At 47.1% G+C, this 144,179-nt stretch overlaps 1 protein-coding gene and 1 long non-coding RNA gene across 3 annotated transcripts; both read left to right on the forward strand.

Moving 5' to 3' along the window:
• Window positions 1-25,786: 25,786 nt before the first annotated feature.
• Window positions 25,787-88,263, forward strand: LOC134935047 (uncharacterized). The gene is made up of 2 exons (XR_010179864.1): window positions 25,787-26,229; window positions 86,630-88,263. It is a non-coding gene; the product is annotated as an uncharacterized LOC134935047 (long non-coding RNA).
• Window positions 88,264-127,843: 39,580 nt separating this feature from the next.
• Window positions 127,844-135,479, forward strand: STC1 (stanniocalcin 1). 2 transcript variants are annotated; one of them, XM_063930351.1, is made up of 4 exons: window positions 127,844-128,023; window positions 130,715-130,857; window positions 131,958-132,169; window positions 134,430-135,479. In XM_063930351.1, the coding sequence occupies exons 1-4, from the start codon at window positions 127,891-127,893 to the stop codon at window positions 134,698-134,700; spliced, it is 759 nt and encodes a 252-aa protein (XP_063786421.1). In that variant the 5' UTR covers window positions 127,844-127,890; the 3' UTR covers window positions 134,701-135,479. The 2 variants fall into 2 exon arrangements, with proteins under 2 accessions (XP_063786421.1, XP_063786422.1); XM_063930352.1 differs by having other exon boundaries at window positions 130,718-130,857.
• Window positions 135,480-144,179: the final 8,700 nt, after the last annotated feature.

Consider the following 144,179-nt stretch of genomic DNA (forward strand, 5'->3'; position numbering starts at 1 on the left):
CGGTCACAGCTAGGGAAGGTCTACAGAGTTCTTCTGGTAAAGAGTAGTTTTTCCTTTCAGGTTTTTTTATTTTACAGGGAGGCTGTTGGCGGCAGCCTCCCTGCAGCGTGGGACTGTGGGGGGGAGCAGTGTCCGCCCCGTGGGGTCTTGAGCCACTGCTCCCGCTGACTGGACGGTGGCTCCAGAGGGGTCTGATCGCGCCCCGCCGCAGGGGAACGCTCGCCCCGGCAGCAGGCCGCCACCCCCTCAGAAGCTGAAAACGGGGTGACAGTGTGAAGAGGGCGGCTATGGGTCAGGAGCGCGGTTGTTCCCGCACTCCTGGAAGGCTCAGCGGTACCTTGGTGTGGCGCTTGGGAGGGAGTGCCCTGGGCCAGCTCCGGACCCTGCACTGGTTTTCTTCAGCGTGTCGGGGTCTGCGGACCCAGGTCAGCATATTCCTCCGGCCAGTATAATCATCTTGTGAGCGGGAAGACAGCGCCATTGAAGGGGGCGGAGCTTCTCCTCAGAGCGGACCCAGCAGCGTTCAGCGCCATTTTTCCTGCCTGCAGCCACGGTTCACTGGATCCAGGTCCCTCCAGAGCTTTCTCCAGCAGTCTGTACGGTACCAGGGGGCTGTAGAAGGGGGAGGGGGGCTGCTTAAAGGCTGTGTCACCTATTAAGGGACACAGTCAGCGCTGGGAAGGGACTCCCTTTACCTGAAAAGCGCTGTGTGTGGGTTGGCACCAATCTCTGTGTCTCTCTGCCATTCTTGGGGGGGAAACTCTGTCCTCAAAATACCCTGTGTGTTTGTGGTGTGTTTGTGTGTGTGTGCAACATGTCTAGGGACACTGTTTCATATGCTGCAGAGGATTTGTCTTACCAGGAAGACTCCATTCCATGTAATCAGGATTGCACTGTTTTAGCGCAGATCACAGCTAGAGAGCCAGAATGGTTAGTCTCTCTGAGGGGGACTATTTCTCAGATTTCTGATAGGGTGGCTAGGACTGAGCATGCCACTCAGGTCTTCCAGTCCTCTATGGTGGTATGGTCTGATCCTGCCTCCTCGGGGTCCCCTGTGGTACTTTCTAATAAGCGTGCGCTTGCAATTATGCAGGATGACACGGACACCGACTCTGACACTGCAGACGATGATGGGGATGTGTTGCGGGGGACGGCATTGCTTGCCAGGGGGGTGCAGTTGACGATTGAGGCTGTTAGGGATGTTTTACACATTTCAGACACAGCTCCGGAACGGGTGGTCTTCTGTATGCCGGCGGTCGGGCTCCCGGCGCTCAGTATACCGGCGCCGGGAGCCCGACCGGCGGCATACCGACACTTATTTTCCCTCGTGGGGGTCCACGACCCCCATAGAGGGAGAATAAAATAGTGTGGCGCGCGTAGCGCGCCACCGTGCCCGTAGCGTGGCGAGCGCAGCGAGCCCGCAAGGGGCTCATTTGCGCTCGCCACACTGTCGGTCAGCCGGCGGTCGGGCTCCTGGCGCCGGTATGCTGGTCGCCGGGAGCCCGACCGCCGGCCAGCCATAGTGAACCCCTCCGGAACAGGTGGAGGAGGCATTCTTCACAGATAATAAGAAGCCCCCCCCTCACTTTCCCGGCATCCAAGGAATTGAATGCTATCTTTGAAAAGGCATGGGAAACTCCGGAAAAGAAATTCCAGATTCCCAAGAGAGTCTTGGTGGCTTTTCCCTTCCCATAGGAAGATAGGAAGAGGTGGGAGTCCCCACCGATAGTCGACGCCTCTGTATCCAGGCTATCCAAACAGGTAGTTTTACCGGTCCCGGGATCTACCACATTAAAGGACCCAGCAGATCGCAAGGTGGATGCTACGCTGAAATCCATTTACATGGCTTCAGGGGCTATATTGCGGCCTACTATAGCCTGTGCTTGGATTGCTAAAGCTATTGCCAGATGGTCGATCACTCTGCAGGAGGAATCGTCTACGCTGGACAAAGGTGAAGCTGATTTATTTTTGCGTAATATTCAGGATACTGCAGGGTTCCTGGTGGATTCCATGAAGGATCTGGGTTCCATGGCTGCGGGGATCTCCTCCATGTCAGTCTCGGCTCGGAGAGGTCTCTGGCTGCGCAACTGGTCTGCGGACGCGGAATCCAGGAAATGTGTGGAGGGCCTTCTGTACAAAGGTCAGGCTCTATTTGGGGAGGCGCTGGATGCGTGGATTGCCACGGCTACCGCAGGTAAGTCTCCTTTTCTCCCCTCAGCTACACCGGCTTCGAAAAAGCCCTTTTCATCTAACACGTCACAGTCCTTTCGGGCCGCGCAGCCTAGGAAGAATAAGCCTTCGAACACCTTCTTCAGAGGTGGTCGTGCCAAAGGAAAGAAACCCGCTCCCGCAGGTTCCCTGACCCAGAATCCCGCTTCTGATACCCCTAAGTCCTCCGCAAGACGGTGGACAGCTAGGCCTGGAGGAAGGTCAGGTGGGGGCGAGACTCCGGCAGTTCAGCCACGTCTGGGTGTCGTCGGGTCTGGACCCCTGGGTTCCGGATATAGTGTCCAGGGGGTACAGACTGGAGTTTCAAGAGCCCCCGCCTCATCGTTTTTTCAGGTCCGGCTTACCAGCGCTGCTGGCGGACAGGACAATTCTTCTGGAAGCCATCAGGAAATTGGTGGTGTCAGAGGTCATTGTTCAGGTCCCTCTTCAGCAACGGAACAAGGGTTATTATTCGAACCTTTTTGTGGTATCGAAACCGGATGGTTCGGTACGGCATATTCTAAATTTAAAGTCTTTGAACCCTTATCTCAAGGAGTTCAAATTCAAGATCGAATCTCTGAGAGCTGTCATTTCAGGGCTGTCGGAGGGGGAGTTCCTGGTGTCTCTAGACATGAAGGATGCTTACCTCCACGTTCCCATTTGGGCACCGCATCGAGCTTATCTCAGGTTTGCGCTGATGGACGATCACTATCAGTTCCAGGCGCTGCCGTTTGGCCTCTCAACAGCACCAAGGATCTTCACCAAGGTGATTGCGGAGATGATGGTTCTCCTCCGCAAACAGGGGGTGAACATAATTCCATATCTGGACGATCTCCTGATCAAGGCGTCATCCAGGGAGAGGTTGCTGCGGTCCATCGCGCTCACGACACAGCTGCTCAGGAAGCACGGTTGGATCCTGAACCTTCCGAAAACTCATCTGGAGCTGACAAGGCGGCTGTCTTTCCTGGGAATGATCTTTGACACGGAAGTGCAGAGGGTATTTCTCCCAGCAGAGAAAGCATTGGTGATTCAAACAATGGTCCGGGATGTCCTACGGTCTACCTGGGTATCAGTTTATCAATGCATACGCCTTCTGGGGAAGACGGTTGCCGCCTACGAGGCTCTGCAGTACGGCAGTTTTCATGCTCGACCTCTTCAACTGGACCTCTTGGACCAGTGGTTGGGCTCTCACCTACACATGCACAAGAGGATACACCTGTCTCCAAAAGCCAGGATTTCACTCCTCTGGTGGCTGCAACTTCCACACCTTCTGGAAGGGCGAAGGTTCGGAATTCAAGACTGGATCCATCTGACCACAGATGCAAGTCTAAGAGGTTGGGGAAACCTTTCCCTCTCCCTCTGGGGGAAACCTTTCAAGGACGATGGTCGGATCAAGAGTCACTTCTCCCAATAAACATCCTGGAACTCATGGCCGTTTACAACGCCCTTCTGCAAGCAGCTCACCTTCTACAGGATCGGGCTGTTCAGGTGCAGTCGGACAACGTGACCATGGTAGCCTACATAAACCGACAAGGCGGAATGAAGAGCAGAGCTGCCATGGCAGAGGTGTCAAAAATCCTCATCTGGGTAGAAAGGCACACGGTGGCAATGTTGGCGATCTTCATTCCGGGCGTAGACAACTGGGAAGCAGACTTCCTCAGCAGACACGATCTCCATCCAGGGGAGTGGGGCCTCCATCCGGAGGTGTTCGAGGAAGTAACCGGTTGGTGGGTGGTTCCTCACATAGATATGATGGCCTCCCACCTCAACAAGAAGCTACAGAGGTACTGCTCCAGGTCAAGAGACCCACAGGCAGTGGCGGTGGACGCACTGGTAGCACCTTGGGTGTTCAAGTCAGTGTATGTGTTCCCTCCACTTCCTCTGATACGAAAGGTTCTTCAACTCGTGAGAAGAACAAAGGTTCTGGCAATCCTCATTGCTCCGGACTGGCCAAGGAGGGCTTGGTACGCGGATCTGCTGGATCTTCTGCTGGAAGATCCACGGCCTTTACCTCTTCGGGAGGATCTGCTTCTGCAGGGGCCGTTCGCATATCAAGACTTACCGCGGCTTCGTTTGACAGCATGGCGGTTGAAGCCAGATCTTAGCTTGGAAGGGTATCCCAAGTGAGGTCATTCCTACCCTGATACAGGCCAGAAAGGGGGTAACGTCTAAGCATTACCATCGCATTTGGAAGAAATATGTCTCTTGGTGTGAGGCCAAGCAGTTCCCGGCGGTGGAGTTTCAACTGGGACGTTTTCTCCTTTTCTTGCAAGCAGGGGTGGATATGGGACTGAGACTGGTCCATCAAGGTCCAGATCTCTGCTTTGTCCATCTTCTTCCAAAAACAATTGGCTGTTCTTCCTGAGGTTCAGACCTTTTTGAAGGGGGTTCTGCACATCCAGCTTCCCTTTATGGCGCGTACGGCTCCATGGGATCTTGATGTGGTGCTGAAGTTCCTACAATCTGCTTGGTTTGAGCCTCTACAGGAGGCTGATCTCAAGTTTCTCACGTGGAAGGTGGTCACCTTGTTGGCCTTGGCTTCTGCACGACGCGTGTCGGAATTGGGGGCTTTATCTTGTAAAAGCCCCTATCTTATCTTCCATGAGGACAGGGCGGAACTTAGGACTCGTCCACAGTTCCTACCTAAGGTTGTGTCGGCTTTCCACATCAACCAACCTATTGTGGTGCCAGTGGCTACTGACACCTCAATTACTTCAAAGGCCTTGGATGTCGTGAGTACTTTGAAGATTTACGTTAAGAGGACGGCTCGTCACAGGAAAAGTGACTCTCTGTTTGTCCTCTCTGATCCAAAGAAAATTGGATGTCCTGCTTCTAAGCAGTTGATTTCACGCTGGATCAGATTCACTATCCAGCAAGCTTATTCCACGGCAGGATTGCCGTGTCCGAAATCTGTAAAGGCCCACTCTACTCGTAAAGTGGGCTCTTCCTGGGCTGCTGCCTGGGGTGTCTCGGCGATACAATTCTGCCGAGCAGCTACTTGGTCTGGGTCGAACACGTTTGCCAAGTTTTACAAGTTCGATACTTTGGCCTCTGATGACCTCCAGTTTGGTCAAGCAGTGTTGCAGGATCCTCCGCGCTCTCCCTCCCATACTGGGAGCTTTGGTACATCCCCATGGTACTAATATGGACCCCAGCATCCTCTAGGATGTAAGAGAAAATAGGATTTTAATTACCTGAAACGGTAAATCCTTTTCTCGTAGTCTGTAGAGGATGCTGGGTGCCCGCCCAGCGCTTCGTTTTCCTGCATTGGTTATGGTTCAGTGTTACCTGGTTCCTAGGTAAATTCTGCGTTATTTACTGTTTCAGCTGTTGCTGAGTTGTTCCGGCATGTTGGCCGGATTTTCATGTTTGTGTGAGCTGGTATGAATCTCGCCACTATCTGTGTAATTCCTTCTCTCGAAGTATGTTGTCTCCTCGGGCACAGTTTCTAGACTGAGTCTGGTAGGAGGGGCATAGAGGGAGGAGCCAGCCCACACTATTAAACTCTTAAAGTGCCAATGGCTCCTGGTGGACCCGTCTATACCCCATGGTACTAATATGAACCCCAGCATCCTCTACGAGAAAAGGATTTACCGTTTCAGTAATTAAAATCCTATTATCGTCATGTATTGCAGAGATTTGGAATGTTATTACTGGCCAGTAGCCTAGCACCAGTTGCCAGGACTGGGGAGCATGTGCCAGTGATAATAAAAAGTGTTTGAAAACGCTATCAGTTCTGGATTCGGACCTGGCTTTTCCAACTGACCATGTGCATCCTTGGGGCTGGCTGCTCCTCCCAAAACCATGGCCAATACTTACTGGTCTCAGCATCATATCTTCTTGTGCTAAGAGCAAGATATTGGACTGCTAAAAAGGTTCAGCCCCCTTGGCATCCCCTCTCAGGGTTGGGTATGGTATGTTGGTCGTGTTTACATTCATCATGCAGACAGTGATGAAAGGGCATGTCGTCCCTGGTAGAGGGCCCTGTTGAATGCAGGGCAATGTGAGTCCTGAGCAGGGAAAATTATTTTCTGGTCCTCTTCCTGGTGAATCTGATGACGTAGTGTGATCATGGTGCATTTTGTCCATGATTGGATGGTCATGTCTTCTCGCAAGCCAGCCAAAAACTATCCCGATGCCTGGACTGTGTAAATGTGTCATTGGGGCCTATGGGGTATATTAAATTGAAGTCAAAAGCTGCCGTCTGTCGAAAAGACGGCAGTTTTCGACTTTTTTAGGTCAGAAGGGGTTCCAAACCATTCAATATACCCCAAAATTATCCGACAAGTCGGGGAATTTGACTTTTCGGAAAGCATGTGGATCGGCGGAATAGCTGCCAATCCGCGTGCTTCTGTTGGAAACGGGGCCAAATCTGACAGGTTTTGGCCCCCTTTCCGACCATGTCAATCCGACTTTAAAAAAAGTCGGATTCAGATGAGGGCGCTGAGAGGGGGAGATGGGTGAGAGCCGCGGGGAGACGGAGCAGTCCTACAGCAGCATAGCAGGAGGATGTGTCACAGCCGCCGCTCACAGCAACATCCACCCGGCTCCAGCAAGCGAGACATCTATATATATATATATATATATATATAGCCAGAAGAATAGGCGGCACTCCAGAGACTTTGTTTCCAATACTTCTTTTTATTGAAGACGCATCCATTGGATGCGTCTTCAATAAAAAGAAGTATTGGAAACAAAGTCTCTGGAGTGCCGCCTATTCTTCTGGCTGTTAATGGATCCTATATCCTAAGGAGGGCACCGGAGCAATTATCAAGATAGCAAGGGGAGTGCCGGCTACATTGCTGTTTTATATATATATATATATATATATATATATACACACACACACACACATATGTATGTGTATATATATATATATATTGTATATAATATATATATGAGAGAATTTTTATATGTATATAATATAAATGTCAAGCAAATAACAGCAAATAACATATAGAAAATATTAGTAAATTTTTAGACTAGTTCAATATATAATATATAAGTATAATTTAGATAAATGGAAATATTTTAAGCTTATTCTTTTTGTAAAAAAAGTAAATGTAGAGGTGGAACTACAAAAACAATCATGGCCTATTTTTAAACTCGCCAGTAAAAGCTGGCGAAAAAAGATACGAAAAGTTTCAGACAATTCACGATAATCCAATGATACATAAGGTTCCCGTTAATTTTCAATAGAGGTTGGAAAAGTTAAATAAAAATGCGAAAAGTAGATTTTGCAAAAAAAAAACCCGTTAAATAAAATCGAAAAACTTACATACATACAGATGATACTTAAAAAATGTGAACAGTATAAAAAATGTATCTAATTTTTTAACGCAAAAAACTGTTGATACATATTTTATTATTTATCAACAGTTTCTTATATAGCACAGCAAATATGGTTGCGCTTTACAATTGGAAATGACAATGATATAACAAACTGGGTGATAACAAACAGTCATAGAGGTAGGAAGGCCCCCCATTATCCTGCTTTGATCTCGTAATGGGACCTGATGCTTCCCCGCAGTCCACTGGTAGGACCAGGCCTAGTTCAGAGGCCTCTGAAAAATATCATATTGCTCATCTGTGCTGTAGAGTTTGGCACAAGTTTTCATACATACAATATAATATTTATTATACAGTGCATCCAGAAAGTATTCACAGCGCTTCACTTTTTCCACATTTTGTTATGTTACAGCCTTATTTCATAATGGAATAAATTCATTTTTCCCTCAAAATTCTATACACATTACCCCATAATGACAACGTGAAAAAAGTTTTTTTGCAATTTTTTGCAAATTTATAAAAAAAATAAAAAACTGCACATAAGTATTCACAGCCTTTGCCATAAGCTCAAAATTGAGCTCAGGTGCATCCTGTTCCACTGATCATCCTTGAGATATTCCTACAGCTTAATTGGAGTCCATTTGTGGTACATTCAGTTGATTGGACATGATTTGGAAGGCACACACCTGTCTATGGGGGTCAAATCAATTTGCCGACAGTTGAATAGCGCCGGGAATTAGCTCCCGGCGATATTAAATTCTGCTCAATGTTAAGTCGGCGAATGCCTGTTCTCCCGTACTTAACAGGTTGATTTGTCGGGAGAACGGGCATTCTCCGACTTAACTGTCCGGTGCGATGCTGATTCTGTCGAGAATGGACGCGCGCCAGCACTTTAGTCGGATTTCTGCTCGCACACCCCCAGAGGTAGTGACAAGTAGTGTCACATGGTGATGTATGGAGCTAATTCCCAGCACTATTCAACTGTCGGCAAATTGAATTGACCCCTATATAAGGTCCCACACTTGACAGTGTATGTCTGAGAACAAACCAAGCATGTAGTCAAAGGAATTGTCTATAGACCTCCAAGACAGGATTGTCTCAAGGCACAAATCTGGGGAAGGGTACAGAAAAATATCTGCTGCTTTGAAAGTCACAATGAGCACAGTGGCCTCCATCATCCGTAAATGGAAGAAGTTCGGAACCACCAGTACCCTTCCTAGAGCTGGCCGGCCATCTAAACTGAGCGATCGGGGGAGAAGGGCCCTAGTCAAGGAGGTGACCAAGATCCCGATTGTCACTCTATCAGAGCTACAGCATTCCTCTGTGGAGAGAGGCAAACCTTCCAGAAGGACTGTATGGTAGAGTGGCCAGACGGAAGCCACTCCTTAGTAAAAAGCACATGGCAGCCCGCCTGGAGTTTGCCAAAATGCACCTGAAGGATTCTCAGACCATAAGAAACAGATTCTCTGGTCTGATGAGACAAAGATTGAACTCTTTGGCGTGAATGCCAGGCGTCATGTTTGGTGGAAAACAGGCACAGCTCATCACCAGGCCAATACCATCCCTAAAGTGAAGCATGGTGGTGGCAGTATCATGCTGTGGGGATGTTTTTCAGCGGCAGGAACTGGGAGACTAGTCAGGATAGAGGGAAAGATGAATGCAGCAATGTACAGAGACATCCTGGATGAAAACCTGCTCCAGAGCGCTCTTGACCTCAGACTGGGGAGATGGTTCATCTTTCAGCAGGACAACTAAAGGGGTAATGTTGATCATATATGTGCTAAATTTAGCACATCTACGATCAGTTACTCTGACATGTGGGGAGATGCCCAGCACGGGGCTAGTCTGCCCCGCATGTCAGGCCCTATTAAAACGCACAGCAGCGATCAGCTCTGAATTAGCCCCTAAGCACACAGCCAAGACATCAAGGAGTGGCTTCAGGAGAACTCTGTGAATGTCCTTGAGTGGCCCAGCCAGAGCCCAGACTTGATTCCGATTGAACATCTCTGGAGAGACCTGAAAATGTCTGTGCACTGACACTTCCCATCCAACCTGATGGAGCTTGAGAGGCGCTGCAAAGAGGAATGGGTGAAACTGCCCAAAGATAGGTGTTCCAGGCTTGTGGCATCATATTCAAAAAGACTTGAGGCTGTAATTGCTGCCAAAGGTGCATCAACAAAGTATTGAGCAAAGGCTGTGAATACTTATGTACATGGGATTTTTTATTTTTTTTATTTTTAATAAAATAGCAAAAATCTAAAAAAAAAAAAACATTTTTCACATTGTCATTATGGGATATCGTGTGTAGAATTTTGTGGGGGAAAAATAAATTTATTCCAATTTGGAATAAAGTTGTAACCTAAAAAAATGTGGAAAAAGTGAAGCGATGTGAAAACTTTCCGAATGCATTGTATGCAATATCTGCAATCAAGTGGTCCTGGTGAGGTGGTGAAACTCATGGAGCAGGACCATGGAGGCACCAGGACCTGAGGAAGGAGTTGGTGGCTGCAGCTCATCAGCAACACTAGTGCCGCCTGTATCATCGATTAACGCAGATGATGGGGTGGGCTTTTCTGTTGGAATTACTGTGCAGGGCAATGGAGATGGTGGGACTAGTTCCCCCTACCATTACAGGTGGTGGAACTCAGTTCCACCTCGTTCCCCCCCCCCCCACACACACACACACTTTAACCCCTGTCTGTAATACTGTACCACTGGAAGCCTAGTACCCAGCTGTACAGGCGGTATACGTTCAAAATAAGAGGGGAGGTCAGGGTTAGGCTGCGGTGAGGGAGGGTTAGGGGGGTAAAGGGGAGAGTTTAAATACTTCCCTCGCCCCTGTCAGGATCTTTACCATCGGGATGCTGACGTTGGTATTGTGACCACAAGCACCCCGTCCGCCGGGATCACATAACCGATTACGTACAGGCTGCAGGGCAATCACAGTCATACTATTGTCTCTTGCCCAGTTATGTACAAAGGTCCCTGGTCACATTACATCCGTGACACTACAATTATAAATGCATTAGAAAATGACTAAATAAGGAAAGAAACAACTTTGCTAGATTGTAAATTATATATAAAAATATCAACTATTTTGCTGTCATTTATGGTTCCTTTTATATGTTGTACTATTTATGGTCTATTATAATATTTATTGCTGGGGTATTCTACATGCGCTCCTCCAGCTGCTGTGGAACTACACATCTCAGCATGTCCTGACACAGTTTTGCTATTAGGGCATCCTGGGATATGTAGTTCCACAACAGCTAGAGGGCCGCTGTTGAATTCTCTTGATTTACATAATGTAAGAGATCATGGAGGGTCATTCCAAGTTGATCGCTAGCTGCCATTGTTCGCTGCGTAGCGATCAGTGAAAAAAATGGCTAATATGCGCATGAATATGCACCGCAATGCGCACGCGCGACGTACAGGTACAAAGAGCATTGTGGTTTTGCACAGGTTCTAGCGAAGCATTCAGTTGCACAGCCGATCGCAAGGAGATTGACAGGAAGAGGGCGTTTATGGGTGTCAACTGAACGTTTTCTGAGAGTGTTTGGAAAAACGCAGGCGTGGCCGGGCGTTTGCTAGGCGGGTATCTGACGTCATTACCGTGTCATTCGTCGCAGCCATCATCGCACAGAATAAATAACTACAGGGCTGGTCTTGTTTTGCACAAAATGACAAAATGTGTTTGCTGCTGCACGACTGCACAGGCGTTCGCACTCCTGCAAAGCAAAAATACACTCCCTCGTGGGCGCCGACTATGCGTTTGCACGGCTGCTAAAAATTGCTAGCGAGCAATCAACTCGGAATGACTCCCCATAAGCACTTTATCTGTAGCTTATCATTAAAAAAATGATTACGTCCTTGCTAGCAACAATACTTTTAATAGCCACACAGTGGTTGTGCAGTCACAAAGGGTTAATGCCACGTGAGAAATCTTGATCTTTAACTGAGCTGTAGATAATGCCAGATTTTAATGAACAGGTCACAATAATAAATTTTTCAGTGATAGCACCAATTTCAGACATTTTGTACATTTGATAAACCTAGTGTGTTTGTGTGTTTCAACTAGGGGAGAGACTGATGTGAATGACTACATATTCTCTGTACAGCGCTGCGGAATATGTGTGTGCTATATAGATGTTAGTAATCTATTGGGATGTTTTCTTCTGGTGTTTGTAACATAACCTTTGTGTATGAAGTGAATGCTCTTACCGTAGGAGATACATACGCTGGCGTTGTTAGGCAACAACTCATAACACAGTAGATTAAGAACAATGAAATAAGAATGCTTAACCAAAGCTGTGAAATCAGAACATGGCCTCACCAGTGTGAGGAATCCAGCTGGTCATACTGGATAGAGGAGGTGTGTGTATATATGTGTAACACTGTAATGCAGGGCTATCGTGTTATGTCGGATCAATTAGACCTGGGTCCACTCCCCATTATTGAGTCAATGGGAGGAGCCTCCTGGATACTCATCCAACAGGTTTCATTGTAGAAGTGCAATCACCCTGTACACTGTGTCACAAATATACTGTTCCTATATATGTAACTTTACATTAATCCATACTTGCCTACCCTCCCGGAATGGCCGGGAGGCTCCCGGAAATCGGGTGACCCTCCCGGCCCCCCGGAAGAGCAGGCAAGTCTCCCGATTACAGGGGTCCCCCCCTGCCCGGCTGCCCACTTAGCGAGTGAAGTGGGCGGTCCGGGCAGGCGATGACGCGATTCTTGTTGAATCGCGTCATGCAAGCCACGCCCCCCACTGTATAATGCCGGTAATTGCGGCATTACACAGTGGGGGCGTGGCTTGCATGACGCGATCCAGCAGCCACGTCCGCCTCCGCCCCGCCCCCGTGCCGCCTCTGGCCCGCCCCCCTCCTCACATCAGCTCACTGCCCGCCCCCCTGCTGAGCCGACTGGCTGCTCTCTCCCGGAGAGAGCAGCCCAAAAGTCGGCAACTATGCATTAATCCTATATACTGTACATGGACACATTGGGGCTCATACAGAGATTGAAGGCATATGCATCCAAACAAATACAGTAGCACACATATGCAAAGTTGCAAAAATCACAAGATGCATCCTGCTGCACACTAGAGGGTAAATTTACTAAAGTGTGAGTTTTTTAGAAGCGGAGATGTTGCCCATAGCAACCAATCAGATTGTATCTATTATCTTCAAAATGGTGCTAGATCAGGCATGTCCAAAGTCCGGCCTGGTGGCCAACTGCGGCCCGTGCTCAAATTTCCACCAGCCCGCAGCCTTTGTAAAAGCTATTTTAGGGGCGTGGCCTGATGTCTGAAGCTTAGAGAGTCGTGTCTCTGCTGAGCTCCTACAAGAGCTACCCATAGACAGCTAAAACAGACATCTTCTCCCCGCTAAGCCCACTCTACTGCTCACCCGATATCGGGTGGACTGGAGGGGACTGAGAAGCGGAGCCGAGGAGTGTATAAACTCGCTCCTGCGGGCTGCGGCCTTCCCCTCCACCTTAGGCCGGGATCCGCAGCACAGTGCGCCATGTCCGCGGGCATCCCGGACCACACAGAGAGACCCAGTGTGACATGAAGCGGATAGCGGTGTCATAAACTAGACGTCCCCGCTCTGCTGGACCCCTGCTTCTGCCGTGGATTGGCGGCGAATGGCCGGCTAGTTTACTGTGCTCACCTGGGACTGGGATGGCACACATGCAGCGGTGGCCATCTTGAAAAGGTCTGTGATCCTAATTTTATGCTCTCCCTTTTGGGACCAAGCTGCAACTTTTCCAAGGACACCTGTCAAAAATGCAGCCCAATACCACACATTTACCATCGTTGCAGGAAATAATGACCTGTTTTTCTAGAAAACAATATCAGTGCGCAAATGAGGAGGTATGCAGCAGACATCTCATCTCTGGCTGAGGAGTTTCAACAGCACTTTCAGGATTTTGCAGCTATTGAAAAGGAGATCACACTTTTTTCCTCTCCTTTCTCTGTGGTTCCTGATAACGCTCCAGACCACCTGCAGCTGGAGCTCATTAAGCTGCAGTGTGACGCCGAATGTCGCAGTTGGTACCAACAGCTCCCTCTTGTCAACTTTTACCGCCAGCTGGATAAAGGCAGGTTCCAAGAGACTCGAACATTTGCTTAGAAAATGCTGAGCTAGCTACTTGTGCGAGAAGACATTCTCAGTTATGAACCATAACAAAAACCGCGTGAGGACAAGACTAAGTGACTCTCACCTGCGTGACATCTTGCGCATCAAAACCACTGTCTTTGAGCCAGACCTGGCATATTTACTGCAGTCGAGATCTCAGTATCACCCTTCACATTAGAGCAGGTAAGACAAGTTATTTGTTTAGTCTTCTGAGGTGATTAATGGTTCAAAGAATGTCAGGCTGAATGGTCGGCCCCCACACATTTTCACCTCACTAAATCTGGCCCTCTTTGCAAAAAGTTTGGACACCCCTATGCTAGATGAATGATAAGTAGAATCTGAGTAAGGTACAAAAAAACGATAAAAAAAACAGCAGGTATAGCTCTCTTCCTGTATCAAATAAAATAAAAAAGCAACTTGCTAAAATACATTCATAAATACTTTCATAAATAATAATTAAAAAAATCCTATATAATAAAAGGTTAACGCTGCTCTTCAACTCTATGGGGGGAACTCCAGTGTTTTGTGCACCGTCAGCCACTTAATAGCACAAAGCGGAGCAATTCAAGTGTTTCTCCATTCGGGTGCACACAGCCGCTGGCTGTTATGCTGTTCCGTCATTTTGATGGGCTGGTAACTAAATGAATGAGCATCAGTGGGGAATCCGCAACGGCAGGGTAGTTTTTTTGCACCTACCCTCATGCACAGATACACATGCCTCTTTGTGCGGTTCTGTATCTGTTTGTCATTCCACAAATATTCCCTTACTGTACTCAGTATCCCGCTCTGCAAGCTCATGCAACTATCACAGTCATGCAAATGTACAGAACAGTCCGTGTGCAGGCTGTTTTCTGGGCGTTCGCAGAAACTATATTTATCACAATGCACTGACATAAACATTACCAGGAAACACTGCAGACAAGTATAGAGATCTAATGCAAGCATTAGAGCCCCAGTGTGAGAGGGAATCTGTGATGACAGTGGGTAGGATGCATCAAAGGTCATTTTGCAGTCAAACATCTGAAAATTCAGTTTTCTGAGGTTTGTCCGTATTTCGCATATGCGACAGGCTCTGGAATGCGATACATTCCAGAGCTTGGGCCCGTTATATAACCTCATCTGTCAATAGCGTTGCCTAATAGAGGCCCTCATTCTGAGTTGTTCGCTTGCTAGCTGCTTTTAGCAGCAGTGCAAACGCTAACCTGACGCCCTCTGGTAGTGTATCTTAGCTTAGCAGAAGTGCGAACGAAAGGATCGCAGCGCTGCTACAAAAAAAAGATTGTGCAGTTTCTGAGCAGCTCGAGACTTACTCCTAGCTAGCGATCACTTCAGACTATTTAGTTCTGTTTTGACGTCACAAACACGCCCTGCGTTCGGCCAGCCACGCCTACGTTTTTCCAGCCACTCCTGCGTTTTTATCTGGCACGCCTGCGTTTTTACCACCCAGAAACACCCACTTCCTGTCAATCACTCTGCGGCTAGCAGTGCGACTGAAAAGCGTCGCTAGAGCTTGTGTAAAACTGCATTGGCTTTTGTGAAAGTACGACGTGCGTGCGCATTGCGTCCTATATGCATGCGCAGAAGTGCCGATTTTATGCCTGATCGCTGCGCTGCGAATGAAAGCAGCTAGCGATCCACTCGGAATGAGGGCCAGAATCCTATTGGTTTCTTTTCACATTTTGCACTGGGAGGGATCCAGTTGGATACCTCCCAGCACCCCTGCGGCCTAGAAGGTCACAAACCGCAAAGAACAGCTCTTATCGGGAAAGCTGAACTTTGCGTAAATCTTCATGCATACGGCATTAATCAATGCTGATATGCATGCGATCATTGGTGGGATGCATCGCATTCAAAATGCAATACTTGATACATCCAGTGGCATAAGTTCGTCCCAGTTGCCCGGAGGCAAGATAAATATTGGTGCCCCCCTATTTCCTATATTGAGATAAATATATATATATGTATGTGTGTGTGTGTGTGTGTGTGTGTGTGTGTGTGTGTGTGTGTGTGTGTGTGTGTGTGTGTGAGTGTGTGTGTGTGTTTATGGAGTGTTCTGAAAAAAAAGTATATACTGTATTTATACATTTAATTGTCTTTTATTTTAAATCACACATTTCTTAGCAGTCATACCCAGGATTAGAACCCATGACCTGTTATACTGACAGCAGACACTTTACTGATGGAGTTATTTGCTCCTGTAGAGGAAGCATGAGAATTCTAACTATATGAAGTTACGTGTAATTGTCAGAGAAGTATCTTCATATAGTTAAAATTCTTATATTTCCTATACAGGAGCAACAGCTTCATCAGTAAATTGCCGCATCCAGTGTAATAGGTTGTGGTTTGTAATCCTGGGAGTGATACTTGTAAAATGTGTATATTCAGTATAATAAAGAGGGTGTGATTTGTAAGGTGCAGGGACCAGTGAGGAAGTCGGCCACTGAAAAGAGAGTGGCAGCTATCAATTAACTTAATTCAATGGTGTCACAGAATGGGAGGGGAGGTGCCCCCCTTCAGAGCAGAAGCCCGGCGGCAGATGACTCCGTTGCCTCCCAGAGTTCTGCCTCTGGATACATCCCACCCTGAGTGAGAGCCAGTGTACAGATCTGCAGATGAGAATCTGTATATTACTGGGAGCAAAGATAGACAGACCATATGTAAGCTTCTATATATTGCCCTCCTTGAGGAGGTAAGCCATAAGAGGTGGCTTGTATGAAGTTGGGGTTAAGGTTAGGCACTAAGGCGAGGGTTATGGTTAGGCTGGGAGGCTGGGTTATTGTTAAAATACCAAAATCCATTGGGATATGGAGTATCGGGATGCCGCAGTCAGCATTTTGTTTGCTGTGATCCTCTGAGCCAGGATATCGATACCAACCCGTATGAAGACCTATGAGAAGAGTTGCTGATTGTGAATGAGAGGCATCTGCAAGTAAAGGGCCCTACTAAGAATGCCAAATTGATTTCTCACAAATATTTAAAATGCCCGCTCTAATATATATTGTAAATGCCTGCATCTCTTATTACCAAACTATATCAAGGCTATGAAGCAACTTTTAAACCTACTTAACAGACAAACAATCCAATCTGAATCAAACACAATATGACTTATTTGAACCTTGTTTTGCAACAATAAAAATAAATTTTAGCATCTTAAATATTATGAGAGACGCATTGTCCCTTGAATTTCATATCATTGGCTTACTGGTACCACAACAATACACTAACGTGGATGTTATTTTCATCAGCTTCGCAATGCGTCCATTGGAGCCGGTCAATTACAGCCGCGTTTGTAATGTACAGTGCATCATTAAGACCCTGATATCCCGGATGAGCCCCCACCTAAGAATGCCAAATTGATTTCTCACAAATATTTAAAATGCCCGCTCTAATATATATTGTAAATGCCTGCATCTCTTATTACCATATCCTATGAATGTGCGCTATACATCGCAAAAACACTGTATCCCATAAGAGAAAACAATACACCCACACATTATCTGAGTTCCAAAGCTCATTGATGTATATATTTGTTATTAAAAGGATATGGATTCAATATATATTACAAAGTACAGTATACCTATAGTTACATGATTACAACTCACACAGTAAGCAGTTAATACATAAAGTTACATACAGTTACATGCCAGCATACAATACCATTATCCTTAAGTTATATAAATTCGTCTTTCCATATCTCTCTCTCTGTAAATAAATACAGGAACTGATCTTCCAGCAAGTCCATCATCGTCTCAGACCTTACAGCCACTAACTTCCTGTGTGGTCAATGTGTTATCTAGTTTCTGGGGGAGGGATCATGATGTGTCACCAGTTCCTTTGTATATGCTGAACAGGTTCAGCCTTGGGGACGTCCAAAGGGGCTGGCCTGAGCTTCCTGTTTGGAATATCTATTGTTCTAATAAGAGTGATTTTTAGCTTTTATACATGTAATCATAATTATCCGCTGCAATGTCCCACAACTTCACAACAAGCATCAAATGAATCTATACATAAATCTGGTTGCTTCAATAGTAAATATGACCAGTCTATCTGGTTTCGTTCAAATAATACACATACATGACACCACTCCATCATATACAATTCTAAATCATCATGATGTCTGGCGCTTGATACCACCACAATTATGTACTGCATGAAATAAGTGTCGAATCCATCTCTGTGGCATGTCCGTGTAAATGCGTGTTTTACCATACATTGCTGTGCTCGCTGCGCGTATTTGCAAGTATAGCGACTTATATGTGTGTAGTTTGTATGTTCTCTTTATGTAATATTTTTTGACTTCGACAGTCCACCCTTTGGCAGTAAACAATAACTGCCATCAATTATTAACATAAGAAAAAATATTTCATACCATAATCGGTGACCTAGACACAAGTATGTATGCATTTCGCAAATCAGACGCTTGACTATATTTGGGGAAGACAGGGAGGAGGACGAGACATCCTCTATATGCACTCGGCGGTCACGGGACCACTGGTTGGGTGTGGGACAACATTCAACCTATAGAGTATGCTGGGACAGTGCTTTGGCCTATAATGTCTGATTTGCAACGAACATTTCACACATACATGTACCTACATCTTTGTACACTGATGTTTGGATTCGATTGAGTTTCTGCTGGGTAGATGAAGAAGACACAAACAAATCGTGACAGTGACATATAAAATTTTCATGATCTACATATTCCTATCATTTTCTGAACATTGTTTCCATTTCTGGAATGTATGCTAGGTCTGTTTAATCATTGAACAAGGGTTATAAGTAGTGTCCTTCCTAAATAACATAAACCTTCGGAGTTCGGGGAGAGCCACTCATAAACCTTTCTTCCACATATATTAATGAGCTCTTTATCTGCAATGTGTGAATAGCCATTGTCTGTTTTTTTTCTGATTACCTCTGAAATCCATAACTACTAGACCTTTGATTTTTCTCTGATTTTAACAAACTGATCGGCTAATCCTGGGATCCTGTAAGGAAATCACTCCTTCCTACAGAACCAGTTCCAGTCCCACACTCGACTCCTCATAAAAAAACCTCGCAAAAATAGAATATCCTGAAAGAAAATGTTTGTCAGCGGGAAAGAGAGAAAAGAGAAATAGAACAAAACAACTCTTGTTCATAACAAATCAATTACAATGACTGGTCTTTCTGCATTTAGTACGCTCAGGTAGTGTTCAACAGTGCCGCCTCTCAGTCTTCACGGAACAGAGTCTCTGGTGATACGAGGTTCTCTTTGCCTTGCTCTTTGGACACACAGTTCACTTGGAACACACAGTTCACTTTGCTCTCCACCTTGCTCTTTGAACACACAGTTCACTTGGAGCACACAGTTACCAAATTACACAAACTCGATGAATGTGAGCAATAAACTACTTTGTCACGAGTTCTCTCCGGGTCAGCGACCTTCTTGCAGTGGGACGAGTGGACCCAAGTCTCTCTTTCGGAGACCTTTAGTGCTGTCATCAAAACTTGGTATGGTCCTTCCCACCTGTCTATTTGGCAACCTGAGCGTAAGAACAATCACACAGTCTCTTGGTTCACAATCAAGACAATTAGTATTTGGCATACCAGCAATCAACAGTTTCAAGTTCTTTTGCCAAGTTCTCAAATGCTGGCTCATCTCAATAAGGTACTGTACTGTCACCTCATTGGTGTATTTCTGATAATTGTGCGGATCAATCATGACATGAGGTTGTCTTCCAAAAACAACCAAAAAGACACAAATACCAAATCAAATACAAAAACAAATTTCGAAGAGGGTGATTCATTGAGTGAAGATCTGGGAGTGGTTCCGAAGCTACATAATACTAGTGGCAGTATCTATGATCACAATAGTACAATTTCAATCTTTGCTCCTACTTCTAGGGGTACCATTATCTACACACAAATTTCTGCGCAATTTTCCTTTGCGGTAAACACAGCAGCATCCGTGGCAGCAGGAAATGCCTCTACCCAGTTTGAGAAAACATCAGTGCACACCAATACATAACAATAATTCCTAAAGGGTGTTAACTGTACGAAGTCGATTTGTATTTCCTGAAAAGATCCGTCTGCAGGAGGGATATGGGATGGCTCTGTTGGTATTGCTTTACCAATATTCTTCCTCAAGCAAGTAAGACAGGTCATTGCTCTCTTACCTGCATGAGAATAGAATCCTGGCGCACACCAGTAGGCTCTCATCAGCCTGCACCTACCCTCTTTGCCTAGATGAGTCAGACCGTGTGCCACCTCAGCTAGACTTGGAAGGTATGCTCTGGGGGCTACTGGCTTACCGTGTCCACCTGCCCACAGTCCTGAGGACTCCTGGCCATACCCCTTTGTCCTCCAGACTGCCTCTTCCTGCAGGGAACACAAATTTTTGTATCTTAATTTAACTATCGTGTGTTTGCAATGTAGAGTACCATGAGCATAACTCAAAAAAAAAACATCTCTAGAGGAGAGAAAGAAGAAGAAAATGAAAAAGAAAATGTCAGGTTTGCCATTTACCAACAGGCATATCAGTGTCTATACAAAATTTCCCTTCACCAGTATTCCCATTCTCCACCCTTTGTGCATGACAAGGCACGCTGCAGTAATACTGGTGTCATCATGCTGTTGAGATATACTGGGTTTGGGCAGAACTCTGAAGGACCTAGGCATGTGGAGTTTGAACTGTACTTGGGTCCATGTATTGTACCACCCTGTGTGAACGCAAAAGATGAAGAGGAAACTGTAGAGAAACAGAATAGAGGTTGGTGACAGATGAGTTTGTAGAGGTGGAGAAGATTTTGTAAAAATTTGACAACTGGATTGGGCACTACGGGGAAGTGATTCTCTACTTGGTCTATACCCCTAAAAAAAAAATTCTGTGTGTCTTATCTCTACTGGGACTATCCCAGCCATCAATCCAGTGTCCTGTCCATCCTAAGTTCATAGGGAACCCGGTATCTGTGAGATAATTTCCTCTACCTGTGATGGACATGCATCTAGAACAGTAGAATGCGACATTAGCCTTTGAGGGGTGTCTAGTATATTTTGTGCTTCTTGAGCATGGTGCTCAGGTATATCCAAGAAGACACTCTCAGGAGTACAATATATGACACACCGCATTTTACACACTAAGTCTCTGCCGAGTAGATTAGTCGGAGCCGATGCAGCCAGCAGAAAAGACTGTTTGGTTTGCAAGGGCCCTATCGTAATCTCTGCAGGTCTACTCAAAGTATTTAGTATTGTTGCATCGTTCCTGTTACTCCCATTGCCCGAATCTGTGTTTTCTATATGGCTCGTGATTCCTTACTATATGTCCCTTGGTCCCGTCTATGTGTTTAATAATGTGGCTTGTGTTTTCTGTCTAGGGGATCTATATTGACTATGTGTCCTACTACTCCTACAATCTCTGGCAAAATGCCCTTCCTTCCTACAAGTGTAACATATTATTGACCATTAGGGATCTGGGGTTTGGACTGATGGGTCTTTCCTGTATGTGCCAGTATACTTACCATCCTCAACCTCTCCACCTGTTGTTCTCTGCGCCTAACACTATTCTTGTGATGTTCAATAGCACACTATCTAAGATTAGCTACTGTGACCCCTTTCCAATTTTGCAAGGAAGTCTGCACCCTGACACTCAATGCGTTATTGAGCCCGTCCATTTGCACAGAGACAGCCACCTCCCATTTGCCGAATTAGTGTTTACCAGTGGTCTTATCCAGATGGAGAGTTTTCTATTACTGCAAGAGACAAAAACAAAAAAAAGTTTAACAAGCTTCTAGGTCATGTGAAGTATTTCATTCAATCCTTCTCATCCCGTACTAAGGGTCTGTACATGGTCCAACAAACATTTCCAAACTCATCTTTACTAGGGGCATTACTAGGAATGAATACTTCTTATATGGTAACTGAAAGAAATACCCGGGGGTTACCTTGTCTCTGTCCGCTTTCCTACTGGCAAATACTAATGTGCGGACAGGTTTTTTATTTCTGACGTTACTTTCTTGATTTTTTTTGTTTTATTTTTGGGTTTTACTATATATGTACACGAATGATACCATACTTACCTGTTCCACTGGTCTCAGCCACTTCCCCCACAGGCTACTGCTCTTCTTTTACCGGTTGGATATTCCTCTGGGTACATGAGAAATGGCTGAAAAAGATCAGGTCACCTTCTCCTCCTAAATAAAACTTCAACATTCATTAGTACATATATAGGTTACAGTCATATTTTTCATATATTTATTATTTTCTATAGTTTGTATGCTGGCCCTAACTGCTTCCACATCTACATAAGGCGGTGTACTTGCATTCTCTTTTTTTTTTTTTTCCTACTTATTTATTGTTGCTACAAGTTCAAACAGTTCTTATATTTCCATTCTTGTCTTATATGACTTTGGTTAAACATACCACCTGCAATACCTTAGGATCAAACTCACCAACCCCTCTTGCTGTCACAGGTTTAAACAATTTGTATTTCTGACCTTTTGTTTTCGGGATTTTATCAGACATATTCTTATCCTTAAGTTCTGCAATACCTCTGGTTCAAAGCTGCCCACCCTAGGGAATGGTACCCTATCTTTGTCAGTCATACGTACCCATTCATTGCAAAAAGCCTCCGTGTGTGAACCATATTGTTCACACCTAATAAACCTTGCTGACTCTCTTGGTCGCACCTCTTCAACCTGAACCCTGGTTACCAAACGCCCACTGCTTGTGCAATTGGATCCCATCGCAGACTTTTTGCCAATAAACGCAATCCCCAATGCACACCGCAGATAGACGGTAAAAGTTCTTAGAGTGCTTTCACCCACTTCTTCTCCGCTAAGTACCACGACTCACTCCAATAATGACCACCGCGAACCCAGTGAGGCCCCTATCTGGTTTCTATTCACTGGAAGTGTTTAGGAGTGACTTACCTATTCCAGTGAATATACACCGCTGGAGATTTTCCTGAGAGAGACCAGCGAATACTCCCTATACACTTATACACAAATCACACTTGCCTATGCTCTACACACCACCAATGATACCGCAATTTTACGCAAAAGTTCGTAAAGGGGTATCAAGTTGCGCTGTATATATCTCATCCAGAAACGCGCGGTCCAATCGCACAGCATATAGGTACTTGTTACCTATCTGCCGTATGACCACGGGTCGATGTACAAACTGCGACCCTCAGCCCGGAGCGTAATACAAAAACCTTTTTACTTCAATACTTCGCAATACTTATGCACTATCACGCTCCTTTGCAAATCACCTCACGATTTGCGTATTAAACCTTATACTAACGTGAGTCAGCCACTTCACACCACCAAGCCTCCTCTTACTTGATGTACCACACGACGGGATCCCGATTTCCCAGGGTTCAAATATCCACTCACTCCTACGTTCGCTCACTCAAATACACTTTGTTTTTCTGTACAGAAAATTAGGATTCATTCAGATAGGCAGCTTTACCCCAGAGGCAATACAGTTTTTTAAAACTAAATTTAGAGTAACCTGCTTTTGAAATCTGATAGTTATGTGCTATTGTATTAAATGTCTACTATCCCACCTTTGAACTAAACGACACTATTGTATGGTTTTATTATGCGCACACAACCCTACGCAAGCTTGCGTAATTACACAACCGTGCGTACCTCTATGCCACGTGTGCGGCCTTGCGCCACGTGCACATTTTTTGTACGCTGTCCTCACGTTCCGTATCACGTGTACCAATGTGCGTACGCAATAAAACAACTCACACAATTTCGATAAATGTGAGCAATAAAAACTATAATCGCTCACTTAACACAACACACACAGTTTCTTTATGTATAAACCTTTACAACCAGGCCAGACTGCGTTTGTGCTTTACACTTACTTCCTTAAACATTTATTTTAGTTTTAACTATATAGCAACAAAATGTAACCGGTTTCACACAGATCTATAATGACTCTAGCAAATAATCAATAATTTAAATGATATGATTCATATTGGATAGCTATCTTGCAGAACATACACTGATATAAATATACACATAATTATAATAATATTATATATATGTACCATTCACTGGTCTCCTATGAGACTCATTTACCCATTCAGTGCTTCTAATTTGCATATCAAAGCTATGTGCTTTTGCCTGCCTGTAAAAGTGGGGTTTTTTTTTTTTTTACTGCTAAGAAAAAGCAGTTAGACAGGTTCATTTGCATTTCAATGGCTATCTTATAGCAAGCAGATTCTACAAGTCTTGGAAGGAAAAAGAAAAAAAACTTTGTTTATATCTGTGTGTAATTCTTACATCAAGTATTCATCTATTAACTCTCACTAGGCCCAGCTGAAACTATTTGTAATTGACTATGGCATGGGTTAAATAAATGCATTGGTAACTCATAAATGGTGTTTGATGTGACCAAGGAAAGCTGATTATTCTGAGCAGTGAAAATCAGCCATTTAGAAAATGACCTTCCCAAAATGGCCATTGCTCCTCCCCTTCCACATCCATGAGGGTTACACAAAATGGTGGACAGGCCATGTGGTTAGTCCAAAATGGAGGACAGACCATGCGGCTTCCTTTGTCACAAAGAAATTACACATCATACAAGCACCAGAAGTTATTTTAGGCCTGAGTTTAAAAAAAAAAACTATATCAAGGCTATGCAGCAACTTTTAAACCTACTTAACAGATAAACAATCCAATCTGAATCAAACACAATATGACTTATTTGAAAATTGTTTTGCAACAATAAAAATAAATTTTAGCATCTTAAATATTATGAGAAACGCATTGTCCCTTGAATTTCATATCATTGGCTTACTGATACCACAACAATACACTAACGTGGATGTTATTTTCATCAGCTTCGCAATGCGTCCATTGGAGCCGGTCAATTACAGCCGCGTTTGTAATGTACAGTGCATCATTAAGACCCTGATATCCCGGATGAGCCCCCACCTAAGAATGCCAAATTGATTTCTCACAAATATTTATAATGCCCGCTCTAATATATATTGTAAATGCCTTCATCTCTTATTACCATATCCCATGAATGTGCGCTATACATCGCAAAAACACTGTATCCCATAAGAGAAAACAATACACCCACACATTATCTGAGTTCCAAAGCTCAATGATGTATATATTTGTTATTAAAAGGATATGGATTCAATATATATTACAAAGTACAGTATACCTATAGCTGTATGATTACAACTCACACAGTAAGCAGTTAATACATAAAGTTACATACAGTTACATGCCAGCATACAATACCATTATCCTTAAGTTATATAAATTTGTCTTTCCATATCTCTCTCTCTCTCTCTGTAAATAAATACAGGAACTGATCTTCCAGCAAGTCCATCATCGTCTCAGACCTTACAGCCACTAACTTCCTGTGTGGTCAATGTGTTATCTAGTTTCTGGGGGAGGGATTTACGATGAGTCACCAGTTCCTTTGTATATGCTGAACAGGTTCAGCCTTGGGGACGTCCAAAGGGGCTGGCCTGAGCTTCCTGTTTGGAATATCTATTGTTCTAATAAGAGTGATTTTTAGCTTTTATACATGTAATCATAATTATCCGCTGCAATGTCCCACAACTTCACAACAAGCATCAAATGAATCTACACATCAATCTGGTTGCTTCAATAGTAAACATGACCGGTCTATCTAGTTTCGTTCAAATAATACACATACATGACACTACTCCATCATATACAATTCTAAATCATCATGATGTCCGTGTAAATGCGTGTTTTACCATACATTGCTGTCCTCGCTGCGCGTATTTGCAAGTATAGCGACTTATATGTGTGTAGTTTGTATGTTCTCTTTATGTAATATTTTTTTTACTTCGACACTACATACTTGCCAATGCATTATATTTTGACGATGATCAATCTGAGTGATGATCGATCTGAGTGATGATCGATCATCGTCCAATTTGACTTGTATTGCAAAGCGACGGAGAACCAACGATGAACGACCATGGGGCAGCTTATCGTTCATCGTTGGTGCATACACACTGAGCGATATGAACGAGATCGTTCATATGACCCGCACATGTGATGGGCTGCCAAATGCCAAAGCCCCTCACAGGAAAAAGGCACCTACGGAGCCGCAGGGGTTAATGGACCGGCCGGTTGCTAGGCAACCCAGGCCGGCAGGAGGAGCCCAGGGATTGGCTGCCCGCAGAGCGGTAGTAGGAAGGGGGAGTTGGCGCCGAGAGTGCAGCGGGGACGGAGAGGAGAAGAGCAGCTATAGCGCTAGAGAGCCCCGCGGTGTGCCCTGACTACCCACGGGGAACGGAGGGGCTAGAGTCCGGCGCAGGAGAGGAGAGCCGCGGGCGGGAGCCGGAGAGACCAGTGTGTAAGCTGCCGCCAGCCGCCCGGAGAGTGACGTCACGCCCGGCCACCGGGCAAAGGGAGACACGCTGCCGCTGGCCGCCCGGGACGCACTGCCCCTTCTGCCGGAGCCAACACTGCCGCTGAAGAGGCAGGACACACGGCGCTGCTGCGGGCTGAAGGAGTGGCGCGCGGTGCGCTACTGAGAAGGGGCAACGCTGCGAGAGCTGGACAGACAGATGGAGGGGAGAGGAAACATCCACAACAAGCAGGTACTTGCACCTCTACTAGTATGCCCTCTGTAGTACCCAGGATCCCATTAGGAACTGCGTTGAGCGACCCCAGGACCCAATGACCACAGTGCCTTGAACTCCCAGCACTGCATACACATGTGCGCCTCCAACCCACGTCCCTTTGTTGTGCTCCTCCAATAACTTGAATCACCACCGGGGCAGAGACATTGCTTTGAGCTACCATAGGCTCCAAACCCGGGCAATTTGTTTTTATCCCCGTTTGCCTTACCCTTCCGTGACTGTACTGTGTGGACTCATATTTGAACTTCTTTGGGTTATGCGCAGGGCCAGAGGTTCCCTTTTGTTTGAGCCCATAATGCCAACCAGTGGCCTATTGATATACTGCTTAAAGGTTCCTGAACTAGTGTTATTTTTCAAAATACCTGTTCCAGTATTGATGTATAACTAAAAGCATTTATGTTAAGGTTGTGATCTGCCTTTCTGAAATGTACTAAGTTTACAAATCAGCCACACAAGTTACTTCAACGGTGACTGCCTTCTTTTGCAATAAATCTTTGTTGCCATCTCCCACTGTAGTGATCCTTGTGCACGTAGGGGTGTTGTCCATACTGGGGTATCTCCGTCCTTCTGCCCAGGTCCTATACAGGTGTTCTACGCAGATTTCAGCAGGCTTCGCAACAAGCAAGAATTGGACGACCAGACGGGCCGCAACTGGACAGACGTGAGACTCCAGCTACGCTCACATATCACACACATCGGCAAGTGTGTAGGGCCCTTTACATCTACATAGCCTCTATGTAGAATGTGTGCACTGTATAAAGAGTGGAGAATGAGCTGCATGCATATTTCTCTAGTCATTTTATAACCATGGAAGAGTCTTATAAATAAAGAGACTATGGGCCTGATTCAGAGATGGGCGCTGTAGTGGAGCTGCATGTAGATTTATGAATATCGTGAATCTGCAGTTGCGCAAAGGTCTGTTCTGTACATGGATCCCAGCATGCAACGTCGGTCACAGTGCTGGGATTGCAGCTACATTTTCCACTGAGATGTCTCCTGCATGCCTCTCCTAGAGATCAGACGCAAATTCAATGCTGCTTGCATGCGGCACTGGACTTCCATCCATCAGGCCCTATGGCCAATATGTCTCTCAGTGAGTTTTGTTGTCCAGGGCTTCCATTAGTCAAATTACGCAGCACAGTAGCACCACTTACACAAATTACGCCAGCAGAGCTCCCTTTTACACATTACGTTAGGTACAGCCTCCTATTACACATTACGGCAGGTAGAGATCCCTTTTTTCATATTATGGCAGACAGCGTCCCCTTTTTTAAACATAACGGCAGACAGCGGTCCCTTTTTACACTTTACGGCAGACAGCGTCCCCTTTTTTACACATTACGGCAGACAGCGTTCCCTTTTTACACATTACGGCAGACAAAGTCCCCTTATTACACATTACGGCAGACAGCGTCCCCTTATTACACATTACGGCAGACAGCGTCCCCTTATTACACATTACGGCAGACAGCGTCCCCTTATAACACATTACGGCAGACAGCGTCCCCTTATTACACATTACGGCAGACAGCGTCCTCTTATTACACATTACGGCAGACAGCGTCCCCTTATTACACATTACGGCAGACAGCGTGCCCTTATTACACATTACGGCAGACAGCGTCCCCTTTTTTACACATTACAGCAGACCGTGTCCCCTTTTTACACATTACGGCAGACAGCGTCCCCTTATTACACATTACGGCAGACAGCGTCCCCTTATTACACATTACGGCAGACAGCGTCCCCTTATAACACATTACGGCAGACAACGTCCCCTTATTACACATTACGGCAGACAGCGTCCCCTTATTACACATTACGGCAGACAGCGTGCCCTTATTACACATTACGGCAGACAGCGTCCCCTTTTTTACACATTACAGCAGACCGTGTCCCCTTTTTACACATTACGGCAGACAGCGCCCCCCTTTTTACACATTACGGCAGACAGCGTCCCCTTTTTTACACATTACGGCAGACAGCGTACCCTTTTTTTACACATTAAGGCAGGTAGAGCACTTTACATCCCCCCCTCTACCCTTAAGGTGTACTGTAGTGTTCTGTAGAGTAATGCAGTGTACTGCAGTGTAATGTAATGTAATGTAGTATAGTGTACTGTAGTGTAGTGTAATGTAGTGTAGTATTATAGTGTACTGTAGTGTAATGTAGTGTAGTGTAATGTAGTGTAGTTCATAGTTCATTCAATAAACTAATGCTTCAAGTTAGTGAAACAATGGCTGCCTGGGGAATCCATTGTTTCTGCCTGAACATGAAAGAGACCAGGCACCCACCCCTTATACAAAAAAATATGTGGCATCATCAGTTGTCTGCAGCATGTCAAACCTTTCTGACCACAAATACACAGCGAGTTGCAGCCGATAAGATCTAAGATAGCACGAACAGCCATCAAAAGTGTAGACTGTAGAGCATATTGGCAACGTTTGCCAGGAGAGAGAGAGAGAGATACCTGCTGCAGCGTGTGGACGACAGGGGAGAGCCGCCTGATGTCTGTCAGCGGGAGGGGAGGTGTTGCTTGTGGACGAAGTAGGGGAGTGCCACCTGGTGCCTGTCAGCGGGTGGGGAGGACGGAGCCGCCGGAGACGGACAGGGGAGAGCCGCCTGGTGCCTGTGAGCGGGAGGGGGGGACGGAGCCGGCGGAGGGGGACAAGGGAGAGCTGCACTCACTGCAGAGCCACCGCTGCTCCCGTCCCAACGTCCGCCTCGCACCGCGTGTGGGTGATTGGACAGCGGATCCAGTGCTGGTCCACTGTCCAATCACAGGTGCCTCGCTGAGTGCTGACATGGGGGTGGTATCCCTGTCAGCGAGGCACTTTTTTCAGTGCCGCTTTCTCCAAGGTTTTCAATGGGCTTTTACAGCCCTGTGCTAGGCTCCGCCCCCCGCTCTGTCCCCGTTCCTATTATGTATGGGAGGCACTGCTATCAGTGCCTCCCAAAGTCATTAAACACAAAAAAAAACAAATTCCATTACATCAAGAAGATACTTATGACACAGAATATGTGTCATAAGTATCTTCTTTGTATTATTTTACTAATTAATCACAGGGGAGGCACTGCCTCCCCTGACTGCACGTCCCTGCTGTGAGTTGCAAGAGCTGGCCAGAATCTGTCAATTTAGCATGTATATTTAAAGCAGCAATATCCTTGGTTTTATGCAAAAGAAGTTATCACATAGGAATACATGCGATATCCTGGTGGCCGAGATGCCGGCAGTCAACCCTAACTCTCCCTCCCCGCAGCCTAAACCTAACCCTCCCTCACCCACAGCCTAACCCTAACCCTCTCTTCCTGCAGCCTAACTCTCCCATCCTCACAGCCTAACCCTCCCCCCGAGCATAAACCTAACCCTCCCTCACCCACAGCCTAACCCTAACCCTCCCCAGAGGTGCCTAACCCTCTCTTCCTGCAGCCTAACTCTCCCATCCTCACAGCCTAACCCTCCCCCCGAGCATAAACCTATCCCCCCCTTCCTGCAGCTTACCTCTCCTGAGAGTTCCTCATTCGGGTTACCAGCGTCAGCATTGTAATCCATGTGGGGATCCCGGCGGCGGTATTCCGAGCAGCGTCAGGATTCCAGACCGCATTCAATCAAAGATAACCAACCAGGCACTTTGTAGGGTAGTTTATCCAAAGCAGCTGTATTCAACAGAGGGAGTCACTCTCCAACAAACAGAGGAATATAAATTATATACACAGTAACAGCGCTTAAAAATGATTAAAACCCTCAATGGGATATTACAGACAGCATGCAGATAGAGAAAAAAACTAATTTAATGACTGATAAAAACATGAATTAACATGCATAAACACAAACCTAAATTTAAAGTCAGTTTTTAAAAAGTAGAGATTTGGCCATAGAATCAAATGAAACACACATCTCACAAAGGACATAAACTGTGTGGAAAAGGAATAATTAATCAATTCAGAATAGTCCGTATATGGGCCCTCATTCCGAGTTGTTCGCTCGCTAGCTGCTTTTAGCAGCATTGCACACGCTAAGCCGCCACCCTCTGGGAGTGTATCTTAGCTTAGCAGAATTGCGAACGAAAGATTCGCAGAATTGCGAATAGAAATTTCTTAGCAGTTTCTGAGTAGCTCCAGACTTACTCAGCCATTGCGATCAGTTCAGTCAGTTTCGTTCCTGGTTTGATGTCACAAACACACCCAGTGTTCGCCCAGACACTCCCCCGTTTCTTCAGACACTCCCGCGTTTTTCCCAGAAACGCCAGCGTTTTTTCGCACATGCCCAGAAAACGTCAAGTTTCCGCCAAGAAACACCCACTTCCTGTCAATCACAGTACGATCACCAGAACAATGAAAAATCCTTGTTATGCCGTCAGTAAAATAAAAATACCTAACTTTTGTGTAAAATAACTAAGCGCATGCGCTCTGCGAACCTTGCACATGCGCAGTAAGCGACTAATCGCAATATAGCGAAAATCGGCAACGAGCGAACAACTCCGAATGAGGGCCATGGAGCAAATATTGTCTAAATGGGCTCAAAACCCACTTGTAATATAGTTAATGTCCAGCTTTGATGAATTATTGCCATTTAAGTATGGATGATTGGATGATTAACAGGCGGTTCCAAAAATAAACAGTAAAGCAATACTGTAAGTAAAAATGTAAAAAAAAATCCCCTAATTCTAAAAAAGTGGGAAAAGAGGATTGCGGAAGTACATGTACTGCTGTGGCAATTGTTATAAAGGTTTACATACAGATGTGTCCTCTTATATCCTTGCTGCAGTCACACTAAACAGCCCTTGAAGTCGTGCCATGGGGTGTAGTATGGTTTGCCGGTGGCCGGGATCTCGGTGGCCAGCATATCGGCGCCAGATCCCGACCGCCAGCATATCGACAGCTGGGCGAGCGCAAATGAGCCCCTTGTGGGCTCACTGCGCTGGCCAAGCTGCAAACACGCTACTTATTCTCCCTCCAGGGGGTATAGCACGCCACACTATTTATTCTCCCTCCAGGGGGGTCGTGGACCCCCAAGAGAGAGAATAGTTGAGCGCCGGGATCCCAACATCTGGCATACTGAATACCACCTGCACCATGCCGTGGCGGGACTTGGTAACGCCAAGCGCCTTTTTTTGCCCTCAGACAGCAGCACTCCTCCCCCTCCCAGCGCCACAGGTATTGTTGGGGGCATTTATGGCTGGCATTGTGTGGGGGTCATATCTGCACTGTGGGGTCATATCTGCACTGTGGGGGCATTTTTGTATCTGGCACTGTGGGGGCATATCTGCACTGTGGGGGCATTTATTTATCTGGCACTGTGGGGGCATTTATGTTTCTGGCACGGGGGGGCATTTATGTATCTGGCACTGTGGGGGCATTTATGTATCTGCCACTGTGGGAGCATTTATTTATCTGGTACTGTGGGGGCATTCATTTATCTAGCACTGTGGGGGCATTTATGTATCTGGCATTGTGGGGGCATTTATGTATCTGGCACTGGGGGCATTTATGTATCTGGCACTGTGGGGGCATATCTGGCACTGTGGCGGCATTTATTTATCTGGCACTGTGGGGCATATCTGGTACTGTGGGGTCATTTATGTATCTGGCACTGTGGGGGCATTTATTTATCTGGCACTGTGGGGGCATATCTGGCACTGTGGGGGCATTTATGTATCTGGCACTGTAGGGGCATTTATGTATCTGGAACTGTGGGGACATATCTGGCACTGTGTGGCCATTTATGTATCTGGCACTGCTGGAGGGCATGTCATGTGTTGCTGGCACTGCTGGGGGGCATGTCATGTGTAGCTGGCACGGCTGGGGAGCATATCATGTAGTGTTCCCGCTAGGCGTCTGTGGCTAGGCAATGTGTCTCAGTGCTCTACCTGGCGCAATGTGTCTCAGTGCTCTACCTGGCGCAATGTGTCTCAGTGCTCTACCTCGCGCAATATGTCTCAGTGCTCTGCCTGGTGCAAAGTGTCTAACGTGCTCTGCCTGGCGCAAAGTGTCTAACGTGCTCTGCCTGGCGCAGTGTGTATAGGAGGTTCTACCTGGTGCAATGTGTATTAGCTGCACTACTGTGTGGTGTAATGCGAATTGTCACTATTATGTGGCCACACACCTTCCCCATGAAGCAACGCCCCTAAATTTTTGGTGCGCGCCGAAGGCTTTAGCACGTAGGTAGATAAGCACCAAGCATTACAGTATGTATATCATTTTGCCCTCCTAACTTAAAAATGTGCCCTCCCTGTGATCAGCACCCTGCCCTAAAAAGTGAACACTACCATGTGTAGCTGGCACTGCTGGGGGGCATATTGTGTGTAGCTGGCGCTGCTGGGGGGCCTGTCATGTGTAGCTGGCACGGCTGCGGGGCATGTCATGTGTAACTGACACTGCTGCGGGGCATATCATGTCTATCTGGCACTGCACATTATGTGTATCTGGCACTATACTGGAGACATTGTGTGTAAGGAACACTACTGTGGCTGTTATGTGTAAGGCTGCCAATTGTGTACGTAGAGGGGGTGTGAAAATATACTTATTTATAGTCTAATAATATGAAGTTATGAGACCACGCCCACTTTTCCAGAGGCCACACCCACTTTTCCTGGAGCACGCGCATAGGGGTAGTGGGGGGGGGGGGGGGGGGGGGCGCTTATACATGTTCTCGCTCAGGGTACTAGTAGGCCTGGAGCCGGCCCTGGTTTCTGTGCAGGGTTAATACTGGCTGCTTTATTTTCACACTGCAATTTAGATTTCGGTCTGAACACCCCCCCCCCCCATCTAACTCTCTCTGCACATGTTACATCTGCCCCCCCTGCAGTGCACATGGTTTTGCCCAACTGCTGACAAATTTGCTGCTGCGATCAACTCTGAATTAGGCCCACTGCTCTGAAACATAAATCAAGGTGCAGACCAGATAAAAACACACAGATACTGACATAACAACAGCACACTACATATAAACACACACAAAGAACTACATCAAATGCACAAACAGGACGAGGATTTACTGTTACAACTAACATGCACTCTGACTAACTGCATGGGCACTCTACAGGGGGAGGCAGTCGTTAGGTCGACAAACATTATGTCGACATACATTGGGTCGACCACTGAAAGTCGACATGCATTAGATCGACATGGTCACTAGGTTGACGTGGTCATTACGTCAACATGCAAAAAGGTCGACGTGAGTTTTTCGCAATTTTTTTCACCTTTTGGAAACGGTAACCTTGCCCGAAGCATGACAAACGAAGCGAGCTATGCGAGGGGACACAGTGCACTAATTGGGGTTCCCGGTCATTGTACGAAGAAAACAACACCAAAAACAGTTAAAAAAACTCATGTCGACCCTTTTCCATGTCGACCATGTACATGTCGACCTAATGGCCATGTCGATCCTAATGCATGTCGACCTTCAGTGGTCGACTCAATGTATGTCGACCTAATGCATGTCGACCTAATGAACCACACCCTCTACAGGTACATACAGTATATTGCTAAAGAGGTAGAATAAGGGACAGTCTAGTCATGGCCGGCTCTACCATTAGGCAGGCTTAGGCGGCTGCCTTGGAGCGCCAGCCCCTGGAGGGCGCCACTAAATTCATCTAGCAAAAAACTGAAGGATGTCTCTGTATGCGGCCTCCTCCTTTTACACTGCGCTGGCTGCTGCTGCAGGTCTAATCAGGTGCAGCCTCCACTATCAGGCTGTACCACATAGTTCCTCAGCGCTTCCTCTGTGCCGACACGTGTAACATCAATTCATGTGAAGGCACATAGGAGGCGGATGTACCTATGGCTCCTGAGGGGCGCCCCCATGGCGGTTCCTCATAGCCCTGATGCACGTCCTGCAGGAGGGTTACAGGTTAGGGGGCACCAAGTTGAAGCTTTGCCTATGGTGCAGAGAGACCTTGCAACGGCCCTGAGTCTAGTAGAAGCAATACATCCTGGGGATAATCTCCTATAGGACAAAATGCACTGTATTCAGATTACACTGGGGACTCTTTCTCTAGCTGGAATCCCCTGGGTCCAGTCCAAGGCAACTGTGAGATGCTTATTCTGCACTAGGAAGCTCTGCACAAACACCCGGTAACAGTATTTACACTTAGGTGCTTTACAAAAGAGTATACTCTGTGTTACAAAGCCAGAATGTCTCTTAGATGTTGATGGAAACAAATAACATGTTTTGCATTGCTCCTATTACGGATAGAACATGGATTGTAAAGCTGTCACGCTTCGTTCATGTATGAGCTGCGCAGTCACCACTAATATATAGCACCATCTGCAAGCCACTTTTATCCATTATGCCACACAGTAATGCTCCTTACATATTAGGGCCACACACACAGATGGCCAGTCTGTGTCGGGACTGTGGCTAGGGCCACCCTTGCCGGAGCAGGTGCCTAGAGCATGAGCTCCACAACGCCGTCCTTGCTATGCCCCTGCTGGCGGGGTGACTGCGGCCGCAGCGCCCGGGCAGCCGCCTTGCTAGTCCACCCCTAAAACTGCCACTGCAGACACTGACATTGGAGGCTAACCCCTCCCCCCCACACACACACTTAATTACTAGAATTTCCCTTCCATTTAGGTAATCTTGCCGGAATCCCGACCGTAAGTATAGCGGGCGGGTTAGGGCTGGGGGGGGGGGGCAGAAAGGGAGGTTAGGGTTAGGCTGTGGGGAGGGGGGGTTAGGGTTAGGCACCACTGCGGGGAGGTTAGGGTTAAGTACTAAGGGGGGAGGGTTGGGGTTACGCTGTGGGGAGGGGGGTTAGTTTTACACACCACTGGGGAGGAGGTTAGGGTTAGGCACTAAGAGGGGAGGTTAGGGTTAGGCTGCGGGAAGGGAGGGTTAGGGTGTAGGGGAGTGGGGATTTCATACTTACCTCTCCCCTGACGGGATTTTAAAAATTGGGATGTATTGTGACTGCCGGCATCCCATCCGCCGGTTACATATACCGAACCTGCTAATAAAAATATGTACATTTAAAAGGTAAGCCATCTCTAACTTTATTCAATGAACAGATATATTATTTGACTAATGTTTATTTTCCCCACTGGTGCAGTCGTTTTTTTCATGTTTTTTCTCAAAGTGGTATTTGACGATGTAGCAATTGGTCTCATTGACTTGCAGCAAGTGTGGAATAATTCTGATTGATTAACTATTTATTAGTAGAGATGTGCCCCGGCCACTTTTCGGATTTTGTGTTTTGGTTTTGGATTCGGTTCCGCGGTCATGTTTTGGATTCGGACGCGTTTTGGCAAAACCTCCCTTAAGAATTTTTGTCAGATTCGAGTGCGTTTTGGATTCAGGTGTTTGTTTGTTTTTAAACCCTCAAAAACAGCTTAATTTGGGGGTAGAATTTGGGGGTAATTTTGAGCCTATAGTATTATTAACCTCAATAACCATAATTTCCACTCATTTCCAGTCTATTCTGAACACCTCACACCTCACAATATTATGTTTAGTCCTAAAATTTGCACCAAGGTCGCTGGATGACTAAGCTAAGCTACCCAAGTGGCCGGCACAAACACCTGGCCCATCTAGGAGTGGCACTGCAGTGTCAGACAGGATGGTACTTAAAAAAAATAGTCCCCAAACAGCACATGATGCAAATAATACATAAAAAAAGAGGTGCAAGATGGAATTGTCCTTGGGCCCTCCCACCCACCCTTATGTTGTTGTATAAACAGGACATGCACATTTTAACAAACCTATCATTTCAGCTACAGGGTCTGCCACACGACTGTGGCTGAAATGCAGAGCCGGCCATAGGCATAGGCAAACTAGGCAATTGCCTAGGGCATTTCAGTGACGTGCGGTGAGGTCAGGGGCTGGGGAGGCACTGCAACTAACCCCCCCCCCCCCCCACAAAAAAAAATGCAGTTCCCCCCCCCCCCCCACCGCTAAAACCAGCACCAGGCAGAACCAGCTGGGGGGGGGGGTAATGCCATAGCAGGGGAGACACTCAGTGTGGGGTCCCCCTGCCATGCCATTATACACCCCCCAGCCAGTCAGCCCAGTGTTGGCATTCCTCGGAAAGTGGGGCCCCCAAAAATGAAAATGGGGTCCCCCCTCCCGAGCAATAACCAGCACTGGGCTGATAGCCCAGTGCTATGCCCCGCACCCCTGGTGGCGGTGGGGGCGGGGTTCATTGTATGCTCTGTTCTTTACAGGTGGCCTACAGGTCCCACAAGTGCCAGCATGCCCGGACATAAATGGCCTGCTGGCACCTGCAGTCCACCTGTAAAGAATAGTAATATTGTTCTTTACAGGTGACCTACAGGTCCCAGCAAGCCTGCCCCAGCATGCTGGCCCTTGGAGAACCACAAGTGCCAGCATGCCCGGACATAAAGGGCCCGCTGGCACCCGTAGTCCACCTGTAAAGAAAATATTAAAAATAAAACACAACACATACTTTAAAAAAAAACTTTATTAAACAGGGTCTTCACCTGGGGGCGGCGGCCTTTAAGCTCTTTTGCGTGGCCGCTGCCTTTCCCAGGGCTTCTGGCGTCTTCACCTGGGGGGGCGCCACCTCCCCAGGGCTTCTGGCGTCTTCCTCCGGCGTCTTCACCTGGGAGGCGGCGGCCTGTAAGCTCTTTTGCATGGCCGCCGCCTTCCCAGGACTTCCAGCATCTTCACCTGGTGGGCGGCGGCTGCTAAGCTCTTTTGCATAGCCGCCGCCCATCCAGGACTTCCGGCGGTCTTCGGTCTTCAGGAGCTCTTCTCAGCTCCTCCTCCGCCGTCGGACTGACAGCCGCTGCCTCGCGCTGACTTATATAAGTCAGCGGAGGGGGCGGGGCGATGACGGGGCGATGACGGGGCGATGACGCGGCGAGCCATGATTGGCTCGCGGCGGCCATCTTGAATTTTGAATTTCAAAAATGACGCTGAGGCGCCATTTTTGAAATGGGTACCGCTTCCGCTGCCAAACTCTGCTCAACTGTAGGTAATGTCGCGTCCCGCCGCCGCTACCGTCGTCCGCATCACCGCCGCCAGCACCTCCGCCGCCCGGCCCGCCGCATCCCGCACCTCCGCCGCCCGCACCTCCGCCGCCACCGAGGCCCACACAGTGATTGACAGCGGATCCAGTGACGATCGGTGCCTCCCAAACTGATTTAATCATGAGTAAAATAATAAAGAAGATACCTATGTGTCATAAGTATCTTCTTTGTATTATTTTACTCATTAATGACAGGGGAGGCACTGCCTCCCCTGCCTCCCCTGACTGCACGTCCCTGGGGCATTTGATATGCCATGGGGCATCAGCAGCTTCTGCTGATTAAAATTATATGCCTATATTCTGTATGTAGCATTTCATATGCAGATACAGCCACAGTCTCACACAGTATATAGGCATGCTGCATATCAGTTTAATCAGAAGCTGCTTGTGCATCCTAGCCACATAGCAATGCAAATAAGATGCATTTTCATTAAAAAAAAAGGTGCCCGACGTTAGCATTGATGCAAGATTTGTGAGGACACATCTGTATCCAAGCAGAGGCAGAGGTCACAGTGTTAGTAGCAGTGTGAGTGCTGTGTGTATGTGAGTGAGTGAGTGAGTGAGTGAGTGAGTGAGTGGGTTGGTTGTGCAGTAGTGTTCAGAATATGTGTAAGGAGCATTATGTGTGTCATGTAAAAATGCATTAATAATGTGCAACATATGTGTAAAGGGCCACTATGTGTGTCATTATGTGTATAAGGGCATTAATAATGTGCGGCATATGTGTAACAGGGTACTACTGTATGTGTGTCATTATGTGTATAGGGGCACTAATAATGTGCAGCAAATGTGTAGGGGGCACTATGTGTGTCATTATGTGTATAAGGGCATTAAGAATGTGCGGCATATGTGTAACAGGGTACTACTGTATGTGTGTCAATATGTGTATAGGTGCACTAATAATGTGCAGCAAATGTGTAGGGGGCACTATGTGTGTCATTATGTGTATAAGGGCATTAATAATGCAAGAAGATGCCCCTTTTTGGGCTGTGCGTCAAATGTGTGAACTGTTCCTATTTAAAATATAGGGGGTACAAGGACTGCTATGGGTGAGGGGTGATGGTGCTGGGAAAGAGGTGCAAGGTCAGAGGCAGAACCAGCGGTGGTGCTAGGGGGCACCAGCCAAAATCTTGCCTAGGGCATCATATTGGTTAGGGCCGGCCCTGCTGAAATGATTGGTTGGTTTGGGCCCCCACCAAAAAAGAAGCAATCAATCTCTCCTTGCACAAACTGGCTCTACAGAGGCAAGATGTCCACCTCCTCCTCATCGTCCGATTCCTCACCCCTTTCACTGTGTACATCCCCCTCCTCACAGAGTATTAATTCATCCCCACTGGAATCCACCATCACAGGTCCCTGTGTAATTTCTGGAGGCAATTGCTGGTAAATGTCTCCACGTTCATCATTTTGATGAACATCATCTTCTCCACATTTTCTGGAAGTAACCTCCTACGCCGATCGCTGACAAGGTGACCGGCTGCACTAAACACTCTTTCGGAGTACACACTGGAGGGGGGGCAACTTAGGTAAAATAAAGCCAGTTTGTGCAAGGGCCTCCAAATTGCCTCTTTTTTCCTGCCAGTATACGTACGGACTGTCTGACATGCCTACTTGGATGCTGTCACTCATATAATCCTCCACCATTCTTTCAATGGTGACAGAATCATACACAGTGACAGTAGACAACATGTCAGTAATCGTTGGCAGGTCCTTCAGTCCGGACCAGATGTCAGCACTTGCTCCTGACTGCCCTGCATCACCGCCAGTGGGTGGTTTTGGAAATTTGATCCTTTTCCTGGCAGCTCCAGTGGTGCGAGAAAATGAAGGAGGAGCTGTTGGCGGGTCACGTTCCGCTTGACTTGACAAGTGTCTCACCAGCAGGTCTTTGAACATCTCCAGACTTGTGTCTGCCGGAAAGGGAGATACAACGTAGGCTTTAAACCTAGGATCGAGCACGGTGGACAAAATGTAGTGCTCTGATTTCAACAGATTGACCACTCGTGAATCCTGGTTAAGCGAATGAAGGGCTCCATCCACAAGTCCCACATGCCTAGCGGAATCACTCCGTTTTAGCTCCTCCTTCAAGCTCTCCAGCTGCTTCTGCAAAAGCCTGATGAGGGGAATGACCTGACTTAGGCTGGCAGTGTCTGAACTGACTTCACGTGTGGCAAGTCCAAAGGGTTGGAGAACCTTGCACAACGTTGAAATCATTCTCCACTGCGCTTGAGTCAGGTGCATTCAACCTCCTTTGCCTTTATCGTAGGCAGATGTATAGGCTTGAATGGCCTTTTGCTGCTCCTCCATCCTCTGAAGCATATAGAGGGTTGAATTCCACCTCGTTACCACCTCTTGCTTCAGTTGATGGCAGGGCATGTTCAGGAGTGTTTGCTGGTGCTCCAGTCTTCGGCACGCAGTGGCTGAATGCCGAAAGTGGCCCGCAATTCTTCGGGCCACCGACAGCATCTCTATTACGCCCCTGTCGTTTTTTATAAAATTCTGCACCACCAAATTCATTGTATGTGTAAAACATGGGACGTGCTGGAATTTTCCCACATGTAATGCACGCACAATATTGGTGGCGTTGTCCGATGTCACAAATCCCCAGGAGAGTCCAATTGGGGTAAGCCATTCTGCGATGATGTTCCTCAGTTTCCGTAAGAGGTTGTCAGCTGTGTGCCTCTTATGGAAAGCGGTGATACAAAGCGTAGCCTGCCTAGGAACAAGTTGTCGTTTGCGAGATGCTGCTACTGGTGCCGCTGCTGCTGTTGTTGCTGCGGGAGGCAATACTTCTACCCAGTGGGCTGTCGCAGTCATATAGTCCTTAGTCTGCCCTGCTCCACTTGTCCACATGTCCGTGGTTAAGTGGACACTGGGTACAAGTGGATTTTTTAGGACACTGGTGACTCTTTTTCTGACGTCTGTGTACATTCTCAGTATCGCCTGCCTAGAGAAGTGGAACCTAGATGGTATTTGGTACCGGGGACACACTACCTCAAGAAATTCTCTAAGTCCCTGTGAACTAACGGAGGATACCGGACGCATGTCTAACACCAACATAGTTGTCAAGGCTTGAGTTATCCGCTTTGCAACAGGATGACTGCGTGATATTTCATCTTCCTCGCAAAGGACTGTTGGACAGTCAATTGCTTACTGGAAGTAGTACAAGTGGTCTTCCGACTTCCCCTCTGGGATGACGATCGACTCCCAGCAGCAACAACAGCAGTGCCAGCAGTAACAACAGCAGCAGTAGGCGTTCCACTCACGGATCCATCAGAGGAATCCCAGTTAGGAGAGGACTCGTCAGTCTTGCCAGTGACATGGCCTGCAGGACTATTGGTGTTCCTGTCTAAGGAGGAAATTGACATTAAGGGAGTTGGTGGGGTGGTTTGCAGGAGCTTAGGTACAAGAGGAAGAAGGGATTTAGTTGTCAGTGGTCTGCTTCCACTGTCACCCAAAGTTTTTGAACTTGTCAATGACTTCTGATGAATGCGCTCCAGGTGACGTATAAGGGGGGATGTTCCTAGGTGGTTAACGTCCTTACCCCTACTTATTACAGCTTGACAAAGGCAACACATGGCTTGACACCGCATTTCTGTTAAAATAATTACACACCGAAGAGGTGATTTTTTTTTGTATTTTGACCAGGCATGTCAATGGCCATATTCATCCCACGGACAACAGGTGTCTACCCGGGTGCCTGACTTAAACAAACCACCTCACCATTAGAATCCTCCTTGTCAATTTCCTCCTCAGCGCCAGTAACACCCATATCCTCATCCTGGTGTACTTCAACAGTGACATCTTCAATTTGAATATCAGGAACTGGACTGTGGGTGCTCCTTCCAGCACTTGCAGGGGGTGTGCAAATGGTGGAAGGAGCCACCTCTTCCCGTCTAGTGTTGGGAAGGTCAGGCATCGCAACCGACACAATTGGACTCTCCTTGGGGATTTGTGATTTAGAAGAACGCACAGTTCTTTTCTGTGCTCTTGCCATCTTAACTCTTTTCATTTTTCTAGCGGGAGGATGAGTGCTTCCATCCTCATGTGAAGCTGAACCACTAGCCATGAACATAGGCCAGGACCTCAGCTGTTCCTTGCCACTCTGTGTTGTAAATGGCATATTGGCAAGTTTACGCTTCTCCTCAGACGATTTTAATTTAGATTTTTGGGTAATCATTTTACTGAACTTTTGCTTCTTGGATTTTACATGCTCTCTACCATGACATTGGGCATCGGCCTTGGCAGACGACGTTGATGGCATTTCATCATCTCTGCCATTGCTAGTGGCAGCAGCTTCAGCACTAGGTGGAAGTGGATCTTGATCTTTCCCTATTTTACCCTCCACATTTTTGTTCTCCATTTTTTAATGTGTGGAATTATATGCCAGTAATATATCTGGAATTAGATGGCAGTAATGTCTGGAATTAGATACCACTAGATAGATACCAGATACCACTGTGACTGGAATGATGATAACCTATGCACAGTGACAGTACACTACCACAGCACCCTACAGCAGCAAGATGCAGCACAAAGGAGGTCATTCCGAGTTGTTCGCTCGCAAGGCGATTTTAGCAGAGTTGCTCACGCTAAGCCGCCGCCTACTGGGAGTGAATCTTAGCATCTTAAAATTGCGAACGACGTATTCGCAATTTTGCGATTACAAACTTCTTAGCAGTTTCAGAGTAGCTTCAGACTTACTCGGCATCTGCGATCAGTTCAGTGCTTGTCGTTCCTGGTTTGACGTCACAAACACACCCAGCGTTCGCCCAGACACTCCCCCGTTTCTCCAGCCACTCCTGCGTTTTTTCCGGAAACGGTAGCGTTTTTTCCCACACGCCCATAAAACGGCCTGTTTCCGCCCAGAAACACCCATTTCCTGTCAATCACACTACGATCGCCTGAGCGAAGAAAAAGCCGTGAGTAAAAATCCTAACTTCATAGCAAATTTACTTGGCGCAGTCGCAGTGCGGACATTGCGCATGCGCACTAAGCGGAAAATCGCTGCGATGCGATGAAATTTACCGAACGAACAACTCGGAATGAGGGCCAAGACATAGGACTTTTAGTCACCATAATGCAGCACTGACTCTGAGCACAGATATTAAGCACTGTTCAGGATACTAGAAGTGACATGGAGCAGCAAGATACAGCTATGGCCTACTGTACTGTACTACTATATACTGTTCTCCACAATGCAGCACTGTACTACTATATACTGGTCACCACAATGCAGCACTGTACTACTATATACTGGTTAACACAATGCAGCACAGATATTGAGCACTGATCAGGATACTAGAACTGAGTCTGACAAGGAGCTGCAAGATACAGCAATGGCCTACTGTACTGTACTACTATATACTGGTGGTCACCACAATGCAGCACTGTACTACTATATACTGGTCACCACAATGCAGCACAGATATTGAGCACTGATCAGGATACTAGAACTGAGTCTGACACGGAGCTGCAAGATACAGCAATGGCCTACTGTACTGTACTACTATATACTGGTGGTCACCACAATGCAGCACTGTACTACTATATACTGGTCACCACAATGCAGCACAGATATTGAGCACTGATCAGGATACTAGAACTGAGTCTGACACGGAGCTGCAAGATACAGCAATGGCCTACTGTACTGTACTACTATATACTGGTGGTCACCACAATGCAGCACTGTACTACTATATACTTGTCACCACAATGCAGCACAGATATTGAGCACTGATCAGGATACTAGAACTGAGTCTGACATGGAGCTGCAAGATACAGCAATGGCCTACTATACTGTACTACTATATACTGGTGGTCACCACAATGCAGCACTGTACTACTATATACTGGTTACCACAATGCAGCACAGATATTGAGCACTGATCAGGATACTAGAACTGAGTCTGACACGGAGCTGCAAGATACAGCAATGGCCTACTGTACTGTACTACTATATACTGGTGGTCACCACAATGCAGCACTGTACTACTATATACTGGTCACCACAATGCAGCACAGATATTGAGCACTGATCAGGATACTAGAACTGAGTCTGGCACGGAGCTGCAAGATACAGCAATGGCCTACTGTACTGTACTACTATATACTGGTGGTCACCACAATGCAGCACACTGAGCACAGATATTGAGCTTTTCATGCAGAGAACGCAGCCACGTCATCTCCGCTCAATCTACAATGCACGAGTGAAAATGGCGGCGACGCGCAGTTCTTTATATGGAATACAAATCTCGCAAGAATCCGACAGCGGGATGATGACGTTCGGCCTTGTTCGGGTTAACCGAGCAAGGCGGGAAGAACTGAGGCTGCCTCGGACCCATGTAAACCACGTGAAGTTCGGGGAGGTTCGGATCTCGACGAACCGAACCTGCTCATCTCTATTTGTTAGCATCAGGAGTTGTGGTACTTCTAGTATCCCTTTATATTTTTTTAATTTTTTGTACACATGCAAAGAAGCACATAAAAGATACACAAACATTTTTATTATAGACTACAGGTAAAATACACAATAACTAAATAAGTGCATAACCAGGTATGACTCAGAACTCCTGACCGGAATCTGGATCACCTAGGGAGTGGTTCCCAAATTGGGTGCCGGGGGCAATTGCAGGGGTGCCACAAGTCGGTGGTCCAGTAGAAAATAAAAATGATTTATGGGCCATGTGATAGGCAAAACCAGTGCTGGACAGTGGTGGCTGCCAATCATACAATAGCTGTACAAACAGAAGCACACATCTGGTATTGTATGAGCCACCCCATATTACACGTTTGCAGCTGAAAGTGACATCAAGGGCCTTTGACTGATCCCAGTTTCCTGTAGGATTGGTGCAAATGAGGGGAACACAACCAAAATATTTCCAGGAAATGTATCTTTCTATCTAGACCAAGACACACCTGGCATCATATAAGAAACAATGGTGGTCATTCCGAGTTGTTCGTTCGCTGCTATTTTTTGCAGAATTGCTAATAGGCTAAAATCCGACAGTTCAGCGCATGCGTATGCACAGCAGGGCGCACGCGCTAAGCAATTTGACACAAAACTATGCTATTTTACTCACGGGCGAACAAAGCTTTTCAGTCGCTCTGTTGATCGGAGAATGATTGACAGGAAGTGGGTGTTTCTGGATGGTAACTGAGCGTTTTCCGGGAGTGTGCTAAAAAACGCAGGCGTGCCAGCAGAAAATGCAGGAGTGGCTGGAGAAACGGGGGAGTGGCTGGTCGGACGCTGGGCGTGTTTGTGACGTCAAACCAGGAACTAAACGGATTGAGGTGATCGCAATCTAGGAGTAGGTCTGGAGCTATTCAGAAACTGCAAGGAAATGCTCAATAGCAGAATTGCTAATCTTTCGTTAGCAATTCTGCTATGCTAAGATACCCTCCCAGAAGTCGGCGGCTTTGTGTTTGCATTTCTGCTAAAAGTAGCTAGCGAGCGAACAACTCGGAATGACCACCAATGTACCGTGTTCCAGTTTTTATTACCACCATATAGCCGTTAATGACCAAACACCCCCCCCCCCCCCCATTTCTGCAACAGAATGGAATCCACATACAGACGGTCCACAATGTTTATGGCATGCGTATTCCAAGTGCCCATAAACTTTCTATCGGACGATGTCGGACCGCATGACATCATTACACAATAAACTTACAAATAAATATGAACTAACTTAACTTATCTAGAAATAAATGACACAGAGAAATAACGACACAGACCACTGAAATGCCATTAAAATCGGTCAACCGTTATTTATTATGATATATTTAAACTAAGTATGGTGGCAATAAGAAAGAACGGCCAGACCAACAGTGACATTACGACTTATTGCCGCTCCGCATGTCCACGACATGACTTGCTTTATCTCATTGGCTACGCCAATAAGTGCTGAGTTTCCAACTTTCTGCCCCAATACACCATAATAGAGCCGGTCAGACAGCCGAGCCCCAATGACCCCTGGTAAGGAGGGCCAGAGTATACGATGTATTGGTCAAAAAGCGCACCCACAAACAGCGGCGCAATAGCCACTGTAACTGCCGTTCTTTCCCGCCACACACCGGCCTGTAAGGAGCCGGTGCCGCCACCATACCCTGACTAACAACGGCCTAAGCGCTAACTAACTAAAACTAACCCGAAAATTACACTCCAACCTAAACAAATGCCCTCATCGGTCAAAAAGGACGCCATCAGGTCCAGAGAAATGGGCGTCCTGAAAACGAGGAAGGGGCGGGGAGGGGAACGACCTGTCCCGAAGTGAAAACCTGCAAAACCTGCCACAGAGGGCGCGGGCCAATAGCACCCTCCGGGTTCTCAGGAGAAAACCAGGGCAAAATCCAACGGGACCCCCACCGTACAAACGGTGACGAGTGGCCAAAAAAGGCTACAGGTCGAGTCCAGTCGAGGAGAGACGAAAAGACGGGGAAACAAGTCAGAGCCGAGGCACTCCCGCAGAACACCGCTAAAATGTAGCGGCAAGCGAAGGCACCCCAACACCGACCTGCCGGCCCGCCATCCCGTCGTCCCTCGAGTGAACTGAAAATAAACCAAAGTATAACAAGAAAAATTTGAGGCAAACCAGAAGGAGGCCTGCCAAAAACTGTAAATTCCTAATTACCGGACATAGCGCTAGTAGGCATTGGTTTTCCATCGACCAAGCGATTTAATCTCAGACTCATAAAAACCCAATGAATGGCTGTTGTTGCAGCACCCATACGAAAGGAATGTGCGCCAGACAGTGATGGCGACAATCCCAACACAAGGATGCAGTATTGAAATACCCGCCAGAATTGGTTCAACACAAAGGAGACCCATCGAGGTGGACAAGCCACGCTCCGCCACCACGTGGCCGGGAGTCACCATACACGGGTGCTAAGGTGACGGGACAGGCGCTAGTGTTAGGGCAGGCAGGAAAGGTAATCCAACGCCCACGCCCCAGTTAACCCAGCCATATAAACTGCCAGCATTGAGAAGGGCAAACATCACCTGTAAGCGCTGCAGAAGGAGCCAACGCGCGAAACCGAGCCCACTGTTGTCTAGAAAGAGCATCGGCAATGCTGTTGTCCACCCCTGGGACGTACCGCACAATGAAGTGAACATTAAGACGCAAACAGCGCAAGACTAGGCGGGCCAACAAGCGAAGAACTGGAAGCGAGGAAGATCGCTGTCCATTGATCGCCTGAACCACGCCCAGATTGTCGCACCAGAAGACCACGTGCTGGTCTTTGATCCGCTCCCCCCACAGCTCTAATGCAACGACGATGGGAAACAGTTCCAGCAACAAAAGGTTGCGGGTTAAGCCCAGCTGGAACCAGGAATCCGGCCAAGGGGCAGCGGACCACGCACCATCGAGGTACGCACCGTATCCCCAGGAACCCGACGCATCGGTGAACAACTGGATACCTGGGCTGTGGACAGCATCAGACAGCCAAATGGCCACACCATTAAACTCCTGCAGAAAGGCATCCCAAACTCGCAGATCCCTGCAAATCTCGGATGACAATCTAATGAAGTGATGCGGCCTGCGAGCGCCAGCCGTCGCCGGCTCCAATTTGCGGCAAAAGATCCTACCCATGGGAATGACCCTGCATGCAAAATTGAAAAGACCGAGAAGGGATTGGCACTGGCGCAAGGTAACCTTGCCACCTGCCAATGCCCCCTCAATACTCTCACGCAACTCGGCAACTTTGTCTAAGGGCAACCGGCAGCATCCCGCCTCTGTATCCATTTTGATGCCTAGATACGAGAGGCGAGTGCAGGGACCCTCACATTTTTCCGGAGCGATCGGTACCCCAAACTCGGAAAAAAGTGCTTTCAAGGAGAATAGCAGCCGAGCACATCTGTCCGAGCCGCAAGGCCCGATGCACAGGAAATTGTCCAGATAGTGTGCGACCCCCGGTTCACCTGTCCCAGCGCAAACGCACCAATGGAGAAATGAACTAAAAGCCTCAAAAAAAGCACAGGAGACTGAGCAACCCATGGGTAGGCATTTGTCGATGTAAAAGCCGTCGTCCAGCCTAAAGCCCATGAAACTAAACTAATCAGGGTGCAATGGCAAAAGACGAAATGCAGATTCCATATCAACCTTACCCAATAACGCATGGGGGCCCGCCGCTCTGACTAATTTCTAAGCGTCATCAAACGACTGATACGTAACCGAGGACATCGCCTTGGGGATCGCATCGTTAACAGACCCGCCATGAGGGTAAGACAGGTGCTGGATTAGCTTAAATTTGCCCGGAGTTTTCTTAGGGACAACTCCGACAGGGGATAAAACCAAATTCGGCAAAGGGGGTGCAGCAAAGGGGCCGGCCATGCGTCCCAGTTGCACCTCCTTGGCCACTTTACCCTTCAGAACGTGGGGAAGCTCTCTGGCCGAACGCAAGTTAGGAGGAGCTGAGTAAGGGACCTCGCCGCTAATGGGAAGGCGAAATCCCTCAGTGAAACCTTCCAGCAAAAATTGGGCCTGGGGGCGGAGCGGGTACCAAGTAAGCCATTGGCGCATGGCTTCCAGCCGTACAGGGGAAGGGGCTTTACTGAGCACTAGTAACGCCGGAGGATCTGCCTCCCGAACCCGCGCTGGCAGGCTTGGGACATTCCGTAGCTGGGTGGGACGCTCCGCAGCGCAGGCAGCTGTGCCGAAAACGACATTTGGACCCAGATCCGCAATTGCCGTTGTTAAAGGCAAAACAACGACCTTTGGACCCTCGACCCGCGTTGGCCCGAAAGAACCCCTAGCGGACATACTAACGGGCTTGGCCGGAGAGGCTTCCGGAAGCCCGAGTGAGCCCTCCGTAACCTCAAGCCAAACTTCAACGTCCTTGACTCCGAAAGCCATGATATGCAGCCCGTGCTGTTTTCGCCTGAACTCCGTGTCGTACCGAAGCCATGCGAGAGGTCTGTTAGAAAGGAATAAACCATGAAGCATGTGCAGATAGCGCACGATGTTCATGGCCTCTTCCGGGCGAGTCTCCAGGTAACAGGCTGAGAAGGTGTAGAACCCCTTGAGCCAGTTAACATAGGACCTATAGGCGTCCTCACCTATCCCGCTCTTTTTCTTGGCCGCCACCAAAGCCTTGCGGGACTTGGACGTTAATGCGAAGACATCCACGTAAGATCCACTATTGATACGATCTCGTATCCGTGGGCGGAGACCCAGCAAAACTTTGGTGTATGGGCAACGCACAACGTCGCTGGGGCTGCCCTCTTCCGGACTGCTGCTACTGCTCCTGTGCCTATGGTGGCGTGAACGCTTACTGCGCTTGTGGGAACGTGCGTGCCCCCGGCGTTTACCCTTGACAAGCTCCGTCTGGCCTTTGCCACTAGCAGCCTCGGCCACGGCGCCCTGCTGATCTAACGCGCCATTACCATCAGCCTCACCGGACGAGGAGGCCTGGGAATCTCGTCTCGTGGCAGCCGATGCGAAAGACTGGTCGCTGTTGTCGGAATCACTCTCCGCCATGTCCACCGGATCTGCAACGGGAGAGGGAACAGAAGGTGCCCGCGAAGAGGCCGGCAATTGGTTAAGTGCAGACGCCTGCTCACCGGCCCCATCGGTAACGAACGTTTGCTGCCCCGCAGCAGAACCGGGGGCGGTGCTTAACGACGTCAGCTGAGCGACAAGTGGGTTCAGCGCCGACCGCAAGTCACCGAACTGGCCCGCCGATCCACTTACAGACGCCCGCGCCGTCAATAGGGGAGTCAAAATCCCTACAAGAGAGACCAGCAGTGCGGAAACAGCCGCCGTGTCCCCGTCCTTAGGCGCGGGTCCTGTCGCAGGTGCAACAGGAAGAACGATGCTGCTCGCTGAAGGGGCACTGCTGGCCAAAGGCCCTGCACGACCAGCTGGATGTGCAGGACCTGTAGCTGCTCGTAAAGTCCTACGCCCCGCGCCCGCCCGCTGCAGGCCAACATCTGCCGGGGGGTTCACGACCTGATGGGGGGTGCCCAAGTCAGGGCGACCCAGAGAGGGGGCCGATACCCGAGCACCCACAGCTGGAGACCGAGCTGCATAATACCCTGGGGTAACCCCTAGACCGGGCACAGCAGCAGCACGCGTCCCGGCGCGCCTTGCCCGAGCCCGGGCGCCGCGTGACGAGATGGGCGCCCGTGCCGCAGCCCCCACATGTGCCGCGCGACCCCCTAAGGAACCCGCAGCAGTCATGGCCCGAGAAGTACTGGGAGGGAACGAGCCCCTGGAGCCCGACATATTATGGCCTCCAGGAGACGAGGCCTGCCCCCCCCCCCCTTGCAGGCCGCGCGCATGTGTGGCATTAAGTGTGCCCCTACCCCTGGAGGCTGAAGAAACAGCACCTCCAGGGACTATGACCGGCCGTGCCCCCCCACATGCTCCCGCCGCCGGCCTGACCCACGCACCACGCGCTGCAGTAGGGGCCGAGGTGGGAGAAGGGTTGTGTGCCGCCGCAACCCGCCGGAGCCCACGCGAGCGCGTCGCAGGACCCCCGGCGGAAAAGGCCGCTAGGCCGCCGGGGGAAGCACCCGCGAGTGTAACCGCAGCAGAAGGGAGCCGAGCAGGGCTGAGGGACTGGCGGCGCCGCCGAGCGGAAGGGTCCGCTAAAGCCGCTCCAGCCCCAGCAACCAGGTAGAGGGACGGGGGGAGCGCCCGTCTATGCGGGCGTGCGGACAAGAAAAATGAAAAAGGGGTAGTACAAAGAGTAAGAAAAATAGAGAGGGAAGAAAAAGGGGGAAGAACCAGGCTAGAGGATAGAGAGGAATAAGTAGAAGAAAGATAACAGATTCGAGAATAGAGATACTTGAGAGACAAACAGAATAAAATGATTACTCACAGGAGCAGCACTTCCTTCACTTGAAAACTCCTAAGAGAAAGAGGCAGGATGCAGATTCTGTCTCACTAAAATGTCCACTAGCTCCTCCCAACACTCCCACTATCCTAATTAAGACCAACCCCCCAAGCCTATTAACTGTTAGATAACCTCAAACATTGTGTAAAGCCCATGCCGTCCTAACAGCCTAGAAGTTTATGCCCGCTTGCGCTATACGCACTCGCTCCTCATTTCCCGCACATACATGTTCTTACAAGGCAATCCCCCAATACCAAATCAGGTTCCCAGTAGAGATGAGCGGGTTCGGTTCCTCGGAATCCGAACCCGCCCGAACTTCAGCTTTTTTTCCACGGGTCCGAGCAGACTCGGATCCTCCCGCCTTGCTCGGTTAACCCGAGCGCGCCCGAACGTCATCATCCCGCTGTCGGATTCTCGCGAGACTCGGATTCTATATAAGGAGCCGCGCGTCGCCGCCATTTTCACACGTGCATTGAGATTGATAGGGAGAGGACGTGGCTGGCGTCCTCTCCGTTTAGACTTAGAGACACTTGATTTACTACTAATTTAGTAATTTTGGGGAGCATTAGGAGTACTCAGAGTGCAGAGTTTTGCTGATAGTTAGTGACCACCAGTTTTATTTATTATTTATAATCCGTTCTCTGCCTGAAAAAAAAACGATACACAGTCACATACCATATCTGTGCTCAGCCTCAGTGTGCTGCATGATATATCATCTATGTATATCTGACTGTGCTGAGTGCTCACTGCTCACACAGCTTAATTGTGGGGGAGACTGGGGAGCAGTTATAGCAGGAGTACAGTGCACACTTTTGCTGCCAGTGTGACTGACCACCAGTATATTGTCTGCCTGAAAAAGTTAAACAAACACTCCTGTGGTGTTTTTTTTTTTATTCTATAAATGCATTCTGCTGACAGTGTCCAGCAGGTCCGTCATTCATTATATTATATAAATATTTACCTGCAGTAGTGTTATATTTTTTTTGTTCATCTCTATCATCTTTATCATCTCTATATTAGCAGACGCAGTACGGTAGTCCACGGCTGTGGCTATCTCTGTGTCGTCAGTGCTCGTCCATAATTGTATACCTACCTACCTACCTACCTGTGGTGGGGTTTTTTTTTCTATCTTCTTCATACTAGTAGTTTAGGAGTCTGCTGACAGTGTCCAGCAGGTCCGTCATTATATTATATATACCTGCAGTAGTGATATATATATATTTTTTATATCATTATCATCTCTATACTAGCAGACACAGTACGGTAGTCCACGGCTGTAGCTACCTCTGTGTCGTCAGTGCTCGTCCATAATTGTATACCTACCTGTGGTGGGTTTTTTTTTTCTATCTTCTTCATACTAGTAGTTCAGCAGTCTGCTGACAGTGTCCAGCAGGTCCGTCATTATATATTATATATACCTGCAGTAGTGATATATATATATTTTTTATATCATTATCATCTCTATACTAGCAGACACAGTACGGTAGTCCACGGCTGTAGCTACCTCTGTGTCGTCAGTGCTCGTCCATAATTGTATACCTACCTGTGGTGGGGTTTTTTTCTCTATCTTCTTCATACTAGTAGTTTAGGAGTCTGTTGACAGTGTCCAGCAGGTCCGTCATTATATTATATATACCTGCAGTAGTGATATATATATATATTTTTATATCATTATCATCTCTATACTAGCAGACGCAGTACGGTAGGCCACGGCTGTGGCTATCTCTGTGTCGTCAGTGCTCGTCCATAATTGTATACCTACCTACCTGTGGTGGGGTTTTTTTTTTCTATCTTCTTCATACTAGTAGTTTAGGAGTCTGCTGACAGTGTCCAGCAGGTCCGTCATTATATTATATATACCTGCAGTAGTGATATATATATATATTTTATATCATTATCATCTCTATACTAGCAGACACAGTACGGTAGTCCACGGCTGTAGCTACCTCTGTGTCGTCAGTGCTCGTCCATAATTGTATACCTACCTGTGGTGGGGTTTTTTTTTCTATCTTCTTCATACTAGTAGTTCAGCAGTCTGCTGACAGTGTCCAGCAGGTCCGTCATTATATATTATATATACCTGCAGTAGTGATATATATATATTTTTTATATCATTATCATCTCTATACTAGCAGACACAGTACGGTAGTCCACGGCTGTAGCTACCTCTGTGTCGTCAGTGCTCGTCCATAATTGTATACCTACCTGTGGTGGGGTTTTTTTTCTCTATCTTCTTCATACTAGTAGTTTAGGAGTCTGCTGACAGTGTCCAGCAGGTCCGTCATTATATTATATATACCTGCAGTAGTGATATATATATATTTTTTATATCATTATCATCTCTATACTAGCAGACGCAGTACGGTAGGCCACGGCTGTGGCTATCTCTGTGTCGTCAGTGCTCGTCCATAATTGTATACCTACCTACCTGTGGTGGGGTTTTTTTTTCTATCTTCTTCATACTAGTAGTTTAGGAGTCTGCTGACAGTGTCCAGCAGGTCCGTCATTATATTATATATACCTGCAGTAGTGATATATATATATATATTTTATATCATTATCATCTCTATACTAGCAGACGCAGTACGGTAGGCCACGGCTGTGGCTATCTCTGTGTCGTCAGTGCTCGTCCATAATTGTATACCTACCTACCTGTGGTGGGTTTTTTTTTTCTATCTTCTTCATACTAGTAGTTTAGGAGTCTGCTGACAGTGTCCACCAGGTCCGTCATTATATTATATATACCTACAGTAGTTATATATATATTTTTTTATATCATTAATTATCATTTCTGTACTAGCAGACGCAGTACGGTAGTCCACGGCTGTAGCTACCTCTGTGTCGTCAGTGCTCGTCCATAATTGTATACCTACCTGTGGTGGGGTTTTTTTTTCTATCTTCTTCATACTAGTAGTTTAGGAGTCTGCTGACAGTGTCCAGCAGGTCCGTCATTATATTATATATACCTGCAGTAGTGATATATATATATTTTTTATATCATTATCATCTCTATACTAGCAGACACAGTACAGTAGTCCACGGCTGTAGCTACCTCTGTGTCGTCAGTGCTCGTCCATAATTGTATTCCTACCTGTGGTGGGTTTTTTTTTTCTATCTTCTTCATACTAGTAGTTTAGGAGTCTGCTGACAGTGTCCAGCAGGTCCGTCATTATATTATATATACCTGCAGTAGTGATATATATATATTTTTTATATCATTATCATCTCTATACTAGCAGACGCAGTATGGTAGGCCACGGCTGTGGCTATCTCTGTGTCGTCAGTGCTCGTCCATAATTGTATACCTACCTACCTGTGGTGGGGTTTTTTTTTCTATCTTCTTCATACTAGAAGTTTAGGAGTCTGCTGACAGTGTCCAGCAGGTCCGTCATTATATTATATATACCTGCAGTAGTGATATATATATATTTTTTATATCATTATCATCTCTATACTAGCAGATACAGTACGGTAGGCCACGGCTGTGGCTATCTCTGTGTCGTCAGTGCTTGTCCATAATTGTATACCTACCTACCTGTGGTGGGGTTTTTTTTTCTATCTTCTTCATACTAGTAGTTTAGGAGTCTGCTGACAGTGTCCACCAGGTCCGTCATTATATTATATATACCTACAGTAGTTATATATATTTTTTTTTATATCATTAATTATCATCTCTGTACTAGCAGACGCAGTACGGTAGTCCACGGCTGTAGCTACCTCTGTGTCGTCAGTGCTCGTCCATAATTGTATACTTACCTGTGGTGGTTTTTTTTTTTCTATCTTCTTCATACTAGTAGTTTAGCAGTCTGCTGACAGGGTCCACCAGGTCCGTCATTATATTATATATACCTACAGTAGTTATATATATATTTTTTTATATCATTAATTATCATCTCTGTACTAGCAGACGCAGTACGGTAGTCCACGGCTGTAGCTACCTCTGTGTCGTCAGTCACTCGTCATCCATAAGTATACTATCCATCCATCTCCATTGTATACCTGAGGTGCCTTTTAGTTGTGCGCATTAAAATATGGAGAACAAAAATGTTGAGGTTCAAAAAATAGGGAAAGATCAAGATCCACTTCCACCTCGTGCTGAATCTGCTGCCACTAGTCATGGCCGAGACGATGAAATGCCATCAACGTCGTCTGCCAAGGCCGATGCCCAATGTCATAGTACAGAGCATGTAAAATCCAAAACACAAAAGATCAGTAAAAAAATGACTCAAAAATCAAAATTAAAATCGTCGGAGGAGAAGCGTAAACTTGCCAATATGCCATTTACCACACGGAGTGGCAAGGAACGGCTGAGGCCCTGGCCTATGTTCATGGCTAGTGGTTCAACTTCACGTGACTATGGAAGCCCTCATCCTCCCGCTAGAAAAATGAAAATAGTTAAGCTGGAAAGAGCACAGAAAAGAACTGTGTGCTCTGAGATGGTATCACAAATCCCCAAGGAGCGTCCAAGTGTGTCAGAGGTTGCGATGCCTGACCTTCCCAACACTGGACGGTAAGATGTGGCTCCTTCCACCATTTGCACAACCCCTGCAAGTGGGGACAAATTAATACTCAGTGAGGAGGATTTACACTGTGAAAGGGGTGAGGAATCGGAGGATGATGATGAGGTGGACATCTTGCATCTGTAGAGCCAGTTTGTGCAAGGAGAGATTGATTGCTTCTTTTTTGGTGGGGTCCCAAACAAACCAGTCATTTCAGCCACAGTTGTATGACAGACAATGTAACTGAAATTATGGGTTTGTTAAAGTGTGTATGTCCTGTTTATACAATATAAGGGCGGGTGGGAGGGCCCAAGGACAAGTCTATCTTGCACCTCTTTTTCTTCTTTGCATCATGTGCTGTTTGGGGACTAGTTATTTTAAGTGCCATTCTGTCTGTAACTGCAGTGCCACTCCTAGATGGGCCAGGTGTTTGTGTCGGCCACTTGTGTCGCTTAGCTTGGCCATCCAGCTACCTCATTGCACCTCTTTTTCTTCTTTGCATCATGTGCTGTTTGGTGCCTATTTTTTAAATCTACCATCCTGTCTGCCACTGCAGTGCCACTCCTAGATGGCCCAAGTGTTTGTGCCGCACACTTGTGTCGCTTAGAACAGTCATACAGCTACCTCATTGCGTCGCTTTTTCTTCTTTGCATCATGTGCTGTTTGGGGACTAGTTTTTGAATAGTGCCATCTTGTCTGCAACTGCAGTGCCACTCCTAGATGGGCCAGGTGTTTGTGCCGCACACTTGTGTCGCTTAGCTTAGTCATACAGACACCTCGGTGCAACTTTTAGGCCTAAAAACAATATTGTGAGGTGTGAGGTGTTCAGAATAGACTGGAAATGAATGGAAATGAATGTTATTGAGGTTAATAATACCGTAGGAGCAAAATTACCCCCAAATTCTGTGATTTTAGCTGTTTTTATGTTTTTTTCCAAAAATCATCCAGACCCAAAACCAAAACCAAAACACGAAAGGGTGGTTTTGGCAAAACCAAGCCAAAACGAAAACACGAAAATGGAATTAGAACCAAAACCAAAACACAAAACACGAAAAGTGCCAGCCGCACATCTCTAGTTCCCAGTCACATACAGTGAGGTCCTGTTACAAGCAGGTGCTGTTTAGTCCAGATACAGGAGTCACACACACACATATGTTCTCATACAGTGCCCCAACTGGTGCACAAAGGTATTGCAATATTCCAACATGTCCTGTGGAGTGATGGCGGGTCCAATCATTGTAAAGATGAGATGTACTGTATAGTGACTTGCTGTACAGCGGGCAATTAGTTACTTAAGTGCATACTGAAATATATTGGAACCTTGCATATTATATGGGTTATACATGATGTGCATACATCTTCAGTCTGTTTTACCATATATCCTTATATCACTTTGGCGTCAGTAGGGTTCACTAGACGCCCCATGTATAATCCAGGTTCTTTTATAACATATACATAAACCCAGAATGTAGGAATCCCAGCCAGACCGTGACCAGAAAGTTTAAATCTGACTTGCACAGTCTGTTTGTTATACTGACATTTCTGCAAATTCTAACCATACAGACATCTTATTATAAACACATGGTGCTGGTATTCAGCCATCACTGGCAATAACCCTTTACATGCCCCTCAGGCCTGAAGGACAAACCATGTATTTTATGTGGATGCACAAAGGAGGCGATGTAGAGTTCCACATACTTTTGGAAATGTCATTTTGCACTTGTGCACATTATGGCCCTCATTCCGAGTTGTTCGCTCTGTATTTTTCATCGCATCGCAGTGAAAATCCGCTTAGTACGCATGCGCAATGTTCGCACTGCGACTGCGCCAAGTAACTTTACTATGAAGAAAGTAATTTTACTCACGGCTTTTTCTTCGCTCCGGCGATCGTAATGTGATTGACAGGAAATGGGTGTTACTGGGCGGAAACACGGCGTTTCAGGGGCGTGTGGCTGAAAACGCTACCGTTTCCGGAAAAAACGCAGGAGTGGCCGGAGAAACGGTGGGAGTGCCTGGGCGAACGCTGGGTGTGTTTGTGACGTCAACCAGGAACGACAAGCACTGAACTGATCGCACAGGCAGAGTAAGTCTGGAGCTACTCAGAAACTGCTAAGTAGTTAGTAATCGCAATATTGCGAATACATCGGTAGCAATTTTAAGAAGCTAAGATTCACTCCCAGTAGGCGGCGGCTTAGCGTGTGTAACTCTGCTAAATTCGCCTTGCGACCGATCAACTCGGAATGAGGGCCTATATGCTTCCATTAGCTTTGCAGCACCTCAGCTCTGACTACAGAATCATGTGCGAGTAGAACATTGGCCCTCATTCCGAGTCGTTCGCTCGGTATTTTTCATCGCATCGCAATGAAAATCCGCTTAGTACGCATGCGCAATATTCGCACTGCGACTGCGCCAAGTAATTTAACAATGAAGATAGTATTTTTACTCACGGCTTTTTCATCGCTCCGGCGATCGTAATGTGATTGACAGGAAATGGGTGTTACTGGGCGGAAACACGGCGTTTTATGGGCGTGTGGTTGAAAACGCTACCGTTTCCGGAAAAAACGCAGGAGTGGCTGGAGAAACGGGGGAGTGTCTGAGCGAACGCTGGGTGTGTTTGTGACGTCAAACCAGGAACGACAAGCACTGAACTGATCGCACAGGCAGAGTAAGGTTGAAGTTACTCAGAAACTGCAAAGTAGTTTGTAATCGCAATATTGCGATTACATCGGTCGCAATTTTAAGAAGCTAAGATACACTCCCAGTAGGCGTAGGCTTAGCGTGTGTAACTCTGCTAAATTCGCTTTGCGACCGATCAACTCGGAATGAGGGCCATTGTGTAATAGCTGCTTCATTTTCCTGAATTTCCAGGAGACTCCCAAGATAACCATTCCGAAAGTCACCCAATTCCTCAGGTGAAATGGGCGGTCCAAGGGTAAAATGACGTGATTCATGCATCATCATAGCCGTCCCGCTGCTGGGTATTGTGGGATTATGCCATGGGGATAGAGTTGCTGAGAGACACTTTCACACTGCCACTCAATCAACACTTCCCCATTCTTTCTGTGGATGTGTCTGCAAGTGACCTCTCATTTCATTGTGGCTCTCTACAGGGCCAGTCCATTGGATTATAGAGTCTAAGCGCAATAGAGTCTGAACAATGTCTGTGCAAATCTCTGGGGAAATGGTGCGGTGGTCATTTTCCCGGAGCTTTCCTTACTGTGCATGCATACCCTCCAACTGTACCTTTTTGTACAGTACCATTTTTTTATGGTCTGTACCTGCCAAAAAGGGCTTTGTACCGATTATTTACTCACTAAATCTCCATAGAAAGTATAGGGCTACGCACTGGCGTCGCAAGGTGGGTGCAGGGGCTGCAGCCCACACCTAGGTGTCACCCACCGAGGGGTGACAGCAACCCGGCTTCTGTCACTGTGTAGGAGAAGGCAACAGAGACACGCTAGTCTCCAGGGCAGCCCGCACTTCCCGAACCCCCGGAGTGCCGAAAATGCGGGTCGGGTTGTGAAGCCACTCCCCCTCCCATGAAGCCACTCCCCCTCCAGATGGCCATTTCATGGCCACACCCCCTCCACAAAGCCACATACCTTTTGCTGCCGCTGCCGCACCGGGTGTAAAAGAGGTGAGTGACGCCTATGGGGCTACGCCCCTTTTCCTAATTTGTACCGGTTTTCGAGGGTACAATGTTGGGGGGTATGTGCATGCTGAAAACACCGGGAAAATGGGCGGTGCACCATTTACCCAGAGATTGGTGGAGAGATGCCGTCGTTGGGGTATTCTGGAGTAGTGAGTATTTCACAAAATGGGTTCAGGGTGTGTGGTGTGGGCCCCATTGTACTCAGGGGCCTATATGCACACACTGCACCCACTATAGATAAGCCACTGAGGATGTGTGTGTCCTGTCTTTATTATTTTAAATGTAAAATTATTTTTAGAGGTGGACTACAAGTATCAGCAGGCCCTTAATGTCCGGTATGCTGGCACCTGTGGATCTACAAGTGCCATCATGCCGGGGCAAGCTTGCTGGGACTTGTAGTCCACCTGTAAAAGACAATATTATTAGCTGTTAAACAATACCTTGCACCCACCTCCATCAGGGATGTGGCAATGGGGGGAATCCCATTTTATAGGGAGTCCCGGCTTTCCTAGGGATTCCAGCTCTGGGCTGACCAGTATGAGGCTAATTACTGTTATGGCAGGGGGACCCCACGTTGTGTGTCTCCCTGCTATAGTGTTATCACCCTGGCTAGTTCAACCTAGTACTGGAGGAACCAAAACCGACAGTTAGTAAATTTACCCCCTGGGATTATGTAACAGGTGCAAAGATGTAGGAACCGGTGTGATTTTCTCGAGTTTGCCACAACTTTTAAACCAGCAATCAGTTATACAGTAAGGCAAAATATTCTGAAAATCGAATAATAGAATAATGGATGTGGGAGAGTCAACCTGTATATACTTTGTGTCTGTGCAAAAAAAGGCACGCAAACTACACATTTCAGATTTACCTTACCCTAAACATATGTGCACAGCAAAGGGGTTGTCTGTTTAACTTGTGCCTGCATGCCATTACTGTCTGTAACCACACTACCAGGGCAGAAACTGTTAGACATGGGGTGGTCTTCAGTTTGCCAGCTGTCGGGATCCCGGTGCACAGTATACCGGCGCCGGAATTCTGACAGCTGGCATACGACACTTTATCTCCCTCTTGGGGGTCCACGGCCCCCCTGGAGGGAGAATAAATAGCGTGGCGCACGTAGCACTCCACCGTGCCAGCAGCGTGGTGAGTGCAGCGAGCCCGCAAGGGGCTCATTTGCGCTTGCCACGCTGTCGGTATGCCGGCGGTCGGGATTCCGGCTCCGGTATGCTGGTCGCCGGGAGCCCGGCGACCGGCATACAATACTACACCCTTAGACATGTGCAGCTCATAAGACTGGCACAAGGTGGACACAGATGCAGGCTGGTCTCACCACTGAAACTTGCTCCAGCCCAATGGTTCAGATTTAAGGCCCCCATCCACTAGGGAGTTTTATCTCAGTGATGAGTTGGATCCATTTTTCCTGCAATATGGCCGGGAGCTTCCCGGGATCCCTGCGATTGCAATTTGCTACTTGAATGTACTGTTTACATGTGATTTATCTCATGCGATCTAACGCACTGCTATCCATCTCATTCCATATATCTCAACGGACATTTTTTTCCTGCAATTTCACATATGATTCATTTGATGGGATGGGCTAAAATTAGCATATGTAAACAGCAGCCAGAGAGACTTAAGGGCCCCATACATCAGGGAGATGTATCTCAGCAATGACTTTTATGCAATTTTCCTGCAATCTGGCCGGGAGCTTCCCGGGAGGCCTGCAATTGCGATTTCATACTTGAGTGTATTTTTACATGTGATTTATCTCAGGCAATCTAACGCACTGCTATCTATCTCATGCCATATATCTCAAGGGCCTTTTTTAACCTGCAATTTCACATATGGTTGATCTGATGGGGTGGGCTAAAATTAGCATATATAAACAGCAGCCAGAGGAGAACAACCCTTGTGTATGGATGATGATACAGTCCAGGAGTTCCTGGCCCTGGTGACACCCTATATTCAGAGGCAGGACACCAAGATGCAGGGGGCGATTCCGCCTGAGGAGAGACTGATGTTTACCTTGAGGTATCTGGCTACCGGCTGTTCACTGGAAGATCTAAATTTTGGGACCCTCACCTCTGCAAAATCACCAGTATTTTAAGGTAAAAGAACAACACGACACACTTGTTTACTTGATTAGTAAAAAATTTTATCAGAGGAAAAAACATCCAAAAAAGTGCACTACAAATGCCAATATGGCGTATATTTTCACTGTAGCCAAAGTGGCTTAAGTGGTAAAATTTTTTGCTAAAGTAGCATACAACAAGTCAAAAAGTGCATTTTATTGCCAACGTGACATATATTTGCACTGTAGCCAACATGGCTTTCAACAAGCATAAATACACAAAAACAGTATAAAATACACAAACTATCATAGTACAGGGATTGGGTCAAAGCCAGAAACACCTGGAGCCTGCTACGCCACACCATACCGGATCCCTGCACATTCCCATACGCCCCGGGTTGTGGGGTCTCCAGCCTGGTGGGGTCTGCGGTCATTGCAGGACCCCGGAAGAGAGAGATTACAGCATCTCTGTATGGTCTAGATTGTTCCGGTTTGTAAAAACATCCCTGGATCATTCAGAACAACTGGAATCTCCCCCTCCCTTTCTCCACAATGACTGCTGTCACATAAACCCCCCAGGCAGAGACACCCCCCCCCCCCCCCCTCCCGGATGAGAACCTGCAGTACTTTTTCCAAAAAGTGGCCAAGATTAGTGTGGGGGTTCAGTATGGTGTGGCATTTGAGGATCTGGGCCTGTTTTTTAGACAATTCCTGTAATTCCTAATAAATATGGTGCGGTAAATATATTCCTAACATGGGAGGGATATGTGGTGTTTTGGTTGCAGATCGGACCCAGAGAATATACACATGCTGTAAAGTGCAGAGTCTGTGGTCCCGGCCCCACGATTATGCACTTGCAGCATGTGTGTATCCTACCCACAAACTCTGCAACCATAGCACCATACATCACCATACCACACCACATTTATTGGGAATATAACATATTACTCCCCCCCCCCCCCCCCCTCCCAAAAAAAATGCATCATCCTCACCCTCCAGCATAGCAGTAAAAAAAGATCTAGTGAAGATGGGTGGGGGAGTAGGCTCGGCATGGGCGGAAGGAAGAGGCATTGAAATGGTGTGTGAAATAGGCTGGAGTTTGGTGGGAGGAATAGACTGAGATTGGGTGGGAGGGGTAGATTGGGTGGGAGGGGTAGGCTGTGGTGGGGTCATATAATCCGAGCTGACTGTGGAACGGTGACAGATCACTGTGTCATCACTCAGACGGCCTCTCTTCATCATAAACACCATTTCATGGGCCAGTCGCTCACAATGTTCCACTTGGTCTAGAGGGGCATCGCGGGTAGAGATGAGCGCCTGAAATTTTTCGGGTTTTGTGTTTTGGTTTTGGGTTCGGTTCCGCGGCCGTGTTTTGGGTTCGAACGCGTTTTGGCAAAACCTCACCGAATTTTTTTTGTCGGATTCGGGTGTGTTTTGGATTCGGGTGTTTTTTTCAAAAAACACTAAAAAACAGCTTAAATCATAGAATTTGGGGGTCATTTTGATCCCAAAGTATTATTAACCTCAAAAACCATAATTTACACTCATTTTCAGTCTATTCTGAATACCTCACACCTCACAATATTATTTTTAGTCCTAAAATTTGCACCGAGGTCGCTGTGTGAGTAAGATAAGCGACCCTAGTGGCCGACACAAACACCGGGCCCATCTAGGAGTGGCACTGCAGTGTCACGCAGGATGTCCCTTCCAAAAAACCCTCCCCAAACAGCACATGACGCAAAGAAAAAAAGAGGCGCAATGAGGTAGCTGTGTGAGTAAGATTAGCGACCCTAGTGGCCGACACAAACACCGGGCCCATCTAGGAGTGGCACTGCAGTGTCACGCAGGATGGCCCTTCCAAAAAACCCTCCCCAAACAGCACATGACGCAAAGAAAAAAAGAGGCGCAATGAGGTAGCTGTGTGAGTAAGATTAGCGACCCTAGTGGCCGACACAAACACCGGGCCCATCTAGGAGTGGCACTGCAGTGTCACGCAGGATGTCCCTTCCAAAAAACCCTCCCCAAACAGCACATGACGCAAAGAAAAAAAGAGGCGCAATGAGGTAGCTGACTGTGTGAGTAAGATTAGCGACCCTAGTGGCCGACACAAACACCGGGCCCATTTAGGAGTGGCACTGCAGTGTCACGCAGGATGTCCCTTCCAAAAAACCCTCCCCAATCAGCACATGATGCAAAGAAAAAGAAAAGAAAAAAGAGGTGCAAGATGGAATTGTCCTTGGGCCCTCCCACCCACCCATATGTTGTATAAACAAAACAGGACATGCACACTTTAACCAACCCATCATTTCAGTGACAGGGTCTGCCACACGACTGTGACTGATATGACGGGTTGGTTTGGACCCCCCCCAAAAAAGAAGCAATTAATCTCTCCTTGCACAAACTGGCTCTACAGAGGCAAGATGTCCACCTCATCATCACCCTCCGATATATCACCGTGTACATCCCCCTCCTCACAGATTATCAATTCGTCCCCACTGGAATCCACCATCTCAGCTCCCTGTGTACTTTGTGGAGGCAATTGCTGCTGGTCAATGTCTCCGCGGAGGAATTGATTATAATTCATTTTAATGAACATCATCTTCTCCACATTTTCTGGATGTAACCTCGTACGCCGATTGCTGACAAGGTGAGCGGCGGCACTAAACACTCTTTCGGAGTACACACTTGTGGGAGGGCAACTTAGGTAGAATAAAGCCAGTTTGTGCAAGGGCCTCCAAATTGCCTCTTTTTCCTGCCAGTATAAGTACGGACTGTGTGACGTGCCTACTTGGATGCGGTCACTCATATAATCCTCCACCATTCTATCAATGTTGAGAGAATCATATGCAGTGACAGTAGACGACATGTCCGTAATCGTTGTCAGGTCCTTCAGTCCGGACCAGATGTCAGCATCAGCAGTCGCTCCAGACTGCCCTGCATCACCGCCAGCGGGTGGGCTCGGAATTCTGAGCCTTTTCCTCGCACCCCCAGTTGCGGGAGAATGTGAAGGAGGAGATGTTGACAGGTCGCGTTCCGCTTGACTTGACAATTTTGTCACCAGCAGGTCTTTCAACCCCAGCAGACTTGTGTCTGCCGGAAAGAGAGATCCAAGGTAGGCTTTAAATCTAGGATCGAGCACGGTGGCCAAAATGTAGTGCTCTGATTTCAACAGATTGACCACCCGTGAATCCTTGTTAAGCGAATTAAGGGCTCCATCCACAAGTCCCACATGCCTAGCGGAATCGCTCCGTGTTAGCTCCTCCTTCAATGTCTCCAGCTTCTTCTGCAAAAGCCTGATGAGGGGAATGACCTGACTCAGGCTGGCAGTGTCTGAACTGACTTCACGTGTGGCAAGTTCAAAGGGCATCAGAACCTTGCACAACGTTGAAATCATTCTCCACTGCGCTTGAGACAGGTGCATTCCACCTACTATATCGTGCTCAATTGTATAGGCTTGAATGGCCTTTTGCTGCTCCTCCAACCTCTGAAGCATATAGAGGGTTGAATTCCACCTCGTTACCACTTCTTGCTTCAGATGATGGCAGGGCAGGTTCAGTAGTTTTTGGTGGTGCTCCAGTCTTCTGTACGTGGTGCCTGTACGCCGAAAGTGTCCCGCAATTCTTCTGGCCACCGACAGCATCTCTTGCACGCCCCTGTCGTTTTTTAAAAAATTCTGCACCACCAAATTCAAGGTATGTGCAAAACATGGGACGTGCTGGAATTTGCCCATATTTAACGCACACACAATATTGCTGGCGTTGTCCGATGCCACAAATCCACAGGAGAGTCCAATTGGGGTAAGCCATTCCGCGATGATCTTCCTCAGTTGCCGTAAGAGGTTTTCAGCTGTGTGCGTATTCTGGAAAGCGGTGATACAAAGCGTAGCCTGCCTAGGAAAGAGTTGGCGTTTGCGAGATGCTGCTACTGGTGCCGCCGCTGCTGTTCTTGCGGCGGGAGTCCATACATCTACCCAGTGGGCTGTCACAGTCATATAGTCCTGACCCTGCCCTGCTCCACTTGTCCACATGTCCGTGGTTAAGTGGACATTGGGTACAACTGCATTTTTTAGGACACTGGTGAGTCTTTTTCTGACGTCCGTGTACATTCTCGGTATTGCCTGCCTAGAGAAGTGGAACCTAGATGGTATTTGGTAACGGGGGCACACTGCCTCAATAAATTGTCTAGTTCCCTGTGAACTAACGGCGGATACCGGACGCACGTCTAACACCAACATAGTTGTCAAGGCCTCAGTTATCCGCTTTGCAGCAGGATGACTGCTGTGATATTTCATCTTCCTCGCAAAGGACTGTTGGACAGTCAATTGCTTACTGGAAGTAGTACAAGTGGGCTTACGACTTCCCCTCTGGGATGACCATCGACTCCCAGCAGCAACAACAGCAGCGCCAGCAGCAGTAGGCGTTACACGCAAGGATGCATCGGAGGAATCCCAGGCAGGAGAGGACTCGTCAGAATTGCCAGTGACATGGCCTGCAGGACTATTGGCATTCCTGGGGAAGGAGGAAATTGACACTGAGGGAGTTGGTGGGGTGGTTTGCGTGAGCTTGGTTACAAGAGGAAGGGATTTACTGGTCAGTGGACTGCTTCCGCTGTCGCCCAAAGTTTTTGAACTTGTCACTGACTTATTATGAATGCGCTGCAGGTGACGTATAAGGGAGGATGTTCCGAGGTGGTTAACGTCCTTACCCCTACTTATTACAGCTTGACAAAGGCAACACACGGCTTGACACCTGTTGTCCGCTTTTCTGTTGAAATACCTCCACACTGAAGAGCTGATTTTTTTGGTATTTTCACCAGGCATGTCAACGGCCATATTCCTCCCACGGACAACAGGTGTCTCCCCGGGTGCCTGACTTAAACAAACCACCTCACCATCAGAATCCTCCTGGTCAATTTCCTCCCCAGCGCCAGCAACACCCATATCCTCCTCATCCTGGTGTACTTCAACATCTTCATCTTCAATCTGACTATCAGGAACTGGACTGCGGGTGCTCCTTCCAGCACTTGCAGGGGGCGTGCAAATGGTGGAAGGCGCATGCTCTTCACGTCCAGTGTTGGGAAGGTCAGGCATCGCAACCGACACAATTGGACTCTCCTTGTGGATTTGGGATTTCGAAGAACGCACAGTTCTTTGCGGTGCTTTTGCCAGCTTGAGTCTTTTCAGTTTTCTAGCGAGAGGCTGAGTGCTTCCATCCTCATGTGAAGCTGAACCACTAGCCATGAACATAGGCCAGGGCCTCAGCCGTTCCTTGCCACTCCGTGTGGTAAATGGCATATTGGCAAGTTTACGCTTCTCCTCCGACAATTTTATTTTAGGTTTTGGAGTCCTTTTTTTACTGATATTTGGTGTTTTGGATTTGACATGCTCTGTACTATGACATTGGGCATCGGCCTTGGCAGACGACGTTGCTGGCATTTCATCGTCTCGGCCATGACTAGTGGCAGCAGCTTCAGCACGAGGTGGAAGTGGATCTTGATCTTTCCCTAATTTTGGAACCTCAACATTTTTGTTCTCCATATTTTAATAGGCACAACTAAAAGGCACCTCAGGTAAACAATGGAGATGGATACTAGTATACAATTATGGACTGCCTGCCGAGTGCAGACACAGAGGTAGCCACAGCCGTGAACTACCGTACTGTACTGTGTCTGCTGCTAATATAGACTGGTTGATAAAGAGATGTCTATGTAACTATGTATGTATAAAGAAGAAAGAAAAAAAAACCACGGTTAGGTGGTATACAATTATGGACGGACTGCCTGCCGAGTGCAGACACAGAGGTAGCCACAGCCGTGAACTACCGTACTGTACTGTGTCTGCTGCTAATAATATAGACTGGTTGATAAAGAGATGTCGTAGTAGTATGTATGTATAAAGAAGAAAGAAAAAAAAACCACGGTTAGGTGGTATACAATTATGGACGGACTGCCTGCCGAGTGCAGACACAGAGGTAGCCACAGCCGTGAACTACCGTACTGTACTGTGTATGCTGCTAATATAGACTGGTTGATAAAGAGATGTCTATGTAACTATGTATGTATAAAGAAGAAAGAAAAAAAAACCACGGTTAGGTGGTATACAATTATGGACGGACTGCCTGCCGAGTGCAGACACAGAGGTAGCCACAGCCGTGAACTACCGTACTGTACTGTGTCTGCTGCTAATATAGACTGGTTGATAAAGAGATGTCGTAGTAGTATGTATGTATAAAGAAGAAAAAAAAACCACGGTTAGGTGGTATACAATTATGGACGGACTGCCTGCCGAGTGCAGACACAGAGGTAGCCACAGCCGTGAACTACCGTACTGTGTCTGCTGCGACTGGATGATAAATGATATAAAAAATATATATATATCACTACTGCAGCCGGACAGGTATATATTATATATTATATAATGACGGACCTGCTGGACACTGTCTGTCAGCAGAATGAGTTTTATTTTTATAGAATAAAAAAAAAAAAAACAACACACAAGTGAAGTCACACGACGAGTGTTTAACTTTTTCAGGCAATCACAATATAAGTATACTACTAACTATACTGGTGGTCAGTGTGGTCAGGTCACTGGTCAGTCACACTGGCAGTGGCACTCCTGCAGCAAAAGTGTGCACTGTTTAATTTTAATATAATATTATGTACTCCTGGCTCCTGCTATAACCTATAACTGGCACTGCAGTGCTCCCCAGTCTCCCCCACAATTATAAGCTGTGTGAGCTGAGCAGTCAGACAGATATATAATATATATAGATGATGCAGCACACTGGGCTGAGCCTGAGCAGTGCACACAGATATGGTATGTGACTGAGTCACTGTGTGTATCGCTTTTTTCAGGCAGAGAACGGATATATTAAATAAACTGCACTGTCTGGTGGTCACTCACTATATAATATTATGTACTCCTGGCTCCTGCTATAACCTATAACTGGCACTGCAGTGCTCCCCAGTCTCCCCCACAATTATAAGCTGTGTGAGCTGAGCAGTCAGACAGATATATAATATATATAGATGATGCAGCACACTGGGCTGAGCCTGAGCAGTGCACACAGATATGGTATGTGACTGAGTCACTGTGTGTATCGCTTTTTTCAGGCAGAGAACGGATATATTAAATAAACTGCACTGTCTGGTGGTCACTCACTAGTAAACTCTCTGCACTCTCTACACTTCTACAGTACTCCTCCTAGTCCTAAGCTCCAGTAAATCTCTCTCTCTTATAATCTAAATGGAGAGGACGCCAGCCACGTCCTCTCCCTATCAATCTCAATGCACGTGTGAAAATGGCGGCGACGCGCGGCTCCTTATATAGAATCCGAGTCTCGCGATAGAATCCGAGCCTCGCGAGAATCCGACAGCGTCATGATGACGTTCGGGCGCGCTCGGGTTAACCGAGCAAGGCGGGAAGATCCGAGTCGCTCGGACCCGTGAAAAAAAACATGAAGTTCGGGCGGGTTCGGATTCAGAGAAACCGAACCCGCTCATCTCTAATCGTGGGTACACCTTGCTATGTATGTTCCAAACTCTGAAAAACGGTCTGGAGGGTTTGTTAACGCTCTCTTGATTTGCTGGTAGCAAGCAGCTTCCTCCTCATCCTCCTGGGTGTTTTTGTGCTTTTGTCTTCTTTGCGAGAAGATTGTGGACGGGGGGTAGGAGGCACAGGTGTGCTGATTTGTTGTGCTGGCAGGGTTTGTGTGGTGTCCTCTGGTTTCACCAAAACAGTGAGGTCTGGGATGCTGGACATTTCTGGCTCCAAAGTTGAAAACTGTTGGGTAAAAAGTAGAGATGAGCGGGTTCGGTTCCTCGGAATCCGAACCCGCCCGAACTTCAGGTTTTTTTACACGGGCCGAGCGACTCGGATCTTCCCGCCTTGCTCGGTTAACCCGAGCGCGCCCGAACGTCATCATCCCGCTGTCGGATTCTCGCGAGGCTCGTATTCTATCGCGAGACTCGGATTCTATATAAGGAGCCGCGCGTCGCCGCCATTTTCACACGTGCATTGAGATTGATAGGGAGAGGACGTGGCTGGCGTCCTCTCCGTTTAGACTAGAGTACTAGAGAGAGACACAAATTTTGGGGAGCATATTATTAGGAGGAGTACTACTTGCTGCTGATAGTGTGACCAGTGACCACCAGTTTAATTAATCCGTTCTCTGCCTGAAAAAAAACGATACACAGTGTGACACAGTCACATACCATATCTGTGCTCAGCCCAGTGTGCTGCATCATATGTAATACTGTATATCATTATCTGACTGTGCTGAGTGCTCACTGCTCACACAGCTTAATTGTGGGGGAGACTGGGGAGCAGTTATAGCAGGAGTACATATTTTAAGTACAGTGCACACTTTTGCTGCCAGAGTGCCACTGCCAGTGTGACTGACCAGTGACCACTGACCACCAGTATTGTGATTGTCTGCTGACCACCAGTATATTGTGATTGTCTGCCTGAAAAAGTTAAACACTCGTCGTGTGGTGTTTTTATAAACGCATTCTGCAGACAGTGTCCAGCAGGTCCGTCATTACATAATATATACCTGTCCGGCTGCAGTACTAGTGTGATATATATATATTTTAATTTTATCTCATTATCATCCAGTCTATATTAGAAGCAGACACAGTACGGTAGTCCACGGCTGTAGCTACCTCTGTGTCGGCAGTCGCTCGTCCATCCATAATTGTATACCACCTACCCGTGGTTTTTTTTTCTTTCTATCTTCTTGATACTAGTAGCTTACTTTAGGAGTCTGCAGTGCTGAGTCTGACAGACAGTGTCCAGCAGGTCCGTCATTACATAATATATACCTGTCCGGCTGCAGTACTAGTGTGATATATATATATTTTAATTTTATCTCATTATCATCCAGTCTATATTAGAAGCAGACACAGTACGGTAGTCCACGGCTGTAGCTACCTCTGTGTCGGCAGTCGCTCGTCCATCCATAATTGTATACCACCTACCGGTGGTTTTTTTTTTCTTCTATCTTCTTGATACTAGTAGCTTACTTTAGGAGTCTGCAGTGCTGACAGACAGTGTCCAGCAGGTCCGTCATTACATAATATATACCTGTCCGGCTGCAGTACTAGTGTGATATATATATATATATTTTAATTTTATCTCATTTATCATCCAGTCTATATTAGCAGCAGACACAGTACGGTAGTCCACGGCTGTAGCTACCTCTGTGTCGGCAGTCGCTCGTCCATCCATAATTGTATACCACCTACCCGTGTTTTTTTTTTTTTTTTCTATCTTCTTGATACTAGTAGCTTACTTTAGGAGTCTGCAGTGCTGACAGACAGTGTCCAGCAGGTCCGTCATTACATAATTGATAAAGCTAAATATTTATCTTATATAATACCCTTTATGAGGTCTAAGAACACTGTACGCTATCTACGTATGAAGTACCGTAAGGGTACGCACGTTGCGTAACAATCGCTTAGCCGTAGTCGAGACGCTCAAGCGTCACGTTCGCTCACGGCCAAGAGATCACAGGCAGGCACGCTATTGGCTGCTGACTAACGTAATGATTCGCTATAGCGTAGCGGACGCTCAGGACCACGAGGAGATCACCAGCGGCGCTGACGCTCACAATGTTAAACCTTTGTATCTAAACCATAAACAGTGTATTGTGCAGTAAAACCTTAGTGTAATGATAGAGTGTAAATGCAACACAGTATAACCTTATTACCTTTAAAGCTGTTCTAGCGTCACCAACGCTCTGAGAATACTTAACACTATAAGAAATACACAGATACCGTGCTCAGGGTCCAACGCCTAATATATATATTATGAATGATATACTTGCAAAAGAATTAATACAAATACAAATCATACACTACAATATAACATAGACTACCTAACCAGATAACTACACAGGAAATACAAAACAATTACTATTTAAGGGAAAATAAGAGAGAAAGAGGAGAAGAGAGAGAGAGAGAGAAATTGGCCCACAATAACAAGAAGATCAATATAGTTGCAGAGAAACACTTACGCACAAGGGGAAACGATCGCATGCGCCTCGATATCCAGCTCCCGATTATCAGCAATGAGAACCGTTGAAGAGAGTGAACTGGATATGGTCGGCCTGCCTATTTATGCCCCACACACAATACAATTCAATGGTCCCTACAATCTCATTGTTCATTGGACACAGGAATTCGGCTTCGCATTATAACAAAAGGTCATAGGTTGATTCATACAGGTGGGCTGTGACTGCTTCCAACTGTTCAGGTGGGTGGGATACTGGGTTTCCCGCCGCATGACTAAATAAGAACAAATAATAGTAAATGGACATAAACTTCTTATGTCCATAACTATTCGCACGAGCGATTAATCCGCTCCAAACCAACACCGGAATATTGCTGTTTAAATACTCTTCCGATGGGTACCAAACACCACTGTATGACCCCTGTTAGACCCTTCGTACAATACAAAGAGGGATCTCTCTGTTCAGGAACATGCTATGTTAACTAAACTTTCAGAATCTATCAAAGGGACCATGATCTACAAAATACATTATATAGTGAAAATATGTAATGATTGAGTCGCACGCTACGATCACATAAACTCTACCGTAAATACGCATACCGTGCGCCTGCGGGTGCCCGCGACTGTGAGTATGCGCACGTACGGGAGAGCGTACGCATGCGCAGCACGGACCTGTGTGAGGTGCAAATATGGTAGTGTGCATAGAGATATTTTTCTGACTTTGACAGTCCACCCTTTGGCAGTCAACAATAACTGCCACCTTCTAAAACATTTCAAAAAGAGAAAAATATATGTCAGGGGTTAATACATTTACATGGTTGGGTAGGGGAGGAGAGGAGAAGGTAGGAAAAGGGTATGACCTAGTGAGATAGCAGAAGCATGTGTGTATGAATCCGTGTTTGGGGGTCATGTATCATCATGCCGTACGTGTTTTAAATCAAGCTTCGAGGTATTGCGAAGTATACATTTGAATTCCTTCTTATCCCGTGGTACGGGTCTGTGGATGGGCTGTCAAACTTTACCGAGCTCTTTTCGGCTTTGGTTGTAACAAAATGGGGGAGCACATTTTAGTTGATGATACATGAATGGGGGAGATATGTGATTGCTGATATCTGTGCCTGTATTCCCTATCGACTATGTGTGTCATTACCTGAGGGTTGTAGAAATGAAGAAAAGACATAATTACGGTAAATGCGGTGGTATTCTATGTCAGGTAAATGTACATTCGTCGATTGAGGTCTTGTTTGGTGTCTGTTGAATGCAGTCTTCTTTGTGCTTTTGCCCATAAGGTGCGAGCAAAAGCTGTCAATGTCCATAGATTTACAAAAGTGTTGGGCTAGCGTAATTTTAAAATTTCTAGGGAAACTGGGGATCCATGGCATAGTTCATCAAAAATCTGTGTATCAGGTTGTCAAAACTTCTTCTTTAATCCCTCTGTTGTCTGTATATCGGCTCATCAAATTCCTCGTCCAAGTGGGTCTTTTTACCTTGGAGGAAACGGAAAAACAGGTGAAAGAAACGGACCGTAGAAATCGCATTTTCATCACATCATTGTTTCTACATTTGGGTCATAAATCAAGTCCATTGGAATTACAGTTTCCTCACTCCTTAAACTCATTACCCTAGTACGACGATTGCACCTCATTAAAGCCTGACCGCATCTAAATATCAAACCAATCGTTATGATAACACCTAAGATACATAGGAGAAACTTCCCAACATCCATTATGACTCCTTGAGCCCAGTCTCCTAAACCAGAGAACCAATTTTGCGGGTTCAACCATGACACCCAACGAGTCAGCTCATTACCTACAGCAGCAAGAGTGAGATTGTGTCTCCTGCGAAATTCCCACTTCAGTTGGAGAATATCGTCCATCTTTTGGTCTATGACCTCGACCGGGTCCTCGGTGCTATTCGTAATATATGTGCAACATTTCACGCCGTATTGTGTTGCCAGTGTGACACAATATCCGCCTGTCACTGCTGTGAGGTAATTAAGAACCATTCTATGCTGTACCAGTTCTGTTTTATAAGCCTGAAGTTCTCTTCCAGTATACCTAAATGTGTCATCATACATTTCAGTGATATTATCTAACAAATTGGCGAGCGCAGATATGTATTTATAATTCAACACTCCTCTAGCGCTGCGAGTGATATCTAACGCGATTAGAAACTGAATCCCGGTGGATTCATGGATCATGTCAGAGGCCGGATGCTCTGTTCTTTCTATCAGGTGCCGTTTAACTACGTGCTCGTAATGGGTGTGAGTATAAGGAGTTTGGGCAACACGGTGTATGTCTTTCATTTTGTCATGTGATACAGTCATTACTTCAGGCAGTACTTTTCCAATATAACACAATCCTTCAGAGTTTGGGGCAAGCCACTTATACGCCTTTATCCCGCATATGAAATATGCATCATCGGGGAGAACATATGGGACGGAGTAGGACATAACCATATTACACACCATCCATGTGAAATCTCCTAACCCTAATTCTTCCATCTGCTTAGTACACGTATCAGGTTGTACGATATGTGCACAGTATCCTGGTGATACCTCTCCAACTCTCGTAATCCTATTTCCTAAGGTATACCTATACCGGAAAGATTTTCCTCTACTGGCTATGTGGCGTATAAGCTCTGTATCTGTAGGCATTCTATCTGCTCTATGTGAAAAGGTCATGGTTTGATTACTCCATGACACTTCCCAATTTCCCGGCTTTCGGGGATTGGAGATGTTAAAACATAATAGGGACCTATCCACATGGTATTGGTGGAGCTTCAAACTAGGAGGGCTGGAGATATTAAACCTCCTGTCCACCGGTCTCCCACCACTTAACTCAAGTACCTCCCCTAACGTTAAAGGAAATGGTACTAGCCCTGATTTGCTATGACCTTGAGGTACTTGAGAGCATACCCAACAATCTGTTTTATTTAACACACTACCCACTAAGGAGTGATAGTCACTCAATGGATGCCGGTCCATATGGATATTAAAACTGGATTGGCATTTCTTTATGCACCCATCCTCAATGACATTGTTACAGAGCCGACAGATACAGTTTTCTTCAGCTAACAATCCTTCACAATTCCTTCTATGGTCAATGCTATCGGATCGTTTTCTGATACTCGCCTTTAATTGTTGGTTAAGTTGTTCTTGGAAAACTACGCCTCCATCTTCATCATCAGAACCCATTCCAGAACCTCTCTCGACCTCCATGGTACTCTCGCCGGAACAGACTGCTCTGGTCAACATCATGGTCAACAGAAAAATCCGGATCACAGTCTCTTGGGGCAAGTCCATCTTGTAGGAGGAAACGGAGAAGAATGAGAAGGGGGAAAAAATAATTTGAGGGAGAGGGGATGGGAAGTTGGAGAAAAACAATAAAAGGGAACAGGGGATCGACAACTGCTTTTGGTCTTGTGATTTTCAATGCTCAGGTGCCGCCTCAATCCTCCTGGAAAAGACACTCCAGTGATACAACCTCTACCGTCTGTTCCTTATCACGGGACCTCTCTGGATCAGCAACCTTCTTACAGTGGGACGAATGAACCCAAGTCTCTCTCTCAGCAACCTTCAATGCTGTAGTGCTAGTCAATAAGACCTGGTATGGTCCTTCCCATCTGTCAATAAGGCAACCTGAGCGTAGAAAATTCCGTATCATTACATAATCATCAGGTTCAATGTCATGACAATTACTATCTGGTAAATCAGGAATCACCAACTTCAAATTATCATTTTGATTCCTTAGCTGTTTACTCATGTTAATCAAGTATTTTACAGTCACTTCATTGTTACACTTCAAATCATCCTGAGGGTTAATCATAACATGCGGTTGTCGACCAAACAAGATTTCAAAGGGAGACAGATTAAGAGGGGACCTGGGAGTGGTTCTGATGCTGTACAGTACAATGGGTAAAGCTTCTGGCCATGTCAATCCTGTCTCTGCCATCACTTTACTCAGTTTATTTTTAATAGTGCTGTTCACTCTTTCCACTTTCGCACTCGCCTGTGGACGGTATGGAGTGTGCAGCTTGCTATCAATTCCCATCAATTTACACATTCCTTGAAAGACATCACCTGTAAAATGGGTACCCCTATCACTTTCGATAATTCTAGGGATACCATATCTACATACAAATTCCTGCACAATTTTCTTAGCAGTAAACATAGCGGTATTTGTGGCCGCTGGAAATGCTTCGACCCAATTTGAGAAAACATCTATACAAACAAGTACATATTTCAAATTTCGACAAGGGGGTAATTGAATAAAGTCAATCTGTATTACCTGGAAAGGGCCGCCGGCAGGTGGGATATGAGATGGTTCTGTAGGTATTGCCTTTCCGATGTTCTTTCTCAGACAGGTAAGGCATGACATTGCCCTTTTACTCGCATGAGATGAAAATCCTGGGGCACACCAATATGCTCTTACCAACTTGCACATCCCTTCCTTGCCCAGATGAGTCAGCCCGTGAGCTGCCTCAGCTAAACATGGAAGGTATGCTCTGGGGGCCACTGGTTTACCGTGTCCATCCGTCCAGAGTCCTGAGGACTCCTGACCATATCCTTTTGCCTTCCAGACTGCCTTTTCCTGTGTGGAACACAAATTTTGCATCTCACACAACTTCTGTGTGTTGATGGTATTAAATACCATCAGTTATGTGGTGTCTGTCTGTCTGTCTGGGGGTAGCAGCTGCTAATTTAGCAGCTTCGTCTGCTCGGCTGTTACCAAGTGATACTGGGTCTTGGCTATATGTGTGTGCTTTACATTTGATAACAGCCACTCTGTCGGGTTCCTGTATCGCTGTTAGAAGCCTTTTTATATAAGCTGCATGCGCTACCGGTGTACCAGCTGCCGTCATGAAATTTCTGAGGCGTCATAGGGCTCCGAAATCATGGACTACCCCGAATGCGTATCTAGAGTCGGTGTAGATATTGGCTGATTTGCCCTTAGCCAATTCACATGCTCTGGTTAGGGCGACCAGTTCAGCAACCTGGGCTGAGTGAGGTGGGCCTAGCGGTTCCGCTTCTATGGTTCCTTGGTCATCTACGACTGCGTATCCAGTACACAAGTCTCCCGAGTCTGACTGTCTATGACAACTACCGTCCGTGTAGAACGTAAGTTCTACATCTTCCAGTGGGTTGTCACTGATGTCAGGCCTTGCGGTAAAATTTTGGGTCAAATATTCCATACAATCATGTGTGTCTTCCTTTGTATTAAATTCTCCTTCCCCACCACTCTCATCCTCCACCCTTTGTGCCTGTCCAGGCACACCTGGGAGATATGTTGCAGGATTTAATGCACTGCATCTCCTTATGGTGATGTTTACGGGGGCCATTAGTGCCAATTCCCATCTTGTAAACCGCGCTGATGAGACGTGTCTGGTTTGGGCAGAATTTAACACGGCTGACACTGCATGTGGTGTATGAATTGTGAGGTTGTGACCTAGCACGACGTCTTCGCTTTTCGTTACTAGCAATGCTATCGCAGCAACGCTTCGCAAGCATGTGGGGAGGGATCGCGCTACCGTATATAGCTGAGCGCTGTAATATGCTACCGGCCTGCTGGCATCACCGTGCTTTTGGGTTAGTACGCCTGCCGCGCAACCAGCACTTTCTGTTCCGTATAGTTCAAAGGGTTTCCCATAGTCTGGCATACCTAATGCTGGTGCCTGCGTTAGGCACTGTTTAAGTCTCTCAAATGCTGTCTCAGACTCGTCTGTATGCGAAATCCGATCAGGTTTGTTTGAGGAGACCATCTCCTGCAAGGGTAACGCTAGAATGGAAAACCCTGGGATCCAGTTACGGCAATACCCACACATTCCTAAAAATGTTCTGATCTGTTGCTGGGTTTGTGGCAGAGTCATGTCTCTAATTGCTTGAATTCTATCAGCGGTCAGGTGTCTCAGTCCTTGTGTTAGACAGTGTCCCAAATATTTTACCTTAGTTTGGCATAATTGCAACTTGTCTTTGTAAACCTTGTGTCCTGTGTCTGAAAGATGAAACAGGAGCTGTTTCGTATCCTTCAGGGATGCTTCCAATGAATCAGAACACAGTAGTAGATCATCCACGTACTGTATTAATACTGATCCACTCACTGGTTGGAAAGACTGTAAACAATCGTGCAAAGCCTGAGAAAATATACTTGGGCTATCTATGAATCCTTGTGGTATTCGAGTCCATGTGTATTGGACTCCTCTGTATGTAAATGCAAACAAATATTGACTGTCAGGGTGCAGAGGTACCGAAAAGAAAGCGGAGCAGAGGTCAATAACAGTGAAAAATTTCGCAGTGGGAGGGATTTGCATTAGGATGACAGCTGGATTTGGCACTACGGGGAACTGACTCTCAACTATTTTGTTAATCCCCCTTAGATCCTGCACTAGCCGGTAACCCCTCCCCCCACTCTTTTTAACAGGGAAGATGGGACTATTGGCAGTGCTGGACGTTCTTACCAGAATGCCCTGTTGTAGCAAGCGCTCTATTACGGGATACACTCCTAACTCCACCTCTGGCTTCAGAGGGTACTGTGGGATTTTTGGAGCTATCCTACCATCTTTTACTTGTACAACTACCGGAGCTACGTTTGCCATTAAACCAGTGTCCTGTCCATCTTTAGTCCAAAGTGACTCTGGTATCTGAGATGTCATTTCTTCTACTTGGGAGGGAGTCCTATTTGTCATAATGGTATGTGACATTAATTTTGACGGGGAGTCTAACATGTCTCGCACTTCCTGAGCGTGATTCTCAGGTATGTCCAAGAATACACCTTCAGGAGTACAATAAATGACGCACCCCATTTTACACAGTAAGTCTCTTCCCAGGAGATTAGTCGGTGCCGATGCAGCCAGCAAAAAGGAATGCTTGGTATGTAAAGGCCCTATTGTAATCTCGGCTGGTTTGCTAACAGGGTAGTGCTGGACTACTCCCGTTACCCCTATGGCTGGAATTGTCTTACCAGTGGTTCTCATGCCCACTGTCGAATTTATCACTGATTTGGCCGCCCCTGTGTCTACAAGAAAGTTTAATGATTTACCAGCTACATTGATTGCAATTTCTGGTTCACTTCCAAGGCTTGCAATCAATTTTACTGGCTGCAGATTACAGGTATGGCCACACCCCTATTGGGTATGGTGACCTCCCTGAATCCCGCTGGCAGCAACTACTTGTGATGGAGTTAATTGGGAGCTACCAGAGGCTTGCCAGTCTCTGTTCGGGGGATATCTTTTTGTTTCCCCTGCATGTGGCTCATAACTCCGTTTCTGCGGACCCTGATCCCAATGTCGTGTGTCGTGTCGTTGTCTAGGGGGTTGGTATGAGTTTCGTGAATTCTTCACTCTACAATCTCGTGCCATGTGTCCCTGTTTATGACAAGAATAACAAGTAACCACATTTGACTTACCCACAGGGTTTGGTGATATAAACAAAGGCTGCCTTGTGGTCAGGGCCTGTATACTTACTGCCATTAACTTATCACCTTGTTGTTCCCTGTGTCTGGTGATGTTCCTATCGTGATCAATAGCAGCCTCTCTCAAAGTAGCCACAGACAGACCTCGCCAACATGGTTGTGTGGTCTGTACCCTAGTCTTCAATGACTCTTTTAAACCATCCATCAGTACCGATACTGCTACTTCTCGATGGTTTATGTTTGTTTTAATGTCCTCTATGCCTGTGTATTTTGCCATTTCTGATAATGCTCTGTGAAAATACTCTGCAGCTGTTTCTGACTCCTTCTGTTTAATGGAGAATATTTTGTTCCATTTAACTACGGCTGGGAAATACTCCTTTAACTGTAAACTTATTCTTTTTACATTGTCTTTGTTGTACACTTCTGTAAGAGGTACATCCTGATCTAATCCACAGTCAGCTAAAAATTGAGCTGCGTCGACATTGGAGGGTAAACATGCTCTCAGCAATATCTGCCAGTCTTTATTGTTGGGCTCTACCGTGTTACCTAGGTCTCTGATGTATTTTTGGCTGGCAACTAAGTCTTTTCTAGGGTCAGGGAATTCCGACACTATGGTCCTTAATTCCATTCGGGAAAATGGGCTGTACATGGCAATGTTCCTAACAGGAGTGACTCCTGAAGTGTCTGTTTTCCCATTTGGAACTACTATTACCTTAACAGGATTAACTCTAACAACCTCATTCTGTGTAGATTCTACAGGCTGTGGTGAAATAGTTTCAGCATAGTGTATGGTGCCGTACTTACCCGTTGATACGACCTCACCTATCCCTCCGCTAGGGGCCTTTGTTACTAATCTCGGGGGTGGAGCTGTGCCTACTGTGGTCTCTGCTATGGTGGCTGCTAGAGAGAGCGCTGAAATTGTTGCCGATTCGTCCTCTTGATCACACTCCTGAGGAAAGTTCAAAACAGGGTACAACTTGCACGGGTTAATACTTGCATTGGTTAATTGGTTAACATTATCTTTAACATTTACACAGTTGCTAAGTGTTTGTTTGTTACACCTTAGTGCGTCATTCTCCGCAACCAATTTCTCTCCTGATATGTATGGTGGCGGTGGGGCCGTGGCTATCAGTTTTCTGATCGAGCCAGATCCCGCCGCCTGAGCCAATCCTCTCTGTATGTCACCCTCCTGTTGCCACAACTGTAAATAATCATAATGCTTGATTCGTCTCTTGGCTGATTTAATGAGACATATCCTTCTCCTTAAATTCGTTAACACTTCTGTGCTGAAGCTACCTACTCTTGGGAATTTCTCCCCGTCATGTACCGTCATTCTCTCCCATTCATCACATAAAGCTTCTGTGTGACTTCCGTATTTCTCACACATTACGTACCTTGCCGACCCGACTGGTCGGTTCACTGAATCAACCCGAACCGAGGTTGATCGCCCCCTACCTGAACAAGTGGCCCCCATAGTTCGAAGGTGTTGCTTTATTCAGCCAACCCTTACGCAAACCAAAATGTTCAAAATAGGCTGACGGTGGCGGTTTACCGAGTACCCCACTCACTCGCCCACGCCGACCAATACGACCTGATCACACCGATATGGTGCTGGCGTACTCGACCCAGGGCCCCTGCGACCTGAACCTCTATTTACTGGAACCTGTGAGGGTGATCCGAAGAACACTTACTCTTTCCAGTAACTATTGGTTGTTGGATAGTTCCTGAGTGAGCAGCGAACCTCCCTTAAAATAAAAAAAAATTACACAAATCACGTTAGAATGTACAAATAGCGTTTATGACCTTCGTACACAAATAGTACCGGTCAGGTTTACTAATGCACACAATTACGTGCGGTACAATCGTTCAGCACATAAGCAACTAATCTTATGTACGGAGCGACCAGTGGAATCGAAAATTACGGCTGCGAATTCCTTCAGCCAGAGCTTGTATGGCCTATATGGGTGTTGCACCAACCCTTTCTTGGTGTTGTGCCTGTGGACTGTATAGCGGACTTCCTTGTCTGCTGTACCTAAACCTGCTGGTCTGCTATGACCTCCTGGTCTGTTACAGTATGACCTCCTGGTCTGCTACACTCTAATGCTCAAATTGTATGTTTTAACCAGGGATGCCTCCCTAGCCACCATGTACGTCACTTACACGCATGTACCTCACGAGAACTCGACTTTTCTTGTGGTTCAACCTCAAAAATTGTAAAAACAAACACTCACTCACCACATATACACTTTTGTTTCTATTTCTATTTCTGCGCAGAAATTTCTCTTTAGACCAGATGTGTTACCAATTAGGAGAAGGATCTGTTAATTTAAATTTCGAATGTAAAAATAGATTTGCGCGATTTATCGCCTTGCGTTATTTACCGCGTTGCGCTATTTATCGCGTTGAAAAAAAATTAACACTTGTGATTTGAGTTACGTGGGCGTACCCGTACGCTCCGTTGCGTAATATACGCTGCGTGCGTCGGCCCTTGGGTTGCGTACGCAAGTCTCAGTCCTTTGTTAGAGACACGTGTACGCAAAGCAAAGATCCACCGTAACACAATTTATACGTTTATCAATGTAGATGATCCTTTATCATCTACCGCGCACCACACTGACTTCGCCTTGTCTCTCAGGCACAGCTGTGTGTTTGTCTATACTTTAACTATATTACCTTTACTCTTAAACTATGAAATAGCGGCAAATCTCTCTTAGCACGTTTATCAACTATAAAACTGGCAAACAGGAGAGTGATATATGAAAATACACGAATGAAAAGAAATGCAGATATGCGTGCGTGTGTACGCAAGACAGAAATAAACAGTTTTAAAAGGACACTATCGTTTTGTTCTTACCTCCGGTTCCCGGATTCCTTCAGCACCCTTTACTAAGAGAAGCAGACGCTTATCCAAACAGCACTACGAGGAATATGATCTCCCGCCCTTTGCTGCTGGATAATGTCTGCTGAAATTACCTAGTGCAGATATGTGAAGGACGGGCGAGCCCGCAATTGATAAAGCTAAATATTTATCTTATATAATACCCTTTATGAGGTCTAAGAACACTGTACGCTATCTACGTATGAAGTACCGTAAGGGTACGCACGTTGCGTAACAATCGCTTAGCCGTAGTCGAGACGCTCAAGCGTCATGTTCGCTCACGGCCAAGAGATCACAGGCAGGCACGCTATTGGCTGCTGACTAACGTAATGATTCGCTATAGCGTAGCGGACGCTCGGGACCACGAGGAGATCACCAGCGGCGCTGACGCTCACAATGTTAAACCTTTGTATCTAAACCATAAACAGTGTATTGTGCAGTAAAACCTTAGTGTAATGATAGAGTGTAAATGCAACACAGTATAACCTTATTACCTGTAAAGCTGTTCTAGCGTCACCGACGCTCTGAGAATACTTAACACTATAAGAAATACACAGATACCGTGCTCAGGGTCCAACGCCTAATATATATATTATGAATGATATACTTGCAAAAGAATTAATACAAATACAAATCATACACTACAATATAACATAGACTACCTAACCAGATAACTACACAGGAAATACAATACAATTACTATTTAAGGGAAAATAAGAGAGAAAGAGGAGAAGAGAGAGAGAGAGAGAAATTGGCCCACAATAACAAGAAGATCAATATAGTTGCGGAGAAACACTTACGCACAAGGGGAAATGATCGCATGCGCCTCGATATCCAGCTCCCGATTATCAGCAATGAGAACCGTTGAAGAGAGTGAACTGGATATGGTCGGCCTGCCTATTTATGCCCCACACACAATACAATTCAATGGTCCCTACAATCTCATTGTTCATTGGACACAGGAATTCGGCTTCGCATTATAACAAAAGGTCATAGGTTGATTCATACAGGTGGGCTGTGACTGCTTCCAACTGTTCAGGTGGGTGGGATACTGGGTTTCCCGCCGCATGACTAAATAAGAACAAATAATAGTAAATGGACATAAACTTCTTATGTCCATAACTATTCGCACAAGCGATTAATCCGCTCCAAACCAACACCGGAATATTGCTATTTAAATACTCTTCCGATGGGTACCAAACACCACTGTATGACCCCTGTTAGACCCTTCGTACAATACAAAGAGGGATCTCTCTGTTCAGGAACATGCTATGTTAACTAAACTTTCAGAATCTATCAAAGGGACCATGATCTACAAAATACATTATATAGTGAAAATATGTAATGATTGAGTCGCACGCTACGATCACATAAACTCTACCGTAAATACGCATACCGTGCGCCTGCGGGTGCCCGCGACTGTGAGTATGTGCACGTACGGGAGAGCGTACGCATGCGCAGCACGGACCTGTGTGAGGTGCAAATATGGTAGTGTGCATAGAGATATTTTTCTGACTTTGACATAATATATACCTGTCCGGCTGCAGTACTAGTGTGATATATATATATATATTTTATTTTTATCTCATTATCATCCAGTCTATATTAGCAGCAGACACAGTATGGTAGTCCACGGCTGTAGCTACCTCTGTGTCGGCAGTCGCTCGTCATCCATAAGTATACTAGTATCCATCCATCTCCATTGTTTACCTGAGGTGCCTTTTAGTTGTGCCTATTAAAATATGGAGAACAAAAATGTTGAAGTTCCAAAAATAGGGAAAGATCAAGATCGACTTCCACCTCGTGCTGAAGCTGCTGCCACTAGTCATGGCCGAGACGATGAAATGCCAGCAACGTCGTCTGCCAAGGCCGATGCCCAATGTCATAGTACAGAGCATGTAAAATCCAAAACACCAAATATCAGTAAAAAAGGGACTCAAAAATCTAAAATAAAATTGTCGGAGGAGAAGCGTAAACTTGCCAATATGCCATTTACCACACGGAGTGGCAAGGAACGGCTGAGGCCCTGGCCTATGTTCATGGCTAGTGGTTCAGCTTCACATGAGGATGGAAGCACTCAGCCTCTCGCTAGAAAAATGAAAAGACTCAAGCTGGCAAAAGCACAGCAAAGAACTGTGCGTTCTTCGAAATCCCAAATCCACAAGGAGAGTCCAATTGTGTCGGTTGCGATGCCTGACCTTCCCAACACTGGATGTGAAGAGCATGCGCCTTCCACCATTTGCACGCCCCCTGCAAGTGCTGGAAGGAGCACCCGCAGTCCAGTTCCTGATAGTCAGATTGAAGATGTCAGTGTTGAAGTACACCAGGATGAGGAGGATATGGGTGTTGCTGGCGCTGGGGAGGAAATTGACAAGGAGGATTCTGATGGTGAGGTGGTTTGTTTAAGTCAGGCACCCGGGGAGACACCTGTTGTCCGTGGGAGGAATATGGCCATTGACATGCCTGGTGAAAATACCAAAAAAATCAGCTCTTCGGTGTGGAAGTATTTCAACAGAAATGCGGACAACATTTGTCAAGCCGTGTGTTGCCTTTGTCAAGCTGTAATAAGTAGGGGTAAGGACGTTAACCACCTCGGAACATCCTCCCTTATACGTCACCTGCAGCGCATTCATAATAAGTCAGTGACAAGTTCAAAAACTTTGGGCGACAGCGTAAGCAGTCCACTGACCAGTAAATCCCTTCCTCTTGTAACCAAGCTCACGCAAACCACCCCACCAACTCCCTCAGTGTCAATTTCCTCCTTCCCCAGGAATGCCAATAGTCCTGCAGGCCATGTCACTGGCAATTCTGACGAGTCCTCTCCTGCCTGGGATTCCTCCGATGCATCCTTGCGTGTAACGCATACTGCTGCTGGCGCTGCTGTTGTTGCTGCTGGGAGTCGATGGTCATCCCAGAGGGGAAGTCGTAAGCCCACTTTTACTACTTCCACCAAGCAATTGACTGTCCAACAGTCCTTTGCGAGGAAGATGAAATATCACAGCAGTCATCCTGTTGCAAAGCGGATAACTGAGGCCTTGACAACTATGTTGGTGTTAGACGTGCGTCCGGTATCCGCCGTTAGTTCACAGGGAACTAGACAATTTCTTGAGGTAGTGTGCCCCCGTTACCAAATACCATCTAGGTTCCACTTCTCTAGGCAGGCGATACCGAGAATGTACACGGACGTCAGAAAAAGACTCACCAGTGTCCTAAAAAATGCAGTTGTACCCAATGTCCACTTAACCACGGACATGTGGACAAGTGGAGCAGGGCAGGGTCAGGACTATATGACTGTGACAGCCCACTGGGTAGATGTATGGACTCCCGCCGCAAGAACAGCAGCGGCGGCACCAGTAGCAGCATCTCGCAAACGCCAACTCTTTCCTAGGCAGGCTACGCTTTGTATCACCGGTTTCCAGAATACGCACACAGCTGAAAACCTCTTACGGCAACTGAGGAAGATCATCGCGGAATGGCTTACCCCAATTGGACTCTCCTGTGGATTTGTGGCATCGGACAACGCCAGCAATATTGTGTGTGCATTAAATATGGGCAAATTCCAGCACGTCCCATGTTTTGCACATACCTTGAATTTGGTGGTGCAGAATTATTTAAAAAACGAGAGGGGCGTGCAAGAGATGCTGTCGGTGGCCAGAAGAATTGCGGGACACTTTCGGCGTACAGGCACCACGTACAGAAGACTGGAGCACCACCAAAAACGCCTGAACCTGCCCTGCCATCATCTGAAGCAAGAAGTGGTAACGAGGTGGAATTCAACCCTATATATGCTTCAGAGGTTGGAGGAGCAGCAAAAGGCCATTCAAGCCTATACAATTGAGCACGATATAGGAGGTGGAATGCACCTGTCTCAAGCGCAGTGGAGAATGATTTCAACGTTGTGCAAGGTTCTGCTGCCCTTTGAACTTGCCACACGTGAAGTCAGTTCAGACACTGCCAGCCTGAGTCAGGTCATTCCCCTCATCAGGCTTTTGCAGAAGAAGCTGGAGACATTGAAGGAGGAGCTAACACGGAGCGATTCCGCTAGGCATGTGGGACTTGTGGATGGAGCCCTTAATTCGCTTAACAAGGATTCACGGGTGGTCAATCTGTTGAAATCAGAGCACTACATTTTGGCCACCGTGCTCGATCCTAGATTTAAAACCTACCTTGGATCTCTCTTTCCGGCACACACAAGTCTGCTGGGGTTCAAAAGCCTGCTGGTGAGAAAATTGTCAAGTCAAGCGGAACGCGACCTGTCAACATCTCCTCCTTCACATTCTCCCGCAACTGGGGGTGCGAGGAAAAGGCTCAGGATTCCGAGCCCACCCGCTGGCGGTGATGTAGGGCAGTCTGGAGCGACTGCTGATGCTGACATCTGGTCCGGACTGAAGTACCTGCCAACGATTACGGACATGTCGTCTACTGGCACTGCATATGATTCTCTCCCCATTGAAAGAATGGTGGAGGATTATATGAGTGACCGCATCCAAGTAGGCACGTCAGACAGTCCGTACTTATACTGGCAGGAAAAAGAGGCAATTTGGAGGCCCTTGCACAAACTGGCTTTATTCTACCTAAGTTGCCCTCCCACAAGTGTGTACTCCGAAAGAGTGTTTAGTGCCGCCGCTCACCTTGTCAGCAATCTGCGTACGAGGTTACTTCCAGAAAATGTGGAGAAGATGATGTTCATTAAAATGAATTATAATCAATTCCTCCGTGGAGACATTGACCAGCAGCAATTGCCTCCACAAAGTACACAGGGAGCTGAGATGGTGGATTCCAGTGGGGACGAATTGATAATCTGTGAGGAGGGGGATGTACACGGTGATATATCGGAGGATGATGATGAGGTGGACATCTTGCCTCTGTAGAGCCAGTTTGTGCAAGGAGAGATTAATTGCTTCTTTTTTGGTGGGGGTCCAAACCAACCCGTCATTTCAGTCACAGTCGTGTGGCAGACCCTGTCACTGAAATGATGGGTTGGTTAAAGTGTGCATGTCCTGTTTATACAACATCAGGGTGGGTGGGAGGGCCCAAGGACAATTCCATCTTGCACCTCTTTTTTCTTTCATTTTTCTTTGCGTCATGTGCTGTTTGGGGAGTATTTTTTTGAAGGGCCATCCTGCGTGACACTGCAGTGCCACTCCTAGATGGGCCAGGTGTTTGTGTCGGCCATTAGGGTCGCTTATCTTACTCACACAGCTACCTCATTGCGCCTCTTTTTTTCTTTGCGTCATGTGCTGTTTGGGGAGTGTTTTTTGGAAGGGCCATCCTGCGTGACACTGCAATGCCACTCCTAGATGGGCCAGGTGTTTGTGTCGGCCACTAGGGTCGCTTATCTTACTCACACAGCTACCTCATTGCGCCTCTTTTTTTCTTTGCGTCATGTGCTGTTTGGGGAGTGTTTTTTGGAAGGGCCATCCTGCGTGACACTGCAGTGCCACTCCTAGATGGGCCAGGTGTTTGTGTCGGCCACTAGGGTCGCTTAGCTTACTCACACAGCTACCTCATTGCGCCTCTTTTTTTCTTTGCGTCATGTGCTGTTTGGGGAGTGTTTTTTGGAAGGGCCATCCTGCGTGACACTGCAGTGCCACTCCTAGATGGGCCAGGTGTTTGTGTCGGCCACTAGGGTCACTTAGCTTAGTCATCCAGCGACCTCGGTGCAAATTTTAGGACTAAAAATAATATTGTGAGGTGTGAGGTGTTCAGAATAGACTGAAAATGAGTGGAAATTATGGTTTTTGAGGTTAATAATACTTTGGGATCAAAATGACCCCCAAATTCTATGATTTAAGCTGTTTTTTAGTGTTTTTTGAAAAAAACACCCGAATCCAAAACACACCCGAATCCGACAAAAAAAATTCGGTGAGGTTTTGCCAAAACGCGGTCGAACCCAAAACACGGCCGCGGAACCGAACCCAAAACCAAAACACAAAACCCGAAAAATTTCAAGTGCACATCTCTAGTAAAAAGACAAACGGTTAACATGTGGTAATTTGTCATTTGTTTTTTCCCTAGTTCCCTGCAAGTGTTGAAGAGTGGCAAGCCAACTGGGAGGAATTTGAAAACAGGTGGAATTTCCCTAATTGTGGTGGAGCCATCAATGGGAAACACATCCACATTAACACACATGTCGACAGCGGATCGATGTACTTAAACTACAAGGGGTACTTTAGCATCATTCTGATGGCACTGGTAAAATCAAACTACGAGTTTCTCTTCGTTGCTGTTGGTAAGAATGGCCGGCCCGCAGATGGTGGCTCCAAAAAGACTGCCTTTTATAAGACACTTAACTCAAACCAGATGAACTTGGGCCCTCATTCCGAGTTGTTCGGTCGCAAGGCGAATTTAGCAGAGTTACACACGCTAAGCCGCCGCCTACTGGGAGTGAATCTTAGCTTCTTAAAATTGCGACCGATGTATTCACAATATTGCGATTACTAACTACTTAGCAGTTTCAGAGTAGCTCCAGACTTACTATGCCTGTGCGATCATTTCAGTGCTTGTCGTTCCTGGTTGACGTCACAAACACACCCAGCGTTCGCCCAGGCACTCCCACCGTTTCCCCGGCCACTCCTGCGTTTTTTCCGGAAACGGTAGCGTTTTCAGCCACACGCCCCTGAAACGCCGTGTTTCCGCCCAGTAACACCCATTTCCTGTCAATCACATTACGTTCGCCGGAGCGAAGAAAAAGCCGTGAGTAAAAATACTTTCTTCATAGTAAAGTTACTTGGCGCAGTCGCAGTGCGAACATTGCGCATGCGTACTAAGCGGATTTTCACTGCGATGCGATGAAAAATACCGAGCGAACAACTCGGAATGAGGGCCTTGGCTTCTAGAGGAGGAACAACACATGGCCTCAATTTTCAGAACACTCAAACAAGCCAGTATAGGACAATGGTCACAGCAGCAGCACTGGAAGAGGAAGAGGAGGATTCACCTATGTCTTCCCTGCAAGCACCTTCTCTCCTCTCCAAGGGGACTGCTCGTGCAAACCAGGTGAGAGAGAAGTACCTGGCCTATTTTAATGGCATAGGCGCAGGCAGGAGACCGCAATAAAGTCACGTGCGTGGTGTGTGGTGGATTGGGGGCAATTAAAGTGTCAATGACTAAATACGGACTGCAAAGCTTCACCCGTTTCACTCTCCGCTGCGTCTGGCCATGGGATGGAGGAGAATCCACTCCTTGTTGGGTTTGCCTCATCGAGGAAGGACAACTGGCTGTAATACCATAATGTAGGCGTATAGATTTGGTCAGTGCCTGCCTCGGACCGCTTCAAATCTCTTGCTTTTTCTGTTCTTTTTGTAGACTGAGCGGAGGTTGTGCCATCGTTATTTAACCCACTCCAAATCAGCTGCCGTAAGAATGGCTTGCTAAATTCCACCAGCTCCTCATTGACGGAAAGGCGTTTGGCCTTATTGGAGTAGTCCTTCGACTTAACTTTCCATAAGCATTCCTTGGATTATACCAGCTCAATGAAGCCAGTGATGAAATCCACATTTTTGTCAAGAGACATATCTGCAAAAAAGGAGCCAGGCAGAAAAAAAAATCTGTTTTATTACTTTGTTATGTAGAAAGTTTGTTGTTTATGGTTAATGTTGTTAAAATTGTAAAAAAGAAAGTTTGGATGGAAATAAATGTGTCATTAATTAGCACCAACAGGTTCATTAAACACTTTGGCACAATAGTAGGAATATGGGCCACAATAGTGGTACAGTGTAGGTAATGAGGATGGGCACCAACAGGTTCTATAAACACTTTGGCACAGCAGTAGCAATGTGGGCCACAATAGGGGTACAGTGAAGGGGATGAGGATGGGCACCAACAGGTTCTATAAACACTTTAGGCGGGATGTACTAAAGGAAAAATGTGGTAAAACCCCCAAAAACGGGGGTTTTACCGCATTTTCAAATGTACAAAGACCCTACCACTGTTTTTTTTCGGCATCCAGGGTGTCGCCATCTCTGGATGGCGATACCCTATAGAAACCTATGGGCTTCTTATCGCCGACCGCCGCAACCTGCCGCTCCCGCCGCAGATGCCGACCGCCTCGCCCCCGGCATACCTTCCTCCAGGCAGCCCTGGTACCGGAAGGTAATCTCCTCCGGGTCTGGGACTCCAGGTCGACAACAAAAAGGTCGACACACCTTAGGTCGACGCCAATTGGTCGACACACCTTAGGTCGACATGGACAAAAGGTCGACATGGACAAAAGGTCGACATGAACAAGGTCGACATGGAAAAAGGTCGACATGAGTTTTTAATGTTTTTTTGGTGTCGTTTTCTTCGTAGAGTGACGGGGAACCCCAATTAGTGCACCGCGTCCCCTCGCATGGCTCGCTTCGCTCGCCATGCTTCGGGCATTGTGCCTTCACTTCGCTCGGCACAGATTACCGTTCCAATCGTAGTCCACGTGGATCGTTAAGTATGAAAAGGTTCCAAAAAAGAAAAAAATTATGAAAAACTCATGTCGACCTTTTTCCATGTCGACCTTGTTCCTGTCGACCTTTTGTTTATGTCGACATGTTGTCCATGTCGACCAAAGGTGTGTCGACCAATTGGCATCGACCTAAGGTGTGTCGACCTTTTTGTTGTCGACCTGGAGTCCGGATACCATCTCCTCCTCCCCCTAGCAACGCAGCCGGAGGTTCTTCCGGCTGCAGGGGGAAGGAGGAGGCGCCGGGGGCAGCCTGCTGCTGCTTCCTGGCGTGTAGGCAGTGTGGAGACCCCTGGGAGGTGACGGAGACCCCCTGCAGACCACCTCACAGGTATCACGGGGAGCCTCCGTCACCGCAATGCGATATTGATCAACAGTGTTGATAACTTGATATGCGATCAACATCGCTGTGATAAGCGGAGAGGGGCGGCGATGTATCTTAATACATCCCGCCCTTTAGGAGAAGCTGGGACACATAAACAGGATGCACATGTTATGGGATTTGGGTGGAGATGGGCAGTGTACAGTGATTTAAACAGTGGTGGACAGTGTTTACAAGCAATACTTGGCAGCTAGTGTGTGATTGGTGCAGATGCTGGGTGCTGGTACTCACTTGCAATCTGATTGCAGTCCAATTTGAAGAAGAAATCAGTGTGCTGTACTGATGTGCTGCTGCTGCTGGGCGTGTGTATCAGTGACTCACTGCACGTCCCTGGTGTGTATGGGAGTGTCCAAGGTGCCAGTCAAGTGACATCTCTGAGCAATCGCATGCGACTAGATCGCAGGTGTATTAAAGCACTGCGATGTGCACCTATTTCCGTGCGATTGAGATAAATGTAACGGTCAGCCCAAATGATCTGCGATTGCGATGCAAGGCACATTGGAACGCACCTTGCATCGAAATCGCAGGAAAAGGACATGCGATGTGACACTTTTCATGCAATCTGTCTCAGCAACTCTTCTCTGTCGCATAATAACAGGCCACATCGCACTAGTGGATGGGGGCCTTTACTGTCTGACTACCCTCTCGGATCAGCCAGGAGGCTCACAGAAATCGGACTGCCCAAAAAGTGGTCAGTCCGGGGAGGCTGATGACGTGATTCGCACTGTATCGAGTCATCGTAGTCCCGCCGCCTGCTATTTAACGCTGGTGATCAGGGCATAGAATAGTGAGGGCGGTGGCTAGAGCCTAACCCTAACAAACCACCCCCACCCCCTAGTGCCTAACACCTTCCCCCCGGGCCCTAACCTAGAACCCTGATATTCATCTTTGGGATGTCAGCTGTCGGTGATACGGCACCGGTAATCTGAGTCGGTCACATATCCGCCAGGATGCTGAATTCACTCCATTTTAAATGTATAGTAAATGTTTCCATCGCTAAGAATGGTAATGCTTGTGAGCCAAATGATTATCGCCCAATTGCCCTGACTTCCCTTATAATAAAGGACTTTAAAAGATTAGTGATGGGTCATATAAAGGAAAGTAACCCAGTTAATTTAGACCCCTTTCAGTTCGCATATAGGGCTAATAGATCAACAGATGATGCTGCCCTTACTATGCCTCACCCGCTGCTTACCCATTTGGAGACTAAAGACTCCTCTGCAAGAATTTTATTTGTGGACTATAGTTCAGATTTTAATACTGTTGTAGTAATGTCCTTAGTGCATACGTTGTCTCAATTGGGTCTGAACAATCTTGTGTGCAAATGGATCTTGGATTTTCAGACAAATAGGCCACAGGCTGTTAGAATACATAGAATACATAAGTGGCTGACCAGGTGTGGATTTAGGGGTGAGGGTGGCCCTGGGCACAACAGTAACAGCCTCACCCAAAACTCATTGATTGGTTATAAGCCCTCATTTGATGATAGTAAATTAAATAGAATAATATAAAAGCCACTATGACTTTTTTTTAATTGCTGTATGTATACATATTTCCTAAGTAGGACAGCTTATAGTGGTAGTGTGTGCAAGTCCAACCCATTTACACTCCATTCAAGATGGCATATGGTACAGTACAGTGGACATAATTATCACTTACTGGTACATTTCGGGCTGACAGTACCAACATAAGCATCCAAGTGCCGCACCCAAACAAGTGATGCCCCTAGGCACGTGCACCCTAGCTCTAACTCCCCAGGTGACACCTAAACCACCCTCCCTACCTGCCACTAAACCTAACCCGCCGGCTGGTGTAATGGTCGGGATGCCAGGTGTCAGGATGCCGGCTTCTGGGGTTCCGGTGTCGATCTCCTGCCCCTTTTGGAGTTCTGACGTAGGGATTCCAACGGATGTCGGGATTCTGGCGTCTGTATTTTGGCTACCTGGATCCCGATAGCCAGCATATTCACCACATCCCCCTGCAATATATCTAGGTATGCCTCTGGACATGCTCATTGCAGGGTGTAAAATATGAACTGGGGAGCACTGTAATGTGACATAATATGAACTGGGGGCACTGTATATAATAATGTGAATTGGGGGTACTGTGCGGCATAATGTGTACTGGCAGCCCTACATTGTGACATAACGTGAACTTAGGCACTACCGTGGTTCTTAAAATAAACTAGGGCACTGCTATGGGGCATAACATAAACTTAGGCTCTACTATGGTTCAGAAAAGGAACTAGGGCACTTTTATGGGTTATAAAATGAATAACTGCTGCAGAGAGGAGTCTCTTTAGATGCATTGGGACGGGGGCCCCTTCAAAATGTTGCTATGGGACCCACAAAGTTCTGGCCACACCCCTGTTCTTATGCTTTATTGGATTCTGTTATTTGCACAGTACATTTTTTATTGATTGTACATGAATGTGAATCATTGGTGATAATAAAGTAACTGGACTAGACTGACTGAAGAGCTCAGCGTTCTGCCTGTGGCTTGCTATACAAATCCATACAGACTACTAATGAAATATATATTTGATCAGATGTACCTCATTTAAAACTGAGGAAGAAAATAAAACTGTCCTGGCTAATCATCATTTTACCTAATTTACTGAGTGTGAGGCTCATTTATTTTCTAATATTAATGGTTTCAGCAGAAGGGACACGGAGGTGACACACTGTGGACGGTGGTATGAGTCACACATGTCCATATTTATGACACATTCTGGCCTCAGGCGATGTGTTACACACATTTGCAGTAAGTGGTCCATTAGTGGTTCATGCCTCATCAGTAGATTTATGAGCATGATCAGGGTGCAGGGCGCCAGACAATCTTCCTATGATATTATCACCAACAATTCCTCCTCCCTCTTCCCTGTGCTTCACATCCCATTTAATCCCATCTATCGTTGAGTGGTGGTCAGTACTATGCACTTAACCTGTTGCTCTCCCAGCATCTGCTTTAAAGGGAACGATAAGCTGGATCAGGCTGTCAGGCTTTGGGGCCACATACAGGCTGTCTCTACTTAATTGTACCCCTTTGCCTCAGCTATGATTTTTAATGGAGAGTAGTTGGCACACTTCTACGTGACTATTAGGGAGACTGGCAGCATTCACTCCAGGGGGCTGCGTCTCACTAATTGTGTCAGTGATCAGGCAATTTGTACAATTTCCCACATGTCTATAATGGGTGCAGGTGTGCGGTGTACATAGGGCACACTGCACACCTTGCACTTATATATTATACTTACCTCTCTACTGTCTGCGCCACAGATATCACCGAAAAACTGTTTGCTGTTTTCTATGCGCAGTCCAGAAATCACTGAGAATGTAGTGTGGGTGCCATGTTCTTGGAGACCGTGGCTTATGCATTGGGCTATAGCACAGGGCCAGAGTATACTCAACAACTGCACTGGGGGGACTTATGGGGGTCCCTACCAATACAACTGTCACTATGATATGCTGGTGATGCTATTGAAAAGTATGTTTAAATACTCCCAGCAGGGGTGTACCATAAGTTCATACCAAACACCTAGAGTGAAATAGAGGGTGTTGCCCTCCTCCCCAGTATCCATCAGCACATACGCAGTAGCACACCTGAGGTAGCAAAGGAGAAAATAGTGTAACAGCGTTGCAATCACATTTACTTCTCAGTGATCCAGTGATCACTGGGAGGGGCTCCTATCGGAGCGCCTGTCCCAGCGACTCACCAATGGTACATCTGGGGCTTAAAGATTCCTTATTGCTGCGAATTGCAGTAATAAGGAATCTTTATTTTTGGGGGCTGACCGCAAATGATAATAAATACAGCTCTAAAAGTTTTATTTTAAAAAGTAGTGCAGTAAAAAAAAAAACATAGTCCCCCAGTGGAAAAAAATAAAACACATTATCCCCCAGTGCAAATAAAAACATATTGTCACCAGTGCAAAATAAATGTCTCCCAGTGCAAATAAGTAAAACACCTTGTCCCCCAGTGGAAAAAAAACCCATAAAACACATTGGGCCTAATTCAGGTGTGGCTGTTCTTGCTTTTTACCGTACGCAATTGTGATTATGTGATAATATTGGCAGAAAGTAACCTGAGCATACGGGCGCTCACTGCTGTTGAACCATTTACGTCCGACGGCGTATAATTGCTGATACAGCAGAACCATTGTTGCAAATGTTGCAGAGTCTTGGAGGTCTATTTATCACCATTCGCATCTGATGATGCGGATGACAGGTGATAAACTCGACCAGACTCGCACTGCGATAATTGAATACATTGCATGGATGTATCAATTATCGCATGCAGGGACAGAGCTTGCGGGCAAGCTCTGTCCCTGCGATGCCTCTCTGCAGCATCATCGGGGTGTCTTTCGTAAAAAAAACAAAAAACAATGGGGGTCATTCCGAGTTGTTCGCTCGTTATTTTTTTCTCGCAACGGAGCGATTAGTCGCTAATGCACATGCGCAATATCCGCACCGCGACTGCGCCAAGTAAATTTGCTATGCAGTTAGGTATTTTACTCACGGCATTACAAGGTTTTTTCTTCGTTCTGGTGATCGTAATGTGATTGACAGGAAGTGGGTGTTTCTGGGCGGAAACAGGCCGTTTTATGGGTGTGTGTGAAAAAACGCTGCCGTTTCTGGGAAAAACGCGGGAGTGGCTGGAGAAACGGGGGAGTGTCTGGGCGAACGCTGGGTGTGTTTGTGACGTCAAACCAGGAACGACAAGCACTGAACTGATCGCACTGGCAGAGTAAGTCTCGAGCTACTCAGAAACTGCACAGAGAAGTCTTTTCGCAATATTGCAAATCTTTCGTTTGCAATTTTGAGAAGCTAAGATTCACTCCCAGTAGGCGGCGGCTTAGCATGTGCAAAGCTGCTAAAAGCAGCTTGCGAGCGAACAACTCGGAATGAGGGCCAATGTCCTGCTGCGCATGCGCTGCCACCAGTCGCTACCGCCGCCGCCGGGTTTCCCCCACAGTCGTTACCCCCACGCCACAAAAGTTCCCCCAGATTTTATACTTACAAGTCCAGGAGCCGGTGTCTGCTGCTTCAGGAGGCTGCCGGGCGCCGGCCCCTTCTTCTGCGCTGTGAACCCCGGTGCTATAAAGTGCTCTGCCACTTTGCAGTGTCACTTTACTGTACCGGGGTCACAGCGCAGCATGTGGGGGACCCGGCGCTCGGCAGCGCTCACCGGAGTAGTGGACACTGTCTCCCTGCTCCCTGGACTGGTAGGTATGGTTTTTTGTTTTTTTTTACTTTTAATATTTTATTTTTTACAATGTGATCAGCTTGTGTGTCCATCGGACACACAGAGTTGATCACCGGAAGCTGGTCCCCGCACAGCTTTCTGTGCCAGGGGTCAAAACTGCGAAAAAAATCAGCGTCTTTTTATGCTCGCTAGGCGAACGCAGGTTGATTGACAGGAGGCGGACGTTTAGGGGTGGTAACTGGCCATTTTCCTAGCTTATCAGAAAAAAAGCAGGCGTTCCCAAGCATTTTCAGGAGGGTGTGTGATGTCAGCTCCAGCCCGATCAGCCTGTACTTTTGCACTGTAGGAGTAGGTCCTGGGCTACGCACAGACTGGAAAATCATTAGATGGTGAGTGAGTTGCAAACGGATTTGTAGCTGGCTGGTGTTTACAAAGCTTATTGCACGGCATTAGCAGCCGTGCACGGGGCGGATTTTCACTCTGTCTGGGCGGCGACTATACGATCGCTAACCTCTGCAAAATCACAGAGGAGCGATCAGGTCTGAATTAGGCCCTTGACCAGGATTAATGGTGTCCTCAATGCTGAGAAATACAGACAGGTACTTATCCATCATGCAATACCATTAGGGTCGGGAGGCATCTAATTGGCTCCAATTTACTTCTGCAGCAGGACAATGACTCCAAGCATACAGCCAATGGCCCTCATTCCGAGTTGTTCGCTCGCTAGCAGATTTTAGCAGCATTGCACACGCTAGGCCGCCGCCCTCTGGGAGTGTATCTTAGCTTAGCAGAATTGTGAACGAAAGATTAGCAGAATTGCGAATAGACATTTCTTAGCAGTTTCTGAGTAGCTCGAGACTTACTCCTACACTGCGATCAGCTCAGCCCGTTTCGTTCCTGGTTTGACGTCACAAACACGCCCTGCGTTCGGCCAGCCACTCCCTTGTTTCTCCAGACTCTACCGCGTTTTATCCTGGCACGCCTGCGTTTTTCCGCACACTCCCAGAAAACGGTCAGTTTCCGCCCAGAAACACCCCTGTCAATCACACTCCGATCACTTCAACGATGAGAATTCTTCGTTCGGTCGTGAGTAAATCTACTAAGTTTTATGCTAAAATACTTAGCGCATGCGCACTGCGTACCATGCGCATGCACATTTTTGCCTTAATCGCTCCGTTGCGAAAATCGGCAACAAGCGAACAACTCGGAATGACCCCCAATGTCATTATCAACTATCCCCACAGAGCCCTGATATCAACATCATCGAGTCTGGGATTACATGAAGAGACAGAAGGATTTGAGCAAGTATACATCCACAGAAGATCTGTGGTTAGTTCTCCAAGATGTTTGGAACAACCTTCCTGCCGAGTTCCTTCAAAAACTGTGTACAAGTGTACCTAGAAGAAGTAATGCTGTTTTGAAGGCAAAGTCACACCAAATATTGATTTGATTTAGATTTCGCTTCTGTTCATTCACTTTGCATTTTGTTAATTGCTAAAAATAAACTATTACACCTCTATTTTTGCAGCATTTTTTCAAACCTGCCTAAAACATTTGCACAGTACTGTAATGAACTGTAAAATAAAATTCTATTTTTCGAAATGAAACAAAACTTACAGTAAGATGGAAAAGAATGTTTCATTTTGTATACTTCCACTTCAGGGACCTAATTCAGCTTGGATCGCTATTGAGACAGAAAGTGCGATTTTCTCAATGCTGCTTCTGCTATAAATCGCATATGAAGAGCCACCCAGAGAGGAAAAAGACGCCCAGCGATGCATTCGCAAATGTGCATATGCAGTCGCATAATTTCGATGCATACGCAGAAATCGAGTACCATGGACAGTTGCCGATGACCCAGGGCTACGCAGAATAATGAGAATGCAGTCACACCGGCGCCACATTTTTAGTCACAATCAATTGCAACTGACATCAGATACACACCCCGAAAATGGCCATGATCTTCCTGCACTTTTCCAACCACTCCCCACAAATGCCATGTAACCTCCCTGTGATTGTATTGAGGTTGCATTCCAGCTCTGACACATGCGCAGTACATGCGCAGTCGTCCGAATCGGCTTATTTGCGATTTTGCAAATTTACAACTGAAGCTGAATGAGGCCCTATATTTCAAAAATGTTCTCCTATATTTTCAAATTGCATTATTTTTTCCCATTTATTATGGGAGCCCCTTCTTGTAGAAAAAAACACAAATTGAGGGCGCTGTCTAAAGATAGAAATAATTTATTAAAAATAATTTATTAAAATTATATATATATATATCTTTCAATTGTACATAAAACAATATTGCACCATTCAATTACTCTTACTTTAAATGCATCAATTAAACAGTAGTTTGTATTACTTTAAAAATTGACTGCTAGCACAGTCATAATTAGTATTCCTGCTTAAGGATACATAAACTAATCACACCATCTGAAACAATTATATCACAGTGAGATATCTTTTTTTAGATCCTGCCTCTTAAGGAATAAATGTCCAGACTTATCCAGAGGAATAAAATTCCACATGCAGTGGTATTTAAATGCTCATATCCTCCCGCTGGTATAGATATTCACAATATTGTTCCTGAATAACGGATCTTTTTAAAAAGAAGCTGGTCAGTTTTTGCGGGTGTAGCATACACAGGTAATTAACGGGCGTCCCCGTATTTCATAGTCAGTAAAAACCCCTGTTTTTTAATGCTCACCCGTATCTCGTTATGACTGGCCGCCGAGAACTGCGTCTCTTTTCCGGTGTCCGTCTCCACGCTCACCCCAACGGTATTGCCGCTGCGCCGGAGGACTCACAGTGTGGCCGTCTGCCTCTGATCGAATCTGTTGAGGGCAGCTGGAGTCCAAGATGAATTTGCGGCTTAATGCAGGAGCGGCTGTGATGGTTTAGCCAGAGGCGTCTCCCGTCTCCCGTCTTCCGTGGGTGCAGCAAATTTGGATCTCACCGATATGGAAATTGATCTTTAGTTCAGATGGTTGTGTCCACAGGTATAAGGGTGACACTTAACGCGTTTCTCAGCCCTGTGTCGGTGGCTGTTTCCTCAGAAGTATATGATATGATATACTTCTGAGGAAACAGCCACCGACACAGGGCTGAGAAACGCGTTAAGTGTCACCCTTATACCTGTGGACACAACCATCTGAACTAAAGATCAATTTCCATATCGGTGAGATCCAAATTTGCTGCACCCACGGAAGACGGGAGACGGGAGACGCCTCTGGCTAAACCATCACAGCCGCTCCTGCATTAAGCCGCAAATTCATCTTGGACTCCAGCTGCCCTCAACAGATTCGATCAGAGGCAGACGGCCACACTGTGAGTCCTCCGGCGCAGCGGCAATACCGTTGGGGTGAGCGTGGAGACGGACACCGGAAAAGAGACGCAGTTCTCGGCGGCCAGTCATAACGAGATACGGGTGAGCATTAAAAAACAGGGGTTTTTACTGACTATGAAATACGGGGACGCCCGTTAATTACCTGTGTATGCTACACCCGCAAAAACTGACCAGCTTCTTTTTAAAAAGATCCGTTATTCAGGAACAATATTGTGAATATCTATACCAGCGGGAGGATATGAGCATTTAAATACCACTGCATGTGGAATTTTATGCCTCTGGATAAGTCTGGACATTTATTCCTTAAGAGGCAGGATCTAAAAAAAGATATCTCACTGTGATATAATTGTTTCAGATGGTGTGATTAGTTTATGTATCCTTAAGCAGGAATACTAATTATGACTGTGCTAGCAGTCAATTTTTAAAGTAATACAAACTACTGTTTAATTGATGCATTTAAAGTAAGAGTAATTGAATGGTGCAATATTGTTTTATGTACAATTGAAAGATATATATATATATAATTTTAATAAATTATTTTTAATAAATTATTTCTATCTTTAGACAGCGCCCTCAATTTGTGTTTTTTTGTATTTTGATAAAATTAGTGGGATTCAACACCCCCTTTCTTGAGGGCTGCAGTCTATACTGATGCCAATTAATTGTGACAGCCGATTCATAATTCAGTTTAGCGCTTTCTATTTTCTTTTTGTATAATCCTTCTTGTAGAAACTAGTTCAGCTGCACCAGTTGCAGTTTTTCACCATATGGTCAATGGTAAATCCGGCAATGGAAAATTTCTGTGGGATTTCCCTTGATGCCCTAAGCACATGCTTATTGTACTTAATGGTTAATCCAGCCCTGATTGACCCCCAATGCAAATAAAAAAAACACATTGTTCTCCAGTGAAAAAATAAAATGAACACCCTGTATCCCGATAGAAAAATATATAAAACATTGTCCCCAGTGGAGAAAAAAACCCACATTGTTTACCAGTGAAAATCACATGGGCTCCCACAGGAAAGGAAAAAGCCTTTTATTGCCCTACCTCCCACCCCAAACGAGTCCCTCGCTGCACTCAGCCCAGGGGGCACCTGCAGTGAAGCAGCATCAGAGCAGACTCACTCCACTCCAGAGCTCTGAGCGGGCAGGGCAGTGATTGTCAGCATGACCTGTGATGTCATCCTGGCACAGGTCACAGCCCGGGCTGCATTTGAGAAAGGAGAAGTTAGAACTGGCAGTGTGGCAGGCACTGCAACTGACGCTAGCACCACTAGTCGTGTTTGGTAGAGGTTCCCGGCAGCTGCTGTACGATCCCTCCAGACGGCCCTGCTCCTCAGCGCCCTGTTGTCGTCTTGAGCTTGTAGGCAAATGCTTCCATTGCCTCCGGGAGGTACGCCACTGATTGCCAGTGCCAGAAATGTGTTATACACACTGTAGTGCCCCCAATTCACATTATACTTACAGGAACCTGTTCACAGGTACCATCGTGCCACAGTGCACCCACGATGCAGTTGTATCATTTTATGGGCTGTGCTAGAAAAATGACAGTTTGTAAAATTCGGGGGGGAACCCACACTCTTTGTCCTCCTGATTTTTGCAATACCAGCAAAGTTTCCAAATCTTCAAGTGTTCCCTGAAAACTCACCTCTTCAGGCAATCGTATCAAATTCTGGAACCGCTCATATTACCTTCAAAAACATTCCTATCTAATTACATCTCCTCTGTAAAGTTCACACATATCCTCACCTATTTTCTCTTCACTTTCCCTTCCTCCTGACCCCAGGTCAACATTGCTATGTTACCATACCATACAGCCCACATAGAACCTTTGCAATTTGTTGGACCATTATGCAATGAATAATGCTTACCCTTGTGTATCAATGCCTATTTCCCTATAGATTGTAAGCTTGCGAGCAGAGCCTTCCTACCTCTATGACTAAAGAACTGGAAATGGTAGGCACAACTGCGCAACCCCCTTCTGCTGCCTTGGGATACAGTTGTTAGGTCGACACAGCTTAGGTAGACAGTCATTAGGTCGACACAACTTAGGTAGACAGTCATTACGTCTACCCCTGAAGGTCAACATACATTAGGTCGACATGATTACTAGGTTGACATGGTCATTAGGTCGACATGTACTAGGTCGACAGGTCAAAAGGTCGACATAAGTTTTGCTAATTTTTTCTTCTTCATTTTTTGGACTTTTTCATACTTGACGATCCACGTGGACTACAATTGGGAACGGTAACCTGTGCCAAGCGCAGCGGAGCGAGGCTCCTTGCCCAAAGCAAGGGGACACGGTGCACTAATTGGGGTTCCCCGTCACTTTACGAAGAAAACGAGACCAAAAAAAGTCCAAAAACCCATGTCGACCGCTTGACCTGTCGACCTAGTACATGTCGACCTAATGACCATGTTGACCTATTGCCCCTGTTGACCTAATGCATGTCGACCTTCCATAGTCGACCCAGTGACTGTCGACCTAAGTTGAGTTGACCCAACGACCCATACCCGCTGCCCTGTGGTATAACGATCAGATCACCCTGATATCTGAAACTTGGAATATGAATTGAAGAGGCATAATACCAAAAAAAAAGGCGCTAGTAGTTCCTTGGACAACTTGGAGCAGCTTTAAACAAAATGTATTATACACAATAAAAACAATGACTCTGTTATTACCCAGTTCTTTTTTATCATTGTGGTTTCCAAACTGTTCATAAATAAATAATAAATAGGCAAAAGTTCTAGCTCTGTTCCTACTTTTGGGGGTATGGGACCCTACACAGGTTTTTTTTAATTATAAAAAAAACATGCTGAAAAGACACTGGTATGCTGGTTAAGTGTGGCTTCATAATCAGTTGCACATCGTCAGCATGTCAGCAACTCATCATCTAAGGGGTCTATTCATGAAGCAGTGAAAAGTGTAGAGAAGTGAGCCAGTGGAGAAGTTGCCCATGGCAACCAATCAGTGTTGAGGTAACATTTATAAAATGCATTCTATAAAAATGTATGTAGCAGGTGATTGGTTGCCGTGGGCAACTTCTCCACTGGTTCATTTCGCCACACTTTTCACTGCTTCATGAATAGACCCAAATCTCGGGCTACTGCAATTTACTACTTTTAGGACAATGTCGCTGCAATCATGCCACAATATTTTGGTCAATTAAAAGTGACTCTTTTACATTGCTCTATAATTGGTCTAGCAGTGAACCTGACATCTCTATTTCCAGGCCTTGTTTTCCATTCTCCCCTCTGTGTTCTCTCGCAGGTCTGACTTCCGTACACCCTGTACGTATCTACTAACATAGACAGGACACTGGTAAATTAATTTGTACTGGGAACATTTAAGCCTCACCTAACCCAATCAGCCACCAATTTCTTGTCATTCTCTCAGTGATAAGAACCATAGAGAAGTGAATCCAGGTGGGCGAGAAGATAAGGCATGCTAATTGTCAGCTCTGCTTTACAGCTCACACCGAGGCAATGATCAAATGTGACCGATGAGCCTTATATGACAACACAGTGCCAAAAAGCAGAAATAGGCTGCAACCAATCAAATTTTGGCTTTCATTGTGTTAAAATTAGAATAATTAAACTAATTTCATTTGCATATGTATTATTTTGGATCATGTTATTGAGGGACGTCTAAGTCCCCTCAACCATTTTTCTGTATGAATCAGGAAGGGTAAATACATTGTTTTAGTGACATAGCAATTATTATCTTCTCACCACCCTCTAAACAGCTGTGAGTCCACTCCAAAATCTTCAGTATGAAGACACCGAGTGTAGATTGCATAGTAAATTGTATAGTGTGTGCGGCTTGTGAATGGCATAACAAAGAATAGGACAATTAAAGAGAGGATTTCAGTAGGGTCTACCAACAGAAAGGGTTCAGGGCTTTTCCCGGAGAGGAGACACAATGGGGGAAGATTCAAATGTTTGAAAAATCAGTTGGGAGTCTGTTTTTTCCTCTCTAATAGACAGGAAAAAACAGACACCCAACCGACTTTTCAAACATTTGAATCTCCCCCAAAGTGTTCTCAAGTCATACTTGCCCAGAACGGCCAGGAGTCTCCTGAAAACATGGTGGCACTCCTGCCCCCCGCTGGAAACATGGGCAAGTTGCCCACACCCCTATCCAGCTGCTCGCACCCCCGTGGCCGCCCACCTAAAGAGCACAAGTGGGTGGTCTGAGGTGGCACAATTAACGCTGAATCCTGTCATCATACCCCCGACCCATTATACAATGCCTGTTTTCTCAGCACTGTGTAGCAGGGGGTGTGGGAGTGTGGAACCACAATGATATGATTGTGCTGCCACGCACACCGCACCTCTTTGCAGCAGCCACACCTCCTATGCGCCAACCGTGCTGCCTCCGTGCTACAGCAAAGTCGGCAAGTATGTGGGTTCACCAGGGGCTGTGGAAGGGCTGTGAGGGCTGGGTGTAGGGGATGTGGACCTTGCTAGAGTTACCCACTTTTTGGACTTGAGGCTGCATGTCATCTGAGGGGTGTCAATCTAGACTATACCCTTCTCCAGGTCATGTGCTGTTTTTTTACATCTACTGTTACTGTACCTCTATGTTCCTAGTGGCTTACTATACCAGCATATATGTGTTTTTGATTTATGATATTGACACCTCCCCATTGGGAGGTGTTTCATTCCTCCTGCACTGCCAGACCAGGCTGCAATTAGCAGAGATCTGGCTTACTATAAGAAGCCACTCCCTGCCTGATGGTCAGCCCTATCTGGCTTCCATGGGCTACAGCCGATGCAGTCCCTAGAAGCCAGGGGTTTGCACATGCACACTCATGCAGTCACTGTCAGAACCATTGTGCAGGCGCTGGGACCCGGCTGGCCGGGGGCTGGCTCTCTCCTCTCCATCTTCGGCATAAGCAGGACCCCTGCCCCAAAAAACGTAGGAGCCACTCCTGGTGCTAAGCATCCACTCTGTGCACTTTCAAAGATGTGTAAAAGTACAACCGTCCGTGAACCAAATACTGTAGATCCTCCCACCAGAGAGATTAAAATATCACACCCTACAGTCGCCCCCTTCTTAAAGAGCTGAATTGGCATTAACTGGTATAACAGCTGCGTAACTTTGCAAATGGCCTTTGCACATCCGGGATGTATTTATTCAGTTTTGGAAAAGGCTGTTTATAGCAAAAACTACACCAAGTACAAGCCTTTGCAGTGTATAACTTTATGTACTATACACGTACAGGTTGAGTATCCCTTATCCAAAATGCTTGGGACCAGAGGAATTTTGGATGTCGGATTTTTCCGTATTTTGGAATAATTGCATACCATAATGAGATATTATGGTGATGGGACCTAAATCTAAGCACAGAATGCATTTATGTTACATATACACCTTATACACACAGCCTGAAGGTAATTTTAGCCAATATTTTTAATAACTTTGTGCATTAAACAAAGTGTGTCTACATTCACACAATTCATTTATGTTTCATATACACCTTATACACACAGCCTGAAGGTCATTTAATACAATATTTTTAATAACTTTGAGTATTAAACAAAGTTTGTGTACAATGAGCCATCAGAAAACAAAGGTTTCACTATCTCACTCTCACTAAAAAAAGTCTGTATTTCGGAATATTCCGTATTTCGGAATATTTGGATATGGGATACTCAACCTGTATTTGCCTATTATGGTAGGCTCAACATCACTAATTCTCTCTGGGATGTGAGGTACAACTGGCAATGGTGCTGCTACACTTTCTGACCGAGCCACTGACTAACGTCCACTATGGGGTGTATTTAATAGATGTCGGATCCTTTCCGACGGAAAGGATCCGACATCTCAGTATTTAATGAGCCTATCTGATTTGGCCATTCTCGACAATGCCAACCCGACTTTTTTTAAAGTAGAATTGACATTGTCAAAAACGGGGCTAAAACCTGTCGGATTTGGCCGCGTTTCCAACAAAACACGTGGATCCGCGGCTATTACGCCAATCCACGTATTTTCAGACAAGTCGGAATTGCTGACTTGTCGGAAAGGATTGAATAGGCCAGAACAGTTTCCGTCCTAAAAAAGTCGGAAACTGCAGTCTTTCCGACAAGACGTCAGTTTCCGACTGCAATTGAATACCCCCCTATAAGTTAAACAGCACTTTGTAGAATTACCTTAACAACCTTCAATCATCAAGGCTGCTTCAGATATTAACAAGATTTATCATTAACACTTTGCTGAGCAGGATGCTCCAGTCCAAACCTTTAAAGCTGCACTTTATAGATCTGTGGATTACTGAGCTGGTCATTGTACTCATAGGCGTTTCTATAATGGGTGCAATGTGCACAGTGCACAGGGGTCCCTGGGTCCAGGCGGGGCCCACACCGCACACACTGCACCCATTTTTAATACTTGCCTATCCAGAGTCCAGCGCCGGGTGTCGGGTGCTGCAGTCCTGGCGAAAGTCACCGCCAAAATGGCCGCAGCACATGTTCAGTAGTGATTTTGGTCTCTGGAACATGGTGGATGCCATGTTTCTGGAGACCTGTGCATGCACAGTAGACTCCAGTACAATGCCAGAGTCTACTGCGATGTACAGAGGAGGGGGCCTACCCAGAGGTGCACACAGGGCCCCTCTTCTGTTAAAACGCCCCTGATTGTATTACATTACATTTACTATGATCTTACAAACCAGAAGACATGGTGAGGAGTACATACAAATTCCCCGTTGAGCGAACAAAAAGATTAAGGGCTAGATGCATCATCGCTTGGAAAGTGATAAAATGGAGAGTGAAAAAGTACCAGCCAATCAGGTTCTAACTACCATGTCACAGGCTGTGTTTGAAAAATGGCAGTTAGGAGCTGATTGGTTGGTACTTTTTCACTCTCCATTTTATCACTTTCCAAGCGATGATGCATCTGACCCTATATATTGTACCACACACCATATATTTTGATTCCCCCAACTGGTAGGGGTGGTCTTCAGTATGCCAGCTGTCGGGATCCCGGCGCACAGTATACCGGCGCCGGAATCCCGACAGCTGGCATACGGACACTTATTCTCCCTCGTGGGGGTCCACGACCCCCCTGGAGGGAGAATAAAATAGCGTGGCGCGCCTAGCGCGCCACCGTGCCCGCAGCTTGGCGAGCACAGCGAGCCCGCAAGGGGCTCATTTGCGCTTGCCACACTGTCGGTATGCTGGCGGTCGGGCTCCCGGCGCCGGTATGCTGGTCGCCGGGAGCCCGACCGCCGGCATACCATACTACACCCAACTGGTAGAACTACTGTATATGGATCCCAAGCCGACAACCTGTGGATCTGGACATTTTTATGCAGACTGGACTCTCACCTAATGGTTCTTTAAGCAACCAATTCAGCGGATCCTCACCTGTTGCTTTGCTTGTCATTTGCTTGTATCATGATCCCCTCTATGTACAGCGCTGTGTAATATCATTATCCATGCTTTGTAAATAGAGGGGAAAATAATGTAATAATAAATTGATAGAGTCCCTTGTAAGGTTATCAAGAAAGCTGACTGACTGGCTGCCACATGTAGACCAATCAGCTTCAGTAAACTATCAACCTTACAGCCAGTGACATACAGTGCATCCGGAAAGTATTCACAGTGCTTCACTTTTTCCACATTTTGTTATGTTACAGCCTTATTCCAAAACGGAATAAATTAATTTTCCCTCAAAATTCTACACACAATACCCCATAATAACAATGGGGGTGATTCAGACCTGATCGCACGCAGGCGGATTTTTGAGTGCTACGATCAGGTAGTTGCCTACAGGAGGAGGGGGTAGAGGGGGTAAACGCTGTGCAGGGGTGCGATCGCTTGTGCAGAGAGCTGCACAAACAAAGGTTTGTGCAGTCTCTGCACAACTCTGGACTTACTCAGCCTCTGCGATGACGGCCAGGAGCTGACGTCACGAACCCTCCCTCCATACGGCTGAGCACGCCTGGACACTCCCAATAAACCGTCAGTTGACACCCACAAACGGCCTCTTCCTGTCAATTTTCTTGCGATCAACGGTGCGATCGCTTTTTTTCATAGATTCCGTCGCTGTAAGGCGATCCCTGTCGCTGTCCGGCGGCCGACGCACCTGCGCATTGCAGTGCACACGCATGCACAGTTCAGACCCAATCACACCGCTGTAAAAAAAACTAGTGTGCGATCGGATCTGAATGACCCCCAATGTGAAAAAAGTTTTTCTGAGATTTTTGCAAATTTCTTAAAAATAAAAAGCTAAGAAATCACATGTACATAAGTATTCACAGCCTTTGCTCAATACTTTGTTGATGCACCTTTGGCAGCAATTACAGCCTCAAGTCTTTTTGAATATGATGCCACAAGCTTGGCATACCTACCATTGGGCAGTTTTGCCCATTCCTCTTTGCAGCACCTCTCAAGCTCCATCAGGTTGGATGGGAAGCGTCGGTGCACAGCCATTTTCAGATCTCTCCAGAGATGTTCAATCGGATTCAAGTCTGGGCTCTTGCTGAGCCACTCAAGGACATTCACAGAGTTGTACTGAAGCCACTCCTTTGATATCTTGGCTGTGTGCTTAGGGTCGTTGTCCTGCTGAAAGATGAACCGTCGCCCCAGTCTGAGTTCAAGAGCACTCTGGAGCAGGTTTTCATCCAGGATGTCTCTGTACATTGCTGCATTCATCTTTCCCTCTATCCTGACTAGTCTCCAGTTCCTGCTGCTGAAAAACATCCCCACAGCATGATGCTGCCACCACCATGCTTCACTGTAGGGATGGTATTGGCCTGGTGATGAGCAGTGCCTGGTTTCATCCAAATATGATGCCTGGCATTCACGCCAAAGAGTTCAATCTGTGTCTAATCAAACCAGAGAATTTAGTTTTTCATGGACTGAGAGTCCTTCAGGTGCATTTTGGCAAACTCCAGCCGGGCTGCCATGTGCTTTTTTACTAAGGAGTGGCTTCCATCTGGCCACTCTACCATACAGGCCTGATTGGTGGATTACTGCAGACATGGTTGTCCTTCTGGAAGGTTCTCCTCTCTCCACAGAGGAATGCTGTAGTGCTAACAGAGTGACCATCGGGTTCTTCGTCGCCTCCCTGACTAGGGCCCTTCTCCCCCGATCGCTCAGTTTAGATGGCCAGTCAGCTCTAGGAAGAGTCCTGGTGGTTCCGAAGTTCTTTCATTTATGGATGATGGAGGCCACTATGCTCATTGGGACCTTCAAAGCAGCAAATATTTTTCTGTACCCTTCCCCAGATTTGTGCCTTGAGACAATCCTGTCTCAGAGGTCTACAGACAATTCCTTTGACTTCATGCTTGGTTTGTGCTCAGACAAGCCCTGTCAAGTGTGGGACCTTATATAGACAGGTGTGTGCCTTTCCAAATCATGTCCAATCAACTGAATTTACCACAGGTGGACTCCAATTAAGCTGTAGGAACATCTCAAGGATGATCAGTGGAAAAAGGATGCACCTGAGCTCAATTTTGAGCTTTATGGCAAAGGCTGTAAATACTTATGTACATGTGGTTTCTTAGTTTTTTAATTTTAATAAATTTGCAAAAAAACAAAAAAAACTTTTTTCAGGTGGTCATTATGGGGTATTGTGTGTAGACTTTTTTGGGGGGGGAATTAATTTATTCCATTTTGGAATAAGGCTGCAACATAAAAAAATGTGGAAAAAGTGAAGCACTGTGAATACTTTCCACATGCACTGTATCTATAATGAATGCAGGGTGTGCCTGGGTTCACGGGGCACCAACACCACAAACCCTGCACCAATTTAGTATACCTTTCTCTTCAGAGTCTCACATTGGCTCTGCGCTACTCACCAGGAAAATGGCGCTGCTGCTATTTTCCCAGAAATGGGCATTTCACAGCGGGCCCAAACAGGAGTCCTGGTGAAATGGTCCCTGGTTATGAAATGGTCTCTGTTGAGACAAAATAGGTGTACATGGAGATGATGTAGGGTAAAACAGATACAGTATTCAAGTGGTTTCTGCTAGGAAAGTGCACAATTAAGACACAAGTGCAGCTGATGTATAAAATACAGAAGTGTACATCCAAAAGACACTTACACAAACAATACGTAGCCAAAAGATAGTATTAATACAAGAGCGCTCAGTTACTCTGGCATACTACTCGGCTAGAAGATCCTTCCTGGTAATCTCCAGAGATTCAGATCTCTGGTCCAGAGTCTCGTATATGCTTCATCTGGAGATTACCAGGAAGGATCGTCGAGTAGTATGCCAGTGTAATTGTCAATCATGCTATCTGTTACGTCTGTGTATTGTAGGTGCATTATGTAACTTAAACTGTTACAGTTTTAAAGGATTTCTGCACTATTTATTCTTTACACCCATATGAACCAGTGTACTGCAAAGTCCACTGTGGGGAGTGGATTTTTTTCTGTTTTAGATCCACCTCTGATACTTAAGAGGATTTGAGGTTACTGCAAAAAAAAATACCTAGGATTTTATGGTGAATATATTTGTTTTTAATCCCTATGCATGCTCCTCATTACTTTATCACTTGAGCGCTCTTGTATTAATACTATCTTTTGGCTACGTAAAACAGATACAGAACAGGAGGAAATAATAGTCTGTTCAATATCTTTGAAGAGATCATCATTGCACCAGTCATCTTTGTGATGACTGATGCCAGATCCTGTGAGTTATGTAGTAATCATTACATTTTTTTTTTATGTTTCTGTCATAATTTAACATGTATGTCTGTCATGGAGGCAGCAATGTGCTGCTGTCAGGGAGGCAGGGATGTGCTGCTGTCAGGGAGGCAGGGATGTGCTGCTGTCAGGGAGGCAGGGATGGGTTCCTGTCAGGGAGGCAGTGATGATTTGCTGTCAGGGAGGCAGGGATGTGCTGCTGTCAGGGCTGCAGGGTGTTGTCAGGGAGGCAGTAATGTGCTGCTGTCAGGGAGGCAGTAATGTGCTGCTGTCAGGGAGGAAGGGTTGTGCTGCTGTCAGGGAGGCAGGGATGTGCTGCTGTCAGGGATGCAGGGTGTTGTCAGGGAGGCAGTAATGTGCTGCTGTCAGGGAGGCAGTGATGTGCTACTGTCAGGGAGGCAGGGTTGTGCTGCTGTCAGGGAGGCAGGGATGTGCTGCTGTCAGGGAGGCAGGGATGATCTGCTGTCAGGGAGGCAGGGATGTGCTGCTGTCAGGGAGGAAGTAATGTGCTGCTGTCAGAGAGGCAGGGATGTGCTGCTGTCAGGGAGGCAGGGATGTGCTGCTGTCAGAGAGGCAGGGATGTGCTGCTGTCAGAGAGGCAGGGATGTTCTGCTGTCAGGGAGACAGCAATGTGCTGCTGTCAGGGAGGCAGGGATGTGCTGCTGTCAGGGAGGCAGGGATGTGCTGCTGTCAGGGAGGCAGGGATGTGCTGCTGTCAGAGAGGCAGCGATGTTCTGCTGTCAGAGAGGCAGGGATGTGCTGCTGTCAGAGAGGCAGCGATGTTCTGCTGTCAGGGAGACAGCGATGTGCTGCTGTCAGGGAGGCAGCGATGTTCTGCTGTCAGGGAGACAGCGATGTGCTGCTGTCAGAGAGGCAGGGACGTTCTGCTGTCAGAGAGGCAGGGATGTGCTGCTGTCAGGGAGGCAGGGACGTTCTGCTGTCAGAGAGGCAGGGATGTGCTGCTGTCAGGGAGGCAGCGATGTTCTGCTGTCAGAGAGGCAGGGATGTGCTGCTGTCAGAGAGGCAGCGATGTTCTGCTGTCAGGGAGACAGCGATGTGCTGCTGTTAGGGAGGCAGCGATGTTCTGCTGTCAGGGAGACAGCGATGTGCTGCTGTCAGAGAGGCAGGGATGTGCTGCTGTCAGGGAGTCAGTGATGTGCTGTTGTCAGGGAGACAGCGATGTGCTGCTGTCAGGGAGGCAGGGATGTGCTGCTGTCAGGGAGTCAGTGATGTGCTGTTGTCAGGGAGGCAGCGATGTGCTGCTGTCAGAGAGGCAGGGATGTGCTGCTGTCAGGGAGGCAGCGATGTTCTGCTGTCAGAGAGGCAGGGATGTGCTGCTGTCAGAGAGGCAGCGATGTTCTGCTATCAGGGAGACAGCGATGTGCTGCTGTCAGGGAGGCAGCGATGTTCTGCTGTCAGGGAGACAGCGATGTGCTGCTGTCAGAGAGGCAGGGATGTGCTGCTGTCAGGGAGGCAGGGATGTGCTGCTGTCAGGGAGGCAGGGATGTGCTGCTGTCAGAGAGGCAGGGATGTGCTGCTGTCAGGGAGACAGCGATGTGCTGCTGTCAGAGAGGCAGGGATGTGCTGCTGTCAGGGAGGCAGCGATGTTCTGCTGTCAGGGAGACAGCGATGTGCTGCTGTCAGGGAGGCAGGGATGTGCTGCTGTCAGGGAGTCAGTGATGTGCTGTTGTCAGGGAGACAGCGATGTGCTGCTGTCAGGGAGGCAGGGATGTGCTGCTGTCAGGGAGTCAGTGATGTGCTGTTGTCAGGCAGACAGCGATGTGCTGCTGTCAGAGGCAGCGATGTGCTGCTGTCAGGGAGGCAGCGATGTTCTGCTGTCAGGGAGGCAGCGATGTGCTGCTGTCAGAGAGGCAGGGATGTGCTGCTGTCAGATAGGCAGGGATGTGCTGCCGTCATACTTGTGCAGTGATAGTGCTGTGTCTGTGTTATAATGGTTTTGGTGACAATTGGAAGAGATTCAGGTGTGCAGTTACGCTGGGAGGGCGTTGAAAAATAATGTTATCTACTGCTCTACTGTAACATGAATATGGAGCTCACATACATAGGGGGTAATTCAGATCTGATCGCTGGCCTCCGTTTCTTGCTGCCCTGCGATCAGATAGTTGCCACCTACAGGGGCAGGGTATAAGCTGTGTGTAAGTGTGCATTCGCTGTGGTAGCAGAACTGCACAAAAATCAGTTTGTGCAATCTCTGTGCAGCCCAGGACTTACTCAGCCACTGCGATGTCTTGCTGCTGACCGGGGCCGGAGCAGACGTCAGACACCCTCCCTGAAAACGCCAGATCCCACCTGCGTTTTTCCGGACGCTCCTGGTAAACAGTCAGTAGCCACCCACAGATGGCTTCATCCTGTCAATCTTCTTGCGAACGCCCGTGCATTTGGAATTTTCGCACCATCCCGTCGCTAGGCACAGATGCCGAGTGCTGTTGTGAGACGCACCGGCGCATTGCTGCTCACACGCATGCGCAGTTCAGATCTAATTGCACACTGTGTGATCAGAGCTGAATTACCCCCATAGACAGCTTTATGTCAGATACACAGGATGCTATCTCTTATGCGTCAGTCTCTTTACCGGATAGCTATTGTTTTTCCTGAGTGAGGGATGTGTAAGGGGAGTGCGTCCTCCTGGTGATTCACTAACAAGTTGTGCCCTGAGGCTAACACCACATCCTACACAGCGGAGGGACCGCAGTCATGAAGCGACACAGCCAGTCTGCCCGGTGTCTGGCTCGGATACTCTGGCTTCAGAACAAACTGCGCTGCAGCTAAACAACCGCAGCCAGGGCAGAATATTGGTCAGTGTGAGCAGGATTATCCTCATATGAGTCAGGGGGTGTAGGTTAACCACTAATGAGGTCTATATGTTTAATGTCAGTAAAGAATTATAACCACTACTACACCCACATAACACCACCACTGTTCTCCTAAACAGGCGTCCTACTCTGCGTACTAGATCTGAGGTCTGGAGTGCCATCTCCTCTCCTGCAAACATTAAGCGTGACAGCACAGGGCTCATACACTTTATCTATTCCCAAATAATTGACTTAACTCCATCATCCATTTGTACAGAGGTCTTCCAGCTGCTGCACTGATCTCATTGCTGTGCTGGCTTGGGCAGGATTCAGATTGATTCATTAAAGGCCACTTAGCACCTTAAACCACAACTTCAAGGTCACACAGGTCAATATTTACAAAGGAGGTGTATTTAGTGACTTCAATTACAGACTATTGATGAGGAGATTCCTGGCAGTATGTGACTATACTAGGCTGGACTTAGACTATGGGCTGACAAACAGTTAATGCTGAGACATTACATGAAAGAAGAAATAGGCTTCAATATTTTGTAGCATTTTGCTATTATCAGCCCCATATCTAGGGACATATTACTGCTGCAAACCATCTTGCTTCTTTACTTCCCACATACTTTACTTGTTTCTCCCTGAAACACTTACTCCAGTCCACACTTCTTCTAAACTGGATTCATGATGGATGGTGATGCAGACTGGGCACCTGCTGAAGGATGGCATTATATTTGCTAGTGATGGGCAGAGTGGGGGCACTGCAGCAAGTTGTGTATGGTCCCCAGCCTAGCTATCAAGCTATAATCATTCGGTTCCATACTCAGAAGGCCACATGCAGAAAGACTAAACGGACAGAAAGACAGTGTAGAGTCTTGGCAGGCTCACTAACACATCCTATGAAAGTAGGTCTGTGATCTATGGACCATTCTCCAAACAGTGCAGAGAGATGGGGAGGAATTATTCAGAGATGGTTGGTAATGCAGCCGTGATCACAGCTGCTCTCTCAATAGAGGCTGTGGAAAGATGCAATTGCTAACCTCAGCCTTCCCTTTGTGCTCCACCGAGCGATGGCGGTAACAAGCGCTGACACGGCCACTTTCAGGCTCTGTGGTCTCTGCAGTTGCAATGGGGATCGTAAACACTCCAACATCGATGCAACATCAGTCGCACCATCTACATTTACAATAAACCTAGGGTCTACTCTAGCTTCTCTCCTCACAACCAACTAAACATGGCCTCTGATGTGCAGCAGTGCTCCCAGACACGCTTGTGACACTTCCACAGCATGCTCATAAAACTGACCCTTTTTGTGCTCACTCTTGGTCACCTCCCAGTCGTGAGCAGGTGGTCTTCAATTTGCCGGCGGCCGGGCTCCCAGCGACCACCATACCAGTGCCGGAATCCCGACTACCAGCATACCGACATCTTTTCTCCCTCTTGGGGGTCCACGACCCCCCTGGAGAAAGAATAGAGAGCGTGCCCATGCCCGCAGCAAGCCCGCAAGGGGCTCATTCGCGCTCGCCCAGCTGTTGGTATGCCAGCAGTTGGGATTCCGGCGCCAGTATGCTGGTCGCCGGGACCCAGACCGCCGGCAAACCATACTACACCCGTCGCGAGCCCCATCTTATTAGCGTTGATGCATGCAATTGTGAACACTATTGGACACTTGGGTTTGCTTGTGTGCATAGTAAAGGTTTTCTAGGACCTTTCCCAAATACACAGTAGAAAAAAATCACTCAGCTGAAGGAACATCTCTCACTGACTCTGAATCAGGTCTCATAGTACTGAAGCTGCATAAGCTGCATAGCAGTGCTTGTTGTCAAAGAAACCAAACTAACCACTTCTAAACTGTGGCTCAGAAATACCCCACATTGGGCCTGATTCATTGGTGGACACAATCACAAGGCACGACATGCTCGCAACACGCGCACATCTAGCTAGCCACTCCCTTGTAACCACCCAGGTATGTTCCCAGGAAATCCATTTCTCTTCGTCCAAATTCTCACTGCATCTCCTGGTGGTAATTATGGGTTGCATGTGCAGTGTGACTCAGATGCATGCGCAGACTAAAAAGTATTGCTGGCCACTCCTACGCCACCATAAGGAACAGAGGGAATGGCCCTTGTGGCCTCTCACAATAAAATGATCAAAAAATGAGTCAGGCGGCTACAGTTGAAATTTCATTCTGCTCATTCCAGCTACTTTAGCGGCGCACAATACTGACAGGTGCACATATCCTATTATCAACAGGGTCATTAAAAGTAGATTTGCACTAATATATGAATACTTCAAACACACAAATTCTTAATACATAAACGACTAAACAAGTACCTTGTTTTCAGGAGCATCACTAGCTCTGGTAACACGCGGTGCGGACTGAATGGTCCATGCACGCACCTAAGGCACGTGCCGCTAAATAAGGAAATGACATTGCAGAAGGGGCGTGGCTTTTTTGGAAAGGGAGTGGCCTCATGACCCAACCTCCATTTTCGTTACTCTGGCGGTCCTGGAGATGCCTACACTGTGACAGGACCTCTCATTCCGTCCTTCTTTACCTTGCACCATACTTGCCTACTCTCCCGGAATGGCCGGGAGGCTCCCGAAAATTGGGTGACCCTCCCAGCCCCCCAGAAGAGCAGGCAAGTCTCCCGATTTCTGGGGTCCCCCCTGCCCGGCTGCCCACTTAGCGAGCAAAGTGGGTGGTCCGGGCAGTCGATTACGCAATTCTTTTTGAATCGCGTCATCATAGCCATGCCCCCTGCAGTATAATGGCGGTAATAGCGGCATTACACAGTGGGGGCATGGCTTAAATGACACGGTACATCAGCCACGCCCCCATTCCGCCTCCATCATGCCCCCGTTCCGCCTCTGGCCCACCCCCTCTGCTCGTCACGTCACTGCCCCGCCCCCTACTGAGTCGTCCTGGCTGCTCTCTCCCGGTGTGTCCTGATGACGGGGCTGCAAACCCCGAAACGTTGACAAAGCACTGCTTGTTTCATCCTTTATTCGTCTCCTGAGTGCCGCCGCATATTCTCCTATATATATATATATATATATATATACATATATATATATATATATATATATATATATGTATATACATATATATATATATGTATATATATATATATATATATATAAAATTGCACAAATAAATATTTAGTCTGATAATGACCATCGGGCAAAAATCGTACTAAAAGTCCATTTGTTCCGTGCCAATCTCCTATATAATAGCCCAGATCTGTGACTTTGTGATTCATTTGCTAACGCTGGGCGGAGTCACAACAGTGGGCGGAGTTAGTCAAATGAGTCACAGATCTGGCCAAATCTACAGGAGACTAGGAGCAGAAGCAGATGGTATGGGCATGGCACAGGCAGGGGTGCATACCTCCCAGCTTTCTTCAGGAGCTTTCTTCAGACAGAAGGAGGGACACACACTCGACGAAAAGGGGGCGTGGCTTCACGGGAGGGCTCCCGTTTTCGTCAGTGAGGGGGCATGCCCAGCGCTCTGTGAGCTGCTGGCATGCCCCCAGGGGCTGATTATGAGTCCGGGGGGCCCAGGGCACTTGAGACAGGGGAGCCCTATCTCATTGCTGTGCCTGCTGTGGGGTTGGGGGCGTGGCCTAATCGCGGCCCGTGCGGCCACGCCCCTTTATGCAAATTTCGATTTTTATTTTTATTTTTTTGAATGGGATTTTGGCCCCTCAGCTAGGACTAAATCCAGAGGAGGTGGTCGCTCCCCCCTACACACCCGCACAGGTAGAAGAAAGCAGGGAGACTGCTGCCTCCCTGTAACACCACAGACCTGCCAACACGCAGCAGCGTGTGCTGACTGTAGCACAATGCTGCCGTTGTTGCTGGCAGGACGGGGAGGGGGGGGAGCTTCTGAGCTGGGACAGAGCTACTCTAGCCGGGGGGCACCCTAAAACTGTGGGGCCAACGGTACGTACCCCCTGCCCCCCCCCCTTAATCCGGCTCTGCTGCTGGAACCCCCCCTTAATCCGCACCCCCTGATGCCCCCTCTCCCTCTGTCTCCACTATTCACTGCTGCTTTGCTAAGCAGAACAGCGAGTTCAGGAGCTTTCCAACTGCCCCCCCCCCCCCCACTGCGACCTGCGGGTGGGACAGCGGGACAGACCCCAAAAAATGGGACTGTCCCGCGAAAATCGGGACATTTGGGAGGTATGGGGGTGTGTGAGGGGTATGTCATACAGACAGACGGGCACCGGCTCACTGTGTGCTTGACCCCCCACATCGGCATACTCAGCAGGGTCTCTCTGGCGCGGAGGAGCGTCACTTTCTGGCACACTCCACGCTTCTTAGCTGCAGTTTTGTGGGGCACTTGCCGCTGTGCAGGTTCCGTACTGCTTCTGTTATCTCCAGCCCCGGCAACCCCACCGCTAGCTGCAGAAATCCAAGCTGCTTGCAGGCTCCGACCCACTCCTCCCTCAAGCCGCAGCGTCTCCTGGGAGCTAACCAGTCACTCCCAGTCTCCCCTTACCACAGTGCCCGGCAGCCGCGAGGTCCGCGCCACGTGCATGCTATGACCCCCTCCTCCCTCCAGCCGCAGCATCTCCTGGGGGCTAACCAGTCATTTCCAGTCTCACCTTACCACAGTGCCCGGCAGCTGCGCGAGGTCTGCGGTGTGTGACTGAGGAGGGGGGGAGGAATGCGGACGGGCAGAGGAAGCAGGACTCCAGCCTGAGAGAGTCAGCCATGCCAAGTCTCCAGCAGCAGCAGATCCCAACAGGTTGGAGTGGAACAGCAGCAGCCAGCAGCAGTGACTCCGGTAAGACACATCTGTCTGTCACCACTGTTTTGTCCCTAATACCAATCTCTCCCGTGCCCTGTGTTCTGTCATGTCCCTGTCACCCCTGGCCTTGCCCTGCCACCCTTATCCTGGCCCTTTCACCCTTATCCTGGCCCTTTCACCCTTATCCTGGCCCTGTCACCCTTATGCTGGCCCTGTTACCCCTATCCTGGCCCTGTCACCCCTGTGCTTGCCCTGTCAACCCTATACTGGCCCCGTCACCCCTGTCCTGGTCCTGCCGCCCCTACCCTGGCCCTGTCACCCCTATCCTGTCCCTGTCATTTCCGTCCTGGCCCCGTCGCCCCTGTCCTGGCCCCGTCACCCCTGTCCTGGCACCGTCACCCCTGTTCTGATCCTGTCACCCCTGTCCTGGCCCCGTCAACCCTGTTCTGACCCTGTCACCCCTGTCCTGGCCCTGTTACTGCATACCCTCCAACTACCTTTTATGGCATGTACAGTACCCGCAGCGCCTCCAGACCTCTCCCCAATGCACCACACCTCCGCACCTTCCCCTCCACCACATGCGGCACTCCACCCCTCCCCCACATGCTGTGCCTCCAGACCCCCTACACCACCCGCGGCTCCCACTCCTCCGCCCCTTCACCACCCACAGCACCTCCAGGCCCCCTCCACCATTCACCCCCCTTATATGTCTCCCCCCACACCTGCCCCCCTCCACCCGCAGCATCTGCAGACACCCTCCTCCATTCGCGGTTCCCCCCTCACCCACCCCTCCCCCATCAATGGCACCCCCGCACCTGCCCCTCCACCACCTGCAGCACCTCCGGACCTCCTTTCCCATCCGCCGCACCACCCGTACCTGCCCCTACCCTACCCATGGTGCCTGCGGTCCCCTACCCCACCCCTGGCACTCCCGTCCCTTCCCTTCCCACAGCACCTCCGGAACCCTTCATCCATCCACAACATCCCCACACCTGCCCCTCTCCCACCCGTGGCACCCCTGCTCCTCCCCCACCTGCAGTGCCTCCGGACCCCACCCCCATCTGCATCCCCCACTCCTCTGCCCCTCCCCCACTCGCAGCACCTCCCGAACCTTCCCCATCCGGGCCCCACCCCCACTTCTGCCCCCCCTCCACCCGCAGCATCTACAGACACCATCCGCAGTCCCCCCCGCACCCGCTATATTCTGTACATCGTGCCCTGCAGGTGCTGTTCACGCCGTCGCAAGGGGCTGCGCCTCCTTCACCATCGCACGCCCTTTCATTGTGCAATATTTAACCACTAACAAAGGAATGCAGGTAATACTCCATATAATACAAATATTAAACCCCAGAAAGGCATGCAAGGGTTAAGGGGGCGTAGCCCCTTGCGACGGTGTGAAGAGCGCCCATAGGGCGCGATGAAGCACCTAGTAATTCAATAATTACTGCAGCTAACAGGATATTCCCCATAGTTTCATATGAAAATACTGAAAAATCAAAGAAACTCAAAAGAGAGGCATCTTCTAAAAATCACTTATATGGATTCCAAATAACATATATATATATATATATATATCTCCTATATAATAGCCCAGATCTGTGACTTTGTGATTCATTTGCTAACGCTGGGCGGAGTCACAACAGTGGGCGGAGTTAGTCAAATGAGTCACAGATCTGGCCAAATCTACAGGAGACTAGGAGCAGAAGCAGATGGTATGGGCATGGCACAGGCAGGGGTGCATACCTCCCAGCTTTCTTCAGGAGCTTTCTTCAGACAGAAGGAGGGACACACACTCGGCGAAAAGGGGGCGTGGCTTCACGGGAGGGCTCCCGTTTTCGTCAGTGAGGGGGCATGCCCAGCGCTCTGTGAGCTGCTGGCATGCCCCCAGGGGCTGATTATGAGTCCGGGGGGCCCAGGGCACTTGAGACAGGGGAGCCCTATCTCATTGCTGTGCCTGCTGTGGGGTTGGGGGCGTGGCCTAATCGCGGCCCGTGCGGCCACGCCCCTTTATGCAAATTCCGGTTTTTATTTTTATTTTTTTGAATGGGATTTTGGCCCCTCAGCTAGGGCTAAATCCAGAGGAGGTGGTCGCTCCCCCCTACACACCCGCACAGGTAGAAGAAAGCAGGGAGACTGCTGCCTCCCTGTAACACCACAGACCTGCCAACACGCAGCAGCGTGTGCTGACTGTAGCACAATGCTGCCGTTGTTGCTGGCAGGACGGGGAGGGGGGGGGAGCTTCTGAGCTGGGACAGAGCTACTCTAGCCGGGGGGCACCCTAAAACTGTGGGGCCAACGGTACGTACCCCCTGCCCCCCCCCCCCCCTTAATCAGGCTCTGCTGCTGGAACCCCCCCTTAATCCGTACCCCCTGATGCCCCCTCTCCCTCTGTCTCCACTATTCACTGCTGCTCTGCTAAGCAGAACAGCGAGTACAGGGGCTTTCCAACTGCCCCCCCCCCCCACTGCGACCCACGGGTGGGACAGCGGGACAGACCCCAAAAAATGGGACTGTCCCGCGAAAATCGGGACATTTGGGAGGTATGGGGGTGTGTGAGGGGTATGTCATACAGACAGACGGGCACCGGCTCACTGTGTGCTTGACCCCCCACATCGGCATACTCAGCAGGGTCTCTCTGGCGCGGAGGAGCGTCACTTTCTGGCACACTCCACGCTTCTTAGCTGCAGTTTTGTGGGGCACCTGCCGCTGTGCAGGTTCCGTACTGCTTCTGTTATCTCCAGCCCCGGCAACCCCACCGCTAGCTGCAGCGCTGCCACCCGCAGTGAGGTGCGCCCAGCTCATTCACACACTTTAGCTGGCGGGTAGCGCTGCAGAAATCCAAGCTGCTTGCAGGCTCCGACCCACTCCTCCCTCAAGCCGCAGCGTCTCCTGGGAGCTAACCAGTCACTCCCAGTCTCCCCTTACCACAGTGCCCGGCAGCCGCGAGGTCCGCGCCACGTGCATGCTATGACCCCCTCCTCCCTCCAGCCGCAGCATCTCCTGGGGGCTAACCAGTCATTTCCAGTCTCACCTTACCACAGTGCCCGGCAGCTGCGCGAGGTCTGCGGTGTGTGACTGAGGAGGGGGGGAGGAATGCGGACGGGCAGAGGAAGCAGGACTCCAGCCTGAGAGAGTCAGCCATGCCAAGTCTCCAGCAGCAGCAGATCCCAACAGGTTGGAGTGGAACAGCAGCAGCCAGCAGCAGTGACTCCGGTAAGACGCATCTGTCTGTCACCACTGTTTTGTCCCTAATACCAATCTCTCCCGTGCCCTGTGTTCTGTCATGTCCCTGTCACCCCTGGCCTTGCCCTGCCACCCTTATCCTGGCCCTTTCACCCTTATCCTGGCCCTTTCACCCTTATCCTGGCCCTGTCACCCTTATGCTGGCCCTGTTACCCCTATCCTGGCCCTGTCACCCCTGTGCTTGCCCTGTCAACCCTATACTGGCCCCGTCACCCCTGTCCTGGTCCTGCCGCCCCTACCGTGGCCCTGTCACCCCTATCCTGTCCCTGTCATTTCTGTCCTGGCCCTGTCGCCCCTGTCCTGGCCCCGTCACCCCTGTCCTGGCACCGTCACCCCTGTTCTGATCCTGTCACCCCTGTCCTGGCCCCGTCAACCCTGTTCTGACCCTGTCACCCCTGTCCTGGCCCTGTTACTGCATACCCTCCAACTACCTTTTATGGCATGTACAGTACCCGCAGCGCCTCCAGACCTCTCCCCAATGCACCACACCTCCGCACCTTCCCCTCCACCACATGCGGCACTCCACCCCTCCCCCACATGCTGTGCCTCCAGACCCCCTACACCACCCGCGGCTCCCACTCCTCCGCCCCTTCACCACCCACAGCACCTCCAGGCCCCCTCCACCATTCACCCCCCTTATATGTCTCCCCCCACACCTGCCCCCCTCCACCCGCAGCATCTGCAGACACCCTCCTTCATCCGCGGTTCCCCCCTCACCCACCCCTCCCCCATCAATGGCACCCCCGCACCTGCCCCTCCACCACCTGCAGCACCTCCGGACCTCCTTTCCCATCCGCCGCACCACCCGTACCTGCCCCTACCCTACCCATGGTGCCTGAGGTCCCCTACCCCACCCCTGGCACTCCCGTCCCTTCCCATCCCACAGCACCTCCGGAACCCTTCATCCATCCACAACATCCCCATCCCCACACCTGCCCCTCTCCCACCCGTGGCACCCCTGCCCCTCCCCCACCTGCAGTGCCTCCGGACCCCTCCCCCATCTGCATCCCCCACTCCTCTGCCCCTCCCCCACCCGCAGCACCTCCCGAACCTTCCCCATCCGGGCCCCACCCCCACTTCTGCCCCCCCTCTACCCGCAGCATCTACAGACACCATCCGCAGTCCCCCCCGCACCCGCTACATTCTGTACATTGTGCCCTGCAGGTGCTGTTCACGCCGTCGCAAGGGGCTGCACCTCCTTCACCATCGCACGCCCTTTCATTGTGCAATATTTAACCACTAACAAAGGAATGCAGGTAATACTCCATATAATACAAATATTAAACCCCAGAAAGGCATGCAAGGGTTAAGGGGGCGTAGCCCCTTGCGACGGTGTGAAGAGCGCCCATAGGGCGCGATGAAGCACCTAGTATATATATATATAGATGATAGATAGATAGATAGATAGATAGATAGATAGATAGATAGATAGATAGATAGATAGATTAAACAGGATTAAACATAACACAGGACAATAAGTTCAAACTAAGCAGTGATGATTTAACATAAAAGGTAAGGTAACTTGATCATTGGTCGATCAAACACCATCACTCTCATATAAAGAGATGTATAGAAGACTTTGGTTGGATAAAATAGGCAGGTAGCAAAGAAAATCTATGGATGGAAGTATTCTGAGAAGCACCGAGAGTTGGAACTTAGAATAACATACCAACCAAGTGAATTTACAGACCCTGCAAAAGAAAAAGAGTGAACACGGCATTCAAACACATTGGGGGGTTATTCAATTGTTTGAAACGTCAGTTGGGTGTTTTTACTATCTAACAGACAGGAAAAAAACAGACAGCCAACCGACTTTTCAAACATTTGAATTCCCCCCATTGAGTAGTAGGCAAACAGTTAAAGTCAATGGAAGTGGGCATCAGGCGCCTGTAAGGTGCTGGAGATGGCAGAGCATCACTGGGCTGCCTTTAAAGGTGAAAACTGTTCTCCTGTGTTCTTTGTATAGAGGACCAGGAGGAAGATATGATTGGAGAGTTAAATCTTGTCAGTCTGGGAATTCCATCTGTACAAGATCCAGTGAAATGGGGTAGGAAGAGACAGTCAATATGGCTGTCATGGCCTCAGTCTGCTGAGACCCTGTGTCTAAAAGCGGTCGTTAGAAGCAGCCCCATACTCTTCTAAAATAGCGCCTCTGGAGCCTGAGTAAAGTCAACTTGTACATGAGACATCTGTGTCTGAAGAAACATATGGATTCTCTACTCAAGATCTTGTTTAGAGGGGGGTGCTTTGGCGTGGGCGAGGATTTCCCCCAATTTAGCATCAAATTTGAATGACTGGAGAGTTAGAACCACCCAGCTGAGAGGACTAGCCATTTCGACTGAAGAGTGCTGATCATCCTATCCCAGTGAAGAGCTGAAATACAGATGTAACCATACCCATATCTAGCCTTCAGCTTGCCGTATTCATGACAAGCCAGGGGGGGGCGTGCAGGTCCGGTTCTAGAATGAAACAGAGAAATAGGAAAGTGCCTCAAGTGGCGCAATGCAGCTATAGCACCTGACGGTTCAAAATAAATGTCACCACATTTAAAGACAAGAATAGATACAACAAAATATGAACCTTCTTAGTACACACAGCGCAAACAAGAAGGGGGAAAAAAAATATATATTTTTTATACGTTCCTGATTGAATATGCAGACTTAGATGTCTCTGTTCAACCTTCCAGATGAGTAGAATGCGGCTTGTATAATTTCGATATGAAACAGAAAAAAATGAACAACCAATGTGTAGTATTTCACAACAATAAGTGAATGAGAAAACAAGTCTTTGGCTGATCAGATATAGATATTCAGGTCCAGCGTACCCCACTCACTCAGTGATAGATGGATATATTCATATAAAGGTATCTTTATGCCATCAGATATCGTGTCTATTCACCCTTAGAGTGCGTTGTGAAGACCGATGGAAAGAGGAGAATTCATCTATATATAGAGCGTACCCAATAACTCACAGGAAAAAGAAGGGTATGAAGTATATAAAGGTTTCTTTCAAGTGTGTCATTCAATTGCACACAGCGTACCCAAACTCACTCTTGATGATGTGGGATAATTCCTATCAAGGTATCTTTTACTAGGTTTTCTTGGTAAATGGTTCAATCTTCCAAGTTGTACCGTGTATCCTCAATATTTTGAGCATAAAAAAATGGAGCAGAAAGAAAAACCAATGTGTAGTATGTATTGATTGGTAAAAGATCTAATATCTTGATTTTCTTAGTGGAATGCCAGATGTAAAGTGTAGGGGGAGTGATTTATGCTAGACTCACATTAATTGGAGTAACACTCCAACACTCACAGCGGATTATACTACAAGGAGTGTGAGTAGCTATTTTAATTGAATTCATGTGGACTTTGCTTTTTATATTACAAATTTTTTGCTGATACTGCAAAAAAAAGATTTTTTTATTGGAGATTTTTTTCGTTTATGTGTGTGTTTGTATACTCCTTTGTGGAGCTTGTGGAGCCCAATAAATTTTGAATTTTATGGAAAACTACGACCCGGAATGACCTTATCTGATTGATCGTATAAAAGATACCTTGATGGGAACAGCACTTGCTTTACATATGTGAGTCTTGGTACGCATTATATGAAGTTTATCTACATTCCTGTAAAAGATACCTTGATGTGTTTATAACCGGTAATGTTGCTGTGAGTGTTGGGGTACGCCTCTTTCTTTGCATCAATTGGCTATAAGGCACCATATAATGTGTTACTCCAATTAATGTGAGTCTAGCATAAATCACTCCCCCTACACTTTACATCTGGCATTCCACTAAGAAAATCAAGATATTAGATCTTTTACCAATCAATACATACTACACATTGGTTTTTCTTTCTGCTCCATTTTTTTATGCTCAAAATATTGAGGATACACGGTACAACTTGGAAGATTGAACCATTTACCAAGAAAACCTAGTAAAAGATACCTTGATAGGAATTATCCCACATCATCAAGAGTGAGTTTGGGTACGCTGTGTGCAATTGAATGACACACTTGAAAGAAACCTTTATATACTTCATACCCTTCTTTTTCCTGTGAGTTATTGGGTACGCTCTATATATAGATGATTTCTCCTCTTTCCATCGGTCTTCACAACGCACTCTAAGGGTGAATAGACACGATATCTGATGGCATAAAGATACCTTTATATGAATATATCCATCTATCACTGAGTGAGTGGGGTACGCTGGACCTGAATATCTATATCTGATCAGCCAAAGACTTGTTTTCTCATTCACTTATTGTTGTGAAATACTACACATTGGTTGTTCATTTTTTTCTGTTTCATATCGAAATTATACAAGCCGCATTCTACTCATCTGGAAGGTTGAACAGAGACATCTAAGTCTGCATATTCAGGTCCGGTTCTAGACCTTTGTGGCACCCAGGGCGAAAGTTTCCTTTGCCCCCCCCCTGACAAGAAAAACAGAGTTAGTGTGCGTCAAAGGCGCATGCCCAAAAATAGGGGTGTGGCTTCATAGGGAAGGGGCATGGCCACAGTTGTGCTCTCTGTAGTTATGCCCCCACTAGTTGTGCTCCCAGTAATTGTGCCCCCTGTAGCTGTGCCCCCAGTAATTGTGCCCCCAGTAGTTGTGCCCCCTGTAGCTGTGCCCCCAATAGTTGTGCCCCCTGTCAGGGCCGGATTAAGGTCCTCTCTATGGGAGAGACGTCATGATGTCTCTCCCATAGCGCCGCACAGATACTAGATGTCAATTATGACCTCTAGCGTCTGACAATGGGTCCAATGTGAGGGCGCCCGCTGCAGCCGCTGCAGCCGCTGCGCCCGCCCTGCTTGTCCATGCCTAGAACCGCACCTGTGTGCATGGAGGGATGTAGTTAATATCCCAGCAGTCGGGATCCCGGCGGTCATAATACCGACGCCGGGATTCCGTCCGCCGAGAATGCCAGCAGCGGTGCCAGGACTATTCCCACTCGTGGGTGTCCACAACACCCACAGAGTGGGAACAGAACCTGAGGTGAGCGCAGCAAGCCTGTGAGGGGCTTTCTATCGCTCGCCCTTCTGCCGGCATTCTGGCGGTCGGGATCCCGGTGTCGGTATACAGACCTCCAGGATCCCGGCCACTGGGATTCCATCCTCAACCCGACCAGGACGTGTGTATGCGCACCCATAGGATAGCAATCAGTGCGTGTGCCCGTGTGGTCATGTCGCAGGCTAGATGAGCGTGGCTACATCTGTATGTCAATCTCCAGTGACAGGGCTGGTACAGGTCACATTCTCCAGTGGCAGGGCTGGTACAGGTCACATTCTCCAGTGACAGGGCTGGTACAGGTCACATTCTCCAGTGACAGGGCTGGTACAGGTCACATTCTCCAGTGACAGGGCTGGTACAGGTCACATTCTCCAGTGACAGGGCTGGTACAGGTCACATTCTCCAGTGACAGGGCTGGTACTGGTCACATTCTCCAGTGGCAGGGCTGGTACAGGTCACATGCTCCAGTGGCAGGGCTGGTACTGGTCACATTCTCCAGTGGCAGGGCTGGTACAGGTCACATTCTCCAGTGACAGGGCTGGTACTGGTCACATTCTCCAGTGGCAGGGCTGGTACAGGTCACATGCTCCAGTGACAGGGCTGGTACAGGTCACATTCTCCAGTGGCAGGGCTGGTACAGGTCACATTCTCCAGTGACAGGGCTGGTACAGGTCACATTCTCCAGTGACAGGGCTGGTACAGGTCACATTCTCCAGTGGCAGGGCTGGTACAGGTCACATTCTCCAGTGGCAGGGCTGGTACAGGTCACATTCTCCAGTGACAGGGCTGGTACAGGTCACATTCTCCAGTGGCAGGGCTGGTACAGGTCACATTCTCCAGTGGCAGGGCTGGTACAGGTCACATTCTCCAGTGGCAGGGCTGGTACAGGTCACATTCTCCAGTGGCAGGGCTGGTACAGGTCACATTCTCCAGTGGCAGGGCTGGTACAGGTCACATGCTCCAGTGGCTAGGTTCACAGCACTGTAGAGAATACATAGGTGGCAGGTGAGTAAAACAAACCCAGCTGGAAAATACTAATCGGAGCAAATGTCTAATAATGTGTGGAGAGGCCAGATGTAACAATATAGGAGCTTTGGGGTCCCCCAGTCTTCCTGCAATCATCCTGCAATGCTGCTGACATGATGTACAGTACATGTATTTCTCTTGAAAAAGGTGCATGAAGTGACTTTCTTTAATATTGGAGTCATTATGTGACCAATCTTTGACCATGTATGGGAGGATGTGGATCTACATTAACAGACACATACTGTAGACATTGGTGGTGTTTGTGATCATGACTAAGATCTCTGCTGGGATCGAAATGTTAATCCAAAGGTTATGGTTTTTATGACGTTTACTTTTTTGTTTGTTTACTGTTGTGTGATTGTTTTGTACTGTTTTGTTTACGTTTTTTGTTTGTTTACTGTTGTGTGATTGGTGAGTGCATCACCTTTTGAATAGATAGATAGATAGATAGATAGATAGATAGATAGATAGATAGATAGATAGATAGATAGATAGATAGATAGATAGATAGATAGAATAGATATACTATTCTTGGGTGCATGGTCATGCTCTGAATATACGCAGGTCTTCATTTAGCCGCACACACCCAAGTGTGGTATAGCTAGCTTATCAAATGGCCCCTGTTGTGATGACAGTTCTACATGCAATCTCACTGGGAAGTGTTCTATCATTGGGAAATAATGCATAGTCATGTGATCTAGTAGTGTCCAATCATGTTTATGGGATTTCCCTCATTTTAACACACCTGTTTATAAATAAATATATATTCTATATTTTACAAATGTTTTTAATGTATGTTTTTTAATTGTATGGGTTCCGCACATGGAGGCCTGAGACTGGACTACCCTCCTGTGTGATCAGTCAATTCTAAGCCACCCAGATAAGTAGGGAAATTGACTGGCCAGCAATGCTGCTGTTTTCCAGTATCGCCGGGAGCTGCTGCTCCAGAGAGTTATTCATTTATTTTTAAATTTAAAAAAAAGTAAAAAAGAAAGAATTTAAAAAGTGCAAACTTTCATTGTTAGAACAGTCGATAAATGCTGGACCTAACTGATGTTTCCAAAGACCTGCAGGACATTCCACCAACTACTTACAACCTTTAAAAATAGAATTTTGTAGTAGCCCAAAATATTGTTTGGTTTTTGCCAAACTTTATTCCAGCAAATAACTTCTTACATGAGCTGTTTTCCTGCCCGTTTCCCTTTGCTAGAACCCCTGATGATACTATACAGAAAAATCAGTTTACCCTTTTTATTTAATTGATAATATCACACATTATTTTTTATATAACATAAACATATTTGATGTATACAGAGAGAAGGATACAAGTGTCAGTGAAAAGCTGTGTTCTGAAGAGCTTGCAATCTATAGGTGGAACAGCAAGTACCATGTTACTAACTCTGTATCTAGGGCACTAAATGAATACAGCGACTAAGGAATGATTTTATTATTACCAGTTAGAACATTGGCACACACATAGCAATTACAAGGGTCACCTAATAAGAGCTCTGGGTTAGTGGTGGGAGCCAAAGAGTTAATATCTCTTCATCTCCCACAGGTTCCGCTCCATTAAATGGGAAGTGTAAAATAAATTGTATATTTGTTGGAAATTTTCCTCAGGGCAGGATGTGAACGTGTACAGAAACCGCCGCCAGGTCAGGTGGCACCAAAAGGGCCGCTGTTTATCAGGGGTGCTTAGGAATCAGGAATGGAAGGAATATGCGTTTGCCACGGATATGTGCTATGCTTTAGTATAGTGACATGTAACCTATGTCTCTCCATCACTTGTGAACTACATATCCCAGCATGCCCTGACAGAAGTTTTTACATAGGTTGCCTATTTACCTTGATTATGGCTGTTACCGAATGAATTTTATGCCATGCTATCTTTTGACCTCTACCCTGTGATTTCCATCTCATGGCATCTACCTTATGCTGTATTGATGATTTGGGGGAGCTCAGTTTGCCCAAGTGCAGGAATTGTAGCCAAGCAAGCCATGTTACACTGCAATGGGGGCTTAGGAAAATGATACACATGCAGTGCACACACTTACTGACCACACTGTATTTTAATGTCTCCATCTGACTTACAAATGTCATGCACAGACCTGGCCAGTGGCTGGGGCAGCACACACATAGACCTAGCACTGTTAGGATGTAGACCCTTATCAGTGCTATGTAGCCCCCCCTGTGCCTGGAAGGTGATGAGTTCTTGGTCATAAGTTCTGGGAAAACTTTTTTTTTTTCTCACATAATAATGAATGAGCCTTAGCTGTGATTGGCCAATGGAGAGAGGTTGCTGATTGGCTGCAGATAAGTTTTGTGTATAAATGTGTCAGGTCTGAGCCTACTCCCAGCAGACAGGGTCCGACTCCGGGCATTGGGACAGAGCATGCAGCATCACACGTGCATCCTCCCCATTCTCCTCCTCCTGCTGCTGCATACCATCCTGGGCTCAGCTTATGACACCGACCAAGGAGACTTACCGGGGGGCAGGAGAAGCAGAGGGGCATCACAGGGATCAGGTACGAAGGCAATGGGCGTATAATGTCGTATTTCATATTAGAATGCATATTGCATTAAGGCTCAGTGTAAATATACTTCAGTATATCGGGATCTGCAGCAGTAATGCAGGAATCATGCAGTGTGTGACTTTAAAGCCTTTGTGGAACTACAAGTCCACACATGCCCTGCAGATCTCCTGCTACTTGCATCTGTCTGAGGTCCTGAAAAATCCCCAGCAAAGTCCATACTCTCTGGTCTTACAATCTGCCCACACATGAATGTAATATACCCAAATCTAGAGGGGGCATTAGAACCAATTAATATATGTATACTGACAGTGGACAGAGCTGCATTTTATGCAATGTAAGTATGCCATGAGGGCACAGTTGATAAGATTAGGTAGCCAGTACATAGCGGGGTATGTGCCCCTGAGGGCACTGAGACTGCACTTTAACCTCTTGTGGTTTATAATGCACTGGCTGCACAGTGCAACAGACTGGGTGAAATGGTTCATGTGCATATTTTGCTAAACTTAGATGCTGTATGTGGTATCCCCCGCATGTATCATTTATTGCCATTCATTTATATTGTGCCAGTGTATTCAGTCCTTGCCCAGTAGATCTTAGGGGCAGATGGAACAAGCCTTGGAAAGTGATAAAGTGGAGAGAGATGCAGTACCAGCCAATCAGCTCCTAACTGTCATGTTACAGGATGTGTTTGAAAAATGTCAGGAACTGACTGGTCATTACTTTATCTCTCTCCACTGTATCACTCTCCAAGGCTAGTACATATCCTCCTTAGTCTATATTATCCACACAAACACTAACATTGATCTCCCAGTATACTTTTGGTAGGATTTTGGAAGATATACAGAAATTCCAACCAGATATGCCTTTTATGACTGTGAGACAGCAATGCTAGCCACTGTACCACCGTGTCATTAATGTATGATCCATATCAGCTTAGTGTGTTTAATAAATCCATGGACCATGACACAAACAATAAAGTATTTTTTTTTATATCCTATCCCCAATTCTTGATGATATGGTTTGTAAATTGTTGATCATTTTTATACTGTGTTGGAAATAAAGTATAAAGTATCGATGTACTTGTGTGCTATAGAATCCTAGCCTAAAGATATGTTATTACCTACTCGTTACTATCACTACAATAGATTGATTTCTACTTTGTGGGAATGAATAAACTCACAAGTTATCATTCAGTCACAAGCCAGCAAATCATTGTATTAGCATTTGGGGAAAATAAATAATAAGAAAATATTCTGCACATTCTTACACCACTTTTGTTACCATAGTAGTGGACGCGGGATGTAGTCAGGATCCCGGCGGTCAGAATTCCGACGCCAGGATTCCAACTGCCAGAATGCCGGCAGCGCCGCCACAGCTATTCCTACTCCTGGGTATCCACGACACCCATAGAGTGGGAATAGAAACTGTGGCAAGCCACCGAGCCCGCAAGGGGCTTCATTGCGCTCATTCCCCCTGCGGGCATTCTGCCGGTTTGGATCCTGTCGTTGGTATTCTGACCATCGGGAACCCAACCGCCGGGATCCAGTACCCAACCCATGGATGCACAGCTCATTACAACATACGTTTGTGTCATAATGACATGAGAGGAATGTGTAAAGATATTATTGATCTCTTTCTTCTATGACATGCTAATACTGTAGGCCTGTTTCTGCCCTCTCTGGGCAAAGATGAAACAGAGCATTTAAAGGCTCATTTATCATCAAGTGATAAAACTCGTTGTGAATGAGAAAATTTGTTGCATATGATAATTGGTGCTCCAGCCAATCAGCTCCCAACTGTCATGTGTGCAGATCCTGTCATGAGTTTGAAAAATGACAATTGAGAGCTGATTGGCTGGAGCACCATGTATCATACACAACGAGTTACATCATTCACAATGAGTTTTATCACTTGTTGATAAATGGGCCCCATAGCATAGCTCTGCAATACAAAATGCAAGCTTAACCAATGTAAGACGTGTATACATTGGGAAAGTTAACAGCATAAAAACAGAGGCCACTGCCAGAAAGGAACTGTCAGGTTCTGTATTTCAGTGTAATCCTAGAGGTTCTGTTTTTCTGTTTATGTGCTACGAGTAGTACTGCTGCTTTTATTGGCCCTCATTCCGAGTTGATCGGTCGCAAGGCGAATTTAGCAGAGTTACACACGCTAAGCCGCCGCCTACTGGGAGTGAATCTTAGCTTCTTAAAATTGCGACCGATGTATTCGCAATATTGCGATTACTAACTACTTAGCAGTTTCAGAGTAGCTCCAGACTTACTCTGCCTGTGCGATCATTTCAGTGCTTGTCGTTCCTGGTTGACGTCACAAACACACCCAGCGTTCGCCCAGGCACTCCCACCGTTTCCCCGGCCACTCCTGCGTTTTTTCCGGAAACGGTAGCGTTTTCAGCCACACGCCCCTGAAACGCCGTGTTTCCGCCCAGTAACACCCATTTCCTGTCAATCACATTACGATCGCCGGAGCGAAGAAAAAGCCGTGAGTAAAATTACTTTCATCATAGTAAAGTTACTTGGCGCAGTCGCAGTGCGAACATTGCGCATGCGTACTAAGCGGATTTTCACTGCGATGCGATGAAAAATACCGAGCGAACAACTCGGAATGAGGGCCATTGTGTGGTCTTTCTGGCTCTTACTATGTGGCGTGGTGTCTCCTGTTCAGTAGAAGTGGTTCGTTGCCTGAACGGGGCTCTGCAAGTTGGCTGTGGAGCCTTTGCCTGCCTGGAGAACACAACCTGTGACACGGACGGGCTGTATGACATCTGCAAGTCTTTTTTGTACAGTGCGGCCAAGCTTGACACCCAGGTACAGTGACAGACATGCTGCATATCCACATGAGCAAATGCATATACAGGGCAAAAAGATACAAATGATCTTTGCATTCAACTGTTCATGAGCCCATAATCCAGAGCACAACGCATTTCTAGGTGATCATCTTAAATGATACAAAGCATAAGGAGTAATATTTGTCTGTGTAGATAGATAGATAGATAGATAGATAGTAGAATTTTAGTGGTAGCCATGTGATAATGCTCTCTATTCAGCCTTTGAACATTTAATTAGTGATCTGAGATAAGACAGAAAAAGCAGACACAGCGTGTACTTGCTTACTTGGATTTTACCAACTATCTCTTTTTGTTAGTATAAAGTAATGGTGTTTTTGACAGGTATGTGGTGTGCACACTCCAAAATTAAAATTAATAAGAAAAAAATACCTACAGCAGTGTCAGTATTAAATAGAGCCCTGCATAAGGCAGAGCACCCTGTGGAGGTGGTCAGTCCTGTTACCCTGCCTGTCCTGTTACCCTACCTGTCCTGTTACCCTGCCTGTCCTGTTGACCTGCCTGTCCTGTTACCCTACTGGTCCTGTTACCCTGCCTGTCTTGTTACCCTACCTGTCCTGTTACTCTGCTTGTTCTGTTACCCTACCGGTCCTGTTACTCTGCCTGTCCTGTTACCCTACCGGTCCTGTTACTCTGCCTGTCATGTTACCCTACTGGTCCTGTTACTCTGCCTGTCATGTTACCCTACCAGTTCTGTTACTCTGCCTGTTCTGTTACTCTGCCTGTCCTGTTACCCTGCCTGTTTTGTTACCCTACCTGTCCTGTTACTCTGCTTGTCCTATTACCCTACCGGTCCTGTTACTCTGCCTGTCCTGTTGCCCTACCAATCCTGTTACTTTGCCTGTCATGTTATCCTACTGGTCCTGTTACTCTTGCCTGTCCTGTTACCCTACCAGTCCTGTTACTCTGCCTGTCCTGTTACTCTGCCTCTCATGTTACTCTGCCTGTCCTGTTACTCTGCCTGTCCTGTTACTCTGCATTATCCTTCCATTATTTACTGTTACATTGCGCACTCAGATGTCACTGTGGACTGTGTATGTCTCACCTGCTTTCTCCCTGCAGGGGAAGATTTTTGTGAAGGAAAGCTTGAAGTGCATGGTGACCGGTATAACATCTAAAGTGTTCCTGGCAATCCGGAGGTGCTCCAGCCTCCAGCGGATGATCTCGGAGGTGCAGGAGGATTGTTACACCAAGCTGGAGCTTTGCACTGTCGCACGTTACAACCCAGAAGCAGTCGCTGAGGTCGTGCATCTGCCACAGCTATTTTCCAACAGGTGAGATTTATGTTACTTCCCTAACTGCTTATCCAGGGTATCCTCTTACTTGGGACGTGCTCCATGCTTCCATATAGCGGTAGGCTGGTGGTTGGTTATGTCCATATAGTCTTCTTGCTGCATGTTTTCCTTCATGTTTCTTCATTCAGTGAAGATCCAGTGGTTTCCATAAATACATTGGAATATTTTGGCATATTGTCTATATTGAGCGTCGTTGGTTCCCAATATGCACCTATAATCAGTAGTTGTGATCATTCTAAAAGACACAAATGTAATGTCTACTGATAAATGTTAAATAAAAATGCCATATTTGATTTATGGATATGGGATCACTTTGTGCCCTTCTACTGTGTCTCTACAAGGACCTTCCACAGCGGCCAAGTCTTACTAATATTTCTTGTTCCATTTATTCAGTTAGGGCTCATCCACATCAGCGGAATAATCAAGCTGAGTTCCAAGGGGAACAGACAAGTCACTGGTTAAATACCACATGACCACATATGTATTGATTAAATTCCCATCCATGTGGATATTGTGGGCGGGATGTACTAAGACGGCGGTAACATTCCGCCACATTCTGCATTGATTCTTATCGCATATGTACTAACATATGCGATAACTATTACAATGCCTTAAAAGCTGCCACCTGCGTTACCTGTGCCGCTGAGTGAGAGGGTTTGCAGGGGGCTCTGTCACCTCCCAGCCCTGGGAGGTGACTTCTGTAGTCAGTCCCGGGCTCCTCCTCCTCCCTGCAGCCAGAAGTACAGCCGGCTGTCTTCCTGGGGCAGGAGGAGGCTGGGATCCGGGACTGCAAGCCTGCAGTCAGGTATGCGGGGTCGGCGTGAGCGGCGGAGGGGGCGGGATGTGGTAAGAAGCCCATAGGCTTCTATAGGGTATCACCATAAAAAGGTGGCGATACCTTCTCAAGCGATAAGTAGCCAGATGGGTCTTTAGTACATTTAAAAATGCGGTAAAACCCCCGAAAACTGGGATTTTACCCCATTTTTCCTTAGTAAATCCCACCCTGTAAGTTGCATGAAGTGTCCACAAGAAAATAGTTTTGGCGTCACCTTTTCCTGGTCTTTACTGTTATTGTGAACAGCATAGGAATCACACTTGTGGTGTTTTTTCCTAGCCCAGCTGTATAATTGCATCACCTAATGTCTTGGGAGGCAGCTCAAACGATTTGTTCATTTTCGTGAATATTGTATATAACCTAGGTAACCTCAGTTAGCCTAGGAGCTTATTAGTGATAACAAACATAGGGGGACATTTACTAAGCATAAGAGCGGAGAAGTGAGCCAGTGGAGAAGTTGCCCACGGCAACCAATCAGCACTTAAGTAACATCTATAATTTGCATACTATAAAATGATACAGAGCTGCTGATTGGTTGATGGGGCCACTTCTCCACTCATATCACTGCTTAGTAAATGTCCCCCATAGATTTGGTTTTATGACAAATCTAAAGTAGCAAGCCACCGTAACTGGTGTAGAGGCAGCTACATGATGGTGCTATGCTCTTGTGTTTACTTGTCTTTTAAATCCACGTGAATCTATATAAAAGTGGTGGCGTCCTGACCGAATCCCATGGCGTTACCTAGAATTTTGGAGGCATATGAAGTCTCTAAATGCTACAGAAAATGCATCACCTGTGTAAACAAGCCCTATAGCTATATTGCACAGGTACTATATACACGTTTATATTCTAAAGCATTTTCCTTTTTTTATGTTTGTATTTGCTATATTTCATGCACCAATAAAACCCGAGCCCTGCTAATCGTAGAAAAAGTATTGAATTTCTGATGTCAAGATGAGAATGTAACTAAATTAATATATCTGTGAGTGATGCTATCAGTGGTCAAATTATTACATTAAATTGTAAGGATTTAATTGTATTGGCCAAATAAACATTATTAGACAAAGTATCTTAATTTCCTGTGTACAAAACATTGTTCAAAATACATTAGAATTGGTGAGATTTATCAAAGATTGGAAAAAGATAAAGTGGAGAGTGATAAAGTACCAACAAATAGTTCCTAACTGCCATTTTTCAAACACAGCCTGTAACGTGACAGTTAGGAGCTGGTTGGTTGGTACGTTATCACCGTGCAATTTATCACTCTCTAAGGCTTGATAAATCTGGGCCTTTATCTCTCTGCACTTTATCTCTTTCCAATCTTTGATAAATCCCCCCCAATGTCCCTTAAGATACTGCAGAGTGGTGGTGACTCTGATCGGACTGTCCCTTGCTCATTTCAGATATCACAACAAACTCTTGACCAGTCTTTTGGATTGTGATGACGTGACAGTGTCGGCCGTAAAGAGCAACCTGATGAATCACCTTGGACCCAATCTAGCCAGTCTATTCAAAGTCTTGCAAGGTGACAAGTGTTCCCAGCTCCAACCCAAAGCCGACTTAAACCGCAAGAGAAATGTGGATCCACAGAAACTCCGGCTCTATCTCCGCAGCTTCCGGAATGAAGGCCTTGGATCGGTCTCTTCTATCCAAGACTCCTCAGAAGATTATTAGCAGCCGCCAGAACATGTGGGAAACTATTACCAAAGTCATGCAAAGTTAGATGTTACCTAAGTAGAACTGCTGCCGTATTTGTTTTGTTGTAAGAAATCGAGCAGCAGCCCAATTAGATGTTCATCTTTTAGAAAGCTAGATGAACTGTGCCCCCCCTTTCAGTATACTGAATGTAATAGGCCCTACACACTGGCAATATGAGGGAAAGATATGAACGATCTTGTTCAATAATGATCGAGATACCGTTCATATCTTTCAGTGTGGAGGCACCAGCGCTCGTTTATCGCTGGTGCCCTGCCGCTTGTGCATGCAGGCCAATATGGACGATTTTGTCCATATTTGCTGCACTGCTATGGAGCCGAGTGACGGGGGGAGTGAAGAAACATCACTTCCCCCGTCTCTGCCCTCCCGCTGCCGGGTCGCCCGTATCCGTCATCGGGCAGCTCGGTGGCAGATTGCGCAATGTGTAGGGCCCATTAGTCTCTTTAGGGTATATGTACTAAACATCGATTTTTCATAGCCACTGATTCTCAGTAACTGTGAGCGCTGGATTTAAAAGGACATCAGTAATACATGCAAAACAAGTATGCTTAGTCAATATATACCCTTGTCTTTATTTGGTTGGTAGGAAAAACTGCATTTGCATGACACCACAAAGGGAAATTGTTGCAGGTCTTGTTTGTTTAATAATGAGGATTCTCTGTTCTGGTTAAACCACCTTCCAGAGAAAATGTTATATGGAAAAGGCTGAGTACATAATAAAAGTCACCTTCATCTTACACACCTTTGGTTACTGTGCTTATTCTCCACTGTCTTACTGTGACATAGCACTGAATGTAATGTATATGATATATATTTAAACAATCTGTTTTATTGAAGTTTTTGTCAAAAGGGGAGAGGGATACAGAACAAAGGATTAAATGGGGGTTTAATACAATAGCAATCTAACAGAATCCAGTCAAGATCCCTGTGGTCAGGTTTCCAGCAGTCAAAATTCCAACACCAGAATCCCGGCACCGGAATCCCAACCGCCAGGATCCCAAATGGGCATGGACCAGGCTGCCAGGCAGGTAAGCCACGGGAGGGGGAGGGGGGGGGGAGGAGTTAGGTTTAGGCTGCGAGGGTAGGGTTAGGATTAGGCTGCGAGGAAGGGAGGATTAGGGTTAGGCTACGGGGGGAGGGGGGAGAGTTAGGTTTAGGCTGCGGGGGTAGGGTTAGGATTAGGCTGCGAGGAAGGGAGGATTAGGGTTAGGCTACGGGGGGAGGGGGGAGAGTTAGGTTTAGGCTGCGGGGGTAGGGTTAGGATTAGGCTGCGAGGAAGGGAGGATTAGGGTTAGGCTACGGGGGGAGGGGGGAGAGTTAGGTTTAGCCATCACCGGGGAGGGTTAGGGTTAGGCTGCGGGGAGGGAGGGTTGTGGTTAGGAGGGCATTGAGGTAAGGTAAGTATACTTACCTTCCCCATGTCAGGATTCTAAGTATCGGGATGCCGCGGTCGTTCATCCGTCTCAACCACCGGCATTTCCTACCATTCGATTCATCAACTCACAATGTAGACCAGCATATGAGATATCTGGGGACTCAGCATCAAATATTCCAGCATTACTAGGTCCTGTTGGTGCACTCAGGAAATGAGTGGACAGTTTTTTCAAATCATTTATGATTATGGGCCAGATGTACTAAGCTTGAAAAGTGATAAATATCACTGTTATAAAGCACCAGCCAATCGGCTCCTAACTGTCATTTTTGAAACACAGCCTGTGACATGGCAGTTAGGAGCCGATTGGCTGGTGCTTTATCACAGTGATATTTATCACTTTTCATGCATAGTACATCTGGCCCTATGTCTGATAATAAAGTTATTTTTATAAGAGATGGCTATGGTTTTAAGGCCAAACGCATTGCAATATTGGTACAATTGCATTAGGGCTCCATAACTTTGAAGGCAAACCAATTTCTCTGACGTCCTAGTGGATGCTGGGAACTCCGTAAGGACCATGGGGAATAGCGGCTCCGCAGGAGACTGGGCACATCTAAAGAAAGCTTTAGGACTAGCTGGTGTGCACTGGCTCCTCCCCCTATGACCCTCCTCCAAGCCTCAGTTAGATTTCTGTGCCCGACGAGAAGGGTGCACACTAGGGGCTCTCCTGAGCTCTTTGTGAAAGTTTTAGTTTAGGTTTATTATTTTCAGTGAGACCTGCTGGCAACAGGCTCACTGCATCGTGGGACTAAGGGGAGAAGAAACGGACTCACCTGCGTGCAGAGTGGATCGGGTTTCTTAGGCTACTGGACATTAGCTCCAGAGGGACGATCACAGGTTCAGCCTGGATGGGTCCCGGAGCCGCGCCGCCGGCCCCCTTACAGAGCCAGAAGAGCGAAGAGGTCCGGTGAAATCGGCGGCAGAAGACGATCCTGTCTTCAGATAAGGTAGCGCACAGCACCGCAGCTGTGCGCCATTGCTCTCAGCACACTTCACACTCCGGTCACTGAGGGTGCAGGGCGCTGGGGGGGCAGCGCCCTGAGACGCAATAAATCGATAAAACCTTATATGGCTAAAATAAATGCATCACATATAACTCCTGGGCTATATGGATGCATTTAACCCCTGCCAAAACATATAGAAAAACGGATGATAAGGACGCCGAGAAAGGGGCGGAGCCTATCTCCTCAGCACACTGGCGCCATTTTCCCTCACAGCTCAGTTGGAGGGAAGCTCCCTGGCTCTCCCCTGCAGTCACTACACTACAGAAAGGGGTTAAAAAAGAGAGGGGGGCACAAATTAGGCGCAGTATAAACAATACAGCAGCTATAAAGGGAAAAACACTTATATAAGGTTATCCCTGTATATATATAGCGCTCTGGTGTGTGCTGGCAAACTCTCCCTCTGTCTCCCCAAAGGGCTAGTGGGTCCTGTCCTCTATCAGAGCATTCCCTGTGTGTGTGCGGTGTGTCGGTACTTTTGTGTCGACATGTATGAGGAGAAAAATGATGTGGAGACGGAGTAGAGTATCTGTAATAGTGTTGTCACCCCCTAGGGGGTCGACACCTGAGTGGATGTACTGTTGAAATTGCGTGACAGTGTCAGCTTTGTATAAAAGACAGTGGTTGACATGAGACAGCCGGCTACTCAGCTTGTGCATGTCCAGATGTCTCATACAGGGGCTCTAAAGCGCCCGTTACCTCAGATACAGACGCCGACACGGATACTGGCTCCTGTGTCGACGTGAAGAGACAACCGTGATTTCCAATAGGGCCACACATTGCATGATTGAGGCAATGGAAAATGTTTACACTTTTCTGATAATATGAATACCACCAAAAAAGGGGTATTATGTTTGGTGAGGAAAAACTTCCTATAGTTTTCCTGAATCTGAAAAATAAAATGAGGTGTGTGATGATGCGTGGGTTTTCCTCCGATAACAATTGATAATTCTAAAAAGTTATTGGCAGTATACCTTTTCCCGCCAGTGGTTAGGGTGCGTTGGGAAACACCCCCTACAGGGGATAAGGCGCTCACACGATTGTAAGAACAAGGGCTCTACCCTCTCTTGAGATGGCCGCCCTTAAGGATCCTGCTGATAAAAAGCAGGAGGGTATCCTAAAATGTATTTACACACATACTGGTGTTATACTGCGACCAGCAATCGCCTCAGCCTGGATGTGCAGTGCTGGGTGGCGTGGTCGGATTCCCTGACTGGAAATATTGATATCCTAGATAAGGACAGTATATTATTGCCTATAGAGCAATTAAAAGATGCTTTTCTATATATGCATGATGCACAGCGGAATATATTGCCGACTGGCATCAAGTATAAGTGCTTTGTATCTACCAGTAAAGTGGTCAGGGATTCCAAACGGCATTTGGAATTGCCTTAAAAAAGGGGATGTACCCTAGGTCGCCTCTCAAAATAAGACGCCGTATTATCAGGCGCAGTCCTGGTTGGCAAGCGGACAAAAGGGTTCCTCTTTTCTGCTCGTGACAGAGGGAGAGGAAAATGGCTGCAGAGATCAGCCAGTTCCCAGGAACAGAAACCCTTTTCCGCCGCTGCCAAGCCCTCAGTATGACGCTAGGGCTTTACAAGTTCAGGCACGGTGGGGGCCCGTTCTCAGTGAATTTCAGTGCGCAGTGGGCTCACTCGCAAGTAGACCCCTGGATCCTTCAGGTAATATTTCAGGGGTACAAATTGGAATTCGAGACGTATTCCCCTCGCCGTTTCCAAAAAGTCTGTTTTACCGACGTCTCCCGCTGTCAGGGAGGCAGTTTTGGAAGCCATTCACAAGCTGTATTCCCAGCAGGTGATAATTAAGGTACCCCTCCTGCAACAGGGAACGGGGTATTATTCCACACTATTGTGGTACCGAAGCCAGACGGCTCGGTGAGACCGATTTTAAAATCTAAAATCTTTGAACACTTACATACAGAGGTTCAAATTCAAAATTGAGTCACTCAGAGCAGTGATTGCAAACCTGGAAGAAGGGGACTACATGATGTCTCGGGACATCAAGGATGCTTACCTTCATGTCAAAATTTACCCTTCTCACCAAAGGTATCTCAGGTTATGGTACAGAACTGTCACTATCAGTTCAGACGCTGCCGTAGGGATGGTCCACGGCACCCCGGGTCTTTACTGAAGTAATGACCGAAATGATGATATTCCTTCGAAGGAAGGGAATTTTAGTTATCCTTTACTTGGACGATCCCCTGATAAGGGTAAGATCCAGAGAACAGTTGGAGGTCGGTGTAGCACTATCTCAGGTAGTGTTGCGGCAGCACGAGTGGATTCTCAATATTCCAAAATCGCAGCTGGTTCCGACGACTTGTCTTCTGTTCCTAGGGATGATCCTGGACACAGTCCAGAAAGAAGGTGTTTCTCCCGGAGGAGAAAGCCAGGGAGTTATCCGAGCTAGTCAGGAACCTCCTAAAACCGAACCAAGTTTCAGTGCATCAATGCACAAGGGTTCTGGGTAAAAATGGTGGCTTCCTACGAAGCAATCCCATTCGGCAGATTCCACACAAGAACTTTCCAGTGGAACCTACTGGACAAATGGTCCGGGTCGCATCTTCAGATGCATCAGCGGATAACCCTGTCACCAAGGACAAGGGTGTCCCTCCTGTGGTGGTTGCAGAGTGCTCATCTTCTAGAGGGCCGCAGATTCGGCATTCAGGACTGGGTCCTGGTGACCACGGATGCCAGCCTGCGAGGCTGGGGAGCAGTCACACAGGGAAAAAATATCCAGGGCTTATGGTCAAGCCTGGAGACAAAAATATCCTGGAACTAAGGGCCATTTACAATGCCCTAAGTCAAGCAAAACCTCTGCTTCAGGGTCAACCGGTATTGATCCAGTCGGACAACATCACGGCTGTCGCCCACGTAAACAGACAGGGCGGCACAAGAAGCAGGAGGGCAATGGCAGAAGCTGCAAGGATTCTCTGCTGGGCGGAAAATCATGTGATAGCACTGTCAGCAGCACGACCTCCACCCGGGGGAGTGGGGACTTCACCCAGAAGTTTTCCAACTGATTGTAAACCGTTGGGAAAAACCAAAGGTGGACATGATGGCGTCCCGTCTTAACAAGAAACTGGACAGATATTGCGCAAGGTCAAGGGACCCTCAGGCAATAGCGGTGGACGCTCTGGTGACACCGTGGGTGTACCAGTCAGTGTATGTGTTCCCTCCTCTGCCTCTCATACCAAAAGTACTGAGAATCATAAGAAGGAGAGGAGTAAGAACGATACTCGTGGTTCCGGATTGGCCAAGAAGGACTTGGTACCCGGAACTTCAAGAGATGCTCACGGAAGACCCGTGGCCTCTACCTCTAAGAAAGGACCTGCTCCAGCAGGGGCCTTGTCTGTTCCAAGACTTACCGCGGCTGCGTTTGACGGCATGGCGGTTGAACGCCGGATCCTGAAGGAAAAAGGCATTCCAGATGAAGTCATCCCTACCCTGGTCAAAGCCAGGAAGGATGTAAGCGCAAAACATTATCACCGCATTTGGCGAAAATATGTTGCGTGATGTGAGGCCAAGAAGGCCCCTACAGAGGAATTTCAACTAGGTCGTTTCCTCCATTTCCTGCAGACAGGACTGTCTATGGGCCTAAAATTAGGGTCCATTAAGGTTCAAATTTCGGCCCTGTCGATTTTCTTCCAGAAAGAACTGGCTTCAGTACCTGAAGTTCAGACATTTGTAAAAGGGGTACTGCATATACAACCTCCTTTTGTGCCTCCAGTGGCACCTTGGGATCTCGATGTTGTTTTGAGGTTCCTTAAGTCACATTGGTTGAACCACTCACCACTGTGGACTTAAAATATCATCTCACATGGAAGGTGACGATGCTGTTAGCCCTGGCTTCAACCAGGCATGTGTCAGAATTGGCGGCTTTTATCATATAAAAGCCCTTACTTAATTTTTCATTCTGACAGGGCAGAATTGAGGACTCGTCTTCAATTTCTCCCTAAGGTGGTTTCTGCTTTTCACATGAACCAACCTGTTGTGGTGCCTGCGGCTACTAGGGACTTGGAGGACTCCAAGTTACTTGACGTTGTCAGGGCCCTGAAAATATATGTTTCCAGGACGGCTGGAGTCAGAAAATCTGACTCGCTGTTTATCCTGTATGCACCCAACAAGCTGGGTGCTCCTGCTTCTAAGCAGACTATTGCTCGTTGGATTTGTAGTACAATTCAGCTTGCACATTCTGTGGCAGGCCTGCCACAGCCAAAATCTGTAAAAGCCCATTCCACAAGGAAAGTGGGCTCATCTTGGGCGGCTGCCCGAGGGGTCTCGGCTTTACAACTTTGCCGAGCAGCTATTTGGTCAGGGGCAAACACGTTTGCTAAATTCTACAAATTTGATACCCTGGCTGAGGAGGACCTGGAGTTCTCTCATTCGGTGCTGCAGAGTCATCCGCACTCTCCCGCCCGTTTGGGAGCTTTGGTATAATCCCCATGGTCCTTACGGAGTTCCCAGCATCCACTAGGACGTCAGAGAAAATAAGATTTTACTTACCGATAAATCTATTTCTCGTAGTCCGTAGTGGATGCTGGGCGCCCATCCCAAGTGCGGATTGTCTGCAATACTTGTACATAGTTATTGTTAACTAAATCGGGTTATTGTTGTTGTGAGCCATCTTTTCAGAGGCTCCTTCATTGTTATCATACTGTTAACTGGGTTCAGATCACAGGTTGTACGGTGTGATTGGTGTGGCTGGTATGAGTCTTACCCGGGATTCAATATCCTTCCTTATTATGTACGCTCGTCCGGGCACAGTATCCTAACTGAGGCTTGGAGGAGGGTCATAGGGGGAGGAGCCAGTGCACACCAGCTAGTCCTAAAGCTTTCTTTAGATGTGCCCAGTCTCCTGCGGAGCCGCTATTCCCCATGGTCCTTACGGAGTTCCCAGCATCCACTACGGACTACGAGAAATAGATTTATCGGTAAGTAAAATCTTATTTTTTCAAACTGGCCATTTTCAGGGAGTGTGCTAAAAAACGCAGGCGTTCCAGGTAAAAACGCAGGAGTGTCTGGAGAAACGGGGGAGTGGCTGGCCGAACGCAGGGCGTGTTTGTGACGTCAAACCAGGAACTAAACGGACTGAGCTGATCGCAATCTAGGAGTAGGTCTGGAGCTACTCAGAAACTGCAAGGAATTATTTAACAGCAGAACTGCTAATCTTTCGTTCGCTATTCTGCTAAGATAAGATACACTCCCAGAGGGCGGCGGCCTAGCGTGTGCAATGCTGCTAAAAGCAGCTAGCGAGCGAACAACTCGGAATGACCACCTTAGTGCATAAGCTGAGATCGGGTGTGGATCATTGGGTCGACATGCAAAAGGTCAAAGTTTTTTGTTGTCGTTGACTTTGTAAAATCCCCCAGGTTACTTCCCAGGAACTTCCACTAAAAACCACACACCCCATGCCCACATTCATTCTGCGTCTCGGTGTGGTAACAATCGGGACACATGTGCAGTACTTACAACATCAGCCATCTGTGCCCATATAGGTACTGCATGCAACTCTAATTTGGGCACATAGGGGGCAATACAAGTCATGGTAGGAAATTTGAAAAACCCTGTGGCACTGTGTTTTTCCCGCAGTCGCAGGGTTCTCCAGTTCGATTAGAGGACAGAAAATGGGACGCAATCACTGCATTTTTTTTTTTCGCACCTCCAGAGCAAGTCTGATTTTTCCTAAAATCATTATTTTTAGTAAAAATCACTGGGACTTGCTGTGGGACCTCAGCAGCAGATCCCCCCAGTGGGCTAATACCCCTTTCAAACTGCCTGAGGTGGGTCGCACACGGGAGCCTGACACGGGAGCTCCCAGCGTGCGACCCGCCTCACATAGAGTGAACGGGAAACGGGTTGCATCGACCAGGCTCCCGTTCACACAGCACGCCGGGCTGAAGACATGTTCAACCCTGCTCATGACCAGGGTTGAAATACCGGGTCACTCGACCTGGTATTTCAACCCTTGCACCTTTCAGATCACACATGAACACGGGTTATGCGCGTTCATGCCAGTAACCCGTGTTCAGAGGTGGCGGTCTGAAAGGGGTATTATTAAGCAATTGGACGTTTCCAATTATCTTAATTAGACTGCATTTACTCACCTTCCGAAGAGGTGTCTTCTCCAGCGTCCGGAGCCGGTCTCCTGCAGCAGTGGTGAGTATGTAATGTGTTGTGTGAGTGTGTGTGTGTGCATGAGTGTGCGTTGGAGACCCCCGGGGTGTGTGTGACCCCCCTGTGCAGTGTCACCCCCAACCCCAGAAACGGCCACTGGGAGAACTACATTTCCCAGCAACCCTTGAGTCTCCCAGCACCCCCTTAGCCTACCAGTAGCCCCTGAGATTTCCAACAGACCCCTCTCTAGTGGGAAGATGGAGGGGAGACCACCGGGAGCTGCAGAGAGCATCGGATAGGTGTGGTGTTTTATGTTTGTTTGTTTTACTCATGCTGTGGGCTTTTCAGCGCTGATACCCCGCAACCATTTCTTAAAAAATTGAATACCGTAGATATCGGGACTATGCATACTTGCGGTAATCCAGTATTGGGCACGAGGTACGCAAGGTTTTTTACCTCACTAAATCTTGTGGCCAATTGAATTCCTACTACAGAATGGTGCTGCCACTCAGTGCAGTCATTAAGGGGATTGAAGAAGAAAAGAGAAAGAGAAAGATTGGATTATTCCTAATGGAATTTAGGAAAGAACAGAAGTCTTTGCATGTGTCTTTTTATAGCAATATTTTTCTGAAGGCGTATGTACTACATGTTTTGAAGACAAAATGAATTTCATACACATGGGGGTAAATGTAATAGTCTGACTCTGGAGAGTCTGCCCAATGTATTAAAGGGGCGATCATTTAAAAGAGAAAAACCCCTGAAACATTGGGCATCTTGATGTGTAATGGGCCCTACAAACTTACCAATTCGTCGCCAAGCTGCCCGACGGCGGATATGGCCGACCCGGCGGCGGGGGGGAGGTGATGG

The sequence above is a fragment of the Pseudophryne corroboree genome, chromosome 6 (genome assembly GCF_028390025.1).
Source record: "Pseudophryne corroboree isolate aPseCor3 chromosome 6, aPseCor3.hap2, whole genome shotgun sequence".
Lineage (NCBI taxonomy): Eukaryota > Metazoa > Chordata > Amphibia > Anura > Myobatrachidae > Pseudophryne > Pseudophryne corroboree.

Coding starts and splice junctions, on each gene's coding strand:
- STC1 (XM_063930351.1), top strand. CDS start 127,891: ATGCAGCATCACACGTGCATCCTCCCCATTCTCCTCCTCCTGCTGCTG. Junction 130,858..131,957: donor CGGCCAAGCTTGACACCCAG/GTACAGTGACAG, acceptor TTCTCCCTGCAG/GGGAAGATTTTTGTGAAGGA. Junction 132,170..134,429: donor CCACAGCTATTTTCCAACAG/GTGAGATTTATG, acceptor TGCTCATTTCAG/ATATCACAACAAACTCTTGA.